Source organism: Quercus lobata, chromosome 12 (assembly GCF_001633185.2).
Source record: "Quercus lobata isolate SW786 chromosome 12, ValleyOak3.0 Primary Assembly, whole genome shotgun sequence".
Classification (NCBI taxonomy): Eukaryota; Viridiplantae; Streptophyta; class Magnoliopsida; order Fagales; family Fagaceae; genus Quercus; species Quercus lobata.
The window spans coordinates 34,603,067-34,747,245 of record NC_044915.1 but is presented as its reverse complement, the minus strand read 5'-3'; the positions used below and the strand labels follow the sequence as shown (position 1 = coordinate 34,747,245).

Genomic DNA, 144,179 nt, shown 5'->3' with positions numbered 1-144,179 from the left:
CGGTTTCTATACATATTCTAACCGGTATTAGTATTGGTTCACGGTCAAACCGAACGATCCAATCTAGTTTTAAAAACCGTGGATTCATATGTAAGCCAAAAAATTCTAAAATAATTAAAACTAAATTATTAAATAAATAATAATAATAAATTATAAAATAAATAAAAAATTACTTCAATTTATGATTGTTTAGAGTTTAGTCTTTATTGGTGTTTATCTATTTTTATGTTTTAAAATTTTCTTTGTACTTTATGTTAATTTCTTAATATGATATATAGAATGAGTTTAATCATTCTTATTTGGGTTATATATAATTTATGCCATAACCAGCACAAACAATAATAAACAAAATAATTCCTCAATACTAATTTTTTTCAAGTGATAGTCTAATTGAAAAAATCAATACACTCACAAATTAAATACAATAACCAAAACTGAAAATCGCAACATGCACAAGAGTTCAAAAATTGAGACCCAAAACCAATTACACAAGCCAAGTCCTAACTCCACAAAGTTGCCATCAACCCCCAAGCAAATATCAAATTCCTAATACCCACAATGGCCGAACCCAAATCCAGTAAATCCAACACCATTAACCCATAGAAAACCATTGAGCGTTGACCCACCACCACAAGATCTCCATCACCGAAATAGAGAGATGATAGAGAAAGAGGATCCATAATCAACAAGATTCGGTAGGCAAAGGAAAAGAAGATTAAGAGTGAAAGAAAGAGTCAGGTAAGATTAGGAAAAAGAAAAGAGAAGAGAGGAGAAAGAGAGAGTTAGATTCGGACAAGCAAAGTAAAAGAAAAATTGAGAGAGAAAGAGACAGCCAGGTGAGATACTGAGATTATGAAAAAAGAAAAGGGCAGAGAAAGGGGTCAGATTTGAGTGACGGCAGCTACTAACACCGTTTGTGTTAAGGATTAAATTAGTCATTTTCTGAAAGTCTTGGATGTATTTGGTATACCCAAAACCTCTAGATAGTTTATTGTATTTTACCCCTTTTTTTATAACAGTCATCACCGTAGACTTAGAGCTTATACTAGTAGACTACTGAATCATTAGTCACCCAAATCCAACAATTAGTGCACTGTTCCTTAAAGAAAAAAACTACGCCTAAAAGAATCTTGCACCCAAAAAAAAAAAAAAAAAAAATCGGTAGTTTCAATAACAATTAAACACAACAATCACGGAGGAGACTAAAGATTTAACACCCAATTCCATATATTTAAGCCTAGTTTACATCATAAAACTCATAAGGTATTTAGATAGTCTCACTACTGGCCAAAATACCCACATAAAATTTTCTTTTAATTTCTTATAAAGCTTATAGATTCAATGAAGGATGAAATTTCTTAAGCTCTTACCTCAAGTGTGGTGTCGGTCCTTCTCTATTTGAATATACTGAGAAGTCCTCCTACAAAAATATCTATAGTTATACACTAACTTAATTAGCTTATATACAGCTAGAGTTTCAACCTAATTTTCTAAAAACTCCTTTAATAATACAAATTATAAAAATTGGCCCCACAAAGAGGTTTACTTAAATACGCCTCTTGTTAAGTCCTTTTTTTCGGGTATTATAATATAAGTTCTGAAATTTTTGATAATTGACTCTTTTTTTTTAGAGAGTTTCAACCTATGACATTCGCTCTTGATGATACATCTTTATTATCAAACCAAGATACCAATTAGATTTTAGTGTAGGCAGGAAAACCTGTACCAATCAGTTTTTGATAATTGACTTTTAGTTAGAATAAAATTTAAATTTTAAAACTTAGATGATAAACCTTTATCTAAATTAAATTATTGTTGAATCTTATCCCTTAGTCAAAAGCTTTGTAGCTTAATATCCTAATAAAATATTAATTTAATAAGATGCAACTTGAGGAAAAAAAACAAAAAAAACAAAGCATGGGCTGTGTGGGATTTAAGTTTAGATTTTTATTATTTTTTATTTTTTATAATAGACTTTTAGTTTGAATAGAATTTAAATTTGTTTTAAATTATTATTATTAAATCATGCAACTTGAGGGAAAAAAATAAAACAAATGCGTGGGTTATGTGGGATTGAAGTTTTAAATTTTTTTATAATAGACTTTTAGTTTGAATATAATTTTAAAATTTTGTTTTAAATTATTTTTAAATCATGCAACTTGAGGGAAAAAAATAAAACAAATGCGTGGGTTATGTGGGATTTAAGTTTCAAATTTTTTTATAATAGACTTTTAGTTTGAATATAATTTTAAAATTTTGTTTTAAATTATTTTTAAATCATGCAACTTGAGGGAAAAAAAATAAAACAAATGCGTGGGTTATGTGGGATTTAAGTTTTAAATTTTTTTATAATAGACTTTTAGTTTGAATATAATTTTAAAATTTTGTTTTAAATTATTTTTAAATCATGCAACTTGAGGGAAAAAAAAAAAAAAAAAAAAAAAAAAAAAAAAACAAAATCATGGGTTGTGTGGGATTTAAGTTTAGAAAATTTTTCTGAGAAGAAAGTTTAGAAATTTTTTATAATAGGTGTGGGGGTCGGCTAATCAATAAATTATTAAAGTCGCGTAAATTGGGCCTGTGGCCTATCTGAGGACGTAAAACTGTCCGAGGAGGCCCAAATCAGGTTGTAAGGGTAACCAAACGAAAGAAAGAGTAGATATCACGTAAGGTGAGTTCAGTATTCGTTCGAGGACAAAATCCTTCTCGGCAATATGAGTCAGAGGACGACCTGAACGCCACCTTGCTATAAACATACTTTGGAGCTACGTTACCACTAAAAGTGGGATATGGAACCAAGGGTAAGAAAGAAAAGGGAAACAAATATCTATGACAACAGCTGCCTCCGTATTAATTGCCTTTTAACCAACTCTCTGGCCGCATTAATGTGGAGGTGATGCTTGAACAGTGATGAAGCAGCCTTACAGCTGTTGGTTGGAGGTTCTAGAAGGTGTTGGATGGGACAGAAAGAAATCCCCCGAACCCAACCTACACGTGTGTGGTGAAGATAATATCAAGAGGGCAGTATATAACATGAAAGAAAGTATTGAGGGAGAAAAATCGAAACATCAAAAAAACAAAGAATACTCAGAAGAAAACCTTATGAACCAAAGAACTGAGCTTGTTTCAAGGAAAAATTGCTCGTTACATCTGTGCTAATCTATCTATAAACGTGAGGCTTAATTGTTTTTCTTTTAGAGTTAACCTAGCTCTTGGACACCCACGCTCTATAAATTTTATTGTTTGGTTTTTTAATGTTCGAACCCAATACCAGTTTGGGATCGTTACAAATTGAGTCATTACAATAGGCTTTTAGTTTGAATAGAATTTAATTTTGTTTTAAATTATTGTTAAATTTTTATCTCTTAGTCAAAACATGGTTTTTTTTTTTTTTTTTTTTTGAGGATTGTGTGCAATTTAAGTTTAGAATTGTTAGGGACATATTTGATGTAATTGGCTAATCCTTTGACAAAATGCACTTTACTTGTAATTGGGTAGATCTAGGATGGGTTTAAGACTTTAAGAAACATGTTGTTCAAGTCAAGTGTTAAAGCAATGAAGATCTAACTAAGAAACAAGTGAAGAAGGGTTGTTCATTAAAGCTCGACAAAATCCTTTCTATCGAGATTTAATGTTGAAGCTCGATAGAAGCTCGACACAAGCTATTTCTGTCGAGACTTACGAAATCAGAAATTCCAGATCTGATTTCTGGCCTATGCTAAAATATTTGTAAAGGGTTTCTTTTCTTACAACCCTAGACATATATAAAGATTATTTTAAAGGTCGTCATGCATGCAGATATTGCCCTAGTTCATCATTCTCTCTAAAGAAGCTATTGTGTCTTTGCGCCAAGGGTTTTGTAACCAAGGAGCTTTCTTTGTTGTTGATGAAGTGAAGAACTTTGCAACCAACATCTTCTTCAAGTTGGTGGAGTTAGTCACGTACTAGGATCTGTGCATCATTGGTTAGTCACGTATTGGGATTCGTACATTGAACGGAAAAATTGCTGCTACAATACAAGTCCAATTGGGTATTGGAGTAAAGGTTCAATTGTAGGTTGGTATTTCGGGATAGGCCAAAAGGTTTGGTAAGATTCCTTATACTTGTAACTGTTTGTGATTGATAATAATGGATTCTTGGGAGTGGTAACCTTAAAATCACCTGGTGAGGTTTTGCCTCGATGGTTTTCCCCATTCATAAATAAATCACCTGTGTCAAATTTATTTTCCATTACATTTAGATAATTTGGTGATTTGTTTGTGCTGTCACGCTATCGCATGAAATTTGATCTAATTAATTAACTTGGGCAATTAATTAATTAATTGCAAGGGGTCAATACATTTTTTCCCTAACAAGAATTTTTTTATAATATGCTTTTAGTTTGAATAGAATTTAAATTTGTTGAAATTTAAATGATAAAGTTTTACTAAAATTAAATAGTTGTTAAATCTAAGGAAATATATCCTAACAAAAAATATATGATTAATTTACTAATAGTGAGAGTAGTCACTTGACGCAATCACAGTTTCTAAAATCGACTATTATTAATTAGTGAGAGTAGCCACTTGGACCACAAGTAGCTTTGTCCCTAGAGCAATTGGACCTAAGCTTTGCCCATCAAAAGATTCCTTTTTTTTTTTTTTTTTATATTTAAAATCATCATATCATATCATATACTTTATAATAAAAGTTGGGTTTAGAAGCCATGGTTGCGTCAAGTGTCTTGACTAAATTGCATCAATTTTTCTAAGTTATGGTTGTGCCAAGTGGCTTCACCAAATTATAGCAAATTTTGGATAAAAACAATTTTTTAGATAGAGACAAAAATTTGTATGTTCTTATCAATTTCTTCAGATAAAATAACAAAAAGTGTTTGAAGTTTGAACAAAACATGCAACATGCATCTAAGTTTCAGTTGATAGAGATAACAACTTATTTGTTATTATCTAACAATAAGTGTTTTAATATAATATGCAACATGCATTTTAGATAAAATAATAATAAGTGTTTTAACAAAACATACAACATGCATCTAAATTTTAGTTGATAGAGACAACAACTTATTTATTCTTATCAATTTCTTTAAATAAAGTAACAATAAGTGTTTTAACAAAACATGCAACATGCATCTAAGTTTTAGTTGATAGAGATAACAACTTATTTGTTCTTATCAATTTCTTTAGATAAAATAACAATAAGTGTTTTAACAAAAGATGCAACATGAATCAAAGTTTTAGAAATTAGAAGTTGTGGCTGTACCAAGTGGCTTCACTAAATTGCAACAATGTTTTCTAAGTTGTGGTTGCGCCAAGTGGTTTCACCGCCAAATTATAGCAATATTTTTTGTTAGTTTTAGACCCCTGAAAACTCAATTTGTTTAACCTACTTTAATATCCAAGTTGTTACTTAGGTCAATTATGTAGATCTAGGTTAAACATTCATCACACATATCACGTAGCAAAAAATATAAATAACACAAGATATGATGACCCTAGAAAACCAATGAAACAATCCAGTTTCAAGATATAAAAAATCTGGGGGGATATGATCCCAAGAGAAAAATCCACTATATCAAATAAAAGTTTACAATCAAGAATATACCATTCGTAGTAAACTTAACTAAGATTATCCAATCTACCACCACGCACCCTTGGCATGATGATCACTCCACAAGTATAAGTGCTTGTGGGGTGTGAGGGGCCAAGGGTCAGGGATTAAATCTCCAGAAGGGAGTTTCACACACATATACACTGATAGGCTAAAAATGTATTGACCCCTTATGATAAATTAACCAATTAATTAGCCAAGTTGAATAATTAATCTGATTAACATACAATATGCGTGACAGCACAAATAAATCACCAATTAAACTAAATATGCAATGGAAATTAAATTAACACGGTGATTTGTTTTCGAATGGGGAAAACCTACATGGCAAAAACCCCACAGGGTGATTTTAAGGTCACTACTCCCGAGAATTTACTATTATCACAACAAGCGGTTACAAGTAAAGAAATCTTAGTACCTTATACCAACCTACAGTTGAACCCTTACCCCAATACCTAATTGTACTTGTTCTATAGTGACAATTTCTCCTTTCAATGCACGGCTCTCAGTACGTGACTAACCAATAGATGTGTGGATCCCAGTACGCGGCTTGATCACCAACTTGAGAAAGATGTTGGCTGCAAAGTTCTTCAATTCATTACACCATAAAGATCAAGAAGCTTCTTGGTTACAAAACTCTAAGGTGTACAAACACGACAGCTTCTTCAAGAGAAAGATGAACTAAGGCAAATGCTGTATCCGGTCACAATTTGCATGAACAAAACTTTGCTTCACACTCGTGCAACCTTTTACGGTCCTTAAAATAATCCTTATATATGTTTAGGGTTGTGAGAAAAGAAAGCCTAAACATGTACTCATGGATTGGATGAAAATTAGCTCTAAAAATCTGAGTTTCATAAATCTCGATAGATAGCCATCTATCGAGCTTTAAAATCTAGCACATTCTCATTTGTTTCTTGGACAGATTTGCATGGTTTTAACAATTGAACTTGAAACCTTGTTCCTTGAAGTATTAAACACATCCTAAATCTACCAAATTACAAATAAAGTGCATTTTGTCAAAGGATTAGCCAATTCTAACTTAACATATGTTCCTAACATCAAATCACATGTCCTAACAATCTCCCCCTTTGGCAATCCGTGACAAAACCACAATAAACAAATGAAATATGAGAGAAGTCATAAATCACTCAACTCATAATCAATTGTTGAATACAATAAAATCGATCCTAACACAAACTCTTGAAAAACTTTGAAAGAAGAGAGTAGTAGACTTTGACAACCTGTATTTCTGAAACACTTTAAACAAAACTCATCAAGGCATCTTAGTGTGAAACAGAAATATAAGATTGCATATAATTAATAAGAAACATGTGTATAAAGAGAGAAAAGAAACAATACATAGAGAGATAGGTGAAATAACATACATCAATATATATATATATATATATATATATAAACCAAATATAAGTACAATGTATGTCAAATGGTCACAAGACCAATGTACAAGAGATAATGTATCTAAAATAGAAAGAAAAGAAAAGATACAAAAATCCTCACTACATCCCTCATATACACATCAAGTAGACATCTCATCATCACTGGGTGAGCTAGCACCATCATCCTTATTAGCATCCTCACTATCGGAGCCATCATCACTCTCATCCTTGGACGCCGGTGGAGATGGAGAAGAAGCGACAGTGAAACCACCCATGACAACCTATTGTAGTGCGATATGACCAACACTGGTGTTCACTTGACACAACTCATCACTGAGAGTGTCAAGGTGAGCATCCATGTGCACAAGCTATGCCATGATGGCATCAAGTGTCATTCCACCCGCAGAAGATGAAGGAGCGAAGGTGGATGGAGCGATAGAAGCTGGAGGAGCAGCTGTCTCTATCCATGGCCGCCTTGGTCAAAGTTGAGCTTCACTCTGTTTGACGGTAGCCCTATCTATGGCACCCATGACCAAGAAATGAGGGGATGTGGGAAAAGAGACAAAAAAAATGGCAAAGGATCCACGTGATAGCTGAAGGAAAAATAAGCATATCATGAGTCACCGTATCCCTATAAACATCTATAAGGGATAGAATAAAGTGAGAAGGGAAGTCGATAGAGATATCCTCTAAGAGGGATAACAAAAATCGAGCACGAGGCTCTGTGATAGTGATATAGTGAGACAATGGATGAAGAATGAATGTCATCACCATGTTAAGGAACCTCGGACCTTTTGCAAAGCCCAAGTAAGGGGTGTTTTGACGATCACCCTAAGAAGAAGGTGTCTCACAAAAGAGAGATGAGAGTTTGTCTTTGGACACTGTCCTCAGACGCTCACAGCTAGGGTAGTCAGGATGCGCTACCCTAAAAATGTGTAGTACCTTGAAGACAATCTCCGGAGTAACTACAATGCGCATATCTCGAACGCGAGAGAAGAAATGAGGTACAAAAGTATTGATTTCATGCATATTGGAGTAAAAATCCTGTATGACATATAACCGGGATGCCACACAGTGACTCCCAACCCCTATTGTAGATGATAGTGGGTAGTTCAGTATCAGAAAAATCTGACAGAACGACTTGGCGTTCTGAATGAATGCCTCATCGTGAAAAGTTCTCTGAGAAGTCCGACTTAACCTTCTTAGCACGGAACTGTACATGAGATGGAGTGGGGTAAGAAGGAGAAGAAGAAGACGCCCCGGAATGAAGAGGGTTCCGGGATGGAGTGGATTTGCGTTTAGGTGACAAATGCAAGAAAGAGAGAGAGAGAGAGAGAGAGAAGGAGAGAGAAAGAGACAATCAGAAAAGTACCAACAACATAATATAAAAGAATACAAAAGATTGAAGGTACATATGCATGAAAATGCATGAACATGTGACATGCAAACTTAAAATACATCATGGGTTTAACCCAATCCAAATCTTCTTGCACACAACATAGCAACAAAGTAAACACACATCTAAAATGCATGAAACATTGTTATAATGTAAATGTGATGCAATGTATGATCATTTAGGATTAAATATACAAAACCCATCCTAAAAATTTAGTAAAACCTTCATTGATTTTGAAAAACCTCAAAAATTTCCAAAAACCCCAAAAGTTAGGTCTGAAATGTATGATAAGATGATGAAAAAAGGATCATACCTGTGAAATATGCAAGATCAAAACCAAAGGAGTGGGGAAAAGATTTGGAGTGATTTAAAGGTGATTTGGGAGGTGAAGAGGCAGAATGGATCGAAAGAGATTGAGAAAAGTGAGTGAGAAATCGCGAGGATCGCTTATATAGAAACTTCATAAACCTCTATGGATTGAGAGCTATCGAGATTTAAAACGTACCTTGAAAGTTCAAATATGTGTAAAAACACCCTTGAACGTTTAGACCCCCAAATATAAAATAACCAATTCAAACTTTATGACAAACAACAAGTGTATGAAAAATGAACATAAGCTATAAACAGAATTGGAAATCAATCTAAGCCAATTATAAATCACATTCACAACAGAAAATAAAAGGCAAAGATAAAGGGAAGAGAGATGCAAACATAAGGATAACACACGATGTGTTATCGAAGAGGAAACCGAAGCCCTTGGCGTAAAACCTCTCCGCCGCCCTCCAAGCGGTCAATAATCCACTAGAAAATGTAGTTGGGATACATGAACAGCAATAGACCCTCCAAGCCTAATCTACCCGATGTACCTAAGCCCTCCAAGCTTCTTGCTCCAACGAGGTTGCGCCGAACCTTTTTCTTTTCTAACTTACCGGATTCCGCTACTAGACCATAGCATCCGCCATCCTTGGCATCTTCCAATGCTTCCTAAAACTCCAAAAACACTCAACACTCTAAATGGGTGTGGATAGTGTTTGGATAGAAATCTCCTTTCAATAGGTATGACAATGAGAGAGGGAATGAGAAGAGACTACAAAGATTTCTTTCTAAGAATGAGTAGCTCTCTCTAATTGGGTGGGTGTTTTGAAGAAACCTCTCTTAGGGTTTTTCTTTCTGAATGGCCATACATATTTTGTGGGAATGAGGGGTATTTATACTGGTGTGAGAATGGAATGCAAAGAGTCAATTTTTCCAAAAACAGGGCTGGCTGGCGACTTGACCTCGCGACTTGACTGAGTCGCGAGTTTAAGCTGCGAGCTAACTTAATGGCCAGTCTGGATTTTTGTCTTGTAGTGCTCCAGGTGGCATGACTGTTCAGCTCCCCTGCATGCTTTGCGCGTGTACAACTTTTGGCGGCTTGCAAGCCGCGAGCCTCCCGCGAGTCCTAGCCACGAGTCTCTGCTTCACTGCACTTTCTTGAGCATTTCTTCACACTCTCTCACACACTATTCTTACATGATTCCCATCTAAATACAGGGTTTCTAAGTGCTGTATTACAAGCAAATATGTCACGGAATAAAGCCAACACATGGTTGATTAAATTCAACCTTACAATCTCCCCCTTTGGCTATTCCGTGACAAAACACCCTAAAACAGACTCTAGACTTAAACGTGAGTTTGGGAACAATGACAAAACTCACTCACACCTAAATCTAGAAGCTGTGAAGCTCTTGAATCATATGAACATGAATCTCCTGAAACACAACAATACACTATGATCATTGTATGCAGAAACACATGAAATGCATATGAAGCAGGCATGATATGATCAAGCAAAGATCAAGTTAAGAAACAAACCATGGCTTGATTAAACAAGTAATCACTACAAGGTAGTGATCACAATGCTCATTCACACTTGGAATGAACACTTGAACATACAAGCAAACAAGAACAATGCAAGTTACTTGTATGCCCAACACTCAATCAATGCATAATACACTAAGTATATGCATCTAGGAACAATCCTACAAGGGCACAAGAGTGACAGTACATAAATCAAAATGCAAGACATTTAGATAGAAGTACTGATTTCAACATAGCATAAAAGACTGCAATAAGTAAGGTACAAACCATAAAGCCTACATAATATGCATAAAACATTAACTCTAAAAGCCTACATAAGCACATGGGTACAAAGCACAAAATACTGAATATAAACTTAAACAATATAAGCTAAAAGTGCTTAAAGTTTCTCCCCTTCAAAGTGATGAGAAGTTATGATGCACTTGGAACATATATACTTGTAACCTGAAACACTTGCACAAAACACATTAGACCCTCAAGGTAAAGCAAATAATAAAAGGAAAAGTATAATGTAACAAGTAAATTGTGATCAAGTAAACATGATGTGAAACATGTGAGCAACTTGATCATACACCAAAACAGTCATATAGAGATGACTACGATGATCACATAGCAAAGCAAATAATCATCCGAACATGCATTCAATGGAGCACAATAGCATAGGGATATATGCATGTCCAAAACACAAACACGATGCAATACAAGAAAACAAACACAAAAAAAATTTTGTTGTTAACACAATGTCTTCTCCCCCTTGGTATATGCATCTCCTTTATGGAATATCTCTCCCCCTACAAATGTGCAAGAGAAATAGAATTTCTCCCCCTAAGGATGTGCACAAGAGTCATATAGAAATGACAAAACACTATGGTATACTCTCTAGAGTATACTATGAAATGCATATGAAACAAGTTAAAGGTGATCAAGCAAAGATGAAGTGAAGATTCAAATCATGGCTTGATCAACCAAGTAATCACCACAAGGTAGTGATCACAATGCTCATTCACACTTGGAATGAACACTTGAACATACAAGCAAACAAGAACAATGCAAGTTACTTGTATGCCCAACACTTAACCAATGCATAATACACTAAGTATATGCATCTAGGAACAATCCTACAAGGGCACAAGAGTGACAGTACATAAATCAAAATGCAAGACATTTAGATAGAAGTACTTATTTTAACATAGCATAAAAGGCTGCAATAAGTAAGGTACAAACCATAAAGCCTACATAATATGCATAAAACATTAACCCCAAAAGCTTACATAAGCACATGGGTACAAAGCACAAAATACTGAATATAAACTTAAACAATATAAGCTAAAAGTGCTTAAAGTTTCTCCCCTTCAAAGTGATGAGAAGCTATGATGCACTTGGAACATATATACTTGTAACCTGAAACACTTGCACAAAACACATTAAACCCTCAAGGTAAAGCAAGTAATAAAAGGACAAGTATAATGTAACAAGTAAATTGTGATCAAGTAAACATGATGTGAAACATGTGAGCAACTTGATCATACACCAAAACAGTCATATAGAAATGACTACGATGATCACATAGCAAAGTAAATAATCATCCGAACATGCATTCAATGGAGCACAATAGCATAGCGATATATGCATGTCCAAAACACAAACACGATGCAATATAAGAAAACAAACACAAAAAAAGTTTTGTTGTTAACACAATGTCTTCTCCCCCTTGGTATATGCATCTCCTTTATGGAATATCTCTCCCCCTACAAATGTGCAAGAGAAATAGAATTTCTCCCCCTAAGGATGTGCACAAGAGTCATATAGAAATGACAAAAACACTATGGTATACTCTCTAGAGTATACTTGCTGTATTACAAGAAAATTTGTCACGGAATAAAGCCAACACATGGTTGATTAAATTCAACCTTACATACCTTTTAGCTATCGAGGATCTAACGAGAGGTGTCCACAGCAAAGATTCTCAATGGATCGAGGTAGCTATTGAGCAACTATCGAGAGGTCAGAAAGTTTCTCAATGGATCGAAGTAGCTATCGAGAGCTATCAAGAATGCGATAAAAAGAAGTTGAAGGGTCTTGATAGATAGCCTAGCTGTTGAGACGTATCGAGAAGCTATCGAGATTGCTTAAAAATAGTTTTTCAAAGAAGAGAAAAACACAGATATGAATGCAATCAAGCATGCTACTCAACCAAAGATCCAAACAAAATTTTAAACTCTCAAAATCATCTCTCAATCAAGAAAAATGTTAAGCACATAGATCCAAAACACACACACACACACACTAAACAAGTCTAACCAATTTTATATTTCAAAAACAAGTCAAGATAGTTTAGTGAGCATATATTAACACATGTATTCCTTGTGATGACCAAATCACATTGTACCTGCACATGTATCAAAAGTAGCAAAGAATATTGTGTGTTGTGTGTGAAAAACATCGCAAGATTGCATAAGTGTCTACATGTTATGACAATTTGAGATATGAGAAAATCACTTTAACTTTCACACAATCATTATTCTTTGATAGGGACTGTTACCTTCGAGGTACATCATACAACTCCCACATCTCCTAGAATACATGCTTGTAATCATGTATAAAGCATTTTGATTCTTTTTTCTTTTCATTTTTCTTTGCATATTTTTCTTTTAACAAACCATGCATGGACATATAAGAGATAGAAAAGAAATATCCAATGATGTTAAGTATTTGACATTCCACTTTTGCTATGCCAAAGCATACAAATGTCATTTCATGATTGGCGGGCAATAGTGGTGAGATGGTTATTTATGCCTTTCTCTTAAGATTTTCTAGTCCTTCCAGTCAAAAAGAGTGATACGAGTGTTAACTACAAGAGATTACATAATCTTACTCATCACAAACATGAGCCACAAAACTCACTCGCTTAATTGTGCATAGAGATGCTCATCTAAGCTACAAAAGATACAAAGTTTAGAAAACTTTGTTTCATTGGCCATCCAAGGTACATAAGTACCAATGTACACAAACACACACTGTTTTTGTATTTTTCTGATTTTTCAATTTTTTTATATGAAAAACAAAATAAAAAAAAAAATTGAAAAGTAAACAAACAAAAACATGTTTAACAAAACAATGCATAAAACTAGATGCAAATGCATGTGGAATGAGGAGAAGAGGAGATTAATCCATGGAGATAACACCAATGTTTTGGTGAAGGAATTCAAACCATTTGTTATCAAGAGGTTTGGTGAACAAGTCAGCCTTCTGATCATCAGTATGAATGAATTCAAGAGTAAGCGTACCATCTTCGACAAGCTCCCAAATGAAGTGATGTCGAATCTCTATGTGTTTGGTTCAAGAATGTTGAACCGGGTTCTTAGAGATGTTGATGGCACTGATATTGTCACAATAGATAGTGAGATGTTCTTGACAAATATCGTAATCATGGAAAAGTTTTTGCATCCATAGAAGTTAGGTGCAAAAGCTACCAGTAGCGATGTACTCAGCCTCTGCAATGGATAAGGAGATGGAGTTATGCTTTTTACTCATCCAAGAGATAAGATTATTACCCACATAGAAACAACCCCCCGAAGTACTCTTTCTATCATCAGCATTCCTAGCCCAGTCAGCGTCAGAATACCTAGTTAAGATATCATTTGTGTCCTTGTGTACCGCACACCAAAGTCGGCAGTAGTTTTGACATACTTTATGATTCTTTTCAAAGCAATCATATGAGACTCTTTGGGATTAGCTTGATATCTAGCACACACTCCCACATTGTAACTAATGTCAAGTCTACTAGTAGTAAGGTAAAGACGACTACCTATCATACTTCTATAGAGAGATGAATCTACACTTTTACCTAACAAGTCAACAGTGAGTTTAACATTTGGGCTCATAGGGGTTCTAACAGAAATAGCAGATTCCAAACCAAACTTTTTCACAAGATTTCTTGCATATTTAGATTGAGATAGGAATATACCTGAATCTTGTTGACGAATCTACAAGCTAAGGAAGTGAGTCAGCTCTCCAATCATGCTCATCTCGAACTCGCCTTGCATGAGTTTTGAGAAACTATGAGCAAGTTCATCCTTAGTCGACCTAAAGATGATATCATCAACATAGACTTGAGCAACTATCAACTCGCCTTCTTCCCTTTTAATGAAGAGAGTTTGATCAGCCTTTCCTCTTGTGAACCCATACGACACCAAATATTGTGTAAGTCGATTATACCAAACTCTAGGGGCTTGCTTTAAACCATAAAGTGCCTTCTTGAGGTACAACACATGATCCGAAAAGTGTGGATCAATGAATCCTTTTGGTTGAGCCACATAGACATCTTCTTTAAGGAACCCATTCAGGAAAACAGTCTTTACATCCATTTGGTGCAAACCTACATGGTATATAAGGAAAACCCTAAAACATGTTTTTCAAGTCTTAAAGAGATACTCTTTTGAGATCTAAAAGGTTATTATACCTTCTACTCTTTCAAGCATCTACTAGAGATCACACTCATATTACTAGAACTAGTGGAATAAAGTTATAGCCAAGCTTCAGCTTTCAAGTACACTGAAGATCAAAGATGTGAACTAGAAGTTCATGTTGAAGCAGATCCACATCAAAGAAGTTTGAGGAGTTCAAAGCTAGATTGGATAATCTTAGTTTTTTATTTTATTTTATTTTATTTTATACAAGATAGAAATTCTACTCAAACTTAATCTAAGTATATGTGTGTGAAACTCCCTCTTGGAGACTTGAACCTTGACCCTTACCCCCTTACACCCCACAAGCATTTATACTTGTGAAGTGGTTATCACGCCAAAGGTGCGCAGTGATAGTGTTGGGAAATTTAGACCTTGGTTGATAGAATTAATAAGTTTTAAACTCAATTTGTTAATTAGATTTATTATGAATAAACCTTGTTAAAACAAACAAACATCAATATTATGTCAATATCATGCACAGGGGAAAAGTAAAAAAGATAAGATATGATGATCTAGGAAAACCAATGAAAAAACCTGGGGGGAAACCTTCCCAAAAAGCAATTCACTATATTAAAGAGAAGTTTCAGATCTAGTACAAAACTTTCGTCCCTAGACTCTACAATCCCCGTAGATGAACTTACAACAGAAACCTTTTACTGCTTCAGAACCTCTGAACTCTTCAATATATGAACACCACAACTTGAAGAAGATGTTGTTGACTGCAAAATTCTTCACTTCATCAACAACCCTTAAAAAAAATTTTGAAAACACCCTCAGTTTTTTTTTTATGTCAATAAAATTAAATTTTGCCCCATAATCAAAAGCATTTGGTTACAACACCCTAAGGCACAGAAGATGCAGTAACGTCTTGCAAAAGGCACTAGGTCACTTTTTGCATGTGTTTTCTATGTATAACGGCCTTTAAACTAAGCCTTATATATGTCTAGGGTTATAAGAAAAGAAACCATACACATACATGCCAGCATGAGCCGAAAATCAGATCTGGAAATTCTAATTTCATAGATCTCGACTGATTCAGCTTCTGTCAAGCTTAATTCTTAAGTCTCGATAGATATTGTTTCTGTCGAGGTATCTATCAAGCTTTAATGAACAACTTTTTTTCACTTGTTTCTTGATCCAATCTTCATGGCTTTAATACTTGGCTTAAACAACATGTTTCTTGAAGTACTAAATCCATCCTAGATCTACCTAATTACAAGTAAAGTGCATTTTGTCAAAAGATTAGCCAATTACATAAAATATGTCCCTAACAGATAGATTGGATAATCTTAGTTAAGTTTACTACTAATGGTATATTCTTGACTGTAAACTTTTATTTAATATAGTGGATTGTTCTCTTGGGATCATACCCCAAGGTTTCATTTATCTTGAAACTGGATTGTTTCATTGGTTTTCCTGGGTCATCATATCTTGTATTATTTATGTGAGTACCCAAAGTATGGAAATTGGGTCTGACCTCTACTTGGGCTCACAATCTATTTGTTTTGTGGGTTTTTGGGTTTTTGGGTTTCCTATTGTGGGTGGTCCTATGCTCGGTAGCCTGAAGACAACCTAGTTTACTCAAACCTTTCTCTCTACCTCACAGAATTAATCTCTCAGAGTGACTGTCCTTTTCTCTTAACCTTCTATCCAGAATTGCCAATCCTTTCTTCCTCATCAACTTCTCCTATTTATAGGCCAAGGTAAGTGGGAGTGTTATGATTACTCTCCCTTACTACTGCAGATGGGGGTCCAATTCCATCGTCTTTAGGTGGGTGAGGTGGTAGTGGCATTGGAATTGATACCCACCTCTTGAAGTCCGCTTGGCAACGAGATTTCCACGGAAGCAGTCGGGTGGCTGAGCACAGGGTGTACCCCAGCAATAACTCTCCTGACTAGGCTAAAAATGATCGAAAGAGGTTTGCTTGGGGTATTCAAGCTAGTGTGGTCTTATTTCAGCTCTTGGGCCTAAATTAGGCCCTAGGGTGTCTGGGCCAAGGTTTAAGGTCCAAAAATGGGGACAGGATTATATGATGTATTGTAAGGCTTGGGCCCGAGTAATGTAGGGCTCGGGGGCCAGCCTTATACAATAGCTCCCCTTTGATTCATTCCCGAAAGCTGGGAACGAATCAAGGACAATTTGGCAACGGAGGTGATCCTTGAGAATCTTAATCGTCAGTTGTTAAGTGAATCGGATGTCCATTAATGCTCTCTTAAAAGAAGTGTCATACCAGACTGTCACATCCATCAGTAATTATAACCTGCTGGTTCGCGAACCGTTAACCTGCCGATTCGCAAACCATCTGACGGTTTGTGAACCGAGCCCACACGTGTGGGGGTTACCAAAGGGAGTGGAAGAGTTTTCCCGCCTCTCCCCCATTTAATGCTTTCACTCCCATCTGGTCCTTATAAACAATCCCCTCTGTTTGTCCATATCAGTTTTTACATCCTTTCTCCTTCACTTTCTTATCTGTCGAGCATCCTCCTCCTGTGCAAAAAAACACTCCATTCCAGATCATCACTCTCTAGAGCCCAAAGTAAGTTCTCTTTTCCCTTTCTTCCTTTCAAATTTTTCTTCGCTTCATAGCTTAGGGATGGGATACTCTCATCTTCTTGCACCTAGGACTACCTTGGCCAATTTTAGAGAGGCTTATGGTGTCCCAGAGGATATCGATATTGCTTACTGCCATGAGGGTGACATTGCTCTCAACAAGGGCTCTAGTCCAAATGTGGCATTCTTTCCTTTAATGGCTATACTAGAAGGTGGGGTTAGGTTCCCCGTAGATTCTCTTGTTGTAGGTACCCTTAGGTTCTATGGTCTATGCCCCGACCAACTACCACTAAATTTTTATCGAGTTGTGAGTTGTGTCAGTAGGTTAAATCAAATATTCAACTTACAATTGAATCACCATGACATCAATTTTATGTATAGTCTGTGCAGTAATATTAAGTCAGACTGTTATTTAAAGACTAGGGATATAAGGGTATGGCTTATATCGTGCATGCCTGATTCGAATAGAAACTCGGCAGGAGAATTTATCTGGGTGAGCGGCAACTGGCTCGCCGATAAACCCCCTTGTCCGCTATCGCCGTGCAATGTTAGTCGGTACCGAGCATCTATACTTCTTAATTACTATTTATCCTTACTTAAATAGATACTAACCCGCTTTCTTGTCATTTTGATGCAGAAAGTAAAACGTTCAGGCCCAATCTTAGGCTAGTGCATGTGAAGGACTTAAATTTTGTGCTTCGGTTCGAAATATTCGTGCATTTTGACAAGCAGCTCCGCGCTTCGTACTTGATCCTCAACTGCAATCCTGTCTACACTACCTAGCAGCCTTTCGGCTCGGCTCTGTTGGTAGACAACCCATTGTTGTCATACATTGACATTCGGCAAGCCAACTTCCTTCCGCCTTCCCTGACGGTTGGTGAAGCTCGAGACTTAGGACCCAGATACATTACCATAGAAGACCTTGCACTAGTGAGGGACGAATTAGTCGACTTGTGTCTCGAAGCCAAAGAGTCCACGTGCCTGTTGAGGAGCCTAGAACTCCAGTGCAAGTTGCTGAGCTGACAACAGCCGAGTCAGTACATTCCTCGGGACCCGAATCCAATTCCGACACAGAAATGGTAACGAGATGGACATTGACTGTTAATCGATTTATGCCTGGTGCCCGGCAAGCAGCCTAACAGCAAAAACCCCAAGGCAGTGATCTAAATCCCTCTCCTCCTCCCCTTGGTTGCTCTCGGAAGAGATAGCGTACAACCGAGCAACCCACCGCAGGTGTAGGGGACACACCGTCAAGGACTCCCCCCCAAGCCTTTGGTGGGCTTACCATCCGTGAATCCCATGGGGATGCTCAACCAACTGCCCAGATAGGGTCTCATGTAGCCTCATCTTCACGGTAGGATCCTATTTGGCAGCCCACCTATATGCTCGGTGGTGAGCCGTTGCCGGTAACTGCTGGCGTGAGGGTGTGGGCATAGGGGGAGGAGGGGCAAGTGGCCCAAAGTCTAGTCCAGGGACTGCTACTGCTAGAAGACATCCATTTCTTTGCGGGTGCAAATGGCGAGTCACTGGCCAAGCGGTTATTGTGGCATATTATAGCGGTAATACACCTTCTTGCTCTTCTTCTATTTACCACAAAGCATGCGTATTCTCCATTTCTTTACAGTTATGGCTTTTGTGCGATCAGGCCGCACAGCTAACCCATCTTATTGACGGGAGATTGAGGGAGGCCACTGAGGACGCCGAACGAGAGAAGGCCCTCAAGGATGTAGCTGAGGCCATGACGAAGGACCAAAAAAAGGCTGCTGAGGTTGCTGAGAAGAGGGTGCAAGCTTCGGAGAAGGTTGGGGGCTAGTAGAGAAAGGGCGGGCGGAGCTAGAGATGAAGCTCGGGGGGACCGAGCTCAAGCTGGCGGAGGGGGAAAGCTTGAATCTCGCGCAAGTTGATGAGATTGCCAACCTGAAGGTGGTTTTAGAGGCTTGCGAAAACAAATGGTATAATGAGGGCTTTGTTGACGCGAAAAACTTTGTGGAGCCTGTCATCCGCCAAGCTCAGAGGCTCACGTTCGGGGACGGGTGGTTGGCTGCCCTGCAAGCAGCGGGGGTTCCTGAGGATTCTCCATTAAGGAATCCCAATCAAACCCCTTTCTCGAACTATGCTCTCCCCATCTAGAATTCCCCTAATGCCGATGAGGAAGAAGAAATAGCCAGCATGAAGGACTTGGTACGGGAAATTGACTCCCACGTGGAGTTAGTTGACTTGAAGTCACCAGCGGTCTCCGAGCTAGCGATCACCCTGAAGGCGCCCAAACCTACTGGGGACATAACCTTCCCTCTGACTAGCGATCCTGTCGTTTAAAGCTTATGCCTTTGATTAGCTTTCATTATCCCCCCCCCCTCCCATTTTTTTCATCTTTGTTTACTTTTATTTCATTCATTTGGTTTGCCTAAGTCACCGGGTAGTGGTGACGGAACAATGGTTTAACTCTTAATTACCTAAGTTTTATTTGCCTATAGTCACTGAGCTGTGGTGACAAAACACTGGTTTACTTTTTCTTTGCTTGTTTTAATTATGCTTATGAGTGCTTGTTATTAAGTTATTACTTTAGTCACGCTTTTTGATTGTATCTCTCCTTTATACACACACATATTCCAAATGACCGGGTAATTTAATCTCGGTTTGCCTCTGATCGGCAATTGAAACTGCTCCCTTATTTGTCTTCAAATGGCCAAGTAACACCTATGTATGCATGGTGGCCAGGACCGGCCTAGGATAGATCACCTTTGTCTAGAAAGAATTGGCTTCTCGGTGACAATAACTAAACTTGTCATACGTTGAACCTTTAGGAGGATGTAGGATAATTACCTTTCCCGTGATGTGAGTTGTATCCTCGAGATTGGTTTTACGTGATTCTTGGACTCAGTGTAAAATTCCCTCCCGTCCAGGGGTAAAGACCCAACCGGGAGGAGGATTACTGTTAGAACTTAGAATTAGGTTTCCACCCACCTGGTGTTAAGAAACGACTCGAGGATAGGTTTCGGTCCTTGGAATAATTTGACATAAGGTTTTCACTTGCCCGATGATAAAATCAACCCGGGGATAGGCTCCTATCCTTAGAGTGGTTTAGTGCAAGGTTTCCACATGTTCGGTGATGAAAATCAACTCGAAGACAGGCTTTTGTTCTTAGAATAATTTAGTGCAAGGTTTCCACCTGGTCGGTGATGAAAATTAAACCAAGGATAGGGTTCTGTCCTTAGAATAATTTAGTGCAAGGTTTCCGCCTACTCAATGTTGAAAATCGAACCGAGTACAGGCTTTTGTCCTTGGAATAATTTAGTGCAAGGTTTCCACCTACTCGGTGTTGAAAATAGAATCGAGGATAGGCTGGCTTCTGTCCTTAGAATAATTTAGTACAAGGTTTCTACCTGCTCGGTGATGAAAGTCGACCCGAGGACAGGCTTCTATCCTTTGAATAATTTACCCTAGCCTTCTTTGCGTATGTTCCCAGCATTCTTCCAACAGGTTCAACTGTTTCATTATCAACTCTGAGTTCTCAGCGGGGTCAAATCCTAAAATTCGGGCACTGCACAAGTTCACCTCTGCTGGTATGACTGCTTCTACTCTATATGTTAGAGAAAAAGGGGTTTCCCGCATGGACCTCCTTGGAGTTGTTTGGTATGCCCACAGGACATTGGGCAACTCCTCTGCCCATTTGCCTTTAGAACCTTCTAACCTCCTTTTTAACCCATTCACAATAGCTTTATTTGTAGCCTCGGCTTGACTGTTGCTCTGCGAATATGTCGTGGTGGAATACCGGTTTTTAATGCCAAGGTCACTACAATACTCGCGGTAACCTCTGCTGTCAAACTCTAACCCGTTGTTTGACATTAGCAACTCTGGTACCCTAAACTGTGTCACTGTGTTCCTCCATACATACTTCTTAACATCCATTTCCCGAATTTTTTCCAACGCCTCCGCCTCCACCCATTTGGTGAAATAGTCTATAGCCATTAGGACAAATCTTCGGTTTCCTGTAGCTCGAGGAAATGGACCAACGATATCTAGCCCTCACTATGCAAAGGGCCAAGGGTTAACAACGGGGTTTAAGTTTCCTGCTGGTTGGTGGATCATTGGGGCGTGCTTTAGACACTGCTCACATTTCCGTGCGTACTCAATAGCATCCATTTGCATATGCGGCCACCAAAATCCCTAGGTCATTGCTCGATGGGCTAACGAACGTCCCTTTATGTGACTGCCACACACTCCCTCGTGCAACTCGGCTAGGAGTTCTTCAACATTGCTGGGGTGCAAGCAGTGTAGGTAGGGCCCGTCAAAAGATCTTTGATACAGCTTCCGATTAGTTGATAGCCAATACCGTGTTGCCGTCAAATGTACTTTTTCTGCTTCTTTTTCATTTGATGGCACTAGGTCTTCGGCTAGAAAATCAATAATTGGGTCCATCCAACACAGTCCAACTATTGTTACCATTGAAACATTAACCCCTACATGGATGCTTACTCTGCTACCACTTTTATTAGTTGGGGTATTTCCTCAGCTAATGATGGCACTAGGGTGGCCAAGGAATCAGCATGCCGATTCTAACCTTAGGCTACCTAAATCACCCTAACTTTCTGGAAATGGCCCACCATTTGTTTCACCAACTGTAAATACTCCATCATCCGGGGGTCCTTGGCCTTAAAGCTTCCTGCACTTGATTGACTACTAATCAAGAGTCCGAGTAGATTTCTACCTCTTTGGTGCCTAGATCGGAAACAAATCTCAACCCGATAAGCAAGGCTTCATATTTGGCTTCATTATTAGAGGCCTTAAAGCCTAATCTAAAGGATTGCTCTAGTTTTATTCCTTCTGGTGTGATGACACTAGGATGGCCAAGGAATCAGCATGCCGGTTCTGCCCTCGGGCTATTGAATCACCCTAAATTTCTGGAAATGGCCCACCATTTGTTTCACCAACTGTAAATACTCCATCGTCCAGGGGTCCATGGCCTTAAAGCTTCCCTGAACTTGATTGACTACTAATCGGGAGTCCGAGTAGATTTTTACCTCATTGGTGCCTAGATCGAAAACAACTCTCAACCCAGCAAACAGGGCTTCATATTCGGCTTCGTTATTAGAGGCCTTAAAGCCCAATCTAAAGGAATGCTCTAGTTTTATTCCTTCCAGTGTGATAACTACGATTCCAACCCTGGCTCTTGATGTGCTAAATGCACTGTCCATGAACACATTCCACGGGACCACTTCTACAGAGCAAACCGTCTCATCCCCTTTCCTCGGGGAGAACTCCGTAACGAAAACAACAAGTATTTGTTCATTTACCGAGCTTCTAGTCTTGTACCTAATATCAAAAGAACCCAACCGAGTCCCCAATTTGGCTATTCTTCTCGTGAAATCGGATCTCTTAAGTAACGATTGTAGAAGATATCTGGTCAATACATAAACTGTATGAGCTTGGAAGTATTGGGGTAACTTCCTCGTGGCATGATCTAACGCCAACACCAACTTCTATAAAGACAGATACCTCATCTCAGTGTCAACTAAGGTTTTGCTGATATAGTATATAGGCTGTTACACACCCTGGTCTCTCAACAATACGATGCTTACAGCATATTCGAATATCGAGAGATACATGTATAAGTCTTCTCCAAGCTCTAGGGCTGTCAGCATAGGGGTCCGCGTTAAATACTCTTTCAAATCCTGAAAAGCCCTTTCACACTCCTTGTCCCATTGAAATCCCTTCCACTTCTTCAAAAGCTGGTAGAACGGACGGCACTAATCAGCAAATTTGGAAATAAACCGGTTAAGGGCAGCTAACATACCGGTCAGTATTTGAACTTCCTTCGGATTGCTCAGTGGTTTAAGGCATTTTACTGTTGTGATCTGATTGGGGTTAACTTATATCCCTCGGTTGGTGATCAAATATCCTAGGAACTTGCCAGCCTTACTCTGAAAACACACTTATCAACATTGAGGCGCAACTTGTGTCTTTAGAGAACTTCAATCACCTCCTTAAGATCGTCAACATGCTGCACTTCTTGTTTACTTTTTACCACCATGTCATCAATGTTTACCTCGACAGTGCGCCTGATCTGGTCCCTAAACATTCTCATCATCATATGCTGATATGTGGCCCCGGCATTCTTTAACCCAAATGGCATTACGGTATAATGATAGTTAGCATTAGGGGAAATAAACACCGTCTTCTCCTGGTCCTCAACAGCTAGGGTGATTTGGTGATAACCCTGAAAGGCATCTAGAAAGCTCATCCTCAGGTGGTGGCATCTACCAGCTGATCAATCTTTGGCATAGGATACGAATCCTTAGGGCATGCTCGATTCAGGTCAGTGAAGTCGATGCAAACCCTCCACTTGCCATTCTTTTTAACCACCACGGTATTTGCAGGCCACTCCGGAAAGAATATCTCCCATATTTCCCCAGCTTCCTTCAATTTCATAACTTCCTGCCTAATGGCTTCAACATGTTCTTTAGCCGATCTCCTCGGCTTCTGCTTCTGCTTCTTAGGAGGATATGATGGGTCCACATTAAGCTTGTGAACTATGAATTCAGGATCCACCCCGGGCACTTCATACGGGCTCCAAGTGAAAACATCTATATTCTGCATAGGAAGAAGTAATACCTCCACCCTATCCTTATCTCCCATTCTTGCTCCTACTTGAAAACGTTTATTAACATCTGGCAATATTCTTATTTTGACTAATTCCTTGGCGCAACTAGCCCCCAATCCCTCTTGGGGCTCCTGTAATTGCTATAAAGGGGCCTCCTTGGATGTTTCCTTCTGCTTGGCCTGTTTGTGCTTCCAATCAACCGTGGCCACTAAACATTGTTTGGCCACTTGCTAGCTTCCCCTCACTACAGCGATGCCCTACTTGGTACAGAACTTAACCTTCACGTGTAGGGTGGACAGGACTACCTCCATCGCATGGATCCACAGCCTTCCCAGGATTGCCGTATAAGGAGAGAACGAGGTGACCACTATAAATGTTACTACTACTTTCTTTTCTTCCATATTCACGAAAAGGGAAATTTGTCCCTCAAGAATCACCACCTAGCCATCAAACTCGACCAGGGGCGTATCGTATTTTGAAAGGTCTTCGTCCTTCAATTCGAACCCTTTAAATAGGTCTGAATACATCACATCAGCCCCACTCCCATGGTCTACCATCACCCTCTTCACTATGAATTTGTTTATTCTGATTGTCACCACCAAAGCATCATCATGCGGCTGAATTGTTCCTTCCAAGTCATCATCGTTGAATGCAATGGGCTTTCGTGTGAACTTCATCTTTTTCCTGGATGGTTTCTTACCTGAGCAGTCTTTTACTAGTACTATAGCCAACACAGCTTTCCTCCTGATCACAGTAACGCCCCCCAGGGTAGTGTGGATGACCTCGATCACTCCGAATGGGGTTGGGAGAGGATTCCCCCTCTACTGTGCACCCTGCCTGTCACCTCAGTTTCCTGAATCCACCACAAATTCCTTCAAATACCCCGCTTTCACTAACTGCCCAAGATGATCTTTCAATACCCGGCACAGCTCGGTGGTGTGCCCCCTATCTCTATGGCAAGTGCAGTACAGGTTTTGGTTTCTTTTGGACAGGTCACCCCCCATCTTGTTTGGCCACCGGAAGTATGACTCGTTCCTAATTCGATCTACAATCCTGTGCACCGGCTCCTTGAACGTCATGTTCACTTCCCCCATTTGTGCTTCTAGATCTTGAACCCTTAACTCCCTTCGGGGCCTTGGCTGAAAGCTGCCCTACCGAGGATGACTCATCACCGGGGCTTTTCCTTTACTTTGCAGCCGGTCATCCTCTAGGCGTTTGACTCCTCTATACGCCTCATAAGTTGCCTCATGTCCTCGGAAGGCTTCCTCGTTAGCTATTCATGTAGCTCAAAGTCCTCGAGCAACCCCATTCTATAGGTGCTTGCCACAATTTTCTCATTACCCCCACTGATCTCATTGTAGAGTTCCCAATATCGACTGGCATAATTGCGAAGGGGTTCCCCCATTCTCATCTTCATGGATAGTAATGCATCTACTGGTTGCAGGACCTGACTACAAGTTACAAATCAAACACTGAACTGCTGGATCAACTCGATGAAACTGTGAATGGAACCCTTTCGTAACCCATTAAACCATCATAAAGCAGTAGGCCTGAGGCTTGAAGGAAATACCTTGCACATCAGCACGTCATTGTGAGTTCCCAATATTGACTGGCATAGTTGCAAAGGGGTTCCCCCATTCTCATCTTCATGGATAGTAATGCATCTACTGGTTGCGGGACCCAGCTACAAGTTACAAATCAAACACCGAACTGCTAGATCAACTCGATGAAACTGTGAATGGAACCCTTTTGTAACCCATTAAACCATCATAAAGCAGTAGGCTCGAGGCTTGAAGGAAATATATTGCACATCAGCACGTCATTGTGAGTGTGCAAGGACATCATTTGGATATAGTGGCTGACGTGCTCTACCGGGTCCGTCTTCCCATCATAAGAGTTGAACGGTGGGCGCATAAACCTGCTCAGCATTGGGGTCATTCAATGTCATCTAAAAATGGTGATCGAGTAGCTCTACGTAAGGCTCGGCTTATAGAGTCCATGGCAGCATTCCTGGGTTATCGCTTTTCCGGGAATTCCGAGTCTCGATCTGTGTACTCCCGTGAATGTGATCATTCTCGGTGTCGATGGGGACCGAACTGATGTGTCCCAACTCCATAACGTCCTCCCCAATTAGCAAATCCTTCTTCTTGGTCACCTCGGTGTCTTCTTTGTCGCCTACCTCTTGCTTCTAACCCTAAATCTCTCACCAGCCTACGTAACCACTTGAGCTCCTTATCTCGTTCGTCAAATTGCCCATGCCCTGAAGCTCCTAACATCGTTCGGTGCGTTTGATATGACCTTTCCCCGAGACCGAATCGTTCTTCCTCTTGCTCACAATCCTTGTCTTCACACATTTTGTGCCTCCGCTCTCGCCAAGTAAATCCTTGAGAAGACCCCCTAGAGGCACTTTCAGCATAACTCCCTGAACGTCTTTCAGACATTTCCTAGGTGTAAGTCTTGGTTGAACCACATCTTTGTAGAAGATCCCCACAGACGGCGCCAATTTATATTTTCTGCTATGTGATATGTGTGATGAATGTTTAACCTAGATCTACATAATTGACCTAAGTAACAACTTCAATATTAAAGTAGGTTAAACAAATTGAGTTTTTAGGGGTCTAAAAACTAACACAAAATATTGCTATAATTTGGCGGTGAAGCCACTTGGCACAACCACAACTTAAAAAACATTTATGCAATTTAGTGAAGACACTTGGCTCAACCACGGCTTCTAATTTCTAAAACTTTGATGCATGTTGCATCTTTAGTTAAAACACTTATTGTTATTTTATCTAAAGAAAGTGATAAGAAAAAATAAGTTGTTATCTCTATCAACTAAACTTAGATATATGCTGCATGTTTTGTTAAAACACTTATTGTTACTTTATTTAAAGAAATTGATTAGAATAAGTAAGTTGTTGTCTCTATCAACTGAAATTTAGATGCATATTGCATGTTTTGTTAAAACATTTATTATTATTTTATCTAAAATGCATGTTGCATATTATATTAAAACACTTATTGTTAGATAAGAACAAATAAATTGTTATTTCTATCAACTGAAACTTAGATGCATGTTGCATGTTTTGTTCAAACTTCAAACACTTTTTGTTATTTTATTTGAAGAAATTGATAAGGACATATAAATTTTTGTCTCTAACTAAAAAATTTTTTTTATCCAAAATTTGCTGTAATTTGGTGAAGCCACTTGGCACAACCACATCTTAGAAAAAATTGATGCAATTTAGTCAAGATACTTGATGCAACCATGGCTTCTAAGCCCAACTTTTATTATAGAATATATGATATGTTGATTTTTTTTAAGGGAATCTTTTGATGGGCAAAGCTTAGGTCTAGTTGCTCCAGGGACAAAGCTACATGTGGTCTAAGTGGCTACTCTCACTAATTAATAAAAGTCGGGTTTAGAAGCTGTGGTTGCGTCAAGTGACAACTCTCACTATTAGTAAATTAATCATCTATATATATCTAAAAGCTGAAGCGTAGCATTTATTGTTACTATGCTCCAGTTGAGCCACATCAGTGTCTACCTCATTATCATTTTTCTTTCCGATTTTCCTATAATTTTTTTTAACATTTACTCTCTCTCTCTTTTTTTTTTTTTTAATAAATATTTTCACTTTCTCTAACATTTCTCTATCCCTTACCTTTTCATCTCCCAACTACCCTCTACCTTAATATCACTTTTCAACTCCTCACTACCTCTACATTACTTTTTCATCTCCCTACTACCCTCTACCTTAATATCACTCTTTATCTTTCCCTTCATCTCCCTTTTTTTGGTCCTTTTTTATTCACACACTCTTACTATAAATTTATCATTCTATCTTCCATTCTTTACATACTTTTCCCTCATAGAAAAAAAAAAAAAGTTTCTCTCTCTCTCTCTCTCCCTCTCTCTCTCTCAACTTTTTGGGCATCTCTGCTTTAAGTTGATAATTGTTGTGTTTTTTAGAACTTTATATTGAGCTGATGCGATTTAGTTTTGTGATTTAAGTTTTTTTCTCTCTTTAATTTTTAATTTTATTACATGTGTTTTTCTTTAAATTCTTAGTTTGGGTTGCTTTGAATTCACCTATTTAGTTGTTCTACATATTTTATTTTTGTATAACATGACATTTGTTCTATGAAATTCCTTTTAAACTTGATACGTTATCTTTTCATTTGATTTTTTTCTCTCTCCTCGTGTGCAGTGATTAACTTCTAACAAAAACTATTCTATTTATATATTTAGAAATCTATTTCTTCTTAATTCCAACCGTTTAAATTTTGTATGGGCGATGGATTCTATTGAGTAGTTAATATGAAAAAAAAAAAATAATAATAATTTATACAATAATTTGCCTTATAGGGATTGACTCCTCTAAGTTATATATTGTTCCTTAAAAATAGTGTGAGAGAAACTAATGTTTGGTCTGTATATCTAACTAATGTTTCTAATCTTTTGAAAGTTTGTGGAACATATACCCTACTAATTAGGCCATCTAAATTATTTGAATTAAAAATCAACAATAACATAAGGAACAAAGGGGTCATAATGCATTCATGTTCTCCTCATATAGTGATAAATCTAAGTAGTTGAATAGTATTGTTGTTTAATTTACCACAACTACATATTTTTTTTCCTCAAAGCTACATACCATCGATCATAACACCAAATGGATATTTCAAAGTTCATTTGCATGATTACTTTGCTATGTGATGAGTTGAAACATTGTTCGGTAATGATGTATGTTACATTGTATGTGTAACCTTTTGACTTGCAAAGGATAAGTACTGATTTACGCTATGTTTTTATTATTGGTATTCTTTAGAGCTATAATGGTTAATAGGTCTAATGAGGCTTCATTAATTTATGCGAGGCTTCAATTTCACCCAAATGACAAGCAATAAAACAAGACAATTCATGTTTAGATTTTAGGTTTATTCTTTAAAAAAAAAAAAAAAAAGTTTAGCATATATTTGGTAACTATTTTTTCCCTTTATTATCTGTTTTTAAAAACAATTTTCTATTTTTGAGACTAAAAAACTTGTTTGGCAACCCAAAATAGATAGAGAAAAAAAAAAAAAACTGTTCTCAAAACTCAATTTGTGAAGGAAACTAAAAATATGCAAAATGCTGTTTTCAGTTTCTAATTTTCAAAAATCAATAAAAATATGCATTTAACTTAAAGAATATGTCTCATTTAATGAGTTGGCATTAGAATTCAAATCCTAGTAACAACATATTTTAGTATTTTCTATTTTTTTCTTCAAAAAACTAATTTTTTTTTTTTTTAAATTTCAACTAACCAAACCTGTTTTTGATTTCAAAAATACAAGAAATTTTTTTTTCTTTATATTCCCCAAAACAAGTTTTTGAAAATAGAAAACAAAAACTGTTACCAAACATAACCTTAGCTTTTTGGTAACCACCAATTTGTTTTGTTAACTCAACATCATAAAGTAACTTTAATTTAGTTATATGGATAGGGTTTATCATTTTTCATGTTGCAAAAAAATATATATATTTATATATATATTCAAGCTAACATCAATAGTACTACTACAAGTGACCATTTAAATTCAACCATATCCTCCATATCATTAAATTATTAATATTTTCTCATTTTTTTTTAATTTTTAAAACTGTAAACATATAATGTTTTAATTAAATACAAATAAATAAAAATTTCCTTACAAAATCACACCTATTTTTTTAACATTTACACTTTCTTCAACATTTCTCATTCCTTTCACATTTTCATCTTCCCACTACCGTCCACCTTAATATCACTCTTTATCTTTCCCTTTATCTTCATTTATTTTCTTATTATTCTTATCTTCTTATTATAAAATTTTCATTATCTTTTCTATTCTATATTTCTATGCATAATTTTTCCTCACAAAAAATGTTATTTCTCTCTCAATTTTTTGGTGGATTTTTTTATTTATTTTTCTTACATCTCTGCTTTAGGTTATTAATTTTTTGTATTCTTAAGAACTCTACTTTGAGTTGATGCAATTTAGTTTTGTGTTTTAAGTTTTTTTCTTTTTGTTCTCTTTGATTGTTAAATGTTATCCTATTGCATTATAAAGAATATAATATTATTATATTACATAACATGATTTGGATAATTTTACCATATAAGAATTTTACATAAGTTATGTAGGGGTGAGGGTCCAAGATTGCATATTGGGCCTTGGGCTTTGTCCGAGGACATTGATAAGTCCGAGGAGGAGCTAATAATTATTAGATGTTCCTAGTTAAAGTCTCACAAGTAGGGAACAAATGAAAGGATTGTTTGAGGAGGAACTCCTCCTCGGACATGATGAATATAGTTCAAAGTATGTACTCCAGCAATTAGAGTGATCCTCCAAGAAGCTCTAATGATAAGGACATGCCTCATGAACATACGAGAAGGAAGGAAACCTAAAAATATCTAAGGGAAAGCTGCTGATAATAGCTTAATTTTGTATATTTGTATCATTATTAGAAAGTATTATCATACTTATTTTGAGTTAGTTCATGCATTTTATAATTGGTTTTGGAATAATGCTAAATAATTAACTTTGTGCTTAATTGAATTTTAATGCGTGAATTTGTCTTTTGTAGGATAATGAAATAAATAAGTGGATTTGTGCAAAGAAGAAAGATAATGGATTTTAATTTTACAAAGGCCATGATGAAGTCAAAGAAGGCCAACCCAATTAAATTCAAGTCCAATTGGAGCAAGGAATCAAAGGAAATTTGCACCTAATCCAAGTCCAATTCGGATTAGGATTCCAGCCTGTGCACCAGTTAGTATTTGGAGCATAACTTTTGGTGTAGATCTCCAATCGAGATGATTTAAGTTAGGCTGGAAAGATAACTTGAAGGAATACAACTTTGTAGTTTACGAAAAGTCCAAATTCTGAAGTTAAATGGGCCAAAAACGTCGGTTAAGTGAAGCCTAAAAACCTGGGATTTTCTCCAAACGGGAATTCAGCTTGTAATAAGATTCCTTGACCTATTTAAAGGCTCTTTAGGGCAAAATTCAGAGGAGAGCTACTGTAGAACATAATTTAGGTTTTCTTAAAGTTTCTTTACAGTTTTTAGAGTTTTATATGTGTTATGGCTTGCTAGAAGCCTTGCTAAGGCAATGGGTGAAACCCAACCGTTTATTGATATGTTCTTAACAATTATTTTTTGGTTTTAATGCTTATGTTTTTATGTTCTTGATTGTTTTACTCATCTAGAAAAGTGTTTAGTTCTGTATAATTCTTTAATTTATCATAGACTCCAGGCACATTAAATGCTTAGTATTCCCTGCGAACTAATTTACTAGTTTTGTTTTGCCAAAAATCAATCAATTGCATGAAACAACCTTAGACAATTAATTCTTGAGTTTTTATTGTTAAATCATCCAACTAAAATCATCATTCGTATGAATTTTAGTTGAGTTGTAAAATAAATATTGTTAAGACTATCAATAGATGTGTTGTGTGTGGATCCCTAAACCTTAGCACCTTAACATATTGTTATTTTCAATCAATTTAAATTACCTTTACCAAACTACCAAAAATCTCTTTAGTTAAACTTTATTTTTTTAGTTTTATTCTCTTGTGGTTTGCTAATCAATTCCCTTTTCCCTGTGGATTCTACCTCGAACTTTCCGAGTTATTACTTCACGACAATCCTGCACTTGGAAGCATTATTTAAGTCACAGTAGTTGCCACCACCGCATTAAATGCACTACAACTACTTTTCTGGTCGTATTTATGTGAAGAAAACCTCTGAACAGTACTGCCTTGGCTACCACAACTCACAGAAAACCAGAGAGAGTATCTAATGGGACAAGTACTTAAGTAAGGGCTCGGATGATCAACAGGTGTAGGATGAAGATGGTCCAAAGGAAGATATATATTGTGAAAGACTCTTCATGAAGAGGAGATCGGAAAAAAGAGGAAAGAAAAGACTGTAGCAATCTAAATTATCTTTATATCTAATTGTGATTAATTTATAGAAGAACGACCTCCTCGGACTAAAAATATATTAAGATCAAGTCTCTTGGTTATGTTTTACAGTCGTTCAAATTAAATCTATCCGTTGTTCAATTCATTAGGGCCTAGTTCTTCAACCCACTCTCTACAAATTTATTATATTGAGCTCATTGGGCCAACATCTCATATGTTTTGGGCTTGGACTGTAAATCGAGACCCTACAAGTTACATAGACAAAAGTAAAAAAAAAAAAATAATAATAATAATAATAATAATATATTTATATATTTATAAGATAACTTTAAAAAAATTATCACTCGCAATGCGCGAGTGTGCGACTAGTATTAATAAAAGTCGGGTCCCATAGGCCATAGCTTTTAAGTAACTTTGAATTTCTTCAAGTGGACGAAGGGATAAATTAGCATAGGTTTGGTGCATGGTGCATGTAATTAAATATTTAATTATTTTTCCTTCATAATTTTGTTATTAAAACATGCAAATTGGTTCTAAGATCTTTGCAATTCTGAAAATAAAACCCAATTTTGTTATTAAGAATCTAAGATATTGATATTCTTTCTTTCTTCCTTACTCAACTAGTTTAGTCATTGACTTTATACACCAAACTTTTGGTCTAGATGAAACCATAAGTAACTCTATATATAGTCACTGCATTTATTTTGAAATTCAAAGAAATTATAGAAAATACAATGAGATACGTGGAAAAGCATACTTTGTCCCCTAGCATTATCATAAGGAAATTTTTTCATCCTCTGCTCTTTCTTATTCATCCACCACAAATACATTACACTTCAAAGTTCTAACATTTGATATTACAAATATGGATAAATTATTTATGAAGAAAAGCATAAATAAATCAAACTATGAATTTAAAAGAAGAAAAAACAACATACATTTATGTATTTCATCTATTTGAAAAAGTAAAATCAACGTAAAAAAATAAAATTTACTTAGAGCTCAAGTAGTTGAAGCACTTGTATGCAGCGCCACCAAGGAGGCATAGAAGCCATCCTTGATTCTAATCAAATTGTCATGCTTTCCTTTCTCTACAATAACTCCATTTTTAACCACTGCGATTACATCTGCATTCCTGATTGTGGATAATCGATGTGCCACCACAACTGTAGTTCGGTTAACCATAACACGATCTAATGCATCTTGGACCACCTTCTCAGACTCAGCATCTAGTGCACTAGTAGCTTCATCTAGTAGTAATATCTTTGGACTTTTAATCATAGCACGTGCAATGGCTACCCGTTGCTTTTGTCCACCAGACAATTGAACTCCACGTTCTCCTACTATTGTATCATAACCCTGCATTTTGTATTGTAAGAATGATAGAAAAATAAATTATAGTCTACTATTTGTACATTAAAATTAACTACCAACCGTTGTAGAAGTCAAAGTGATGTTATTTTCTTCAATTATATAGTTTGTTAATTAACTTAATTACCTGTAACATTAGAAATGATAATGAAACAAATATGGGGAAATGATTTGCTTTGATCTAACCTGTTGTAAGCCACTAATGAACCTATGAGCATTTGCTAACTCCGCTGCAGCTATGATATCTGCCTCAGTTGCATTTCCTCCCTTTCCATATGCAATATTGGCTCGAATAGTTTCATTAAATAAAACTGGTTCTTGACTCACAAGACCCATCTGTTGCCTCAACCACTTCACTTGAAATTCCTGAATTTCAACTCCATCAAGTGTAATATGACCAGAATCGGGATCATAAAACCTTTGCAATAATGCTATTACTGTGGATTTCCCACTCCCACTTTCTCCAACCAGAGCAATTGTCTGAAAAAAAAAGTAAAATATTGCATACCAATATGATTAGGAATAATGATAAGCAAGAACAACTTTTGTGATTACATCTTGTGCTAGTTGCTAGAAATAAATGGTGCAGCTTTACCTTGCCAGAACGAATTGTCAAGCTAAGATCTCGAAAAATCTGAATATCTGGCCTACAAGGATATTTGAAGCTTACATGACAAAGCTCAATTTCTCCTTTCACATTCTCCAATGTCATCCCAGACTCATTACTTGGGTCTATCTTTGACTGCCGATCTACTATTGCAAATATGGAACCAGAAGCATTCTTGGCTTTGCCAGTATCTGGACCTAAGTTGCTTGTTTGTGTAATTCCCATAGCTGCCATGGTCAAAGCAAAGAAAACCTGCAAGCCAAATATCCATCTTGAGAAAAGGTATTTTGGTGTGAAACAATCTTGTTAAAATATTCTGTTAGTTAGTATACAGAACTTTTGAAAAGCTTGTCAAATATAGTTATATAGGAGGAATGTTTACTTGAAAAACATCTGAGAATGTTGCTTTCCCAGCCTGAACGAGACGAGCTCCTGCATAGAAACTTGTAGCATAGACAAGAAACAACAAGCCAAAAGAAGTCCCAAATCCAATTCCAGTGATCAAGCCTTGCCTTATCCCTGCCTTCCTTGGGCCTTCACATTTGCTTCTGTATAGCTCCATCACCTTGTCTTCAGCACAGAAAGAAGCAACTGTTCTTATACTTCCAACTGCATCATTAGCAACTTGGCTTGCTTCCTCATACTTCAACTGCAACCACATAGATTTACATCAACTACAAGTAATGAATAATTTTATGAAACCAAATAACTTGTGAAATTAGTTAGTCGTGTTTAAAGTGGCAGCTCAGAGTTTTTAAACTAAAAACTCTCAAGTGAGCAAGTTGTTCTCTGTGTTTTTGAAACACAGAAAACTGTTGTATGTTTTACCAAACAGGCTCCAGGTATGTTTAAATGGTTGCGTCCATTTTTTCCAATAAAGAATAGAATTTTACTTCCTTTTCCCACGACAATCATAATGTATTGTTTTAGAGCAGAAGAGGAAAAAACATGGGGTCATTAGTTTTAGGGCAGACCTTTGCATCTGCACTGAATCCTTTCATGAACTTTATTTGAATGTATCCATTGACTCCGATGAGAGGAATCAATGCAAGGATAATAAATGCCAACTGCCAGCTTGCAAGAAATGCAATGACCAAACCTGCAGCTGCTGCAGCGATAACATGAACCATCTGACCAAGCGCATCTCCAACAAGGGCACGCACTGTTGCTGCATCCCCTGAGAGCCTAGCACCAATTGAGCCACTCGAGTGCACAGGCTCATCAAACCAACCAATCTCCATGTGAACCAACTTCTCAAAACACATCAATCTAATACGTGCTATTAACTTACACCCAGCCACGGCGAAGAGGTATCCTCTTGCTGGAATTGCCAGAAATGATACCACACCAAGGGCCACAAACATTAGTGACCAAAAACTTGAATCCTTTTTCAGTTTATGAGGTGGTTCATAAAATGCGTTGATCACCCTGGCAAGCAGTATACCAAATATAGGAAGTATCACGCCGTTGATAACTGCAGCTATAGTCCCAAGAAGAAGTATTGGAATCTCTGGCTTGTTAAGGTAAGCAATGCGGCTGATTGGAACCTTGGGGTAGTTTTCTTCTATTTCTGCCAGTCCTCCATCAGGAACGGTAATTTCTGTTGGCAAACCAAATGCTGTGACTGAGAAAGAACGGCGGCCACTTCCTGCTGAAGATGCCCGACTTAAGCTTCGTAGGAATGACATTCTTTGACTATTCCTAAGACTTGACTGTCTAAAAGATTCAGTAGAAATTTCTGATCTGTTTTGATCATCTGCACCTTGTTCTGAATTATTATTTACTTCTTGCAAGTGTATAAGCTGAGAGTAAGCTCCATTAGGATCCTTGACTAGTTCTGAGTGTGAGCCTGATAGATTGACAAATAAATTTTTAGATGATATGCATCTCCCATTCTGGAGTAATCCGAGGTTTGAGAGTTGATCAGAAATTCAATCGGAAGATTTCAAGACAAATTTGAGTGGCAATATCTTTTTCCTTGTGCAAATTGTAACTTTCATTTGACATCCCAAATATATACTCGTAAATCGAATAGTTGCTGAAATAATGCACAATGGTGAATATGTTTATGAAAATTACTGATTTAACTGTTCACATAATGTGGGACAATTTGCAAAGATAAAAGATTTAGGCTAATGAAGAAAAGAGTCAGATGGCTATACTGTAAGATACCTTTCTCAACCATCTTCCCCCTGTGAATGACTGCAATTGTATCAGCATTCCTCACCGTGCTCAAACGGTGGGCAACAATGATGGTTGTCCGGTTGATCATAATCCTGTCCAATGCCTCCTGCACTACCCTTTCAGACTCTGCATCAAGTGCACTTGTAGCTTCATCGAGAAGTAAGATTCTTGGGTCTTTCAGAATTGCTCTTGCAATGGCAACTCTCTGCTTCTGACCACCAGAAAGTTGTGTTCCGTGCTCACCAACCTGAGTATCTAGTCCCTGGAAGTCAAATTCAAATTAGAAAGTAAATTAACAATTTCTGTGGTGATAAAGGAGAAAATAGCCTCTTATATTCCAATAAATGGAGGATAAGACAGAACCTGAGGCAATTTATCAATAAATTTAAAAGCATTTGCAAGTTCAGATGCAGTTTTGATCTCTTCATACGTTGCGCCATCTTTTCCATATGCAATATTATCTTTAATGCTGCATGAAAACAAGACAGGTTCTTGGCTAACAAGACCAATTTTCTCCCTTATCCATTTAAGTTGGAGGTCTTTCAAATTAATGCCATCTATGAGAACTTCACCAGCCAGTGGGTCGTAGAATCTCTCAATTAGACTAATCACTGTTGATTTTCCACTTCCACTTTGTCCAACCAAAGCTGTAGTTGTGCCACTAGGGATATAAAGAGAGAATCCACTGAATATTGGCTCATCTGGTCTAGCTGGATAACAGAAATAAATATCTCTCAACTCTATATCTCCATGAATGTCATCCAAAAATTTTCCCTTTGGGTTATAAGCATCTATCTCTGGCCTCCTCTCGATAGTCTCAAACATCTTATAAGCTGCAGCTTTACCAGCACCAAAGGCACTAATGCAGGGAGATGCCTGGCCTAAGGACCTGAAACATCCACATAATAGCAAAATGAATGAAATAAATAAAGAATAAGCCAAAGACGTTACTGATACATTTTTACATAAGTTTATGTGTGTCATGTTTCCTACTTAACTAGGGAACAAACAGAAGAAATTTTCCTCATGATGTAGGAATTATGTCTTTATTAGCATGTTTACATACAATTGGAAGCTAAACAATTTCAAACTGTAGCTTACATAGATCCAGTCAATACAGCCATAATCACGTTCAGCACATCACCCCCACTGTATCCTTTGTTCAGTATCAATTTTGATCCATACCATATAGCCAAACCATAGCTGCTGAACATGACTAACATAACAGTGGCGAAACCTAATCCAGATGCCAAACCTTCGTGAACACCAGATTTGTAAGCGGTTGTAAGGTACTTTTTGTAATTATTTATAGCTTGCTTCTCCCCAGTAAATGATGCAACCTAGAAAAGAACCAAATGGTGGATATCATACATTTGCTAGAAAAACCGGAAGTGCAAAACACATTGTACTGAGAACAAAATTAGAAGTTCTCTCGGGCATGCAGATAGTTTGACAACATGACATACTGTTCTTATTGAGCCAATTGTTTGTTCAACTACATTTGCTGCATTTGCATAAGCACTTTGTCCACGGGATGCTGTCTTGGATATGAGGATGGACATAAGACCACCAGATGCCACAAGAAGAGGAATTGAGGATAACAGGACAAGGGTAAGAAGCCACCCTTTGAAAAATGCTACGAAAAAGCCCCCAATGAATGTTGATACTAGCTGCAGAAATTTCCCAACCTGTACAAGCAAACATGCTCTTTTATCGCCAAGAACACATTTAGATGCATAATATGAATATAACTCAGGCTGACTTTTGGCCAGTTGTGAATTTTAATGTTGTTGACGCTACAATGTAGTACCTTCTCACCCATGGCATCTTGTATGAGAACAGTGTCACCTGACATTCTCCCAACAACCTCTCCAGTGTTTGTTTCCATATCAAAGAAAGCAACATCTTGTCTCAAAATTGTCTTCAAATACAAACCCCTTATTCGTGCAGCCTGTCGCTCCCCGGTGACCATCCAACAAGCCACCTCTAACAAGAACGAAGACAAGTTTATCATTTCTCAATGCCTGATGGATGAAAGGTTTTCTTTTATTCATTAAAAATCTGTAGTGATTTTGATCATGGAATGTACTTACGGAGGAATCCTGCAAAACCTATCCCTGCTGCCATGTAGAGAAATTTTACACAAACCTAAAACATTTTAGGAAACTAAATGTCACCTTCATATCAATAATAGCATATCAGAAAGGGAAAAGGAAGGGTTCACATACATCTTTAAAATCAAGATAAATTTTCAATTGAAGAACTAGATAATAACATTAATAGAATTTAGATCGGACTTTTTAATTTTTATGTCAAAAATAAGTTAAGAATAAAACCAAATGTTCAACAACACTTTCTAGTGATAAATATTGAGATTGGCATCATAAATTAAGCTTTTGGAGCATATTTTTACCTTGGAAACTTCACGAACTACGTCTTTGTTATGCTGATTACTTCCCAAAACATTAATCAATTCCCCAAAGAGTATTGTCATAAGAGGCATACCTAGCCCATTCCCAATGGCACCTATTGTGCCAATGATCATCAAGAGAACATCAGTGGAATCTGCAAATGAGAACAGCTTGAGAAACGAAACAGTGTTGGTTTTCTTCTCTCCATTCTTATCCGAATCTTCTTGATCATTAATCATGGAAGGGATTTTCTCTGCTTCTACATTGTTTTTTAATGCAGCATCGTCATGCATATTTGTATTTCCATTCCCCACTGTCCTTGCCTCCATTTTACCAACTCCAATATGCTGGTCCAATTGTCAGCTACCTTACTTGGAATATTTAGAACTAAATAGCACCTGCACCATAAAATGGAGGTAAAGTTAGCAGCCTACAAGCCAAGCAGTCAAAGTTGAACCAGTGGTCAGTTTCAAAAGATACTAGATAAAATCAGGGACTAACAAAATGATTATTAATGATAAATTGGCTCTCATAGTATCAGGAATTATAAATCTACAAGCAGCTAAAAGATGAACATGTGAAAGATGATTGACCAGGAAAATTCTTACTATAATAGACTAGAGAATTGACAAATTTTACATATAAATAACTCGGAAATTCATTCCATATTTCAGCATTCATCTTCAACTAGAACTTAATGCAGTTCCCAACAAAGGAGCTGGCAAAAGAAATTAAGTAGCTAAATGTATGGATTTCCTTTTCTTTTCTTTTTGAAAGTCAATTATAAGAAGAAACATACCAGAGAGAAGTAAATGAATAGATGGCGGATATAGTGATATGTCTATCAAGGCCATTGTTAAGGTACAAATTTATCACGTCTAGATCAATTTACAACAAGACAATCTAGCCAAATTATTGACGGAAGGTGCAAATTTAGAGTGTTCTGATATGTAAAATCCATCCTTTGTTAAAACCAATTAAGAAATTTGATTATCAAAATTCCCATCAACCTTACCAAATAACAATTAAGCATGTTATCCGAAATCAGTACTGCACCATGAGCTCTATGCCGAGTATTTGGTAGCAAAGATTGCAAAAGAGATCCTGATACAAAAATATAAATGTTTGATATTTTCTCAAAATTACAAAATAGAAGCTGACAGATATTTACTAAAAGCAATACAGAATGCATACTGGTCAATGCCTCGTTGAAAAATCATTATTATTTTTTATATGAAAGTTGTTGAAAAGAATATTACTTAAATGTGTTTACATGTGTATAGGGAGTGAAAGTCATAGCAGATTTCTTTGCTGCTTACTAGTTACTATCATCAAGTTTATGAAATACCATTCAGCAAAAAAAAAAAAAAAAAAGTTAATGAAATACCTACTAAACAGGCCTTGCTAATAAAACTATAACTACAAAGGATGCCAAGGGATGTATTTAAGATGAAATTTCAATACAAGTTTACCTGAGAGGAACGAAACTTTTGTACTATTCCTTGACAGAATCAAAATCTCTGCAGCCCCATGGCGCCCATCTAAATCAAAAACTGATCTTGAAGCCTAAAGTTGCCATTTTCCAATGATATATATTGTCATTCAACAACATATATGAAATGAAGAAGACTAAATCTTCATAAACGTTAAAATGAACAAAACCCAAATGCAAAAAAACAATCAACAAAAGAATAGAAAGATTTGCTCACCAAAAAGTCAAAATTAAGGGTACCTGAAACTGAACTCAATGCACGTTGTGGATACTCTGAGTTTGAGCCATTGTTGCAGCACAATAATATATATGCTTTTTTGATAGGTTAGTGTGCAAACATCATGTTATTATAATAATCATAAGATAAGATGCCATAGCTATATATTAACTTGGTCAAAGTTGATGAAGTTTCACATAAAGTCAACTAATTCATAGCCAGTTGCTTATCGAGCAAAATAAAATTCCCATTGCTTCTCTGTCACACATCTTTCGTCGTCTACAATCAAAATCAAATTTATTGCTTACTTGTTGGTGGAGGTAACTGCCTGTCACTGAATAAAACTATATACTATATTGTATGTTTATTTATTGTGAATCAATGAAACTAGTTGAACTTATCAACAAAAAAAAAGAAAAAAAAAAAGAAACTAGTTGATAGAAGATCTTCACCAAACACGACATGAACATTAGCACTTCTTTTACTTCTTCTCATGAAATTTCATAGTAAATTGATGACAGGTCATATAAGACAAATAGATTATTACAAGAAATCTGATGAGTGGATACTGCTAAAATGGGACGGCTTATAAGGTCAACATTATTTATCATTATTTTTTTGAATAAGGGTATCATTATTGGCAAAGATAATTTATCTTTTGTAGTTTCGTAGGGATAAGAGTAAAGCATTTTATTTTATTTTTTTTCTCAAAAGATTTATCTGCATCTGCAATTTCTACTTCTTTATTCCTTTATCTACAAACGTAGGATTTCTTTTTTACCCCCACAAATTATTGAGAACTCCATAAACCCCAATTAATGCTTTAGCTCATAAGTCATAACCTGCACATCAAGTGACCTATTAGATGGAATCCATGAATTTATGATTTGTTTTCTTTAAGCTTTGATTAGGACTACCTACCAAAGAGCCTTTGATTTGATTTGGTCCTAATCTCTTTATTTTTTTATTTTTTGAGGCCGGTCCTTGTCATTTGTTCTCGCTATCTTTGCTTTGGTATACTTTTACTGAGTATTAATTGGGGATATTAATTTAATATACCTAATGCCAATTAGGTGGAGAAAAGAAATATTTATAAATTCCTTTAAAAATGAGGAAAATTGCATTCCACTTCTAGGGTTTTCTGAAATTACACTCACCTCTTTTACGGTAAACTATATTCATTGACCTCCCTTGGATGGCTGGAAAAAAGGTTTTGAAATTTCCGAAAAAAAGAGCTTTAAAAAATCTTAAATTTTTTATTATAGGGGGTGTGGATAATAGTTTAAGTAGGAGGATAAAATAAGAAATTTAAGATTTTTTAAAATCTCTTTTTAATTATACAAGAAAGGTTAGTGTAAATTGTTTGCTTTTTAAAAAAATAAAATGAAGTTTCCTATTCCAAATTAGAGGAAAGATGAGTATACTAAAATATTTTAAAAAAAAAAAACCTTAGGAAAAGTCAAGGAAATTTTCCCTTTTAAAATGACATTCAAGAAACTCTTAATAAATAATTAAGAATGGCATGTACATGAAGAGATTAAATTCAATAAGGACGCAATGTAAAACTCAAATTTTACCTCTCAAATATGTATAACCACATTCAATCAATTATAATACCCATTTGAAAATTTAACTTAACTGTGGTTTTATTGAGATGTTATTATATGTGGTATGATGTATTAAGTTTTAAGTAAAAATCTAATGTGGCAATCTCTTATTAGATGGTATAAAACATGGGTTTTACACCCCATCTTTACCAAAAAAAAAAAAAAAATCCTTTGTAAATTCCAATAATATTATCATAATATTAGGTTAGGTGAGGTAATTACTTATTATTGAATTATTATTGAATTTGAAGGGGGAAAAAAGTAATTAGTGAGCAAAAGGCAGGAACTGTCGTTTACATCTTAGCTCATATCTTTTGAGGCATTAAAATAAAAGTGCTAGATCTTTAATGGAAGTCTGATGTGTTCCTTTAGTAACTGTCTCAAAATTGAATTATTTAAACAATCAGTCTAATTACTCAACTCGAAGACATTGCTAATAAAATAAATAAATAAATAAAGATTGGACATTTTTCCATTAGCTGAATGGGTCCTATATCAACATGCCACTTAATTCAGTGACTTGGGCAACCTTTGTTTCTTAATTCTCAATCTCTATTCCCTCACTAGTAAAATCCACGGTACATCTGACTAACCAGAGCCATGACTGACTTTGTCAAACCATTGCCGTCAGGGTTTTCGCATAAAGAAATCTTTATCTGATTCCTGAAGCTACCATGCATTTACTTGAAGTGTTCTGCAAGCCTCCTTCACAATGACATGATAACTCACTGGTCAGGGCCAATCTCAGCCAAGTTGACTTATAGGGGGTTGGTTTTTTTGATAATCTAGAAACTTTATTTATCAAGCAAAAGAGTCAACAAAAATGCAATCAACCTTACAAGCATCCAAGATGATTTTTGGGGTTTCCTACTTATTACAATAAAAGTGTCTTTTAAGTAGGCCTATTTACGAGTCCATCCGGATCGGGTTTGTGCCCAACCCAGAACCGATCCGACCACTTTGGATGACGGGAAATCTAACCCGCTGTTGACTACCGAAAAACACGGTTCGGTTCAGTTTCGGGTATGCTGGACAACGTCGGTTTCGATTGAAACCAATGGAGCAACACAGGTGGTGAGAACTAGTCGGATCTCAACAAAATCTTATTGAGATCTAGCAGGATCTCGACGGATCTCGTCAATATTTGGCTAGATCTCGCCGAGATCTCACCGAATCTTGTCAAATCTACGTCTGAAAGTAGCAGATCTCGGTCGGGTTGGTTAGATTCGGTTTTTCATGTGAAGACCCGCCAACCAACCAGCCGGATTTGGTTTCTAGACATGTAGACCTACCACCAACCGTTGTTGGAGTCAGGTCGGACAGTTTCCAATTTAGGCCCAGGCGGTTTGGTCGGGTTGGCCGGGTGCAAGTCAACTTAGACACCCCTACTTTTAAGACTAACAGCAAGTTTGGCAATATTGTGGGGGTGGTAAAGCCTTAATTGCTTGGTCATTGTATTAATTCATATATCCATTCAAAAACATCTTAATTTGCATAATATATGGTTAAAGATTTTATAGGTTCTCTAGTGTCTTCCTTTTGTAAGCCTTTAAGGAACATCTATGTTTATATAATATCTAAAAGCTTAAACGTAACATTTATTGTTGTTATACTCCTGTTAAGCCACATCAACGTAGGAATTCGGTCCACTTAATCCACTTTGGTCTATTTTGGCCCATTCTGATTTATTCAATTCTTTTTGGTCCAATTCGGTTCATTTTTGTCCACTTTGGTCTACTTCAGTGCACTTGCTTAAAGATGAGAAAAAAGAAGTTTTGATTGAGAATATCTATTCTAAATTCGAATTTATTACAAAACATAAATTTCAAATTTATATAGAGTAGAAGGGGAAAGCAAAGGCTTTGGAGCAAAATTGGAAGTCAATCACAGTTGGGTAATGTGGATACTAGCAAGGAACAAGTTTTCTAGTAAAGGCCAAAGGGAACATGCCAAAACTAGAAATTATCAATTATGTGTGAAATCTAAAAATATAGAGAGAGTAAACACAAATTACATTTAAGTTATACAGTACTTTGTCTTTAAATTAGCTTAATATGTTAACTATATGGGCAGGTTTTAGCTCCTAAGCCCAAAGGGTAAAAGGATCTAGGCCCAAAGAGCCCAATACAATGAATTTGTAGAAAGTGAGTTAGAAAACTAAGCTTTAATGAGTCGAGTAACAATTATAATGGATTCAGAAGACAAGAAAGTAAAGATAGACTAGTTTTATCTAAAGAAAATCGTCCTCGGCACAATCCGAGGAAATCAATTCTTGTATATATCTCTTAAATTTGATTACAGGCATAGTTCTTATTGCTACAGTGTTTTTCTCTCAATTCTCTGATCTCCTTTCTTCAGGGTATTCTTTCTTTCTTTTTATATAGTCTTCATTCTTTCATCTCCACCCTCCACGTGTAGGCTGGGTTCTAGACGTTGATCCCTGCCCCATTAGCAACTTCTTGAAGTCTCCAGGAGTAGCTGTAAGGCTGAAAATTACTGTTCAAGTATCACTTCCACATTAATGTTGCCAAAGAATTAGCTATAAAGCATTCAATGTGATGGTAGCAGCTTTCCCTTAGATATTTCATAGTTCTCCTTTGTCTTGTACACTCATGATGTGCATCCTTATCAATGAAACCTCTCGAAACGTTGCCCTGGATGGCAAACCATACCTTTGGACCTTTACTTTGCTCAGCCGAGGAGGCATTTCTCCTCAGACGACCTTCGTAGACTCTTATGACCAACCCCCAATCTCTTCATTCACTAATGTGGACTCCTATAACAATGTTTATCCATCCTCAGACTACTAGATGTCCTTGGATTGGGCCCCTGACCTAACATATACATAGATATATACTATTGGGCCTATCATCCCTACATTAACTATTTCCTCAATAAAGTATATGGAAATTTCTGGTGTTGAGAATTCCGTACTTGATTCCTAAGATAATCTTATTTTCTAATTTCTATCAATATTTGACTGTGCCATAAATTATCAACTATACAAAAAAGGTCCTTGGCTTCCTTCATTTTATATGTTTGGTCATTCATTATCATAAAACTAGTGTAGACAATACTCCGAGAAGTCTGTTGGTAGCAAGAGCTTGAAGGGCTCATGTACATTAGGTAGATTAGGCTTGGAGGGTCTTTTTTATATTTGTGTACTCCAATTTATTCACTAATGGATCAATTTTGACTTGCACGGAGAGGTTTTTTGCCGAGTTCTTCGGTTTCCTCTTCAATAACACGTCTTGGTAATACCTTGTATTTGCATCTCTCTTCCCAATTCTTTAAGTTTTACTTTTATTGCTCAATGTGGTTGCTTATGGCTTAGAGTAGTGTTACCAGTTTATAACACATGCTTTACTCCTATTCTGCACTTAGTTAAGTTAGAATAAAAGCAAGTAAGCCGTGATTTAAAATTGGGGGTCTAAACAAGCATTAGTGTTTTCACACTAATTGAGCTTTCACCCTAGAACATTTTGAGATGATTTAGCAAAAGATGGACTTTACCCTAAGTTGGACCTCTTAGGTAATTATATAAAATATATATATATATTATCTCCGACAAAAAAAAAAAAAAAAAATACCGCCTTATGTCTTTGACTAAATTATCCATTTATGACTTCTATAAGTTATCATACTTGTTTTATAATTTTTCTCATCATGTTTTCCTAGGTTCTAACTTTTACCAAGGAATATTAATTTTAACAAATCCCATAAACAAATGCGTTAACTACTGTAAACAAAGAGAGACTCATAGCCAAGTGGTGTGCAATTAACTTAGTAGTACAAAATGACAACATTAACAAAATATGTGTCATAATTTTTCTTTCACAATCTCAAAAAGCTTTCACCTAACATTCCAAACAAAATACTGGATTCAATCCAATATCTGTTGATGTTGTTTTCTTTTTCTTGTTTGCACAATTTGAGGAAGTACTACTATTCTTCTCCAGACATGTAGAGATGTTATGGCCAATATGCATACAAAGTCTACAAGACTTCTTTTGCTTTCCCAACTCTCTTCCACCTTTCATTCGTTTTTGCTTTGGACGACCTTTTGTCTTCGACATTGGAGGACAAGAAATAAAACAATCTTCATCAATCACATCATTAACATCACCATTGATATCGGTTTCCTTGTCCATTAAATCTTCATCATTCAAAACTAACAATTCTTTTCCCTTTAGTGATGCTTCACAACTCCAACGTGATAACAGATACATATGTGGAATTTGGTGGCAATCTTTGTGAAGAAATATCCTAAGTATGTGGCGACAAAGTATACCCCAAAATTCAAAATGTTTGCAACTACAATTAGTCATTTCACCATCCCACAAAACTTTGTGTTTTTGACTAGTTTTGTCTTTGTAATATTGCAACACAAATTCACTACCATGTTCTTGAAGCACGGAATATAGTGTAGCACTCCCAAACTCCGATTGAAATAATCTGAAAGCATAAGGTGTCAACACACTATGGGCTTGGTCTTCTAATGGTGAAAGGCTTCTTAAAGAAGAACTCCTAAACGTTTCCAACATTGTATCATGTGATTATATTTGTTCAGCACCTTCAATGGCAAGGTCAATCTAAAATTAAAAAATGACAACAAATTATAAGCATTTAAATGACACACCAAAACTAAAAAAAATAATATAAAAAATACTAAAATTGACAAATATAAACATAAATCAAATAAATTATAAGGGTAAATAATAACTTACTTGTTTAACAAGTTGGATCAAGCTTATGTGGGAACTAACAAATCGTTTGATAAAGGCATTTATGCTTTCAGGTCTTCCCGTTGTTGTCATTCCTCCAAAAAAATATCCACGAAGTTAACATGGTACCCAAAAGTGCTTAATTTGGTATAATCCAATCACATGCTTATTCATACACGTCATATTTTGCAATAACTTGTAGCAATTGGTGCTCAAATTCTTCACATGAGTCCAACTTATATAACTTGTAGAAATCCATGCACCAACTCGAATATTGACTACGAAGAATAACCAACCACTAAATTTAGCGGTAATATGCCATATACAAGAGGCATGCTTTGTGAGTGGCAATTCTTTTGAAATTGCCTCTGTGGTCCATGGATCTTGATTAGTCAAAACAGACTTGGGTGGCTTCTTCATCAATAATACAAAAGTCTGCCAATCAAACATAAAATTATTACAATGCAAAAAAATTCAAATACTATCGAAATTAAAAAATAATTGTGAATCTTTACAAGATTGAAAATTTACCTTCATTAACCATTGAAAAGTACTAGTTGTTTCGTTGTGAAGAAGTGCACAACCAAAGAGAATTGTCTTTCCATGATTATTGATACTCACAAAGACACCAAAAGGCATATTATAAGCATTCACCTTATAAGTAGTGTCAAAAACAACTAAATCACCATATTTTTGGTACCAATCAATACAAGGATAAGGTGCCCAAAAAATATGCTCCAACTTTCTCTCATCGTCTATTTTAAAAGCATATTGAAACTTTGAATTCTCCTCTTTTGCATCTTTGCAATATTGTAAGAGGCTCATGGCATCACTCGTTGCATGCTCCCTTCTCATTTTCTCAAAAAGGTTACGAATATCTTTTTGAAAAAATGGAAGATGTCCATGTTCCACTTTTTTCTCAAGTTCCATAATACGCATTATTTGTCTAATCAAAAGATTAGCTTCTTTCAACAATTGAATGCGATCTTCATCTTCTTTAGTGATAATTTGATTACTAGGAAGAAACTGCACTTCCGAAGGAGCCAACAATTCATGATTGTGATCTATAATAAACTTAGTGACATGCCATTCTTGTGGAAAAATATCAAATGACTTTTGTAAGGCAATCCTTAGATGAGCTTTGCATCTACATTTTAAAGACTCTCTATTTCTTTGCTCCTTAGATGGATCCACAATTTTTAATAGTGGTTTACCTGCTCGATGACAAAAGAAATCCCGCCTTACTATTTCTTTATTTTTTGTGACAAACCGACCTTTCCGAATAGAAAAACCATGTTGTCTTGCATAAGTTGTATAGAAAATAAAAGCCTCTTCTTCACTAAGAAAACATTGACCAACAAAAGGCTCAAAATTATATTCTTCAAGAACTTTCTCTCCACAAATATCACTATTTTTTTCATTATTTGAAGTTTGAGACTCATCCAACTCAATATAATTTCTTGAATCACTTTGATGAGTTTCATTTGCAATAAAATTCTCATCCATTTGTGCTATATTGTCACAAGAATTCAAAAAAAAAAAAAAAAATCAACACCACATTTGAATATAAAAAATAAAAATAAATAGCCATTTTTCAAATAAAATAATATTACCTTCTTTAGGAAGCTCATTCAAGTCAAAATAATTCCTTGAAATGCATAGTTGAGTCCCATTTGAACTTAAATCCTCATCTATTTGAACTATAATAATATAACAAGAATAAATAAATAAAGCAAAATCATTTTTTTAATATAAATAAATGAATAATTGAAAGTACCTTCTTAATTTTGATTAAGTTTTTTGAGCCCTCCCCTCTCTTAATTTGCTTCAATGTGTGTCAATATTTTTCTAAAGTACGTATTTAAAAGTAAGAAAAAAGAAGACTGATGATAAAAAAAAGAAAAAAGAAAAAGAAAATGACTGCAGAAAATGGGAGATAAAAAGGTGAAATAGTAAGTTGGGGGGAAAAAGTAAAAGAAAAGAAAAAAAAAAAAAAGGTGAAATGGAGGGAAAATTTAACAAGTATTTTCTTAGTAGTTTGGAGGGAAAAAGTAAAAGAAAAAAAAAGGTGAAATGGAGGGAAAAATTAACAAGTATACGTATGGATGACTTCTTGGATTGGGTGGGACCACATGTAGATGGGACATTAAATGGAGAAAACTGAAAAAGCTGAAGGGTATTTTGGGTTTATTGTTAAAGATTTGTTTTCTTCTAAGCAAACTGATTCATTGCATAGATTTTTGTGGCTTGCCATTAATACAATGGCATTTTAGTAATTCTTAACAAGTTCCCTTAAGGTGCTCGTTAGCATTATCCTTATTAATAATTGTCTTAAGAGCACCCGTTAACATGACCCTTAACTTAATTACAAAAATTTTCTTCGATGAGTGAGTTCTAGCTATGAGGAGAGAGAGACTTAGAGATTCTAATTAGTAGCCTTGCTTCCTTAGACATAATCTCTTGCCGATTGTGTTGTTTCTTGGGGTTAAGTATTCATGCATTTTTCTTGAGAGAGACTCATTAAATGTTGTATTAATTGAGTGCCTAACTACTTCAACAATCCTAAGTCCAACATGTGCAACTGAATTCGTGTCTCACATAAATGCGACAAGCATCTCTCTTATTCTCATTGGACATACTCGGGTTTTTGTTTCTATCTTTCTAGGTAATAAGATGTAAATGAATCATATTATCAACCGGAAAAATTAACTGATATCCCAAAGTATTGATTTAACAAATAATTTTAAAAACTTTTTATGAAAAAACAATGTAATTGATTTTTTTGACAGTTTTTAATATTTTTCATAAAAGTGGTATTAAAACTTTCATAACATTAACAAATACACTAAAGACACTAGTTAACCGAACCCTATTATTAATGAGCATATATATATATATTATACAAGATAGAAATTCTACTCTAACATAATCTAAGTGTATATGTGTGTGAAGCTCTTTCCTAAAAACTTGAATCTCGGTCCTTACCCCCCATACCCCACAAGCACTTATACTTGTGGAGTGACCATCGCACCAAGGATGTGCGGTGGTATTAATGAACATATTAATTGCAACTCTTCATTTCATATAGCATAAGAATAATGCTAGTCTTACAAAGTATTATTAATAATATACTCTCCATAAATTTTGCTTTTTCACTATTGATTTTCGAAATTAATTGTAAACATTCTTATATGGGGACGTCTGATTTGCCATGATGTTACATTACACCGTAAATATTTACATTATTGTAAACTTACATTAATATAATTTCAATACAAAAATACAACATTACATTGTTTTGAAATATGATGAGATTAAAGTGATATGATATATTTTGTAATTTTAGATTATTGATAATGTTAGAAAAAATAAAATAAACCAAAAACATAATGTCACATCATCATAATGTACATTACATCAAGGGTACAACACAGTGAACCAAATGCCCCATCCCATTTATATTTGAGTCACGAGTGTTATCTTCTTTTCCATTCAAGCTCTTGTTATTTATTTTATTTTATCTTTTTTACTTCACTCTCGTCCAAGCTCATTAGATCTGATTGGAAGCCCATTCGGCTTCCCTTTTGTACTTTTCAGAACTTTTGTGGAAGAGACGCACTGGGATGCCCCTTGCTATGATAGTTTTGTCTCCGAATTTTTAGTTCTACATATATAGGGTCTTTGTTCAAATATATCTTAAAACTTGATCCACAGTATGTCTACTTTTGCTTAGAAGTATTATTCCTCTTACGGATACTCAAGAATCTCAATCTGAGCCCCGCTAGTCTTAACAAAAATAGATATGTTTCAGTGGTTAATTATAATTGAAACTATTTGAGTAAATATAAAAAGAATAAATAGAATTATTAGGGACACAAATCTTATTTGATTTGGAATTTTAATTGATTAATACATTGGAGTGAGTGATTAAATACGTCCTAGAAATTTAATATGTAACAACTAGAATTAATATATAAATATCATAGTCGTTTACTATCCCACAACAGACATGGACGTGAGCTAATACAAACTTTTAACATTCGCACAAAATTTTGATGCTAACATTTGCGAGGATCATAAATTTTAACGACTCCATGATAACATTCGCATTAAATTTTGTGTTAACAAGTACCTAACTTTGATAATCACAAATACTACTATTTATGATATTTGGTCCACCTCCCTCTACTTTTTTTGGTTTTATTTAGAGTATTTATTTAGAGAATAGAGTTTTAATTTATGGTGTCTATTATTGATAATTGCTCTTTAACATTAGGTTAAAACACCAATTAATTTTTGGTGTAGACAAGAATTGAATTCTAATTATCTTATTTCACAAGAAGAAATTTTAGTAATATCCACATTCTATCTACATTAATTTCGGATGTTCCATACTAATACTGTAGATAATTCTCCCTATAATCCACACTAGATTGTAATCCCATGCATATACATGGGTACACTTAAAGATATACAATAAGATGCATAATATAATTCCTATATATATAATTTAAATATTATTGATAATCATTTTTATATTTTTTTTAACTCCTTAAAAATTTTTGTAAGGATATTATTAGGTATAAAATATAAATTGTCCATTTTTTTATATTATTGTGAAGCACTTTTTTTTTCCAATTCATTTATTTTAGACTCTTTAGTTTTTGTACTTAATAACTCACATGGATGAATGTTTATGATGTGGTCCCACATTTTATTCTAAAATTAAGAAATAAAACTCTTTAAGAATAAATAATTTAGGACATATGGCGCAAAATTGAAACTCTAATTTGGAAGTTTAATTTGAGTTTCTCTCAGCTTCACCTATTATATATATGTTTATATATATATATATATATATATATAAAACTATGAAGAAAAGTAAAAAGCTAATTAGGGGGAAAAATAAAAATTAGTGAGAATTTGGCCCTTCGCCTCCCATTGTAATGTCCAGGAAAAACCTTCTCCATCCACATTCACATAAATGCAGACCTCCAATTCAAAAAAGTAAAAAAATAGAAAGAAAGAAAAGAAAAGAAAAGCAAAGCAAAATAGAAAGAAACAAAGTTGCATGAGGTTGTCAAAATCGGGATTTTACGTAGAATCGTAGGAGGTGGGTGGGATCGTGGATCGTAGGATTAAATCGTGGATCGTAAGATCCTACATTATTTGAGAAAAAAAAAACAAAAAATACACATTAGTTTTTTAAATAATTACATAAATTACATATTCATAAAAAACCAAAAATTTGCATCCATTTAATATAATTACTATACATTACTACATCAATTTGTAAGTATCACTTAAAAAAGCCAAAAACCTCAAAACGTGGCACTCTATTAGGATATTATTTTTTATTTGACTCCAACTGACACTCTATCTCTCTACATTAGAATAGCAAAACTTAATCTATTGGGATGTTATTTTTCATTTTGCTGACACCATAACTCTCTACATTAGAATAGAAAAACTTAGGGTATGTTTGGTACACTGAATGTAGATTATATTGAGTGGTTGTATAGATTGTATATATCTGTTACTAAATTGTACAGTGTTCGTATCTGTTACTTGTAGTTTTGTATATATAGAAGTAAACTACAATAGCATAGCAGTAGCATAGCATAATTGGTCATGAAACGGTTGTCGTTTATAGTGTATAGTTTAATGAGTTAGTTACAGGTTCATTACACGTGTACATTTTGTATTGGATAGTTAGTTGGATACTCTGTTCTCACTATATAAAGAACAGAGTATGATAAGCTGATCCAATTGATTCATTTTTCACAAGTTTCGTGTTGTTCTATCTCTCTCTCAGTGTGTTTACATTTCTCCATTGATGAATCTCTCGGAGCTTGTATGAAATTCAATATGGTATCAAAGCATGAACTTGTTCAGAGATCATTCCAGTCTGGTATTCTCTGATTCTTCCTAGTTCAATTCCTCATTGTGTTTCTGTTGATTCTTGCATTAAGATCATCATCTTCTAGGTCTTGATTTCTTTAAATGTGTTGAAATCTTGATCTTGATTCTCCGATTCATAATTGAAATTGAAATCTCCAATCTTAGGGTTTCAATTTTTTTTTCTCTCTTTCCGATTTTAGGGTTGTTTCATTCCCAATCTACAACTTTTTGTTGTAACTTCATCAAGATTGTGAATTGCATCTTGACTTGATTTACCTTTACATCATCCCATAGAATCCATTTCTTGTTTCTTGAAGGATTCTCGAGAAAATTAATTCTTGATTTTCTTTTGCTTGGGACTTTGAATCTTCATCATTTTCCTTGATAATATTGTACTAAGTATGACTGAGAGTACCTCTAGTGCTACTGCCTCCACTGTCCAGCCTTGGGAAAACATATCCAGTCCCTATTTCTTATCTAGTGGAGATAATCCAGGTGTTTCTTTGGTGATTCAGCCCCTCACTGAAGAAAACTATAACACTTGGAGTAGGGCCATTCTCATCTCTTTGGATGCCAAAACCAAATTGGGTTTCATTGATGGTTCTATCCCTAAGCCTCAATTTGTTGATCACCCATACTACAAAGCTTGGTGTAAATGCAATAGTACTGTCCTAGCCTGGTTGTTTAATTCTATTTCTAAAGATTTGCAATCAAGTATAGTCTACTTCAAGATTGCCAGAGATGTATGGCTTGACTTGCAATATAGGTTTGGCCAAGGAAATGGACCTACAATCTTTGACTTAAGAAAGAGATCAGTTCTTTGACACAAGAAGACTTAACCATTAATGCATACTACGCAAAATTCAAGGGACTTTGGGATGAATTCTCCAATTATAGGACATGTACATGTGGTCATCAAGCTGAGGATTGTACTATGTCTTTTCTGATGGGGCTGAATGAGACATATGCAGCTGTTAGAGGCCAAATTCTCCTTATGGAACCTATGCCTCCCCTGAGCAAAGTGTTTTCTCTTTTGCTTCAAGATGAGAAGTAGAGAAAAGTGGGTGCTGGGAAGAAAGTCTTGGTTGATACATCAGCAGCTTTAGTAGCCTTTAGGTCCAAATCTGGTAACACCAAGAATTTTACTAAGTCCAAGAATGGCAGACCACAATGTACTCATTGTGGAGCCATGGGGCATGTAGTTGACAGGTGTTACAAGCTGCATGGATATCCACCTGGGTATAAGTTCAAGAACAAGGGTGGTTAGCCTCCTTTTGCAAACAATGTCATTGCTACTGAAGATCATGCTAGTGAACCTGTCACACTCACCAAGGTTCAATATCAGCAATTGATTGGAGTGTTGAATTCTCAATGTCACTTTGGCACTCAAGCACCACCAGAGACATGTTTGGACAATGCTCACCAAGCTGCCACCATCATTACTCAGCCTTTGTTGGATGTTCAAGCCCAAACCGTATCAGGTATTTGTTTTTCCCCTTCTCTTGAACATTCAGTCTTTTCTTCTAGTGTCAATACCTCTCATATCAGTCCATAGGACTGGATTCTTGATAGTGGTGCAATAGACCACATGGTACATTCCATTCATTTCTTCACTTCTATTACTTCTTCTGTTTAGATTTCAGCTAGACTTCCTAATGGTGATATGGTTAAGGTGACTCATATTGGAAATGTTAAAGTTTCAGCAACTTTAACTTTAGAACATGTCCTTTGTATTCCTAGTTTTTCTTTCAACCTTATTTCTATCAGTAAGCTGACCCAGAACCCTTCTTGCTGTTGCATTTTCCTTTCTCATTATTGTTTTCTTTAGGACTTACTGCATTGGAAGATAACTGGGTTGGGTAAGAGACATGGAGGACTATATACCTTGCAGTGCACTGATTCATTCACTTTACCACATTCTGTTTCAGAGATTTTATCCAAATTACCCTCTTTTCTTTGTAATAAAAGTGTCAATGTCTGTAATCTTGACTCTTCTCATTCTGTTGATACTTCAAATGCTGTTGTTAGACTGTGGCATTATAGATTGGGTCAACCATCTTCACAAAGACTAGCTTTGTTGAAACATATTGTACCTGATCTAACTTCTTGCAATAATAACAATTCCTTTGATTGTTTTGTCTGCCCTTTAGCTAAGCAACACAAATTGCCTTTTTCTAAGTCCACAAGTGTTTCTTTATCTTGTTTTGATTTGATCCATGTTGATATTTGGGGACCTTATTCTCTTCCTTCATTGAATGGCTCAAGATATTTTCTTACTTTGCTTGATAATCATAGTAGATGTACTTGGGTTTATTTAATGAAACTTAAATATGAAGCTTCATCCTTGATTCAAACTTTTTTTCAAATGATCCTTAACCAATTCAAGGTATCCATTAAGGTGATTAGGAGTGACAATGGTCCTAAGTTTGCTCTTTCTTCATTTTATGCTTCCAATGGTATCTTACATCAGCTGTCTTGTGTTGAAACACCACAACAAAATGCTGTTGTTGAAAGAAAACATTAGCATCTGTTGAATGTTGCTAGGGCCTTAAGATTTCATGTAAATTTACCTTTAAAATTCTGGGGGGATTGTGTTCTTATAGCCACATATCTTATCAATAGACTTCCTAGTCCTCTTCTAGTAATCTTACTCCTTATCAAAAACTTTTGGGTCATCCTCCATCATACCAGCATCTTAAATCCTTTGGTTGCCTATGTTATGCCTCTACTTTAACTAGGAACAGATCCAAGTTTGATCCTAGAGCAAAGGCATGCATCTTTCTTGGATATCCTTTTGGAACCAAAGGGTATAAGTTGTATGATTTGTCCAATAAAAATATTTTTTTTTCTAGAGATGTCATCTTCAAAGAATCTGTTTTTCCTTTTAAACATTGGCTGCCTAAATCTGTTCCTAGCTCTTCTTCCATTTCTCACAATATGTTTCCATCTCAACCTTCACTTCCAGAATCCATCCCTTTTATTTCTACTGAATTTTCTCTTCCTTTCAATCCTATTGACATTGCTGTACCTCCTGATGAATTTCCAGACCTTGTTCATCCTGACTTAGACACTTCTTCACCTGTTCCTATTGCTCCACCTGACCTCTCTAATCTTGCTGCTCCCTTCCTTGATTTACCTATTGTTAGAAGGTCCACTAGGTCTCATAAACCTCCCTCATATCTTCATGATTATCACTGCAATTTAGCTTCCACTACCATTCTTAATCACCACTGCAATTTGGTTTCAGCTTCACTGATACCTTCCCATGATTCCATTGACAGTCCAGGTATTCTCTATCCACTTTCCTCTACTCTCTCTTATTCAAAATTGTCTACTTCCCATAAAGCCTTTTCTGTTGCCTTGTCCATTGCCAAAGAACCCACTTCATATGCTGAAGCTTTACCTGATCCCTTGTGGCAAGCTACCATAAAGGCTGAAATTGATGCTCTTCAGGCTAATAAAACTTGGGTCATGACCAAATTGCCTCCTGGTAAGATGCCTATTGGGTGCAAGTGGGTATACAAAATTAAGCTTAAAGCTGATGGTTCCATAGAGAGGTACAAGGCTAGACTGGTTGCTAAAGACTTTACTCAAACTGAGGGAGTTGATTATTATGAAACCTTCTCTCCTGTGGTGAAGTTTGTAACAGTTAGAACTCTCTTGGCTGTGGCTATTGTGTATGGTTGGCATTTGTCTCAGTTAGATGTAAATAATGCCTTTTTGCATGGGGAGTTGAATAAGGAGGTGTATATGGTTCCGCCTCCTAGAATTGGCAAGATTTGGCAGCAAGGGAGAGGTGTGCAAACTCACTAAGTCACTTTATGGCTTGAAGCAGGCAAGTAGGCAGTGGTTTGCCAAGCTCTCATCCACTCTCCTTGATCATGGTTTTCTCCAATCTAAGTCAGACTATTCTGTCTTCACTAAGGTCAGTAAGGGTTCAATTCTCATCTTGCTAGTCTATGTGGATGACATTCTAATAGCTAGCAACAATGTGGAGGCAGTCAATACTTTCAAGGTTTTTCTAGATGACAAGTTCAAGCTCAAAGATCTTGGTATATTGAAGTATTTCTTGGGCCTTGAGGTTGCAAGGACTGAAAAGGGCATCAGCTTGTGTCAAAGGAAATTCATTTTAGAACTACTTTCTGATACAGGTCTACTAGCAAGTAAGCCTGCTAATGTGCCCATGGATCAATCAGATAAGTTTAGAAGCTCAATGGGAGAAGATGTTCCAGATCCATCTTTATATAGAAGAATTATAGGCAAAATGCTTTATTTGACTCTGACCAGGCCGGATATCTGCTACTCAGTACATAAACTGAGTCAGTTTATGAGTTCTCCTAAAATTCCACATCTACAAGCAGCATATAAGGTACTTAAGTATCTTAAGAAGACACTAGGACATGGCTTATTTCTCTCAGCCAATTTTGAATTAAGACTAAAAGCCTATTGTGATGCTGACTGGGCAGCTTGTCCAGATACCAGAAGGTCAGTTTCAGGCTTCTGTGTCTTCCTAGGTGATTCCCTCATATACTAGAAATGCAAAAAGCAGCAAGTGGTGTCCAGATCATCCGCAGAATCAGAGTATCGAGCAATGGCTACTGTCACAAGTGAAGTTGTTTGGTTGTTGGCCTTGCTTAAAACCTTTGGTTTAGATCACAATTAGCCAGCCTCTCTGTACTGTGATAGCAAGGCAGCCTTGTACATTGCTGCAAATCCAGTATTCCATGAGCGCACAAAGCACATAGAGGTTGACTGCCATTTTATTCGAAGTAAGCTTCAAGATGGATTGATTAAGATGTTTCATGTTCCTACTAGACACCAGATTGCTGACTGCTTCACAAAGGCACTTGGATACAAACAGTTTTACTTCCTTTTATCCAAGATGAACATAATCAACATTTATGGTTCATCTTGAGGGGGAGTATTGAGTGGTTGTATAGATTGTATATATCTGTTACTAAATTGTACAGTGTTCGTATCTGTTACTTGTAGTTTTGTATATATAGAAGTAAACTACAATAGCATAGCAGTAGCATAGCATAATTGGTCATGAAACGGTTTTCGTTTATAGTGTATAGTTTAATGAGTTAGTTACAGGTTCATTACACGTGTACATTTTGTATTGGATAGTTAGTTGGATACTCTGTTCTCACTATACAAAGAACAGAGTATGATAAGCTGGTTCAATTGATTCATTTTTCACAAGTTTCGTGTTGTTCTATCTCTCTCTTAGTGTGTTTACATTTCTCCATTGATGAATCTCTCAGAGCTTGTATGAAATTCAATAGATTACATTAGGAATAGTAATCTTTATTACTGGGAATAAAAAACATTGTAATGGAATAACTATTATTATTCATAAGTTTGGTTGCTATATATGGAAAGCTTGTAAAAGATGATGTATAAGGAAACTTTATATTTTTGGAAATATATTAATTTTAAAACCTATTATATATACTAAGGAATAGCTATTACATCCATTTTAAAGAGGAATAGCTATTCTTCAATTTAAAGAATAGTCATTCCAATGTAATAACTAATTCATGTAATAAAGATACGACCAAATGACCAAATTGCTATTACACATGAATAACTATTCCATTATAGGAGTTATTACAGCATACCAAACGTACACTTAGTGTCCGTTTGGCAAATATTATTTTTGTTAACTTATTTTACTATTCAGCTTATTTTTGCTACTATTCATGGGTGCACTTTTTGGTACTATTCATCGGTCTCATTATACTTTTTTAACTAACTTTTACTTTTATTTATAGTACTTTCAATAAAAAGTTTTTAGTTTTAGTAAAATAAGCGGATCTCAAATGAGCCCTTAGTCTATTAGGATGTTATTTTTCATTTGAGTCCAACTGAACTTTCTATTGCAAAGATCCTTGTAAGATTCAGATCGTTTTTGGCAAGTGGGGTTGTAAAATTGAAGAATCGTAGGATCCAGATCGGAATTTTGTCAACCATTTGCATCTACATGATATGATAAGATTGTGACCATATATATATAGTTTTTTTTATTCCCTGATAACATAACTGGAAGGAGAATTTAAACCCGAACATATTTATTAAAAATATTGGTAGGTGTCAGTTAAAATATATCATTCTTTGCTATATATAATTAGAGAGAGAGAAGTTGATTAAAATTGATTTAAAAAAGCCATAAGGAAAAAATTTTCTTGTGAAAAGCAACACGATGACTCGTGGAATGACTAGTAATAAGTTGGCATGTTTTTTAGGACCATATGTTCAACTTAAATTGACACTATTATCTCGCCATTTTTGTGTGTAGGTTTTCTTTATAAGAAAATGTGATGTAATAGGATTGATGAATTATGCACATTAGGGTGGTAATTCATGTTCGCGTGTTGGATTCGTGTCGTGTCAACTCATAAGTATTCAACTAGATAGGTCAATAATAACTTGATATGTTTATTAAACGGGTCAATATTTCTCAATCCTAACACAATTCATTTATTAAACGGGTCAGTCGTGTCAACCTGTTTATTAGATTTTATCAAAATGAAAAATATATATATATATTTATGAAAAAACAAGCACATAAATATTTTTAATATAAAATTCAAAACTAATGAGTAACTGTATCACAAATAATCATCCAAAATAAAAGAATATCTCAATATCACAAATAATCAATCACAATATGTCAAAGAAAATAAACCACACCAACTAATAAGTTTGTAGACTTAAGGTTTAAAGGGTATATTGGTAAAATGTCATTTAATTAAACAAGTCAAATGGGTTCCATATGTTGAACACTAATCCAACCAATTTATTAACCAAGTTAGTTGTGTCAACCCGATAATGACACGAACCCATTAAGTCTAAACCCATAACCTATTAATTTCGTATCATATCATGTCGGGCTTGTGGGTCGTACTCAATTTTGCCACCCCTAATGTACATAGTTTTGCACACATAGCATTCTCCAACATCTCACCAACCTAATTTGATTTTCACAAACGACCATTTCAAATAACTTCATATAGAAGGAACACTTTAATTTTCCAGGTAGACTTGGGTATGAACTACAGCAAGTTGGTTAGTTTATAATATATTATACTTGATTAGGGTGTAATAAATAAATAAATAATTTAAAAAGTACAGCAAGGAGAGAATAAAAGAATAATAGCGAATTTTCAGCCAAAAAAAAAAATTGTTGGGGAGGCTGTAACTGTTGTCGTGGTTGGGGGTCCTATTGAGGCGAAGGTACAAAGGTGGTCTATTATCTATATCGCCTCAATAAGTTTCAAATAAATTTAAAGATGAAAAGTGAAAACTATGAATTTTTTTTTTTTTTTTTTAAATGATGAAAAACTCATATCTTTATTAAGTAAAAGATAAATTCATTACATTATGAGTAATAGCTAACTCAACTTAGTCATGTATTTGAAGCTAGTATATTGTTTATGATAATAGTAAACGAACAAGAATAACAAAAATGAAATGAGGGATTAATCCAAATAATAATAATAATAATAATAGATTTATGTTTGAGAGCTCTTTTTTATATTTATTTATTTTTAGAAATATAATGACTTTGATGACCATATAGTAAAGAAGGATATAAATAATAACTATTTAACCGCAATAATGGTCATGTAAGTGACATGCTATTCATCTTAGGTGTGCATTTGGGTTAGAATGAAAAATGAAAATTATTGTACTATTTCAACTAACTTTTACCAATATCTACAGTACTTTCAGTAATAATTTTTTAGTTTTAACAAAATATGCAACATCCAAAGATTCCAAACACATCCTAACTCAAAAGTTTGACATTAAGATCAGGGATGGATCCAAGGGAGCCTGGACCCTCTGGACTATTGAAAAAAGAATATTATTGGTTATATATATATATATATATATATTTTTTTTTTTCTAGAGTTGGGCCTCTCTCTCTTCAAAAACCTTAGGCCTCCACCTTTCCAATTAGTCTAACCCAACTTATACCTAACCAATCCAAAAATTTAACAAAAACAAAAATTTAAAAAAAAAATTAAAAATTTTAATCAAACCAATATTAGAGTACTAGCATCAAATATTCTAAATGCTAAATATTTAGCATTTATAACACTAAATACCAAAAACACTATTATACCAAAGGTTCTAAATGCTATATTAAAGTAGCAAAAGTAAGTTTTGGTTTGTATTTTTTTTTTTTTTTTGCAACAACTGATGCTCTTAAGGAACATTATTATATTTTGTTTTTTGTGGTAAATGATTGTATCTTTTTTGGTAGATGATTGCATCTTAATGTATTAAGAAATAATGATTTTTTGTATTTATCATGGTTAATAGTTTGTTAAGATTATATGGATGCCTATTTGAGTTTTTTTTTTTTTTTTTCATATACTTTTGTACCCCTAGCTTGAAATCTTGCGTGCCCTTTACCCAAGAAAAAAAATTCAAATTTTGACTGTTACGAGGAACATTAAAAAAAAAAATTAATTATAAGCAAATAAATAATCATACCCCATGATTTCAATCAATCTATAAACTAAATACTAAATAATAATAAAAATACCAAATATTAGTATTAGAAATTTAAATAAGCCAAACACCAAAAATTATTTAGAGAATTTGAAGAAAGTAAATCTTCAAGCACAAAACACATAGCGTCCTAAAATGAGAATAAAATTTACCTTATTCTAAACCACCAATGAAATTAATTTTTTTATTTTTACCATATCCTAAACCACTAATGAAAATAATTTTTTATTTTTACCATATCCTAAATCACTAATGAAGCAATAAGCATACTAACAAGAACACCGAATGAAACAGTTGTAGAATAGGTTCCAGAGTGTGACAATGGAGATGGGGCTGGAACTCCACCTCCAGTACTGCTTGAGAATGTTGGGGATGGAGTCTTGGAACTTGGTGTCACTGGAGTACTCTTTGCTGATGCTTTTGGAGCTGGTGATGATGGTTTTGAAGGAGTCATTGGAGGTTTAACAGGAACATCATATTCATTAATAATTTTGCATAAACTAATGAACTTGATAATTGTTAGAGATATATATTAGACATATTAGCCCAATGTAATAGGCCCAAGCCCATTCCTGCTTATACTAGTAGTCTAGGGTTTAGTCGTCTATATATACTCATGTTAGGGTTCATTGTAACACAGGAAGTTATTGTACTACACTCTTATACATAATAAAGATGTAGCCCTTAAGGGATTCCTCCGTGGATGTAGGCCGCAAGGCTGAACCACGTAACCCTCGTGTTCTCAGTGTTCCTATTCTATGCTTCCCCTTTCCGCATCCATTCTAGCATACACAATATGGTATAACACATCGCGTTGCTAATATTTAACATGGTATCAGAGCAAAAGTCCGTTCTTGGCATCAAACAAAACATCTCTAGCAAGCAAAGAAGATTCTCACATGCATACCACCATCTGAAGTCACACATGCTTCTCTGCTGGATCTAGACTCCACGGCATCTCGCAGCCACCGTGGCGCAGTGCTGTGTCCAAGATCCACAAACTCAAGCAAACCCGTGACATCAATATCAGATCTGTGCACATCAAGCCTTCGCCTGATGAAACCAACAAGACATACGTGCTCCACGGCATATCGCGGCCAAAACCCAGAAACCCGACCTCCAACGGCAGCCGCACGCGCCACCACGCGCGACCAATGGCTCCTGGAACTCTCACACGCGCCGCCGAAGATTCTCGATTCACAGCTCGGATCTCAGTCACACGCGCCGCCAAGCCGGCCTTGTCGTCCTCCGATCCACTTGGCCTGAGAATCTGGTAATCATACGAGCTCTCACGCGCCTCCACGCGCCGCAGTAGCCACCGAAAAATCTCTCACGCGCCGCCAAGATTCTTGACTTCTAGATCGTCTTCTGGGCTCACGCGCCGCCCTGTCGGCCTCCTCGTCCGCCGATCTACGAAACCTGAAATTACGGGCCTCAACCGAGATTACACGCGCCTCCACGCGCCACCCAAGTTTCTGGCTTCTCTTCCACGCGCCGGCAACGATGTCACGCGCCTTCCACTCGCCGGAAAACTACTGCTGATGTCATCAGATGACGTCATCAATCCACGTCAGCAGCCACGCAAGCACATCCACGTCAGCCCTAGTCCACGTCAGCGACACGTCATCAGCCACGTCAGCAGTGTCGTCTCGTCAGCACCACGACCCGGACCGACCCGACCCGGACCACCCGGATCTGACCCGTGAGCACTTTGACTGTTGACTTTTTGTGTTGACTTTGACTTTTGACTTTTTGCGTTGACTTTTGACCAAAAGTCAAAATTTCCAAAAGGGCCTATCTTGCTCAGTTTTTCGCGTAGATTCCGATTTTGGCCTCCGTTTCTTCATTTGAAGCTCCGAAATTAGTCAATTGACACATTCTTCATTATGGTTTCTTCAAAGGCATTCTTCAAGGCATCTCCAAGTGATCTTCTCATGATTATCCAAACTCAAGTCTTCATCGAGCTTCCGCCTTGAGTTTGAGGGAGGGTGTTAGAGATATATATTAGACATATTAGCCCAATGTAATAGGCCCAAGCCCATTCCTGCTTATACTAGTAGTCTAGGGTTTAGTCGTCTATATATACTCATGTTAGGGTTCATTGTAACACAGGAAGTTATTGTACTACACTCTTATACATAATAAAGATGTAGCCCTTAAGGGATTCCTCCGTGGATGTAGGCCGCAAGGCTGAACCACGTAACCCTCGTGTTCTCAGTGTTCCTATTCTATGCTTCCCCTTTCCGCATCCATTCTAGCATACACAATATGGTATAACACATCGCGTTGCTAATATTTAACAATAATGACAATTTAATATCAAATATGAAAATAATATTATTATAATTTAAGAATTTGAAAACACTGCTTCAAAACTAGTAAAATTTTTATTTATTTTAATTTCATTCTTCAAAAGAGAGTTAATTACACACAATCAAAACAGTATAGGCACAATGCATTCCCAAAGAGAGAGGGATTGACGAGCTAATTTTTGTAAACCAAATACAATTTTCGTTATTATTATTTTTATTTTTCTCTAAAAGTTAATTAATAAAATATTACTAACTTTCACTGTTGATTTATTCCTTTATTTGAAAATCAATTGCAGTTCATATCTTTTTATTAAAAAAAAAAATGCCTTGAATGATATTAAGGAAACTGCATTTTTCTAACAATACCAAAAAAAATCTCAAAAAATTAATTTTTATAACCAAAAAAAAAAGACGTGAGCATCACTATTAAGCTCTTAATGTCCTAGGCAAGGAAACTGCATGCAAAAAATATAAAACCCCACAACTCATTAACACATTAAATAAGTAGAAATTTGCAAATGTTAGTATGCAAAACAAGATAAAGATCAAATCATTTACCATCACGACAAACTTCAGGCATCATCATGACCCTTGTAACATTCAAATTAATATCATAGGAAGGAGCGATCTTTGTGGCTTCTATAATACACGAAGCATCGGTATTCATTGTTAATTCAAACGCAGTGCAACAATCAGGGCCTGGCTTTGTCACCTCACTTTCATCACTTAGATAAGACATGCAATCTACCAAATCCCATATTAAATCTGAGCAACCCCCATAAGGTGACTCTGAGGGTGAGTATGTGGGTGACTCTGAGGGTGAAAGATCAGAACTAGCTATTAGAAATGATGTAAACAAAAAGCAAGTGAAGATAAAAACTCTCTTCATCTTTTGTGATTAGGAGTGGAGCAAGATGTGAGAGTTTTGTCAGATCAGCTTGCTTTCATTTTTCCAGTTTTAAATAAAGATCTGTTTTAAATTTAAGATAGGGTTTACCTAAAATGAAGGAATATTTTGATTTTTAGTTGTAATCTTTTCTAGATATTGTTTCCTACCAAACTTAAAAATACTTCATGTGTCGTCTGATTAGAAATCAAATGATATCTTTTTAAACCTAAAACAGATAATAAATGGTTGTCAACCCATTCTGTTAACTGATATTATCTCCACTCCTCTCTCTCTCTCTCAAATAAAAAAAAATAAAATAAAAATCTCATTTTTCACTCAAAATAAAAATTGTACTAACTTGATTTTTCAAAATACAATTTAAAATGCATGATAGTGTAAGATACATTTAGTTACAAAAATGTTACATAGAAAATTAAAATGTTGCATCTCCTCCTATCAAAATATATATATATATATATATATATATATATGTTGCATGTCTTCCTCGATAAGAGAAGAGAACAGTTAGAAAATAATTCAAACGGTTGAAGCACTAGTGTGGAGTGCCACTAAGGAGGCATAAAATCCATCCTTGATATTAATCAAAGTTTCATGCTTCCCTTTCTCCACTATTACACCATTTTTAACAACTGCTATTAGATCAGCATTCTTGATTGTGGATAATCGATGAGCCACAACTATTGTAGTCCGGTTAACCATGACTTGGTCTAATGCATCTTGAACAATTTTCTCAGACTCGGCATCTAGTGCACTAGTAGCTTCATCTAATATTAATATTTTTGGACTTTTAACTATGGCACGTGCAATGGCAACACGTTGCTTTTGCCCACCAGATAATTGGACTCCTCGTTCACCTACCATGGTATCATAACCCTGCATTTTGCAATTTTGAAAACTTGTGAGACAAGGATTAAAGCACATGTGCAAGTTAATGCTATCCACCATAAGTGTCTTAATAGAGGGACTTGGTTTGTGAATGAAAATGAGATGGGTTTTGAAAAATGATTTGTATTGCTCAAACCTGTTGTAAGCTACTAATGAATTTGTGGGCATTGGCCAACTCTGATGCAGATATAATTTCTGCCTCAGTTGCATCTCCTTCCTTTCCATATGCAATGTTGGCACGGATAGTGTCATTGAACAAAATTGGTTCTTGGCTCACAAGCCCCATTTGCTGCCTCAACCATTTGAGTTGAAACTTTTGAATTTCAATACCATCCAGTGTTACATGGCCTGAATCAGGATCATAAAATCTTTGTAAAAGTGAGACCACTGTTGATTTTCCACAACCACTTTCTCCGACAAGGGCAACCGTCTGAAAGATGTTTAGAACAATAACTTGATCAGTACGTTTTAAATGAAATGCTCCTTGCGAAAAGGAAATGGAAGTTTAGATACAATCCTATAATTAAACTTTACCTTGCCAGAATGAATTTTTAAGTTGAGGTCTCGGAAAATATGAATATCTGGTCTAGAAGGATACTTAAAGCTTATATGAAGAAGCTCAATTTCGCCCTTTACATCATCCAATTTTATGCCAGACTCCTCACTTGGGTCTATCTTTGACTTCAGATCTAATATTGCAAATATGGAAGTGGCGGCGTTCTTGGCTTTGCTAGAATCAGGAGCAAAGGAGCTTGTTTGAGAAATTCCAATTGCTGCCATGGTTAAGGCCAAAAAAACCTGTAGAGCATACATACAAAATTTCAAAGTTAATTTTGTATGAGTAAATTTCACCATTCTCTAGAAGTTGTCAAATTTCTTCTAAAAAACTTTGAAAAACATGCGAAGAATATTTACCCGGAAAACGTCTGAGAATGTTGTTTTGCCAGCCTCAACAAGTCGAGCTCCAGCATAGAAACTAGTTGCGTAGACAGAAAACAATAAGAAGAAAGATAACCCAAATCCTATTCCACTAATCAGTCCTTGCCGTATCCCAGTCTTCATCGGACCTTCACATTTTCTTTTGTATAATTCCATCACATTCTCTTCAGCACAAAAAGAAGCAACAGTTCTTATACTTCCAACAGCATCATTTGCAACCTGGCTCGCTTCCTCATACATCATCTGTAAAAATTAAAATTTACATCTTGATAAATTCTTTTTAACACAAATACTAAAATTTACTTGTAAAGAATTCTACAACATTATCATTCTTGGATATAATTTCTACTTTTTTCAAGTCTGTCCTTGAAGAATGTTTAGCATGGTGCAATCAAACATAGTAACATAGAAAAGGCATTAATTTTAAAGCATACCTTTGCATCTGCACTAAATCCTTTCATGAACTTCACTTGAATAAATCCATTAACTCCAATTAGAGGAATCAATAACAGGATAATAAAAGCCAACTGCCAGCAAGCAACAAAGGCAATGACCAACCCAGCAACCGCTGAAGCCATATTTTCTACCATCTGACCAAGTGCATCCCCTACTAAAGCACGCACTGATGCTGCATCGGCTGAGAGCCTTGCACCAATTGCACCACTTGAATTATCAGGATCATCAAACCAACTAACCTCCATGTTAACCACCTTCTCAAAGCACATTACTCTAATACGTCCGATTAATTTACACCCAGCCACAGCAAAGAAGTATGATCGTGCTGGACTCATCAGAAATGATGCCAGACCAAGGAGCATAAACATTATTGCCCAAAATTTTGAATCCTTTTTTAGTCCATTAGGTTCAAAAAATATCTTGATAGCGCTGGAAATTAGGAATCCTAAAATTGGAAGTATTACGCCATTGAGGATTGCAGCTACAGCTCCAATTATAAGCACTGGAATCTCAGGCTTGTTAAGGTAGGCAACGCGGCTGAGTGGAACATTTGGAAGTTCTTCTGTAGGTACTGAAGGGGATTCTGTTTCTGCCCGTGCAATGTCTGGTACATTAACTCCTGTAGGTAAACCAAATGATACAGAGAATGAGTGGCGGCTACTGTTTCCCACTCCAGATGATCCTCGACTTATGGATCGTTGGATTGACATTCTTTGAGTTGAGTGTCTGAATGATTCCACAGTAATTTCCGGATTGTTTCGATCATCTAATGCTTGTTCTGATCCTTTGTTTACTTCTTGCAAGCGTATAAGCTGAGAGTATGCTCCCTCAGGATCCTTGAGTAGTTCTGAGTGCGCGCCTGATCAAGTGACATTAACATTACTCAGTATAAGTCAACCATCTTCTTGCACATCAGTATGTGAAATCTGGGATCCAATAATTACTTGTAACGAAGACTAGTTTAAGATTCCAAAATTGATTAGGAAAAAATAAAGCATGATAGTATAAGAAAGCAAGTCCTTTTCATTCTGTTTCTCAAAAAAAAAGAAAAAAATAGTCCTTTTCATTTTATTTTTTTTCAATTATGCAACTTCTATAATCATTTGTGAATTTCGAAAAATTGATGTTTGATGACAATATCCAGGACATACACCAATTCCCATAATACAGATTGATGAGGGCTTCTACATATATCCTCATTCCAATTAAAGAAAATTCACACTTGGGAGATTGTGATATGTTTTGGTCATGATAACAAATTATTACCAAGTACTTACTATAAACCAGGGTTCGATGCACACTTTGATACTGGTTCCACATGAGAATAAATTTTAAAAAAGAAATCAATGGCTATAGTTATTAGGTACCTTTTTCAACCATCTTTCCTCTATGAATGACGGCAATCATATCAGCATTCCTTACTGTGCTCAAACGATGGGCAACAATGACTGTTGTCCTGTTGACCATAATCCTGTCCAATGCCTCTTGCACTATCCTTTCAGACTCTGCATCAAGTGCACTTGTAGCTTCATCAAGAAGTAGTATTCGTGGGTCTTTCAGAATTGCTCTTGCAATGGCAATCCTCTGTTTCTGTCCACCAGACATCTGTGTTCCGTGCTCACCAACCATGGTATCTAGCCCCTGGAAATGAAATTCAAATTATTGAAGTAAATCAACAAGTTTTCTGATAATGAATATGAACACAAGGTCCCACAGTGTAATCAAGTTGACTGAAAATCAGAACCTGTGGCAATTTGTCAATGAATTTAGCAGCATTGGCTAGTTCAGCTGCTGCTCTTATCTCTTCAATAGTTGCACCATCCTTTCCATATGCAATATTATCCTTAATGCTGGATGCAAATAACACAGGTTCCTGGCTGACAAGACCAATTTTCCCTCTAATCCATTTGAGCTGAAATTCTTTGAGGTTAATTCCACCTATAAGAACTTCGCCAGCATTAGGGTCATAGAATCTCTCTATCAGACTAATGACTGTTGACTTCCCACTTCCACTTTGTCCAACCAAAGCTGTAGTTGTGCCACTTGGGATAGAAAGAGAGAATCCATTGAATATTAGTTCATCTGGTCTGCTTGGGTAACTGAAATAAACATCCCTTAGCTCTATATCTCCATGAATGTCATCTAACGTCCTTCCCTTTGTGTCATAAGCATCTATCACTGGCTTCCTCCCTATAGTTTCAAACATCTTAAATGCTGCAGCTTGTCCTGCAGCGAATGCACTCATGCAGGGAGATGCCTGTCCTAGAGACCTGAAATATCCATATGGAATCAAAAAATGAGAGACTGACGAATAATTTAGAAACTAAGATGTACAAATACCAATCTGAATGTTTAAATTTTTTGCTTGCTTTTTATGAAACAAAAACAGGAGGAAATTTCCATTTATTAGGTACAATGAGAATATAACCATATTAGCATATGAAAGCTATTAGTAGTAAAACAAGAAAAGAAATGCAGCTCACATGGAACCAGATAACACGGCAAATATCACGGACAGCACTTGACCCCCATTATATCCTTTCTCCAGTATCATCTTTGCACCAAACCATGCTGCCAAAGCGTAAGTGCAGAAGCGTACAAACGTAGCTGTGCCAAGACCAAAACCAGAAGCCAAGCCTTCCTGAACGCCTGAATTGTAAGCTTTTAAAACATATTTCTTGTAACTAATTATAGCTTGCTTCTCACCGGTGAATGATGCAACCTAGACAACAATCAAGTTCAATGTCATTATTTTTATAAAACTTAAAAGCAGAACCAAACACATTATTTCAAGATAAAACTCCAAAATATCCCAGGCACATATTTTGTTATGACAACATGACATACTGTTCTGATTGAGCCAATCGTCTGTTCAACTACATTTGCTGCTTTTGCATAAGCACTTTGTCCCCGGGACGCCATCTTGGGTATGATGATGGACATAACTGCACCAGATGCCACAAGAAGAGGAAGAGAGGATAACATGACAAGGGTTAGAAGCCACCCTTTGATAAATGCTACCACAAAGCCACCGATGAATGTAGTAGTCAGTTGCAAAAATTTCCCAACCTGCACAAACACAATTTTTAAACCCCTGGATCTTGTGCAAAGATACGCAAAATACAGGATCATTGCTTTTGATGTAAATGTAACAGCACTTTAGTACCTTCTCACCCATTGCATCCTGTATTAGGACGGTGTCAGCAGACATTCTGCTAACAACCTCGCCAGTGTTTTTTTCCTTATCAAAGAATGCAACATCTTGCCTCAGAATAGTCTTCAGATATAAACGCCTTATTCGTGCAGCCTGTCGCTCCCCTGTCACCATCCAACAAGCCACCTCTGGCAAACAACAAAACATATTTCTCAACTCAACAACTGATACTGATGAACAAAAGAACAATAAGCAATAAAATTTTGAAGTGATTGGAATATGCAATGTACTTACGAAGGAAAGCTGCTAGAGCCGCACCCAGTGCCAAGTAGACAAATTTTAGACAGACCTAAAATTTTGGAGGAAACCAATTTATAAGATCTTCACGTAACAATTTTAAGATGTCAGAAAAGAAAGAATAGGGTTGCTAATACATCCCTGAACATAGGTTAATACTCAATTCAAGCTCCAGTATATTATTATATAAGCAGCTGAAATATATCAAATTCTTATCTCTGAAAAGTATTTAAATCATAAGTCTTAAAATTTAAATCACATCTTTCAGTCAAAAGGTTGGACCTTATCAATTACAACTTATGCAGAATATCTGTACCTTGGAAACTGTATCAACCATGTTGGGGCTATTCTGGTTTTGTCCAAAAGAATTGGACAATTCCCCGAATAGCAGAGTCATAAGGGGCATACATATCCCATTCCCAACGGCACCAATTGTGCCAAGGATCATCAGCAAAATATCAGTGGAATCTGCAAATGAGAACAGTTTCCGAAATGGAACAGTGCTAGTTTTCTCATCCCCTTTGCTCTTCTTTGAGTCTTCTTGATCACCATTCATGCTGGAGGTTTTCTCTTCTTCTGCATTGCTTTTTGATGTGGTGGCTGCATCTGTGTTTGTTTGGCTGTCCAAGCCATTCTCCACTGCCATTTTATCCAAGATCCCAATGCAATTTTTAGTTACTTTAATCAGGATAAACAGAATCTATTTGGCCCCTGAAGCACACAATTAATGGTTGAAATCAGTAACTTATAAGCCAAGCTGGAAATTTCAAACTAGTGGGACTTAAGAGAAATACTAACTTAGCATCATCACTAACCGATAAAATGATATATATATATATATATATATATATATGAGAGCTCATCTCTTCTTCCATTGCCCTGTGGCTAGAGCAATTTGGTTTTCTGCTTGCTGGGGGCTGAGAGCTCATAACCATAACATCAGAAGCAATACAGATATCATAAAGCTGATCTTGAACCCTCCCAACCCCTCTGCTTCTGACATAGATGAAGAGCTCATCTCTTCAACTATGGCCTTCATTTTAGATGAGATATGGTACCTGAGGAATCAAGTAAACTTCCAAGATGGCACTGTTGATGCTCAATTATCCTGTAATCGTATCTGTCAAAGGGCTTTGGAATTCTCAAAGTTAGCTGATGTAGAGCATCTCACCCAGTTGTCACTCCCCATCTCATGGTCACCTCCCCCGGAAGGAGTCTTAAAGCTCAATGTCGATGCAGCAGTCAGCAACTCCTTAACAGCACTTGCAATGGTTGCAAGGGATCATACAGGTACACCAATAAAAACTTGGATCAAACCGTACTGTAGTTGCCTCCCTGCCCAAGCCGAAGCTGCAGCAGTGTTTTGGGCAGTTAATCTCGCCTTAGCTGAAGGATGGACGAAGGTTGTGATTGAAGGAGATGCGAAAGATTGTTTTGATGCTCTTTCAGTTCAAGGTCTCCAGCCTAATTGGATCATTAGTAACTTTGTTTGTGATATTCTTGCTTTAAGTAGGGCTTTTTTTTTCTGTTTCCTTTGTTTGGGTTAGAAGAGTCTATAACTCTGCAGCTCACTATGCTGCCAAGATAGCTCTTAGGACCCCCTGCACTATGTTTTTCCTTAAGGATAGTCTGCCATTAGAGTTACTAGAGGTTTGTAAGGCAGACTTCCCCCCTTGTTCTGCACTTTTTTAATGAAGTTCCATTGAAGTTTAGCAAAAAATATATATATATATATATATATATGAGAAGTTAAAATGATAATAGTACAACAGGGAATTGACCTAGCATCTTTGTCTTGAATTCAACTAAAGTGGCCATTTAGAAAGGGAAATTTTAGCACAAAAAGGAAACGGAAGGGAAATATTGTACTTTTTTTTATGTTGAACTTTTCAGATGTGAAATCATTGTTCATGTTCTATAGATTTAGATGTTAATATCTTAAACTAATATTAGAGTACTCTACTAATAGTGAAGTTAAGCTGATTTAGACGATTGATATTATCATTTCCAGGATAAGTAAGCAGTGTCGGCTCCAGAAATTTTGTCTAGAGTGTTTCTATTGTACTTTGAAAAAATTTCAGATCATTTTGGTCTATTTCGGGTGTTTCGGTAAATACCGGCCGAAATTCAAGATTTGGCCTTATAAAAAAAAAAAAAAAAAAAAAAAGTCTTAAAACCAAAACAAATTTGCATTATGTACACCGAAAAACCTCAAAAGGAAAAAAAAAAATGAAAAGAAAATAAATGAACAAAGATACCTGTACAATAAACTATAAATTCATTTGAAATATTAATAAAATTATTAATTATTATTATTTAGTTGTTTCATAAATTTGTTTATTTTTTATAAACTATAATTTGTTGTATTATTGTTTCATTAATTATTAAATTATTAATTATTGTTTAGCCTAACATAATTTAATTTGTTTGACTTTTATAATGTATTAATTAATTAAATTATTAATTATTAGTGTTTAGTTTCTTCATTAATTTTTTCTCATGTCTCTCTCATTAATTTTTTAATCTAACATGTCTTTCTCTCATTGGTAGAAAATCTACCACCTATATTCAAAAATTATTTTTTTTTTCATCTCATTAGACACTAGACAGGTTGTATACAGCTTGCTTGCACTTTAGGATGAGACTTGCACGCAAAATAAAAACATCAACTCAAATTAAAAATAAAAATAAAAATCTGGATCTCTCTCTTCTTGTCTTTTTTTTTTTTTTACCAAATAAACATGCATTAAACATAGAAAGGGGCCTACAGGAAAGTTCAAACAGCCCAATACAGTCCAAAATATCTCACAAGTCAGACAAGAAAACAAGTAGTAAAATAAAGGCTAAGTCTAAAACACGGGCTAAAACTAGATTAGGAACCCAAAAGCAGAGAGTGAGCGGTCCTTGTTGATGCAGATAGTTCACAGATCTCTTCTTGTCTTTAGTTTCCACTTTCACTTCTCACATTTCAAGCTCTCTCTGGTCTCTGGTCTCAAGACTTTCTCCAGCTGCCCCTGTCATCACCATGTCTCTACCTCACTCTCTTTCCACCATGTCTCTCCCTCTGTTGGCTTATTTACGGAGTACTAATGCCTTAAGGCAACTCAACGAAGCTGGTTTTTTTTTTTTTTTTTTTTTTTGTGATTGTTCTGTTACAATTTTTTTTTCTCCTTCCAGATTCTCTGTTACAATTTTTTCTTTTTTTAGATTTTAGTTCAAAATCTGCTTCTTCAGCCAGATGTCAACATGGAGTCGGCCCCTGCTCCCTCTTCCAAGATCATTGTACTCTGAATGAAAGATATTTCTGTAAAAAGTTTTCCTTATAAATAGCCCCTAAAGGGCTTTGTAAGAGGGCAGAGTGAAGAAAGGAGAAAAAGAATCCCTATAAGATGTCCACTAGCAGATCCAATGTAAAAAAGTTGTTAAGTCTAATAATATCCTTAACTTTGCTGTATTTAGTTCTGTGTTCCATTCCTTATTTTCATGTAATCTTTTATCTCTTCTTAGTCGTATATTTTGTAAACCAATTTCCATAATCTTCTTACACCCTCTATTTCAATCTTCCCTCTCCTCTTCTTCTTTTGTAGTAATAATAGTTGGTATCGGAACCTGTGATCAGTTTCACTCTCCTTTGATTAGTATATTTGATTATTGTCTTGATTAGTATGCTCTATGGTTTACAGTTGCCACAATCTGTGGATCCTCTATATTAATCACATCAGAACACTGGATTTGATAATCAAATAGAACACTAAGGGGTTTGCCTTTAAAGATTTCAAAGAATCTGCTTTTCCATAGTAACCTTGTGGACGTTTCAGCCTAAAATTGGCATTTTAGTCCTGTTAGGTCTTTGGTAAACAGTTCTATCTGAAAGAAACTATCATGGCAAGTTCATCTTCAGAAGTCATTGATATCACTAAGCCTGGCTTTGATCTTTCCCTTCGAAAATCCACTGCAAATAGGTTAGATTACTTGTATGAAATTTCCCATGTTCCTGAAGATAGTAAAATCCCTATTACTGACTTTTCCATTGTAAATCCTTATACTATATTTGATAAACCCCAAGTCTCTTTCAAAAAATCCATAAAAAAACTTTTAGGTCCTTCTCAACTTTCTACTGTAAAAGAATATGTCCAAGCCTCCAAGTTTGATCAGTATAATATCCCAACAAGTGAAACGGAGAACTTCATTACCCTTGCCCTTCCAAGAGAAACAAGGATATACCCATCTTCATTTTGGAGTAGTTAGGTTAGCATTAACTTTCCATGGAAGGAAAGGACTCCCAGTAGTCTCTAGAGTTTCACTTCTTGATTCTAGATTTCTGGAATACCAAAATGCAGTTATAGGGACAGTTCAAACCACCTTAAATGCGGGAACAGTCTTTGTCACACTTTTCCCTAATTTTAATATGTCCCTTAAAGACCCCCATCTTTGTGATGCTCTTAAGGTATATGTCCAAATTACAGGAGCCTCCCAGGTGCAAGACACATTTGCTGCCACCCTCCACTACCAGCTTGCTTATAGATTACAGAATCATGCTTTCGACATGGCAGTCCCGGATATGGCCCAATCTAATGATGCCTTATTAATTCAAGTTGATCCGGGAATGACACCTATGTGTACGTTTGTTCCAAGACAATTCAATAGAGAGCAGATGACTTCTCTCTTTCTAGAGTCATGGATTACGAAATATGAGATGCTCCATCAAGCAGCTAAACCAATTCAATCAAAGACTCCTCTTTTTATCAGAAAAGAGAATGGGGAAGTAGAGACAAAATTCCTGGCAGCTCCTCCATAAAAGAAAGATGTAACAGTCTTTCCAACGCAGATTGCTATGCTCCAACCAGTCTCGTATGTTAAAGAAGATGGTCTTAAGATTCAAGGATTTCGAGAAGATGGGAAGCCTTGTTATGAAGGAAAATCATCCACTAGCCACATTTGGTGGGATGTTTGTGATTGTATTGATTGTCAAGAAGAAGAGACGTTTGAAGCAGATCCTTCGCAAAGAAAGAAAAAATCTTTCCAGCAAAAACTTAAAGAAAGATATGAAGCAAGAGATCAAGAAGTTGACCTCCTTGGAGAACCATCTGAAAATTTTGACTATTATGTTCTTTACCCTAGAACCAGAAAATGAACCCTTTCCTCCTTCCCTTCTTGCAAAGAAAATCTAAACCAACACCAGAAACCTCCATTAATCCCATATTACCAGCAAGTCCTTCCACAAATACCAAAATACCATTCACTTCCTACTACCCAAATACATAATCCTCCACCTTGTTACATGTTTGACCAAGCCTCACCTTCCTATTCCCAAAACTTTCCTCCACTAGAAAGTTTTGATCACCCCCAGACCAATACCAAACATATCTGGAAAATTAAAAACCCTGTTGGAACCAATCCAGATGGAACCAAAAAACAAGTGTCTTCTACAGAAGTAGCCTTAAACTGGCAAGCAGAAAATGCTATGGCCCAAAACAAAGTCCTCTCAAAGATACTTGATAATTAGCAAAAGATGGCGGAGGTAGTTACTCACACCTTTTCCGCCTCAAATGCTCTAGTCCAAGATTTGAAGAAAAAAATTAAAACTGTTGAATAGGAGTTGGCCACAATTACCTCCACAGTCAAAGACTTGTCTGTATCTTTTCCCCTTATTGGACAAAAAGAAAAAGAAAGGAAGCAGTTGTTGCTACAGCTTCAATCTATGGAAAGATCACAGAAGGAACCTACTCTCACTCCTCCCATACATGTTCATATGCCTCTCCAGTCACGGCAATCATTATACAAGGACTTGTCGGTACCACCGACCTCCCCATTTTCACCAACTTCTCCTTATCAAAACCTCCAGCCACTGGTTATAACATATCCTGATTACAATCCCTTCAAACCAAGTGGAATCTTTCCGACCATCACATACTCTACCCTATCTCAACCAGAGTCCCAAAGTAAACCACAAAATGAGTCCTCCCTAATAAAAAAGGACAAAGAGCCATTATACCAACTTCCAGATCCAACTATAGGAGCCTCTTCAAGACCTCCATACATGAATATGTTAGCCATGAATCCTAATCCCCCAAACCCAATCTCCTCATTTCTCAGAACCCTTACCCTTCAAGACCCCAAAGAACCTTTTGTGCTCCCTATAATAGAAGACTCAGACTTAGACTTGTCTGATCTTGGTTTGGAGGAAATATTCATGACTGATCCAAAAGAAGAAGAGGAAGATGATGTTCTCCATCCCCAAAGGCCTCCATCTCCACCACCTTTTGTCCCAGACCACCAAACCAGATTGTCTTACTCACCAACCACAGATTCAAAACATTTGTTCACCCTTGACAATGTTCCTCCCTCCAAATGGCATGATGAGTTCTTTAACATGTACTCCTGGTACATAGCTGAATTTCAAGCCCCAAATGCCACTGTTTCTCAGATTATTGCCAAGTTTGTTGCAAGGATTACAGGAAGATTACGAGAATGGTGGATCAATTTGGGAGAATACAGACAGAGACAGGCAGCTCAATGTAACACATTGGAAGATTTCTTTACAATTGTCCATAATGAATTTCTGGGTGCACCAACTCATTATAAGGAGGTAGCACGAGAAGAATTTTTGCTAATGAAATGTTGCTCATTTCAAAGAAAAGATTTGGAGAAACATTTTGACAAGATGTCTAGAAGATATTACTCTTTCAATGGTATGGATGATGTCAATGCTAAGCATACCTTCCTCAATTCCCTCCCAGAACCATTAGGGGATGAGACACTTTGCATGATGAATCTCCAGAAAATAACTCTGCAACAAGCCTCCTTGGGAGAAACTTACCAACATGCTCTCATTGCCCTTGAAAAACTCTGCAACCAGAGAAAATTTCTTTCAGAAATAGACAAAGTTCATAGCAAGCTCAGAGATAATTGCAAAAGAAAGGATTTGCAGATAAAGTGTTATGACAAGAATTGTTCCTGTTCAACAAAGAGAAGAGATCATTTCAAGAAATATTCGTGGAAGAAAAAACATTATGCAAGTCCCAAGAAAAGATTTTCAAAGAAGAAAATTTTGAAGTTTCTTCGACGAAAGCAGTTTAAAGGAAAAACTTCAAAAGTCTGCTTTGTATGCAGAAGATCGAGACATTTTACAAAAAATTGCCCAAAGAAGGACAAAGCAGCAAAGCTTCTTGAACAAGCCCAGATCCATGCAGAGGATACTCCATTTTCAGACGTAGAATCGCTTTTCTCGTTGGATGATGAGTATTCCCCTCAAGCTTTGGTTGTCATGGCCTATTCCACTTCAGAGGAAGATACAGATCCGGGCAATGATGAAGACTTAGAACCAGAAATCCAAATCATCTATACATCCCAGCCTATTATAGCCCCTTTAACCAATCCCACCCCTATAACCCAGGTACACATCCTCTTAGACACCTACTCCATACCTATCCTAGTAATAGCCCTATTTGATACAGGGGCAGCAGCAACAATTCTCCACCCCAAGATTTTTCCTGCTGAATGTTGGTTACCTCATAATCAAATGTTCAGAGCGGCAAATGGTGAAACATTCCTTATCACTTTGAAAAGTAAACCTCTGCTCATCAGAATCTTTCTGACTCTTACCATTAAACACCAAGTCCTTGGATCCCCTCTCACAGGAAGAGACCTTCTCATAGGATTTGATCTCCTACATCAAATTCCTAACCTCAGATGGTCCTTAAAAGGACTTATGCACAAATAACACCTTCTCACATGGACCCAAGTTCCCCATCTGTTCACAGTTGACCCCTTTCAGTCTTTAAAACTCCAGATTATTCACGACTGTTGTGCAAATACCCATTCTGAATTCCTCCTTAAGAATTCAAACCCACTGTGGAAAAACCCGAACTTTTTCATATCCCTTCCCTTCAAGAAAAATGAAGATGTTAATCCCACAAAAGCCAGTCATCGGGGAATGAATCCAGAACATTTAACCCTAGCCAAATAAGAGCTTACCACCCTCCTTTCGGAAGGCCTCATTGAACCAACCACCTCTCCATGGGCATGCGAAGCCTTTTATGTTAACAAGCATTTCGAACAAGTCAGAGGAAAACTCAGACTGGTGATTAATTATCAGGATCTTAATCACTTCCTTGCAGATGACAAATTCCCTCTGCCAAACAAAAGTGCACTCTTTCAACATCTTTCAAATGCAAAGATTTTCTCAAAGTTTGATCTGAAAGCAGGATTTTGGCAATTGGAAATCCATCCAGAAGAAAGATACAAAACAGCTTTTTGCATCCCTGATCACCACTATCAATGGACTGTCATGCCTTTTGGCCTCAAAAATGCCTCATCCCAATTCCAAAAGGCAATGTTAACGTTGTTCCAGCCACTCCTAAATAATGCATTGATTTATGTAGATGATATTCTCCTGTTTTCCAAGGATGAAGAATCCCATGAGAAATTGCTCACTGAATTCTATAATTTAGTGAAATCACAAGGAATTATGCTCTCGGAAAAGAAGATGATCATTGGACAATCCTCCATAGATTTCTTGGGGGTAAATATTTCAGATGGAAAGTACGTATTACAGCCTCACATAGCTGCCTCTTTTGGTGAATTCACAGATAAGCTCACAAGTGCTAAATAGATACAGCAGTTTCTTGGAATTGTTAATTACATGTCAGATTTCATTCCTAAAATCTCCAAGTATAGAAATTCTCTAGCCCAACTGATGAAAAAATGTCTTCCAGAATGGAATTCTGTCCATATAGAAGCAGTCCAACAGTTGAAAAAATTGTCAGAAAAGCTTCCTCCTTTGCAAATCCCAGGAACAGGCAAACGGATATTGCAAACAGATGCAAGTGATGAGTATTGGGCAGCAACTCTTTTTGAAGAACTTGATGGTAAAAGAAATATTTGTGGGTATAAGAGTGGTGCATTTAAACCTTCAGAATTGCACTACCACTCTACTTTTAAAGAGATTCTTGCAGTCAAACATGGGATTGAAAAATTACAGTTTCATCTTCTTAGGCATCACTTCCTGGTAGAAATGGATGTCTTCCTTCCCTAAAATGCTTCAGTTCAAAAGGAAAATACTTCCACATCCTCAGTTACTTAGATGGTCAAATTGGTTTTCACAATGGTCCTTTCAAGTCAAGCACATCAAAGGAAGAGATAACCTTATCACTGATTATCTTTCCAGAAAGCCACCAGTCCTCAATACCACAATTCTCCCTTCCCCCTTATGTGTATACCCTGTTACAGATCCTTGCTCATCATCAAATCCTTCTCCTGCAATTCTTAGTGATATCCTTAATATGATAGAGAATCTCCCTCTAGAAATAAAAGACCAAATAAAGACTTTAACTCTTCAAGGCAGAGCCAAAAGGATTATCAGAATCCTCCATAATTACCTTAGAAATCACCAACCCCACTTCCTTGCTATTTTCCTTGATATTGACCAACCATGGAAAACCCCTTTTGCCTTCTGGATAACAAATTGGACGGTTGCACATTATCTCTACATGTGGTATTTACTTAATGAGTATCATTTGTGCATCCATTTTGAGCCAGAATTTTACAAATACATTTTCCCATGTGAAAATAGATATTTTCATAAATTCTGGTTTAACATTTTGAAAAATGATGCCTATGATGGAGAATGGATAAAATATCCTTCCATAGAACACCCAAGATTTGCAAGCAAGATTACTTCAGCAACTTTGATTGTTAAGCTTAACTCCAAAAATGATGTTCGTACAGAAGGACATTTCTACCCTGTAGAAATACAGTGGCTTACCAATCCAAATGGCACTTTACATACACATCGAGACCCATCTTGGGTATCCTGTTACTATGCTCACACATTGACAGAATCCCTAAATAAAGGGATCTTATCTCAAACAGTACCCATGGACCCAGAAACCTGTAGAAAGCAATTACCACATGAAGACCATTGGGAAATGCCAAATCCTCTTGAGGGGTATGATGACCCTTATTACCATAACCATGATCCAGACGTAAATGCTGATGTAGATGAAGAATGGTTCCAAGGAAGAGATGGATGGGACTAGACTTTCCTAATATATTGTACTTTAAAAAAAAAAAGACCCTAGAAACACCTTCAGACGTTTCATCCTTATCCCTCCAGCATACCTTACAGCTCATCCTCCCAGCTGTCCACCTCTGCAGTAAGGACCCTTACCATGCACCTGCTCCACAGCCTCATCATGACAAGATGAGACCTCTGCTTCTTCAGCCAGATGTCAACATGGAGTCGGCCCCTACTCCTTCTTCCAAGATCATTGTACTCTGAATGAAAGATATTTCTGTAAAAAGTTTTCCTCATAAATAGCTCCTAAAGGGCTTTGTAAGAGGGCAGAGTGAAGAAAGGAGAAAAAGAATCCCTGTAAGATGTCCACTAGCAGATCCAATGTAAAAAAGTTGTTAAGTCTAATAATATCCTTAAGTTTGCTGTATTTAGTTTTGTGTTCCATTCCTTATTTTCATGTAATCTTTTATCTCTTCTTAGTCGTATATTTTGTAAACCAATTTCCATAATCTTCTTACACCCTCTATTTCAATCTTCCCTCTCCTCTTCTTCTTTTGTAGTAATAATAGTTGGTATCAGAAGAAATAAAAAAATTTAAATTATTATATATAAATTTTTTTTTTTCAAGTCAAGGTGTTCCTGGGAACACCCTGGACTCTAAGTGGCGTTGCCACTGTAAGTAAGGTTGATGCAGACAGTGACAGAAACTAAATCAGCAGGAAGCTAAAGATGTCAATCAAGCCCTCGTTTTTACTCCACCAGAAGAAACAAAAGAAGAGACAAAAATTGTTTCTAATCATTCAGCATACAGTTAGAGAATGTAGCCAAATTAATCACAGCCAATGCAAATTCGGTATCTTTACAATCTTGATCATACCAAAATAGTATCAAATTTTCTTCTACAAAGGCTCCGCTTGAAGTGCAAACAAATAACAAAGATGAGAGAGAGAGAGAGAGAGAGGTGGTTTATTATAGTCTGCAGCTTGTAATAACAGTTTTTGCAACTTGTTACTAACATATATTCTTTGGTTCTGAAGAAAATGTTATTCATCCAAAAAAATTCCAACTTCAAAAAGGTGCCCATGAAGCATGATGGGTCCAAAAAAGGGAACAAAGAAAGTAAAATGAATAAACTTTGTTATGCTTTGGCAGGATCAGATCTCTGCAACCCCATGGCTCCCGTCAAAAACATCTAAAACCTTTGATAATTCTGAACTTTCCAATCAAGACAACGATAAGCATTTCATTCAATCATCATAGTTGTATCATGGTAGAGCATTTAATGAGCGAAAGTACAAAAACCCATCCGACAAAGGTATTGAGAAAGATAAATTGCCTAGGAAGATTAAAAAAAGAAAGGGCACCTTAAAAATGACCAGTGTCTGAGATCCACAGGTGCTACCTTATTAGTGCACTTTTAGGGAACGTCTGTTTTTATTTAGCTGTTCAAGTACATTATATGTATCTAAACAGTTTCCACATATATATATATATATATATATATATGCACTTTGTCTTTGCTTGAAGCGAAAGCACAACTATTTAAAAGTCTGCCACTGTCAATAGATTTCACATGAGGTCCGAGGTGTTCATGGTCAAACAATTTAGAATTTTTAGTAAAGTACATAGATTCTCGGAGAACACTGAAAAGGCAACTAATCCTACTAGCTTGTGTTTTCTTTTAGAGAAATGATACGTCTACAATATTTTTACAACATTCTTACAACAAATCCTAAGTGACAGGTTGTTATTGGTTGTTATTATTGGGGTAAAAAACTAATCTTAGTGTTAGTTTCAAATTTGAATCAATAACAAATAACCACCTATGATTTATTGTAAAAATATTATAAATGTAGCATCTCTCTTTTTTTATTCTTTTTTATAACGAAAAACGAAATACAACTTTGAAACGCCTCTTAATTTGAGATTTGACAAACCGTCCCCATACAATATTAGACACACTGTTCTTAGTTTCTTACTCAATAAGAAAAACAGTATGTCATCAAAATAATAATAATAAAAGCAAAACAGTAAATCTTGTATTAGAATTTCAAGAATACTGTTAAAGAATGAAATACTATATATACCACCTTCAAAAACCGAGGTGATTAATGGTTTAATTTGTTTAGATGGATCACAATAGAACACTTGTACAAAATATTAGTATTTTTCTGCTAACGTTTTCTGCTTAGAAAAATACAATACGCAAATATTTTTTTTAATGATATTTTTTATAGTTGTTGAGATAATATGGTGAGATCAATGCAAGAAAAGAAATATGATAGAGTAATTTTATTCTAATTACATTTTGTCGTGTCACCATAGTAGAACAGTTGTGATAAATTTTGTCATCTTATAATATGATAAGGAAATGTCAGGTTCATGTTAAGTAACCTAATAATTTTGTGTTTAAAACAAGTCTAACGACTTGTTAGATTCAAATAAAAGTATAAATTTTAACAAAAAATCTCATTTTAAAACATTTGTCTATGTATCGTATGATACGTACGATTTTATGATATGATACGATTTATACGATATACATACTATATCGTACGATTCATAAGTACTTACAATACGCCAATACGATACAAAACTTTTTACACACGATATGATACTGACAACTATGCTAACGAACTAATTAATGGCAAGTTGGTGAGATAGTTGTATGTTTGTTATTGTGAGAATGACGCAATCACTAATACATGTTTTATTCTTTACTTGTTTGAGAGAGAGTGATTTGGGATCACTCGATAGACAGGAGCTAGTGCAAGAAGATTTTAAGAATTTTTTATGAAGTGTGTAATAATTAAAAGGGAAAGGTTAACAAATGTCCTAAGAGTATTGGGTTATGAACTATCTTTAAAAATATCTTATAGAAAAATGATAAAGTAATTAATTTTGTAAACATCTTTTTATATTTTCCATAAAAGTAGTATAAAAACTTTTCTATTGTAGTTTATTAATAATTGCCTTAAGAGCACCCATAAATGTGACCCTTAACTTAATTACAAAATTTTTCTTCAATGAGTGAGTTCTAGCTATGAGGAGAGAGAGACTTAGAGATTCTAATTAGTAGCCTTGCTTCCTTAGACATAATCTCTTGCCGATTGTGTTGTTTCTTAGGGTTAAATATTGATGCATTTTTCTTGAGAGAGACTCATTAACTGTTGTATTAACTGAGTGCCTAACTACTTCAACAATCCTAAGTCCAACATGTGCAACTGAATTCTTGTCTCATATAAATGCGACAAGCATCTCTTTTATTCTCATTAGACATACTCAAGTTTTTGTTTCTATCTTTCTGAGTAATAAGATGTAAATGAATCATATTATTAACCGAGAAAATTAACTGATATCCCAAAGTATTGATTTAACAAATAATTTTAAAAACTTTTTATTAGAAAACAATGTAATTGATTTTCTGACAGTTTTTAATATTTTTCATAAAAGTGGTATTAAAACTTTCCTAATATTAACAAATACACTGAAGACACTAGTTAACCGGACCCTATTATTAATGAGCATATATATATATGTGTGTGTGTGTGTGTGTGTGCGCGTACCCAAAATATATGGCTTTTGGGCTTAACCTCTTCTTGGGCTCACAATCTATTTGTTTTGTGGGCTTTTGTGTTTCCTACTGTGGGTGGTTCTATGCTCAGCGTACCTAAATACACTCCTATCTCCCCAAGCCTTTCTCTTTTCCTCACATAATCACTCCTTTGCTCTCTTTAAGTGTTTTACTCTTTTTCTTAGTATTCTTTCCAAAATTGCGAACCCATTTTTCCTCGTTCTCTCCTCCTATTTATAGGCTAGGATAAGTGGAGAAGTAATGATTACTTCTCCTTCTTAGTATGAATGGAGGTCCAATTCTATCATCTCAAAGTGGACATTCTATCAGAAAGGTGGGAGTGGCATTGGAACTAATTCCCACTTTTGTCATCTACTCAGTAGTTATGATGTTAAATGCACGGCCAGGCAGCTGGGCACGGTGCGCCTCCGGGCAAGAACTCCTTTGTCCAGATTAGAAATGACTGGGGGGGGGGGGGGGGGGGCGTTTGCTTAAGGTGTTCACTGTGGTCTTATTTCAGGTTCCCGAGCCCAAATTGTGCTCGGAGGACTCTGGGCCGAGGCTTAGGGTCCAAGTACGAGGATGGTTGTATGACATGCTGTGAGGCTTGGGCCTGAGGAACATGGGTTCAAAGGCCCAAACCCTGTATCGGGGGCCAAATTCCTGTACAATAGCCCCCCCTTGATTCGTGCCCAGTTACCTAGAATGAATCAAGGACAATCAAGCAGTGGTAGTGGTTTCCCGAGAATCTTAACCGTCAGTTGTTAAGTGATACAAATGCCCATCAATGCCACCTTAAAAGAAGCATGGCACCAGACTGTCATGTTCAGCAATAATTATGAATTGCCAGTTCGCGAACTGTCTGATGGTTCGTGAACCGAGCCCACACATGTGGGAGTTATTTAGAGGGATAAGAGAGGTTTTCCCACATCTTTTGCATTAAATGTTCTTTATTCGTTCGTTGGCTCCTATAAATAGTTCTCTCTGAATCTCTACTTCACTTTTACATTCTTTATTCTCCAAACTATCTCTCTGCTAAGCATACTGTTTTCGTGCACTCATCTTCCAGCCCAGAACACCATTCCTTCCTAGAGTCCCAAAGTAAGTCCTCTTTGCCTTTCCTTTCATATCCTCTCCTTCTTTCAATTTTCTTTTAATCTTAGTTTAGGAATGGTTATTCTCACCTCCTATCTTCAGAGGCATCCTTGGCTAGCTTTAGGGCAACCTACAATGTCCCTAGAGACGTTGATATCACCTACTGCCACGAGAGCGATATCAACCTCCGTAGGCATACCGGGGTAAACACCATATTTTTCCCTTTAATGGCTATTATCAAGGGTGGGGTTAGATTCCCAATTGACCCTCTCATTATAGACACCCTTAGGTTTTATGGTTTGTGTCTCGACTAACTCCCCCCTAATTTTTACCGAGTGGTGAGTTGTGTGAGTAGGTTAAACCACATATTTGGTTTGCAGTTAAACCACCACGATATTAACTTATGTATAGTTTGTGCGGAAATATTAGGTCTAATTATTACCTAAAAACCAAAGATATGCAGGTACGGCTGATATCATACCTTCCCAATTCTAACAGAAACTAAACAGGGGAATTTTTCTAGTTGAGCGGCAATTGGTTTGCCGACGTGCTCCCTTACCCATTCTCGCCACGCGATGTTGGTCGGTATCAAGAACTCTTATTTACTTTAAGTTGGCATCTTTTAATTAGCTGTTCATGTATTGACCTAATCAGTCTTTTTTGTTGATCTGTTGTAGAATCAAAAAGGTTCCAACCAGATCTTCGAGTTGTACATGTACAAGAGCTTAATTTTGTACTTAGATCAGAAGTTTTTGTTCATACGGACGGACAGCACCGAGCATCCCATTTGATACTCGACATTGGCCCCGTATATTTGACCTGGAAAGCATTCAACTAGACATTGCTTGTAGATAGCCCACTCCTATCGTACATAGACCTCGGCCCCAAGTATATCACCATAAAGTCCACGTGCCTATTGAAGCGCCAGATGCCCCCACCCAAGTAGTTGAGCCAGTAGAAGCCGAGACTGATCAGGATGCAGATATAATGACCAGAAGGAAGATGACTGTTGACCATTTTATACTCGGCTCTCAGCCTCCAGCCCAGCCTCAAGGAGGGGATCATGCTCCCTCTCCCTTTACCGCCAGCCATCCTAAGAAGAAATAGCGGGTTGGTGACCAACCCCCCAAAGTCCCCAGTGATGCTCCTGCAAAGACACCTTCTCAGGGAGGGATTATGATCTAAGAACCGGTGGGCGATTCCCGGCCACATGCCAAGGGTAGTAAGGACGTGGCATCCTCATCTCAGTCTGTGAACATCTGGCAGTCCACTTTCAAGCTTGGTGATGGGCCTCTGCCAACATCGGCCAATATCAAGGCTTGGGCACAGGGCCAAGAGGGGAAGGTGGCCAAGAGCTTGGTGCATGGCCTCTTGCTTCCCGAAGACATCCACTTCTTCTCGGACGGGACTGAGGATTCCTTAGCACGGCAACTGCAGTGGCATACCGTGGCGGTAATTTTCCTCTCCTTTACTTATTGTTCATTTTAATGCATAAATAATCCCTTAGCCCTTATATTCATTACTTTTGTCACTAGTCCGCTCAATTGACTCATATCCTTAGTGAGAGAATGAAGGAGCTCACCGAGGACGCCGATCAAGAGAAAGTATTGAAGGATGTTGCCAATGCCATGGCTAAGGAAAAAAGCAAGGCTGCCGAGGTTGCCGATAAAAAGGCTCAGTCCTCGGAGAAAGCCCTGCTAGTGGCAGAGGGGAAATTGGCTGAGGTGAAGGATAGACTGGGGGGTGTTGAGCTTAAATTGGCAGAGGCAGCCAGTCTAAACTTGGCCCAGGTAGATGAGATAGCTGATCTGAAGGCGGCCCTCAAAACCTGTGAAAACAAATGGTATGACAAGGGCTTTGCGGATGCCCAGAAATCAAATGAGCCTGTCATTCATCGAGCCAGGCTTCACGAGTTTGGGGAGGGATGGTTGGCAACCCTTCAGACGATGGGAGTGCCCGAAGATTCCTCATTAAGCAATCCAGAGCAAATATCATATCCAGCTCCCCCTCCCCTTATTCAAAGCTGGGAGTGCCCGAAGATTCCCCACTAAGGAATCCAGAACAAATATCATACCTAGCTCCCCCTCCCCCTATTCAAAGCCAAACTGATGTTGCCAATAAAAAGGACACCCCCAGTATGAGGGAGTTGGTGAAGGCGATCGATGCCCATGTTGATCCCAAGGTCACCAGCCACCCTAATATCGCCGAGGACTCACTCCCAGTACCCACTAACCGAGGACGTGCCAAAGCAGCAAATTGATGACACAACCTAGCTATCACCTACTGATCCCGCTGTTTGATACTTATGCTTTTCACTAGTTTCTTTTATATGCTTTTATCCTTGTTTACTTTTCCTATATTTGTTTGTTTTGCCTAGAGTCACCGAGCTGTGGTAACAGAACAATATTTTTATTTTTCTAAGTTTTATTTCCCTACAGTTGCCGGGTTGTGGCGACTAAACATTGGTTTAAACTTTATTTGCTTGTTTCAATTGCGTTTATGAATGTTTGATACTAAGTTATTCTTTCGATCATGTTCTTTGATTGTTTTTATCTTTTTATCTATATATTCCAGATGATTGGGTAGTTTAATTCTCGGACCAACCCAAAATAGGTCACCTATCTGTAGAAAGAATTGACTTCTCAACGATAATTACTAGATTTGATGTATGTTGATTCTTTAAGAAGATGCAGGGCAATTACCTTCCCCGCGATTTGGGGTTGTATCTGAGATTATGGCTTTAGCCCTCCCTAAATGGTTTAACGTACTTCCTGTGTGTCCAGCAACTAGAATAGAGCTAGAGAGCTTGTTTCTATTCTTAAAATAGACCAATGTATGGTTCACATCCATCCAGGAACTAGCCTTCTGCCTTTGGATAAAATTTAGGATTAGGTTTCAACCTACCCAACCATTGTGATCTAACCCAAGAAGCAAGTGGAAACCTTACGCTAAATTCTTCTAAGAATAGAAACCTGCTCCCGGCTTGATTTTCATTGCCGAGAAAGTGAAAATCTTATGCTAAATTCTTCTAAGGACATAAACCTGTTCCCGGCTCGATTTTCATTGCCAAGTAGGTGGATTTGGATGAAAGACCACTTCCTCGGCCATAAAATGCCCACAATCTGAAGAAATTCTACCATTAAGTATCAAAACACGGGGGTACATGTTAAATGTAATATTATATGTGCATATTGTTAATTAATACAAAAGTGATGTTTGTCCATGCAGGTGTATTAGAACTTATGATTTTATCATTATTAACTTATTAAGCTTCGGTCGACTCACACGGGGAAATTTCGTATCAGATCTCCTGCTCCAAACTCCCTTTTCCTCACGTCCTTGTTGTATCTCTGGGCAAGTTTTTGTTGATATTCCGTCAACCGTATAGTCATTGATTCTCGGCGTTCTTCCAACATGTTCAACTGTTTCCTTATCAACTTTGAATTCTCGGTGAGAATGAATCCTGAAACCCGGGCACTGCATAAGTTCACTTCTATTAATATGACTACTTCTGCTCCATATGTTAGGGAGAACAGGGTTTCTCTTGTAGACCTTCTCGGGGTAGTTCAATATGCCCATAGAACATTAGGCAACTCGTTTGCCTACCTACCTTTGGTCCCTTCTAACCTCCTCTTCAAACCATTCACAATGACCTTGTTAGTGGCCTTAGCTTGGCCATTGCTCTGAGGGTATGATGGGGTGAAGTACCAATTTGTGATACTGAGGCTACCACAAAACTCGCAAAAAGCTTTGCTATCAAACTACAACCCGTTATCTAACACTAGGGACTCTGGTACCCTAAATCTTGTCATTATATTCCTCCATACAAACTTCTTCACATCCACGTCCCGAATGTTTGCCAACGCTTCTACTTCCACCCATTTGGTAAAGTAGTCCACGGCCACTAGGACGAACCTTCGATTTCCTGTCGCTCGGGGGAATGGATCAACGATATCTAGCCCCCACTATGTAAAGGGCCAGGGGCTACTAATGGGATTCAAGTTCCCTACCGGTTAGTGGGTCATTGGGGCGTGCTTCTAACATTGCTCACATTTCCGCGCATACCCATTAGCATCCTTTTGCATTTGCAACTACCAAAATCCTTTGGTTATTGCCTGGTGATCTAACGAATGCCCCCCCCCCCCACCTGACTATCGCACACCCCTTCTTGTAGCTCGACAAGTAGTTCCTCAACCTTGTTGAGGTGCAAACACTATAGGTAAGGCCCACCAAAAGATCTTCGATATAGCTTACGATCGACAGACAACCAATACCGAGCAGTTGCTCAGCTTACTTTTTTAGCTTCCTTCTCATCATCCAGCACATGGTCCTCGGCCCAAAAGTTGATGATTGGATTCATCCAACACGGCTCAATCGTTGCCACCAGTGAGACACCTGCTCCTGCACTGATACTTGGTTCTGCTACCAACTCCACTTTTATTAATCAAGGTATCCCCTTGGTTGATGATAACGCCAACGTGGCCAAAGAGTCGTTATACTAGTTTTGCCCCCTTGCCACTTGATCCACTTTGACGCTTAAAAAGCGATCCATAGTTTGCTTCACCAACCGTAAGTACTCCATCATTCGGGAATCCTTGGCCTCAAACCTTCCTTGTACCTAATTGACTACCAACCAAGAATCTGAATAGACCTCTACCTCCGTAGCACCCAGGTCTGATACAACTCTTAACCCACCCAACAAGGCCTCATTCTCGGCTTCATTGTTGGAGGCCTTAAAGCCTAACCAAAAGGAATGTTCCAACTTTATTCCTTCTGGGGCGATAAATATGATCCTGACCTCGACTCCTAATATGCTGGTTGCACCATCCACGAATACCTTCCATGGGATCACCCCTATAAGGCAGATCATCTCATTCCCCTTTCTTTAGGAAAACTCTACAACAAAATCAACTAGGACCTGGCCTTTCACCTAGCTCCTTGGCCTATACCTAATATCAAAAGAACCCAGCTGAGTCCCCCACTTCGCTATTCTTCCTGTGAAATCATATCTTTTCAACAATGACTACAGGGGGTATTGGGTCAACAAACGGTGTGAGCTTGAAAGTAATGGGGTAACTTCCACGTAGCATGCACTAGTGCTAGCACCAATTTCTCCAAAGTCAAATATCTTGTCTCAGCATCAACTAGGGTTTTACTGATGTAGTAAACTGGTTGTTATACTCTTTGGTCTCTTAAGAGTACGGTGCTTACAGCGTGTTCGGATACTGAAAGATACATGAATAAATCCTCCCCAGGCTTTAGGTTGTCAACATTGGTGCCCGCACCAAATATTCTTTCAGCTCCTGAAAGGCTATCTCACACTCTTCACTCTATTGGAATCCCTTTCATTTCTTTAAAAGATGGTAGAATGGTCGCTAGTGGTTGGCAAACTTGGAAATGAACCGATTAAGGGCAACCAACATGCCGGTCAGTACTTGAACTTCCTTTGGATTGCTCGACAGATTAAGGCATTTCACTGCTTCAATCTTGCCACAGTTGACCACTTTTCCTTGGTTAGTGATCAAATACCCCAAGAACTTGCCAGCCCCCACTCCGAAAGCACACTTCTCGGCATTGAGTCATACTTTGTGCCATCAAAGTACATCAAACACTTCTTTGAGGTCGCCAATATGTTGCATTTTCTGCTTGCTCTTTACTGCCATATCATCGATGTAGACCTCAAAGATGCGCCTAATTTTATCTCTAAACATTCTGGTCATCATCCGCTAATACGTGGCACCAACATTCTTCAACCCAAATGGCATCATGGTGTAATGGTAGTTAGCGTCGGGTGAGATAAACGCCTTCTTCTCCTGGTCCTCGGCAGCCAAGGTGATCTGATGATAATCCTGAAAAGTATCAAGAAAGCTCATCCTCGACTGCCCATATGTGGCATCTACCAGCTAATCAATTTTTGGCATAGGAAACAAGTCCTTCAAACATGCTCGGTTAAGGTCGGTAAAGTTAATACAGACCCTCCATTTACCATTCTTCTTTTTTACCACTACAGTATTTTCAAGCCACACTAGGAAAAATATCTCCTTTATAGCTCTGGCTTCCTTCAGTTTCTTAACCTCTTGCCTAATGACTTCAACATGCTCCTTAACTGCTCTCCTCGGTTTCTGCTTTTTAGGAGGGCATAATGGATCCATATTAAGCTTATGAATTATGAACTCAAGGTTCACCCAAAGCACCTCATACGGGTTCCAAGCAAACACGTCTATGTTCTGTACAAGAAACAACAATATCTCTACCCTCTCTTCCTCGACTACACTTGATCCTATTAGAAAATTTCTATCCTCGTCTGGTAATACCCTTACTTTAACTAAATCCTCGGCACGGCTAGCCCCTACCTTGTCTTGGGGCTCCTGTAATTGCTACAAGGGATTCTTCTCAGTCGACTCCTTTGGTTTAGCTCCCTGGTCAACCGCAACTACCAAGCACTACCTGGCCACCTGCTGATTACCTCTTACCATGGCAATACCTTGCTCGATGAAAAACTTGACCTTTATATGCAGGGTGGATGGTACTGCCCCTATTGCGTGAATCCATGACCTTCCAAGAATTGCTGTGTACGGAGAAAACGAGGCAACCACTATGAATATTACCATCGTCTCCTTGCCTTCCATGTTCACAGGAAGCAAGATCTGCCCTTCAAGGATCACCATCCAGCCGTCAAACCCCATTAAGGGAGTATCATACTTGGATAGGTCTTCCTTCTTCAGACCAAGCCCCCTATACAGGTCAAAATACATCACCTCAGCGCCACTCCCCTAACCAATCATCATGCGGTTCAATTGTGCCTTCTAGATCATCGTCGTTAAAAGCAATGGGCTCCTGAGTATACATCAACTTCTTTTCGAAGGGTTGCTCGCCTGTGCAACTCCCTCCCGGTGCTACGGCCAGTACCCCCCTTCTTCTAGACCCTTGGGTGCCTCTTGGAGCTGTATGGATGACTTTTATCACTCCCAATGAGGATGGGAAAGGATTCCCTCGCGGCCATGTGCCTTACCCGAAATCTTGATTCCTCGGATCCGTCACAAATTCCTTCAAGTACCCCGCCTTCACCAACTGCTCTAGATGATCCTTTAACACCCTACACTGCTTAGTAGTATGCCCCCTATCTCTATGGTAAATGCAATACAAGTTTTGGTTTCTCCTGGACGGGTCTCCTCCCATCTTATTCGGCCATTGAAAATATGGTTCATTCTTGATTCGATCCACAATCCTGTACACCGATTCCTTAAAGGCCATATTCACCTCTCCCATTTGTGGCCCCAGCTCTTGAATCCTCAAATCTTTCTGGAGTCTAGATTGGAAGCTGATACACCGAGGATGATTTATAACTGGGGCTTTGCCCTTATTCTGTAACCAATCATCTTCCAACTGCTTATACTCCTCAATACGCCTCATAAACTATCTTATATCCTCAGGAGGCCTCCTCGTCAACAATTCCCATAGTCCAAAATCCTCAGGCAACCCCATCCGAAAAGTACTGGCCATGATCTTTTCATTACCTTTGCTAATCTCGTTGTACAGTTCCCAGTATCGACTAGCGTAGCTTTGAAGGGTTTCCCCAACCCCCCTTTTCATTTAAAGCAACGCATCCACGGGTTGTGGAACTCGACTACAGGTCATGAACCATACACCATACTCTTTAATCAATTCGGAAAAACTGTGAATTGAGCCTTTCTTCAACCCATTAAACTATCTCAAAACAATGGGGCTAAGGCTCGAGGGAAACACTTTACACATTAATGCATCATTATGAGTGTGCAAAGACATCATTTGAATGTAATGGCTTACATGTTCCACTAGGTCCGTCTTCCCATCGTAAGAATTAAATGACGGCCGTGTAAATCTACTTGGCATAGGTTCCCTCTCAATGGTCATCGGGCAGCTCAGCATAATGCACGGCTCATAGCGTCAATGGTCGCATTCCGAGATCGCCTCTCCACTAGGGAAATCGAGCCCCGATTTGCATATTCCAGTGAGCGGTCCTGATGCCAATGATATCTAGATTAATGAGACCCTGTTCCATGGTGGTTCCTAACACTATTCGACCTTTCCCTCCGCTCCCCGTGGTCCCTTCTCTGACGCCTACCTCTTGCTTGCAATTCCAAATCCCTAACCAATCTTGGTAGGCACTCTAGTTCCTCGTCCCTTTGCTCAAGCTCTTCATCCCTTCTATCAAAATGATTACGCCCCGAAGCACCGGATATTTTCTGGTACGTTTGAAATGACCCTTCTCCCAAGTTAGACTGCCCTTCCTCCTCATGCTCCCTATCTTCGCGCCTTTTCTGCCTTCTTTCCTGCCACGTGGATCCCTGTGAAGACCTCCCAAAGCCACTTTCAGCATAACTCCCTAGTTGACGCTTAGACATTCTCTCGTGCACATTTTGACAGAACCACAACTATGTAGGAGATTCCCACAGACAGTGCCAATTGTGCAAACCCAAAATATATGGCTATTGGGCTTAACCTCTTCTTGAGCTCACAATCTATTTGTTTTGTGGGCTTTTTTGTTTCCTATTGTGGATGGCTATATGCTCGACATACTCAAATACACTCCTATCTCCCCAAGCCTTTCTCTCTTCCTCACAGAATCACTCATTTGCTCTCTCTGAGTGTTTTACTCTTTTTCTTAGTATTCTTTCCAAAATTGCCAACCTCTTTTTTTTTCATTCTCTCCTCCTATTTATAGGCTACGATAAGTGGAGGAATTATGATTACTTCTCCTTCTTAGTGCGAATGGAGGTCCAATTCCATCATCTCAAAGTGGATGTTCCGTCGGAAAGGTGGGAGTGGCATTGGAACTGATTCCCACTTCCGCCATCTACTTGGTAGTGACGTTGTTAAATGCATTGCCAGGCAACTGGTCACGGTGCGCCTTCGAGCAAGAACTCTCCCGTCCAGGTCAGAAATGATTAGGGGGGTTTGCTTGAGGTGTTCACTACGGTCTTATTTTGGGTTCCCAGGCCCAAATTGTGCTGGATAGACTCTGGGCCAAGGCTTAAGGTCCAAGTACGAGGATGGTTGTATGACGTGCTGTGGGGTTTGGGCCTAAGGAACATGGGTTCAAGGGCCCAAGCCCTGTATCAGGGGCCCAATTCTCGTACAATATATTATACAAGATAGAAATTCTACTCTAACCTAGCCTAAGTGTATGTGTGTATGACACTCCTTCCTAAAGACTTGAATCTTGATCATTGCCCTCCACATCACATAAACACTTATACTTATGGAGTGATCATTGCACCAAGGATATACGGTAGTATTAATGAACATATTAATTGCAAGTCTTTGTTTCATGTAGCATAAGAATAATGCTAGTATTACAAAGTATTATTCACAATATACTTTCCATAGATTTTGCTTTTTCACTATTGATTTTTGAAATTAATTGTAAACATTCTTATATGGGGATGTCTAGTTTGCTGTTACATTATACCGTAAATATTTACATTATTGTAAACTTACATTAATATAATTTCAATACAAAAATATAACATTACATTATTTAGGAATATGATGAGATTAAAGTGATGTGATATATTTTGTAATTTTAGATTATTGGTAATGTTAGAAATATAAAATAAACCAAAACCTTAATGTCACATCATCGTAATTTACATTACATCAAGGGTACAACACAATGAACCAAATGCCCCATCCCATTTATATTTGAGTCACGAGTGCTATCTTCTATTCCATTCAAGCACTTGTTATTTATTATTTTTTTTTTTTTTACTTCACACTCGTCCGAGCTCATTAGATCCGATTGGAGGCCCATTTGGCTTCCCTTTTGTACTTTTCAGAACTTTTGTGGATGAGACGCATTGTGATGCCCCTTGTTATGACAGTTTTGTCTCCGAATTTTTAGTTCTACATATATAGGGTCTTTGTTCAAATATATCTTTAAACTTGATCCATAGTACTACTTAATTGGGTTTCCCAAAACAGAAAGTTTCTCTGTAGCAAGTCTAGGGTCTGAAAAAACCCTAGCCGCTCAGTAGAAGGTCGTGCCTATCTCTAGGCTCTACAGTTCTCCACGCTTGGTTTTTTCGAACGTTGTGTGACGTTGTTTTCCTAATTTTGTTTTGTAATAGTATCAAAAAGATCTCTCAGTGATGTGGAAAAAACTCTCATTAACAGAAGAGGAGGATAGTGAGTACAGTGGTAAGCCAGTAGAAGCACTTGGAGGAAAGGTTATCGCGACCAAGTTTCACACACGACGTGTACTCAATATGGAAGCCATTGCGCGAACCTTTAAACAACTATGGTTAACGAAGAAGGGTTTTGAGGTTAAAGATATAGGCAATCACGTAGTTCTCTTTGTATTTTCGGAGAAAACAAATGCGGACAGGGTATTGTTAGGTGAGCCTTGGAGTTATGACAAGTATCTAGTTTCTCTGTGCGGGTTGGATAAAAACGGTGCGGTGAAGGATTTAGTGTTTGACCGAATGGCTTTCTAGGTTCAAATCCACGATATCCCAGTCTGCGATATGAAGCCAAAAGCGGCTGCTGAGATCGGTAAGGTCTGTGGGGAAGTGCAACTGGGTATTCGGGACTGGGGCAATCAAGATGGCAATACATTCATGCGAATTAGGGTACGGGTTGATACTTCAAAGCCACTATGCCGAGGACGAAAACTCTGTAGAGAGGATGGAGAGATTGGCTGGATACGCTTCAAGTACGAGCGATTGCCGATAATGTGCTACTGGTGCGGAAAACTTTCTCACAGTGACAAAGACTGTGAGTTTTGGGTTAGAAGTAACGGGTCACTCACTAAAAGCAACAGACAATTCGATGCGTGGCTCCGTGCCCCGCTGTTCAACACAAAAAAATGCTCGGCAATCCGAGTGGGTGGCAAAGATGAAGTGAATCTTAAGCATGGTGGATCGGACCAGGGGGCAAGCGGAGAGGTAGTGGAAGATTTAAGATGCCAGAGTGGGAAGGGAAACAGCCATGTGAACGACCAAAACCGCCGGCAGAAGAAGGAGACCAGTGGACTGATTCCTACAAACAAGGAAACAGGGGCAAAATCCATTACCGTAATCCCAGGTACAGAATTTAATGCAGAACGTGATTCTTGCGGAGTAATGGATTTTCAGGAGACATTACACGGGATTGACGATGCTATTTCAAAAAATGATAAGATCGTGGTGGATCTTAAGTCAAATGGACATACATCCTTTTTGGGCCAAGCCGAGGCCCATAAAACATTAACCATGCTAGGAAATAAGGGTCGTGCTTTAAGTGAAGATGAAGAAATGCTCCCAGCAAAAAGCCCAAAAGGAAATGATTTTAAGGCTCGTGGGTGGAAGAGATTAGTTAGTGACCGGCCTCATGCAGAAGTCCAGACTACACCCATGCAGAGAAAAAGAGTTGTACGTGACGAGGAGGATAAAATGGAAGTCGGGGTTTTGAAGAAGAAGTTCTGTTCCTTTGATACAACACAAAAGCAAACGGCAGAGGCTGCGGGACAGCCTCGTCGAGAGCAATGAGTTGCCTTGCTTGGAACTGCCATGGGCTTGGTAACCCACTGGCAGAGGATGAGCTTGAAACCATTATTCGAGCACAAGATCCCCTAATTGTTTTCTTGTCGAAAACCTGGTTTGGAAGAAAACAGTTAGAAAAGTTACGGTGTAAGATCAAATATGCAAGCTTGTTCACTGTTCCTAGTCAGGGTAGGGGCAGTGGTTTGGCTCTTTTATGGAAGTCGAATATTTCGGTATGGGTAGACAGCTTCTCCAAGTACCATATAGACACAGTGGTGAATGGAACGAGTTCGGAACCTTGGCGCTTCACCGGCTTCTATGGTGAACCTAACACTCAATATAGGGAGGAAGCTTGGAGTATGTTAAGGATGTTACGATCAAAACCGCACTTACCGTGGTGTTGTATGGGGGACTTTAACGAAATTCTACAGTCGGAGGAGAAGAGAGGTGGTAGAATCAGGCCGCATGTACTGATGCAAGCTTTCTGTGATATGTTGGATGTTTGCAGTTTTGTGGATCTTAGCTTCACAGGACCAGAATTTACGTGACACAGTAGGAGACACGATCACCTGATTTGGGAACGCTTAGATAGGGGGGTGGCCAACTATGACTGGCTAGCGAAATTCCCAACAGCTCAAGTCCGCCATCTTCCTTGTTTTTCCTCTGATCATCGTCCCATTAAACTGGTTTTTGATCCTAACAGTGAGTCACAACAATGGTTTCGGCGTCCCTTTCGTTTTGAAGAAATGTGGCTAGCGAATAGGGGTTGTAGTGATACGGTTCTAAGAGCTTGGGAGATTTCACAAGAAGGCAATCCCATGTTTAAAGTGTCCAGAAAACTCAAGAGGTGTAAAAAGATGCTCAGGTCTTGGAGCAAAGATCATTTCGATAATGTTAAGAAATAGATTGCAAATAAAAAGGAGAGGCCATGGAAAGCTGAAGAGGAAGCAACCAAGGGTGGGAGTTATGGGATGGTTGTCCAGTTGCGAAGGGAACTAAATGTCTTGCTGGATAGGGAAAGCAAAATGTAGAGGCAAAGAGCTAGAACACAGTGGGTGGCGAAGGGTGACAAAAATCAAGATATTTTCATGGGGTGGCTACTCAAAGGAAGAGGAAAAATTTTATTAAGGGTATCAAAGATGGTGAAGGAGTCTAGCAGAGAGATGAGGAAGTGGTCTTGGCAACCTTTGTGGAGTACTATACCAAATTGTTTACTCACTCACATTCCCATGATCTTGAATGAGTCCTTGAAGGTGTTAAAAGGGTAGTCACAGAAAATATGAATGCAGAATTGGTGAAGCCATACAGTATGGAGGAAGTTGATATTGCTATCAAACAAATGGCTCCTTTGAAGGCACCAGGACCTGATGGAATGCCACCCCTATTTTACCAATCCTTTTGGCAACACATTGGCCCAGAAGTTACAGAAGTTGTACTATCTTGCCTAAATTCTGGTACTCTCTTCAAATCCATCAATCACACTTTCATTACTTTGATTCCAAAAGTTAATAATCCTGAAATTTTTTTGGAATCTAGAGCCATCAGTCTATGCAACGTGATTTATAAAATTATTAGCAAAGTTATTGCTAATCGGTTGAAACCTTTTCTGAATTCTATAGTTTCAGAAGCTCAAAGTGCTTTCATTGCTGATAGACTTATTACTAATAACATCTTGATTGCCTTTGAATCCTTGCATTATATGAAAACTCATAGCTCAGGAAGGGAAGGTTCTATGGCTTTGAAATTAGATATGAGCAAGGCCTATGATAGGGTGGAGTGGAGTTTTCTAGAAAAAATCATGTTAAAGATGGGGTTTCAGGATTCTTGGGTGGCTATGATTATGCAGTGTGTTTCTACTGTGACTTATTCCATACTCTTAAATGGTGAGCCAAGAGGGTTTATACAACCATCCAGAGGGTTGAGGCAAGGTGACCCCCTCTCCCCCTTTCTCTTCTTGTTTTGTGTGAAAGGTCTAAATGCTCTTCTTAACAAAGCAATGGACAATGGGGAGATAAGGGGTTTATCTCTATGTCGCCAAGGGCCAAAGATTACTCATCTCTTTTTTGCAAATGATTGCCTTTTGTTTTGCAAGGCCAACAAAAATGAATGTCAAAAAATCCAGCAACTACTTCATTGGTATGAAGGTGCATCTGGCCAATTGGTGAATAAGGACAAAACAACCCTCTTCTTTAGCAGAAACACATCGGAGGAGGTTCAACAAGAAATCATGGTATTGCTAGGGGTGCCAGCTATCAAGCATTATGAGAAATATTTGGGCTTGCCGTCATTTGTGGGGAGACAAAAAAAAAGCTTGCTTCATTCAGATCAAGGAACGGATTTGGGCAAAAATGCAAGGGTGGAAGGAAAAGTTGCTCTCTCAAGCAGGAAAGGAAGTCATGATAAAGACGGTTATTCAATCTATTCCCACTTATACGATGAGTGTGTTTCGGTTACCAATTGGTTTAATCAAGGATATTGAGACGATGATCCGAAAATTTTGGTGGGGTAATCAAGATAATACAAGAAGAATGCAGTGGGTGAAGTGGAGTATTTTATCTCTCCAAAGTCTCTTGGGGGTATGGGGTTTCGAGACCTTCGACAATTTAATGATGCACTTCTTGGTAAACAGGTTTGGAGACTTTACCATGAGAAGGATACACTACTGTATAAAGTCTTTAAACCGAAATATTTTCCAGTGGGGAGTATCTTGGATGCTGATTTCAACCCGCGGAGCTCCTTTGCTTGGAAAAGTATTTTACAGGCTAGGGAGGTTATTTGCAAGGGAGCACGGTGGAGAATAGGAGATGGTTCAGGGATCAACATATGGAAGCACCGTTGGCTGGAGTCTTCAGGGGGAGGCCAGATTGTATCTCCTCAACTTGACCCTTCTCTGATCACAGTAAAGGATCTCTTCATCCCTGACACAAGAGTTTGGAACAAGGAGATCATTGAATAGAATTTCTTACCATGGGAAACCGAGAGTATTCAAGGAATTCCGGTCAGCCATTACCCGATGGAGGACTTGCTTATCTGGCCACACACCGCGGATGGAAGTTACACAGTTAGAAGTGCTTATCAGTTGCTGGCCATTAATACCAGACTTGCTCTACCCAGTTCGTCTGCTACAGGGGGTTGCAAATCCTTTTGGAATAGAATATAGGATATGCAAGTTCCAAATAAAGTTAAGCACTTTATATGGAGAGCTTCAAATGAGTCTTTACCCACCAAGCTCAATCTATTTACACGGCATATTCTCCTTGAGAACATTTGCAGCCTCTGTGAAGAACACACCGAAGATACTATTCACTGCCTTTGGCTGTGTGATCGAGTAAAGTGTATCTGGCTTTGGGAGCCATCTTTCTATCCATTCCAACCAAAGATTTTTAGAAATTTTGGCGATCTTGTTTCAGCGGTTTTGGCTGAAGCAAGCCCAACCATAGCTGCTCTGTTTTCGATGGTTGCTTGGAGCATTTGGATGAGGCGGAATAAACTGAGGGAGAAGCAATGCGTTTGGGGAGTAGGGGAGACGGTGCAGCGAGCTCGTGAGCTGTTACAAGAATATTGGCACATTCAGGATCGTCCATTTCGATCTAGGGTGTCTCGCACAAGACAACCATGGACGCCGCCAAGTGCAGGTTTTTACAAGCTAAATTTTGACAGCGCCATCTTCGACAGTTCCGGTAGAGCAGGTTTGGGGGTGGTGGTGAGGGATGTGGAAGGAATGATAATCGCAGCTCTAAGTCAGAATATTCCACTCCCAAGCTCTGTAGAATCGGTTGAAGCCATGGCTGCTCGACGTGCTATCCTTTTGGCGCAGGAGATAAGTCTCACTCAAGTGGTAGTGGAGGGTGACTCATTGAAGACTATTGAAGCCATCAATAGTCAAAAACAATGTAGGACTCAGTGGGGTCACATCATAGAAGATATTAAAAAAGCTAGTCTTTGTTTGCAAGCTTGTAGTTTCTGCCATGTTAGTAGGGGGGGTAATAGTTTAGCCCACTCCTTGGCACGAAGAGTAGTTTTAACTGCTGATACTGATGTGTGGTTAGAAGAACTACCACAAGATTTGGATGATGTTTTCCAGTCTGATTTACCAAAATAAAATTGACTTACCTTATTATCAAAAAAAAAAAAATGCTTGATCCATAGTATGTCTACTTTTGCTTAGAAGTATAAATCCTCTTACGGATACTCAAGAATCTCAATCTGAGCCCCGCTAGTCTTAACAAAAATAGATATGTTGCGGTGGTTAATTATAATTGAAACTGTTTGAGTAAATATACAAAGAATAAATAGGATTATTAGGGACACAAATCTTATTTGATTTGGAATTTTAATTGATTAATACATTGGAGTGAGTGACTAAATACGTTCTAGAAATTTTATATGTAACAACTACAATTAATATATAAATATCATAGTCGTTTACCATTCCACAACATACATGGACGTGAGCTAATACAAACTTTTAACATTCGCACAAAATTTTGATGCTAACCTTTGCGAGGATCATAAATTTTAACAACTCCATGACCATGATGAGGGATCTCATCTACAAAGGAAAGACTTGTAGTCGCATTAAATTTTGTGTTAACAAATACCTAACTTTGATAATCACACCTACTACTATTTATGATATTTGGTCCACCTCCCTCTACTTTTTTTTTTTTTGGTTTTATTTGGAGTATTTACTAGAGAATAGAGTTTTAATTTATGGTGTCCATTATTGATAATTGCTCTTTAACATTAGGATAAAACACCAATTAATTTTCTGTGTAGACAAGAATTGAATTCTATTATCTTATTTCATAGGAAGAAATTTTAGGAATATCTACATTCTATCTACATTAATTTCGGATGTTCCATACTAATACTATAGATAATTCTCCCTATAATCTACACTAGTGTGTAATCCTATACATATGCATTGATACACCTAAAGATATACAATAAGATGCATAATATAATTCTTATATATATAATTTAAATATTATTGATAATCATTTTTATATTTTGTTAACTCTTTAAAAAAATTTGTAAGGATATTATTAGGTATAAAATATAAATTGTCCATTTTTTAAAATTATTGTGAAGCACTTTTTTTTTTTTACCGATTCATTTATTTTAGACTCTTTGATTTTTGTGCTTAATAACTCACTTGAATGAATATTTATAATGTGGTCCCACATTTTATTCTAAAATTAAGAAATAAAACTCTTTAAGAATAAATAATTTAGGACAAATGGCGCAAAATTGGAACTCTAATTTGAAATTTTAATTTGAGTTTTTCTCAACTTTACCTATTATTATATATATAAATAAATAGGAAGAAAAGTAAAAAGCTAATTAGGGGAAAAATAAAAATTAGTGAGAAATTGACCCTTCGCCTCCCATTGTAATGTCGAGGAAAAACCTTCTCCATCCACATTCACATAAATGCGGACCAGTCAACCTCCTCCAATTTAAAAAATAAAAAATAGATAGAAAGAAAAGGAAAGAAAAGAAAAGAAAAGCAAAGCAAAATAGAAAGAAACAAAGTTGCATGAGATTGTCAAAATCGGGATTTTACATAGGATCGTAGGAGGTGGGCGGAATTGTGGATCGTAGGATTGGATCGTGAATCATAAGATTTTACATTATTTGAGAAAAAAATACACATTAGTATGTTGAATAATTATATAAATTATATATACATTCATAAAAAACCAAAAATTTGCATCCATTTGATGTAATTACCATACATTACTACATCAATTTGTAAACATCACTTAAAAAGGCCAAAAACCTCAAAACATGACACTCTATTGGGATGTTATTTTTTATTTGACTCCAACTGACACTCTATCTCTTTACATTATAATAGCAAAACTTAATCTATTGGGATGTTATTTTTCATTTTACTGACACTATAACTCTCTACATTAGAATAGCAAAACTTGGTGTCCGTTTGGCAAATATTATTTTTGCTAACTTATTTTATTATTCAGCTTATTTTTGCTACTATTCATGGGTCCTACCGCACTTTTTGATACTATTTATGGATCTCATTGTACTTTTTTAACTAACTTTTACTTTTATTTATAGTACTTTCAGCAAAAAGATTTCAATTTCAGTAAAATAAGTGGATCTCAAACGGATCCTTAGTCTATTAGGATGTTACTTTTATTTGAGTCTAACTGAGTTTTCTATTGCAAAGATCCTTGAAAGATCCAAATCGTTTTTGGCAAGTGGGTTTGTAAAATCATAGGATCCAGATCGGAATTTTGTCAACCATTTGCATCTATGTGATATGATAAGATTGTGACCATATATATATAGTTTTTTTATTCCCTGATAACATAATCGGAAGGAGAATTTAAACTTGGACATATTTATTAAAAACATTAGTAGGTGCCAGTTAAAATATATCATTCTTTGCTATATATAATTAGAGAGATAGAATTTGATTAAAATTGATTTAAAAAAGACACAAGGAAAAAAATTTCTTGTAAAAGCAACACGATGACTCGTGGAATGACTAGTAATAAGTTGACATGTTTTTTAGGACCATATGTTCAACTTAAATTGACACTATTATCTCACCATTTTTGTGCGTAGGTTTTCTTTATAAGAAAATGTGATGTAATAGAATTGATGAATTATGCACATTAGGGTGGCAATTCGTGTTCGTGTGTCGAGTTTGTGTCGTGTCAACTCATAAATACTCAACTATATAGGTCAACATTAACCTGATATGTTTATTAAACAGGTCAAGATTCCTCAACCCTAACACAACTCATTTATTAAATGGGTCAATCATGTTGACCCATTTATTAGATTTTATCAAAATGAAAAAGAAAAAAAAAAAAAATATATATATATATATATATGAAAAAACAAGCACATACACATTTTTAATATAAAATTCAGAAATAACAAATAACTGTATCACAAATAATCATCCAAAATAAATGAATATCTCAATATCACAAATAATCAATCACAATATGTCAAAGAAAATAAACCACACCAATTAATAAGTTTATAGACTTAATGTTTGAAGGATATATTGGTAAAATGTCATTTAATTAAACAGGTCAAACGGGTCAAATGAGTTTCATATATTGAACACTAACCCAACCCATTTATTAACCAAGTTAGTTGTGTCAACCCGATAATGGCACGAATCCATTAAGTCTCAATTCATAACCTATGAATTTCATGTCATGTCGTGTTAGGTTCGCAGGTCGTGCTCAATAATGCCACCCCTAATGCACATAGTTTTGCACACATAGCATTCTCCAACATCTCACTTGATTTTCACAAACAATCATTTCAAATAACTTCATATTGAAGGAATACTGACTTTAATTTTCCAGGTAGACTTGGGTGTGGATTACAGCAAGTTGGTTAGTTTAATATATTATACTTGATTAGGGTGTAATAAATAAATAAATAATTTGAAAGTACAGCAAGGAGAGAATAAAAGAATAATAGCGAATTTTCAGCAAAAAATAAAAAATAATTGTTGGGGAGGCTGTTACTGTTGTCGTGGTTGGAGGTCCTATTGAGGCGAAGGTACAGGGGTGATCTATTATCCATATCGCCTCAATAAGTTTCAAATAAATTTAAAGATGAAAAGTGAAAACTATGATTTTTTTTTTTTTTTTTAAATGATGCAATACTCATAACTTGATTAAATAAAAGATAAATTCATTACATTATGAGTAATAGCTAACTCAACTTAGTCATGTATTTGAAGCCAGTATATTGTTTATGGTAATAGTAAACTAATAAGAATAACGAAAATGAAAGAGGGACTAATCCAAATAATAATAATAATAGACTTATGTTTGAGAGCTCTTTTTTATATTTATTTATTTTTAGAAATATAATGACTTTTATGACACTATAGTAAAGAAGGATATAAATAATAACTATTTAACCACAATAATAGTCATGTAAGTGAGATGCTATTCATCTTAAGTGTGCATTTGGGTTAGAATGAAAAATGAAAATTATTTCACTATTTAACTTATTTTTGCTATTATTCATGGGTCTCACTGCACTTTTTGACACTATTCATGAGTTCTACTATACTATTTCAACTAATTTTTACATTTATCTACAGTATTTTCAGCAATAATTTTTTAGTTTTAATAAAATAAATGACATACAAAGATTCCAAACACATCCTAACTCAAAAGTTTGACATTAAGATTAGGGATGGATGCAAGGGAGCTTGGGCCTTCTGGCCTATTGAAAAAAAAATATATTATTGGTTATATTTTTCTTATTTCTAGAGTTGGGCCTCCCTCTTCGAAAACCTTAGGCCTCCACCTTTCCAATTAGATTAACTCAACTAATACCTACCCAACCCAAAAATTTAACAAAGACAAAAATTTTAATCAACCCAATATTAGAGTACTAGACCAAGTGTTCTAAATGCTAAATATTTAGCATTTATAACACCAAATACTAAAAACACTACTATACCAAATGTTTTAAATGCTATATTAAAGTAACAAAAGTAAGTTTTGGTTCGTAATTTTTTTTTTTTTGGGCAACAGTTGATGCTCTTAAGGAACATTATTATTTTGTGTTTTTTGTGGTAAATGATTACATCTTTTTTGGTAGATGATTGCATCTTACACTCCGTTTGTTTTAACGTACAATATTTTCCCATTTTACTGTGTTTGTTTTACGGTAAAATATTTAATTAAAAGTAAAATATTTTGAATCAACTAAATCAACTAGGCAAATTTATGTAAAATATTTTACGCTTAAAATTTTGGTAAAACATTTTACATTTGCTTTGAAGCTCTCACCCCGATACCCCCTTATACCTCAATCCCTCTCACACTCTCTCCCTTCTCACTCTCAAGTTCTCCCCCTTCACAAACCAGAGTCACCGAGCCACTCTCAATTTCATCGGCACCACTCATCTTCGGCAGCTCTCATCACCGGCTCCACCTTTGCCATCGTCGCATGACTCACCTCAACTCATTGAGTTTGGTTCAACCACTCAAACCCACTGATTCTTTTTTTGATCTGACAATGCACCAGCTCTAACTCCACTAATTCTTTTACCTCCATCACATCGGCTCTACCTCCACCTTCATCACCTCACTCGCCAGTTCTCAGATCTAGTTTTTTTTACCATTGCATGGGTTTATTGATTTGAGATTTTTGGCTAGTTTTATGGGTTGTGGTGGGTGGCTGGGTTTTTGAGTTGTAGTGGATGGCTACATTTTTGGGTGGCTGGGATCTTTGTGGGTCTGTTGATGGCTGCATTTTTAGGTGGATAGAATGATTTGTGGGCCATGGTGAGTGGTTGGTTGGCTTTGGCCTTTCTTTTTCTTTTTTTCTTTTTTCTTTTTCTTTTTTTTTTTTTTTTTTTTTTTTTGGATTTGAGTGGTAGTGGAGTGTCAAGGTGGTGGTAGGTGTGTTTGTGCAGATCTGGTGGTGGTTTGGGTGGTTGATGGAGTGGTGGTGGTTTGGTTTTGTGAGATTGTTAAAATTGAAACATACAATATATATATATATATATATATATTGCATTTTCAGAAGTACAAACCAAACACTGTAAAATAAAAATATTTTCAGTAAAATATTTTGCATGTAAAATATTTTACCTTTACAAATATTTTACGTCGAAATAAATGGAGCATTAATGTATTAAAAAATAATTATTTTTTGTATTTATCTTGATTGATAGTTTGTTAATATTATATGGATGTCTATTTGGGAATTTTTTTTTTTTTTTTTTCATATACTTTTGCACCCTAGCTTGAAATCTAGGGTGCCCTTTGCTTAAGAAAAAAAATTCAAAATTTGACTGTTACGAGGAACATTAATAATAATAATAATAATAATAATAATAATAATAATAATAAATTTATAAGCAAATAAACAATCACACCCCCCATGATTTCAATCAATCTATAAATTAAATACTAAATAATAATAATAAAAATATCAAATATTAGTATTAGAAATTGAAATAAGCCAAACACCAAAAATTATTTAGATAATTTGAAGAAAGTAAATCTTCAAGCACAAAACACATAGCGTCCTAAAATGAGAATAAAATTTTACCTTAATTATTCTGAACCACCAATGATTTTTTTTTTTTTTTTTTACCTTATCCTAAACCACTAATGAAAATAATTTTTTTATTTTTACCGTATCCTAAATCACTAATGATGCAATAAGCATACTAACAAGAACACCGAATGAAACAGTTGTAGAATAGGTTCCAGAGTGTGACAATGGAGATGAGGCTGGAACTCCACCTCCAGTACTGCTTGAGAATGTTGGGGATGGAGTCTTGGAACTTGGTGTCACTGGAGTACTCTTTGCTGATGATTTTGGAGCTGGTGATGATGGTTTTGAAGGAGTCATTGGAGGTTTAACTGGAACATCATATTCATTAGTAATTTTGCATAAACTAATGAACTTGATAATGACAATCTAATACCAAATATTAAAATAATAATATTATAATTTAAGAATTTGAAAACACTGCTTCAAAACTAGTATAATTTTTATTTATTTTAATCTCATTCTTCAAAAGAGAGTTAATTACACACAATCAAAACAGTATAGGCACAATGCATTCCCAAAGTGAGAGGGATTGACGAGCTAATTTTTGTAAACCAAATACAATTTTCGTTATTTTTATTTTTATTTTTCTCTAAAAGTTAATTAATAAAATATTACTAACTTTCACTGTTGATTTATTCCTTTATTTGAAAATCAATTGCAGCTCATATCTTTTTATTAAAAAAAAAAAAAGCCTTGAATGATAGTAAGGAAACTGCATTTTTCTAACAATACCAAAAAAAATCTCAAAAAATTAATTTTTATAACCAAAAAAAAAAAGACGTGAGCATCACTATTAAGCTCTTAATGTCCTAGGCAAGGAAACTGCATGCAAAAAAAATAAAACCCCACAACTCATTAACACATTAAATAAGTAGAAATTTGCAAATGTTAGTATGCAAAACAAGATAAAGATCAAATCATTTACCATCACGACAAACTTCAGACATCATCAGGACCTTTGTAACATTCAAATTAATATCATAGGAAGGAGCAATCTTTATGGCTTCTATAATACACGAAGCACCGGTATTCATTGTTAATTCAAACGCAGTGCAACAATCAGGGCCTAGCTTTGTCACCTCACTTTCATCACTCAGATAAGACATGCAATCTACCAAATCCCATATTAAATCTGAGCAACCCCCAGAAGGTGACTCTGAGGGTGAGTATGAGGGTGACTCTGAGGGTGAAAGGTCAGAACTAGCTATTAGAAATGATGTAAACAAAATGCAAGTGAAGATAAAAACTCGCTTCATCTTTAGTGATTAGGAGTGGAGGAAGATGTGAGAGTTTTGTCAGATCAGCTTGCTTTCATTTTTTCAGTTTTAAATAAAGATCTGTTTTAAATTTAAGATAGGGTTTACCTAAAATGAACGAATATTTTGATTTTTAGTTGTAATCTTTTCTAGATATTGTCTCCTACCAAACTTCAAAATACTTGATGTGAGGTCTAATTGGAAATCAAATGATATCTTCTTAAACCTAAAACAGATAATAAATGGTTGTCAACCCATTCTGTTAACTGATATTATCTTCACTCCTCTCTCTCTCAAATAAAAAATAAAAAACAAAAAATAAAAATCTCATTTTTCACTCAAAATAAAAATTGTACTAACTTGATTTTTCAAAATACAATTTAGAATGCATGATAGTGTATGATACATTTAGTTACAACAATGTTACATTAAAAATTAAAGTGTTGCATATCCTCCTATCAAAAAAAAAAAAGTTGCATGTCTTCCTCAATAAGAGAAGAGAACAATTAGAAAATAATTCAAACTGTTGAAGCACTAGTGTGGAGTGCCACTAAGGAGGCATAAAATCCATCCTTGATATTAATCAAAGTTTCATGCTTTCCTTTCTCCACTATTACACCATTTTTAACAACTGCTATTAGATCAGCATTCTTGATTGTGGATAATCGATGAGCCACAACTATTGTAGTCCGGTTAATCATGACTCGGTCTAGTGCATCTTGAACAATTTTCTCAGACTCGGCATCTAGTGCACTAGTAGCTTCATCTAATATTAATATTTTTGGACTTTTAACTATGGCACGTGCAATGGCAACACGTTGCTTTTGCCCACCAGATAATTGGACTCCTCGTTCACCTACCATGGTATCATAACCCTGCATTTTGCAATTTTGAAAACTTGTGAGACAAGGATTAAAGCACACGTGCAAGTTAATGCTATCCACCATAAGTGTCTTAATAGTGGGACTTGGTTTGTTAATGAAAATGAGATGGGTTTTGAAAAATGATTTGTATTGCTCAAACCTGTTGTAAGCTACTAATGAATTTGTGGGCATTGGCCAACTCTGATGCAGATATAATTTCTGCCTCAGTTGCATCTCCTTCCTTTCCATATGCAATGTTGGCACGGATAGTGTCATTGAACAAAATTGGTTCTTGGCTCACAAGCCCCATTTGCTGCCTCAACCATTTGAGTTGAAACTTTTGAATTTCAATACCATCCAGTGTTACATGGCCTGAATCAGGATCATAAAATCTTTGTAAAAGTGAGACCACTGTTGATTTTCCACAACCACTTTCTCCGACAAGGGCAACCGTCTGAAAGATGTTTAGAACAATAACTTGATCAGTACGTTTTAAATGAAATGCTCCTTGCGAAAAGGAAATGGAAGTTTAGATACAATCCTATAATTAAACTTTACCTTGCCAGAATGAATTTTTAAGTTGAGGTCTCGGAAAATATGAATATCTGGTCTAGAAGGATACTTAAAGCTTATATGATGAAGCTCAATTTCGCCCTTTACATCATCCAATTTTATGCCAGACTCCTCACTTGGGTCAATCTTTGACTTCAGATCTAATATTGCAAATATGGAAGTGGCGGCGTTCTTGGCTTTGCTAGAATCAGGAGCAAAGGAGCTTGTTTGAGAAATTCCTATTGCTGCCATGGTTAAGGCAAAAAAAACCTGTAGAGCATACATACAAAATTTCAAAGTTAATTTTGTATGAGTAAATTTCACCATTCTCTAGAAGTTGCCAAATTTCTTCTAAAAAACTTCGAAAAACATGGGAAGAATATTTACCCGGAAAACGTCCGAGAATGTTGTTTTGCCAGCCTCAACAAGTCGAGCTCCAGCATAGAAACTAGTTGCGTAGACAGAATACATTAAGAAGAAAGATAACCCAAATCCTATTCCACTAATCAGTCCTTGCCGTATCCCAGTCTTCATCGGACCTTCACATTTTCTTTTGTATAATTCCATGACATTCTCTTCAGCACAAAAAGAAGCAACCGTTCTTATACTTCCAACAGCATCATTTGCAACCTGGCTCGCTTCCTCATACATCATCTGTAAAAATTAAAATTTACATCTTGATAAATTCTTTTTAAAACAAATACTAAAATTTACTTGTAAAGAATTCGACAACATTATCATTCTTGGATATAATTTCCACTTTTTTCAAGTCTGTCCTTGAAGAATGTTTAGCATGGTGCAATCATACATAGTAACATAGAAAAGGCATTAGTTTTAAAGCATACCTTTGCATCTGCACTAAATCCTTTCATGAACTTCACTTGAATAAACCCATTGACTCCAATTAGAGGAATCAATAACAGGATAATAAAAGCCAACTGCCAGCAAGCAACAAAGGCAATGACCAACCCAGCAACCGCTGAAGCCATATTTTCTACCATCTGACCAAGTGCATCCCCTACTAAAGCACGCACTGATGCTGCATCTGCTGAGAGCCTTGCACCAATTGCACCACTTGAATTATCAGGATCATCAAACCAACTAACCTCCATGTTAACCACCTTCTCAAAGCACATTACTCTAATACGTCCGATTAATTTACACCCAGCCACAGCAAAGAAATATGATCGTGCTGGACTCATCAGAAATGATGCCAGACCAAGGAGCATAAACATGATTGCCAAAAGTTTTGAATCCTTTTTTAGTCCATTAGGTTCAAAAAATATCTTGATAGCTCTGGAAATTAGTAATCCTAAAATTGGAAGTATTACGCCATTGAGGATTGCAGCTACAGCTCCAATTATAAGCACTGGAATCTCAGGCTTGCTAAGGTAGGCAACGCGGCTGAGTGGAACATTTGGAAGTTCTTCTGTAGGTACTGAAGGGGATTCTGTTTCTGCCCGTGCAATTTCTGGTACAGAGAATGAGTGGCGGCTACTGTTTCCCACTCCAGATGATCCTCGACTTATAGATCGTTGGATTGATATTCTTTGAGTTGAGTGTCTGAATGATTCCACAGTAATTTCGGATCCTTTTTTTACTTCTTGCAAGCGTATAAGCTGAGAGTATGCTCCCTCAGGATCCTTGAGTAGTTCTGAGTGCGAGCCTGATCAAGTGACATTAACATTACTCAGTATAAGTCAACCATCTTCTTTCACATCAGTATGTGAAATCTGGGATCCAATAATTACTTGTAGCGAAGACTAGTTTAAGATTCCAAAATTGATTAGGAAAAAATTATGCATGATAGTATAAGAAAGCAAGTCCTTTTCATTCTGTTTCTCAAAAAAAAAAAGTCCTGATTTTATTTTTTTTCAGTTATGCAACTTCTATAATCATTTGTGAATTTCGAAAAAATGATGTTTGATGACAATATCCAGGACATACACCAATTCCCATAATACAGATTGATGAAGGCTTCTACATATATCCTCATTCCAATTAAAGAAAATTTACACTTGGGAGATGGTAATATGTTTTGGTTGAGATAACAATTAACAAATTATTACCAAGTACTTACTATAAACACAGGGTTCGATGCACACTTTGATACTGGTTCCACATGAGAATAAATTTTAAAAAAGAAATCAATGGCTATAGTTATTAGGTACCTTTTTCAACCATCTTTCCTCTATGAATGACGGCAATCATATCAGCATTCCTTACTGTGCTCAAACGATGGGCAACAATGACTGTTGTCCTGTTGACCATAATCCTGTCCAATGCCTCTTGCACTATCCTTTCAGACTCTGCATCAAGTGCACTTGTAGCTTCATCGAGAAGTAGTATTCGTGGGTCTTTCAGAATTGCTCTTGCAATGGCAATCCTCTGTTTCTGTCCACCAGACATCTGTGTTCCGTGCTCACCAACCATGATATCTAGCCCCTGGAAATGAAATTCAAATTATTGAAGTAAATCAACAAGTTTTCTGATAATGAATATGAACACAAGGTCCCACAGTGTAATCAAGTTGACTGAAAATCAGAACCTGTGGTAATTTGTCAATGAATTTAGCAGCATTGGCTAGTTCAGCTGCTGCTCTTATCTCTTCAATAGTTGCACCATCCTTTCCATATGCAATATTATCCTTAATGCTGGATGCAAATAACACAGGTTCCTGGCTGACAAGACCAATTTTCCCTCTAATCCATTTGAGCTGAAATTCTTTGAGGTTAATTCCACCTATAAGAACTTCGCCAGCATGAGGGTCATAGAATCTCTCTATCAGACTAATGACTGTTGACTTCCCACTTCCACTTTGTCCAACCAAAGCTGTAGTTGTGCCACTTGGGATAGAAAGAGAGAATCCATTGAATATTAGTTCATCCGGTCTGCTTGGGTAACTGAAATAAACATCCCTTAGCTCTATATCTCCATGAATGTCATCTAACGTCCTTCCCTTTGTGTCATAAGCATCTATCATTGGCTTCCTCCCTATAGTTTCAAACATCTTAAATGCTGCAGCTTGTCCCGCAGCGAATGCACTCATGCAGGGAGATGCCTGTCCTAGAGACCTGAAATATCCATATGGAATCAGAAAATGAGAGACTGATGAATAATTTAGAAACTAAGATGTACAAATACCAATCCGAATGTTTAAATTTTTTGCTTGCTTTTTATGAAACAAAAACAGGAGGAAATTTCCATTTATTAGGTACAATGAGAATATAACCATATTAGCATATGAAAGCTATTAGTAGTAAAACAAGAAAAGAAATGCAGCTCACATGGAACCAGATAACACGGCAATTATCACGGTCAGCACTTGACCCCCATTATATCCTTTCTCCAGTATCATCTTTGCACCAAACCATGCTGCCAAAGCGTAAGTGCAGAACACTACAAACGTAGCTGTGCCAAGACCAAAACCAGAAGCCAAGCCTTCCTGAACGCCTGAATTGTAAGCTTTTAAAACAAATTTCTTGTAACTAATTATAGCTTGCTTCTCACCGGTGAATGATGCAACCTAGACAACAATCAAGTTCAATGTCATGATTTTTATAAAACTTAAAAGCAGAACCAAACACATTATTTCAAGATAAAACTCCAAAATATCCCAGGCACATATTTTGTTATGACAACATGACATACTGTTCTGATTGAGCCAATCGTCTGTTCAACTACATTTGCTGCTTTTGCATAAGCACTTTGTCCCCGGGACGCCATCTTGGGTATGATGATGGACATAACTGCACCAGATGCCACAAGAAGAGGAAGAGAGGATAACATGACAAGGGTTAGAAGCCACCCTTTGATAAATGCTACCACAAAGCCTCCGATGAATGTAGTAGTCAGTTGCAAAAATTTCCCAACCTGCACAAACACAATTTTTAAACCCCTGGATCTTGTGCAAAGATACGCAAAATACAGGATCATTGCTTTTGATGTAAATGTAACAGCACTTTAGTACCTTCTCACCCATTGCATCCTGTATTAGGACGGTGTCACCAGACATTCTGCTAACAACCTCGCCAGTGTTTGTTTCCTTATCAAAGAATGCAACATCTTGCCTCAGAATAGTCTTCAGATATAAACGCCTTATTCGTGCAGCCTGTCGCTCCCCTGTCACCATCCAACAAGCCACCTCTGGCAAACAACAAAACATATTTCTCAACTCAACAACTGATACTGATGAACAAAAGAACAATAAGCAATAAAATTTGGAAGTGATTGGAATATGCAATGTACTTACGAAGGAAAGCTGCCAGAGCCGCACCCAGTGCTAAGTAGACAAATTTTAGACAGACCTAAAATTTTGGAGGAAACCAATTTATAAGATCTTCACGTAGCAATTTTAAGATGTCAGAAAAGAAAGAATAGGGTTGCTAATACATTCCTTAACATAGGTTAATACTCAATTCAAGCTCCAGTATATTATTATATAAGCAGCTGAAATATATCACATTCTTATCTCTGAAAAGTATTTAAATCATAAGTCTTAGAAACTAAAAAGGTTTCTCAAAAAGTATCAAATTCCCTGACTTTATGGTCTGGTTTGGTTTCTCAAAAAGAAAATCATGAGTCTTAAAATTTAAATCACATCTTTCAGTCAAAAGGTTGGACCTTATCAATTACAACTTATGCAGAATATCTGTACCTTAGAAACTGTATCAACCATGTTGGGGCTATTCTGGTTTTGTCCAAAAGAATTGGACAATTCCCCGAATAGCAGAGTCATAAGGGGCATACATATCCCATTCCCAACGGCACCAATTGTGCCAAGGATCATCAGCAAAATATCAGTGGAATCTGCAAATGAGAACAGTTTCCGAAATGGAACAGTGTTAGTTTTCTCATCCCCTTTGCTCTTCTTTGAGTCTTCTTGATCACCATTCATGCTGGAGGTTTTCTCTTCTTCTGCATTGCTTTTTGATGTGGTGGCTGCATCTGTATTTGTTTGGCTGTCCAAGCCATTCTCCACTGCCATTTTATCCAAGATCCTAATGCAATTTTAGTTACTTTATTCAGGATAAACAGAATCTATATGGCCCCTGAAGCACACAATTAATGGTTGAAATCAGTAACTTATAAGCCAAGCTGGAAATTTCAAACTAGTGGGACTTAGAGAAATACTAACTCAGTATCATCACTAACCGATAAAATGATATATATATATATATATATATATATATATATATATATATGAGAAGTTAAAATGATAGTAGTACAACAGGGAATTGATCTAGCATCTTTGTCTTGAATTCAACTAAAGTGGTCATTTAAGTAACAAAAGGGAAATTTTAGCACAAAAAAGAAACGGAATGGAAATATTGTACTTTTTTTATGTTGAACTTTTCAGATGCAAAATCATTGTTCATGTTCTATAGATTTAGATGTTAATATCTTAAACTAATATTAGAGTACTCTACAAATAGTGAAGCTAAGCTGATTTAGACTATTGATATTATCATTTCCAGAATAAGTAAGGTTGAAGCAGACACTGACAGAAACTAAATCAGCTGGAAGCTAAAGATGTCAATCAAGCCCTCGTTTTTACTCCACCAGAAGAAACAAAAGAAGAGACAAAAATTGTTTCTAATTATTCAGCATACAGCTAGGGAATGTAGCCAAACTAATCACAGCGAATGCAAATTCGGTATCTTTACAATCTTGATCATACCAAAATAGTATCAAATTTTCTTCTACAAAGGCTCCCCATGAAGTGCAAACAAATAACAACGATGAGAGAGAGAGAGAGAGAGAGGTGGTTTATTATAGTCTGCAGCTTGTAATAACAGTTTTTGCACTTGTTAGTAACATATATTCTTTGGTTCTGAAACAAATGTTATTCATCCAAAAAAATTCCAACTTCAAAAAGTTGCCCATGAAGCATGATGGGTCCAAAAAAGGGAACAAACAACGTAGAATGAATAAACTTTGTTATGCTTTGGCAGGATCAGATCTCTGCAACCCCGTGGCTCCCAATCAAAAACATCTAAAACCTCTGATAATTCTGTACTTTCCAATCAAAACAACCATAGGCATTTCATTCAATTATCATAGTTATATCATGATAGAGCATTTAATGAACAAAAGTACAAAAACCCATCCGACAAAGGTTTTGAGAAAGATAAATTGCCTAGGAAGATAATAAAAGAAAGGGTACCTTAAAAATGACCAGTGTCTGAGATCCACAAGTGCTACCTTATTAGTGCACTGTTAAGGAACGTCTGTTTTTATTTAGCTGTTAAAGTACATTATATGTATCTAAAGAGTTTCCATATATATATATATATATATGCACTTTGTCTTTGCTTGAAGCGCAATCACAACTATTTAAAATTCTGCCACTTTCAATAGATTTCACAAGAGGTCCGAGGTGTTCATGGCCAACAGCGCCAAATATCCTACGTGTCAAACAATTTAGAATTTTTAGTGAAGTACATAGATTCTCGGAGAACACTGGAAAGGCAACTAATCCTACTGGCTTGTGTTTTTTTATATTCTTTTTTATAACGAAAAACGAAATACAACTTTGAAACGCCTCTTAATTTGAGATTTGACCAACCGTCACCATACAATATCAGACACACCGTTCTTAGTTTCTTACTCAATAAGAAAAACAGTATGTCATCAAAATAATAATAATAATAATAAAAGCAAAACAGCAAATCTTGTATTAGAATTTCAAGAATACTGTTAAAGAATGAAATACTATATATACCACCTTAAAAAACCGAGGTGATTAATGGTATAATTTGTTTAGATGGACCACAATAGAACACTTGTACAAAATATTAGTATTTTTCTGCTAACGTTTTCTACTTAGAAAAATACAATACGCAAATATTTTTTTTATGATATTTTTTATAGTTATTGAGATAATACGGTGAGATCAATGCAAGAAAAGAAATATGATAGAGTAATTTTATTCAAATTACATTTTGTCGTGTCAACATAGTAGAACAGTTGTGAAAAATTTTGTCATCTCATATTGTTCTATGGAACAGTTGTAAAAAATTTTGTCATCTTATATTATGATAAGGAAATGCCAGGCTCATGTTAAGAAACCTAATAATTTTGTGTTTAAAACAAGTCTAACGACTTGTTAGATTTAAATAAAAGTACAAATTTTAACAGAAAATCTCATTTTAAAACATTTGTCTATGTATCATATGATACGTACGATTTTATGATACAATACGATTCATACGATACACATACTGTATCGTACCATTCATGAGTACCTACGATACGTCGATACGATACAAAACTTTTTATACACGATACGATACTGACAACAATGCTAATGAACTAATTAATGGCAAGTTGGTGAGATAGTTGTATGTTTGTGATTGTGAGAATGACGCAATCACTATTACATGTTTTATTCTTTCATTGTTTGAGAGAGAGTGATCTAGGATCTCTCAATAAATAGGAGCTAATGCAAGAAGATTTTAAGAATTTTTTATGAAGTGTGTAATATTTAAAAGGAAAAGGTTAACAAATGTCCTAAGAGTATTGGGTTATGAACTATCTTTAAAAATATTTTATAGAAAAATGATAAAGCAATTAATTTTGAAAACTCTACAACAAAATCAGCTAGGACCTGGCCTTTCAACGAGCTCCTTAGCCTATACCTAATATCAAAAGAACCCAACCAAGTCCCCCACTTCGCTATTCTTCCCGTGAAATAAGATCTTTTCAACAATGACTGTAGGGGGTATTTGGTCAACACATAAACAGTGTGAGCTTGAAAGTAATGGGGTAACTTCCGCGTAGCATGCACTAGTGCTAGCAACAGTTTCTCCAAAGTCTAATATCTTGTCTCAGCATCAACTAAGGTTTTATTGATGTAGTAAACTGGTCGTTGTACTCCTTGGTCTCTCAGGAGTACGGCACTTACAGCGTGTTCGGATACTGAAAGAGACATGAATAAATCCTCCCCGGGTTTTGGGGCTATCAACATTGGTGCTCGCACCAGATATTCTTTCAGTTCCTGAAAGGCTCTCTCACACTCTTCACTCCATTGGAATCCCTTCCATTTCTTTAAAAGCTGGTAGAATGGTTTGTAGCGGTTGGTGAACTTGGAAATGAACCAATTAAGGGCAACCAACATGCCGGTCAGTACTTGAACTTCCTTTGGATTGCTCGACGGTTTGAGGTGTTTCATTGCTTCAATCTAGTCGTGGTTGACCTCTATTCCTTGGTTAGTGATCAAATATCCCAGGAACTTGCCAGCCCCCACTCCGAAAGCATACTTCTCGGCATTGAGTTGTACTTTATGCCATCAAAGTACTTCAAACACTTCTTTGAGGTCGCCAATATGCTGCATTTTCTACTTGCTCTTTACCACCATATCATCGATGTAGACCTCGACAATGCGCCTAATTTTATCTCTGAACATTCTAGTCATCATCCGCTGATAAGTGGCACCAGCATTCTTCAACCCAAATGGCATCACGGTGTAATGGTAGTTAGCGTCGGGCGAGATAAATGCCTTCTTCTCCTGGTCCTCGGCAGCCAAGGCGATCTGATGATAATCCTGAAAAGTGTCAAGAAAGCTCATCCGTGGGTGCCCATATGTGGCATCTATCAGCTAATCAATTTTTGGCATAGGAAACGGGTCCTTCGAACATGCTTGGTTAAGGTCGGTAAAGTTAACACAGACCCTACATTTGTCATTCTTCTTTTTTACCACTACAGTATTTGCAAGCCACCCTAGGAAAAATATCTCCTTTGTAGCTCCGGCTTCTTTCAGTTTCTTAACCTCTTGCCTAATGGCTTCAACATGCTCCTTAACCACTCTCCTCGGTTTCTGCTTTTTGGGAGGGCACAACGGATCCACGTTAAGCTTGTGAATTATGAACTCAAGGTTCACCCCGGGCACTTCATACAGGTTCCAAGCAAACACGTCTATGTTCTATACGAGAAATAGCAGCATCTCTACCCTCTCTTCCTCGGCTCCACTTAATCCTATTAGAAAATTTCTATCCTCGTATGGTAATATCCTTACTTTCACTAAATCCTCGGCACGGCTAGCCCTTACCTTGTCTTAGGGCTCCTGTAATTGCTACAAGGGATTCTCCCTAGTCAACTCCTTTGGTTTAACTCCCTAGTCAACCGCGGCTACCAAGCACTGCCTGGCCATTTGCTGATTACCTCTTACCATGGCAATACCTTGCTCGATGCGAAACTTGACCTTTATATGCAGGGTGGATGGTACGGCCCCTATAGCGTGAATCCAGGGCCTTCCAAGAATCATCGTGTACGGAGAAAACGAGGCGACCACTATGAATATTACCATCATCTCCTTGCCTTCTATGTTCACGGGAAGCGAGATCTGCCCTTCTAGGATCACGATCCGGCCATCAAACCCCATCAAGGGCGTATCATACTTGGATAGGTCTTCCTTCTTTAGACCAAGCCCCCTGTACTGGTCGGAATACGTCACCTCGGTGCCACTCCCCTAATCTATCGTTGTGCGGTTCAATCATGCCTTCTAAATCATCGTCGTTAAAAGAAATGGGCTCCCAAGTATACTTCAACTTCTTCTCGAAGGGTTGCTCACCTGTGTAACTCCCCCCCAGTGCTAGGGCCAGTACCCCCCTTCTTCTAGACCTTTGGGTGCCTCTTGGAGCTGCATGGATGACTTCTATCACTCCCAATGGGGGTAGGAGAGGATTCCCTCGCAACCGTGGGCCCTAGCCGAACTCTTGATTCCTTGGATCTATCACAAATTCCTTCAGGTACCCCGCCTTCACCAACTGCTCTAGATGATCCTTTAACACCCTACACTGCTCAGTAGTATGCCCCCTATCTCTATGGTAAATGCAATACAAGTTTTGGTTTCTCCTGGACGAGTCTCCTTCCATCTTGTTTGGCCATTGAAAATATGGTTCATTCTTAATTCGATCCACAATCCTGTACACCGGTTCCTTAAAGGCCACATTCACCTCTCCCATCTGTGGCCCCAGCTCTTGAATCCTCAAATCCTTCTGGAGTTTAGATTGGAAGCTGATATACCGAGGATGATTTGTGACCAGGGCTTTGACCTAATTCTGTAACTTGTTAGGACATATGTGTTTCACATGTTAAGAACATATGTCATGATTTGATGTCATTGGCTTATCTTTTGACAAAACACACTTTACTTGTATTTAGGTAGATTTAGGATGTCTTTGAATACTTCAAGAAACCTTGTTTCAAGATCAAGTATTGAAGCCTTCAAGTCTGTTCAAGAAAACAAGTTTAGAGTGAAAAATCATTAAAGCTCAATAGTTGCATCTATCGAGCTTAAGGAAGCTGTTCTACATTCGGTGTGCTCGACACCTACTCGACAGCCGCTCAACACCTGCTATATGTCGAGGTTTAAGATTCTCAGAATTCCAATCTGATTTTCTTGGGATCCGTGAATGTGTCCCTAGGCTTTCTTTTCTCTTAACCCTAGCCATATAAAAGGATTAGTTTAAGGGCCGTCAAAGAGTTCATAAGTTGCACAAGCTTTGAGCAAACTTTGTTCAAGCAAATTGTGACCGGAGACAAAGTTCTTGCCCTTGTTCATCTCTTTCTTTTGAAGAAGTTGTGTATGTGCACCATAGGGTTTTATGACCAAGCATCTTCTTCATCTTCATCGTGTTGATGAACTAAAAAACTCTGCAACCAACAACATTCTTAGTTGGTGATTGAAGTCGTGTACTGGGATCCGTGCAATTGGTTAGTCACGTACATGGAGTCGTGCATCTGAAAGGGGAACTGACATTACAGGTTAAGTCCAATTGGGTATTAGGGTAAAAGTTCAACTATAAGTTGGTAAGGTACTTGGATTCCTTTACTTATAACTGCTTGTTGTGATAATAGTGGAGTTTCAGGAGCAGTGATCTGAAAATCACCTGGTGAGATTTTTGCCGTTAGATTTTCCCCATTTGTAAACAAATCACCGTGTTACTTATTTTTCGCTGCATAATTAGTTTATTGTTGATTTGTTTGTACTACCACACGTTTGCATGATAAATTGATTAATTAATAACTTGGCTAACTAATTAATTAATTAATTTCTATCACAAGGGGTCATTCAGTTTGTGGCCTATCATAACCGATCATCTTCCAACTGCTTATACTCCTCAATACGCCTCATCAACTACCTCATATCCTTAGGAGGCCTCCTCGTCAACAATTCCCATAGTTCGGAATCCTCAGACAACCCCATCCGAAAAGTACTCGTCGCGATCTTTTCATTACCTTCGCTAATCATTGTACAGTTCCCAGTATCGGTTAGTGTAGCTGCAAAGGGTTTCCCCAGCCCCTATTTTCATTTAAAGCAACGCGTCCACAGGTTGTGGAACTCGACTGCAAGTCAAGAACCATACACCAAACTCTTGAATCAATTCGGAAAAACTGTGAATCAAGCCTTTCTTCAACCCATTAAACCATCTCAAAGCAGTAGGGCCGAGGCTCGAGGGAAACACTTTACACATTAGTGCATCGTTATGAGTGTGCAAAGACATCATTTGAATGTAATGGCTTACATGTTCCATTGGGTCCGTCTTTCCATCGTAAGAATTGAACGGCGGCCGTGTAAATCTGCTTGGCATAGGTGCCCTCTCAATGTCCCTCTCAATGGTGATCGGGCACCTTGGCGTAATGCACGACTCAAAGCGTCCATGGCCGCAGTCCGAGGTCACCTCTCCTCTGGGCAAATCGAGTCCCGATCTACATATTCCCGTGAGCGGTCCTGATGCCAATGAGACCTGGATTAATGAGACCCTGTTCCATGGTGGTTCCCGACACTATCCAACCTTTCCCTCCGCTCCTCGTGGTCCCTTTTCTGACGCCTACCTTTTGCTTACAATTCCAAATCCCTGACCAACCTTCATAGGTGCTCTAGTTCCTCATCCCTTTGCTCAAGCTCTTCATCCCTTCTGTCAAAACGGTTATGCCCCGAAGCACCGGATGTTGTCTGATACATTTGAAATGACCCTTCTCCCAGGTTAGACGGCCCTTCCTCCTCATGCTCCCTATCTTCGCGCCTTTTTTGCCTTCTTTCCCGCCACATGGATCCCCGTGAAGACCTCCTAGAGCCACTTTCAGCATAACTCCCTAGTTGACACTTAGACATTCTACTGTGCACGTTTTGACAGAACCACAGCTATGTAGGAGATTCCCATAAATGGCGCCAATTATGCAAACCCAAAATATTTGGCTATTGGGCTTAACCTCTTCTTGAGCTCATAATCTATTTGTTTCGTAGGCTTTCGTGTTTCCTACTGTGGGTGGTTCTATGCTCGGCATACTCAAATACACTCCTATCTTCCCATGCCTTTCTCTCTTTCTCACAGAATCACTCCTTTGCTCTCGTTGAGTGTTTTACTCTTTTCCTTAGTATTCTTTCCAAAATTGCCAACCCCTTTTTCCTCATTCTCTCCTTCTATTTATAGGCTAGGATAAGTGGAGGAGTTATGTTTACTTCTCCTTCTTAGTGCGAATGGAGGTCCAATTCCATCATCTCAAAGTGGATGTTCCGTCAGAAAGGTGGGAGTGGCATTGGAACTGATTCCCACTTCTGTCGTTTGCTCGATAGCGACGTTGTTAAATGCACAGCTGGTCAACTAGGCATGGTGTGCCTCCGAGCAAGAACTCTCCCATCCAGGTCAGAAATGATTGGAGGGGGGGTTATGCTTAAGGTGTTCACTGCGGTCTTATTTCGGATTCCTGGGCCCAAATTGTGCTCGAAGGACTCTGGGCCAAGGCTTAAGGTCCAAGTACGAGGATGGTTGTATGACGTGCTGTGAGGCTTGGGCCTGAGGAACATGGGTTCAAGGGCCCAAGCCCTGTATCGAGGGCCCAATTCCCGTATAATATATTATACAAGATAGAAATTCCACTCTAACCTAATCTAAGTGTATGTGTGTATGAAACTCCTTCCTAAAGACTGGAATCTCGATCCTTGCCCTCCACACCCCATAAGCACTTATACTTGTAGAATGACCATCGCACCAAGGATATACGGTAGTATTAATGAACATATTTATTGCAAGTCTTCATTTCATATAACATAAGAATAATGGTAGTATTACAAAGTATTATTCATAATATACTTTCCATAAATTTTGCTTTTTCACTATTGATTTTCGAAATTAATTGTAAACATTCTTATACGGGGACATCTGGTTTGCCTTGATGTTACATTATACCGTAAATATTTACATTATTGTAAACTTACATTAATGTAATTTCAATATAAAAATACAACATTACATTATTTAGGAATATGATAAGATTAAAGTGATGTGATATATTTTGTAATTTTAGATTATTGGTAAGCTAGAAAAAATAAAATAAATCAAAACCTTAACGTCACATCATCGTAATGTACATTACATCAAGGGCACAACACAGTGAACCAAATGCCCCATCCCATTTATATTTGAGTCACGAGTGCTATCTTCTATTCCATTCAAGCTCTTGTTATTTTTTTTTTTTTTACTTCACACTCGTCCGAGCTCATTAGATCCGATTGGAGGCCCATTTGGCCCCTTTTGTACTTTTCAGTACTTTTGTGGAAGAGACGCATTGTGATGCCCCTTGTTATGACAGTTTTGTCTCCGAATTTTTAGTTCTAAATATATAGGGTCTTTGTTCAAATATATCTTAAAACTTGATCCATAGTGTGTCTACTTTTGCTTAGAAGTATAAATCCTCTTACGGATACTCAAGAATCTCAATCTGAGCCCCGCTAGTCTTAACAAAAATAGATATGTTGCAGTGGTTAATTATAATTGAAACTGTTTGAATAAATATACAAAGAATAAATAGGATTATTAGTGACACAAATCTTATTTGATTTGGAATTTTAATTGATTAATACATTGGAGTGAGTGATTAAATACGTTCTAGAAATTTTATATGTAACAACTAGAATTAATATATAAATATCATAGTCGTTTACCATCCCACAACAGACATGGACGTGAGCTAATACAAACTTTTAACATTCGCACAAAATTTTGATGCTAACCTTTGCGAGGATCATAAATTTTAACCACTCCATGATGAGGGATCTCATCTACAAAGGAAAGACTTGTAGCCGCATTAAATTTTGTGTTAACAAATACCTAACTTTGATAATCACACCTACTACTATTTATGATATTTGGTCCACCTCCCTCTACTTTTTTTTTTTTTTTTTGGTTTTATTTAGAGTATTTATTAGAGAATAGAATTTTAATTTATGGTGCCCATTATTGATAATTGCTCTTTAACATTAGGTTAAAACACCAATTAATTTTCTGTGTAGACAAAAATTGAATTCTAATATCTTATTTCACAAGAAGAAATTTTAGGAATATCCACATTCTATCTACATTAATTTCGGATGTTCCATACTAATACTAGAGATAATTCTCCCTATAATCTACACTAACTTGTAATCTCATGCATATGCATGGATACACCTGAAGATATACACTTAAACAGGTTTGGGAGTCGTCATTCGAGATAACAGAGGACAAGCACTGGCTTCTTTGTCTGAGCAAGCAAGTCTCCTGTTCTCTCCAAAAATTGTCGAAGCTATGGCAGCAGCTAGAGCTATTTCCTTCGCACAGGGACTTGGTTTCACCTCTTCATACTAGAGGGTGATTCTATGAATATCATAAAAACACTTCAGTCTGATGATGAATCCCTTTCTCCATATGGTCACATACTCAGCTCGGCAAAATCAATGGTCGTAGTAGGAAGCAGCATCACGTACTCACATGTGGGTCGAAGTGGTAATAATGTAGCGCACAACCTAACTAAACATGCTAGACATGTTAGAGGTTTTTCGGTGTGGACGAAGGATGTTCCTCCACACCTTTCTCATGTACTTTTTGCCTATCATGGCTGATTTTACTTAATAAAGGTTCAAAGTCTTGATTCTCAAAAAAAAAAAAATAAAGATATACAATAAGATATATAATATAATTTTTATATATATAATTTAAATATTATTGATAATCATTTTTATATTTTGTTAACTCTTTAAAAAAATTTGTAAGGATATTATTAAGTATAAAATATAAATTGTCCATTTTTTAAAATTATTGTGAAGCACTTTTTTTTTTTCCGATTCATTTATTTTAGACTCTTTGGTTTTTGTACTTAATAACTCACTTGGATGAATATTTATAATATGGTCCCACATTTTATTATAAAATTAAGAAATAAAACTCTTTAAGAATAAATAATTTAGGACAAATGGCGCAAAATTGGAACTCTAATTTGGAATTTTAATTTGAGTTTCTCTCAGTTTCACCTATTATTATTATTATTATTATTATTATATATAGATAGATATATATATATATATATATTTATAGATAAATAGGAAGAAAAGTAAAAAGCTAATTAGGGGGAAAAATAAAAATTAGTGAGAAATTGGCCCTTCGCCTCCCATTGTAATGTCGAGGAAAAACCTTCTCCATCCACATTCAAATAAACGCGGACCAGTCAACCTCCTCCAATTTTTTAAAAAAAAAAAAAATAGATAGAAAGAAAAGAATAGAAAAGCAAAGCAAAATAGAAAGAAACAAAGTTGCATGAGGTTGTCAAAATCGATATTCTAAGTTGGATCGTAGAAGGTAGGTGGAATCATGGATCGTAGGATTGGATCATGAATCATAAGATTTTACATTATTTGAGAAAAAAATACACATTGATATGTTAAATAATTATATAAATTATATATTCATTCATAAAAACCAAAAACTTGCATCCATTTGATATAATTACCATACATTACTACATCAATTTGAAAACATCACTTAAAAAAGCCAAAAACCTCAAAACATGACACTCTATTAGGACGTTATTTTTTATTTGACTCCAACTAACACTCTATCTCTCTACGTTAGAATAGCAAAACTTAATCTATTGGGATGTTATTTTTCATTTTACTGACACTATAACTCTCTACATTAGAATAGCAAAACTTGGTGTCCATTTGGGAAATATTATTTTTGCTAACTTATTTTATTATTTAGCTTATTTTTTCTACTATTCATGGGTCCAACCGTACTTTTTGATATTATTTATGGATCTCATTATACTTTTTTAACCAACTTTGACTTTTATTTATAGTACTTTCAGCAAAAAGATTTCAATTTCAGTAAAATAAGCGGATCCCAAACGAATCCTTAGTCTATTAGGATGTTATTTTTATTTGAGTCGAACTGAGTCTTCTATTGCAAAGATCCTTGAAAGATCCAAATCGTTTTTGGCAAGTGAGGTTGTAAAATCGTAGGATCCAGATTAGAATTTTGTCAACCATTTGCATTTACATGATATGATAAGATTGTGACCATATATATATAGTTTTTTTTATTCCCTGATAACATAATCAGAAGGAGAATTTAAACCAGGACATATTTATTAAAAATATAAGTAGGTGTCAGTTAAAATATATCATTCTTCGCTATATATAATTAGAGAGAGAGAAGTTAATTAAAATTGATTTTAAAAAGCCACAAGGAAAAAAATTTCTTGTGAAAAGCAACACGATGACTCATGGAATGACTAGTAATAAGTTGACATGTTTTTTAGGACCATATGTTCAACTTAAATTGACACTATTATTGAAAGTTCAAATATGTGTATAAACACCCTTGAACGTTTAGACCCCCAAATTACAACTTAACCAATTCAAGCATTATGTCAAACAACTAGTGTGCGGAAAATGAACATAAGCTACATTATAGAATTGGATAAACTATCTAAGCCAAATTAATCATCACAACCCACAGCAGATAATATTAAGGCAAAAATAGAAGGGAAGGACGATGCAAACACAAAGACAACACGCGATGTGTTATCGAAGAGGAAACCGAAGCCCTCGACGTAAAACCTCTCCGCCGCCCTCCAAGCGGTAAACAATCCACTAGAAAATATAGTTGGGATACATGGACAGCAATAGACCCTCCAAGCCTAATCTACCCAGTGCACCTAAGCCCTCCAAGCTTCTTGCTTCAACGAGGTTGCGCCGAACCTTTTTCTTTTCTAGCTTCCCGGATTCCGCTACTAGACCGTAGCATCAACCAATGAAGATTGGTTCCTTCCTAACTGCTTCCCAGAAATCCAAACAGCTCTCTCACAGTAAGGAAAATGGTGAGAACAAGGTTTGGTAAGATGCCTCTCAAGGATTTGACAATGGAGAGGAAGAGAGTTGAGGAATTTGAAGAGACTCTAATGTATAGATTGTGGGTGAAACAATCTTATTTTTCTTTAGGGTTTCTCTCTCAAAATTCTCTCTGGAAGCTCTCTTACATTTGTGGGTAAAAAGAGTATTTATACTGGAGTGGGAGAGGAATGTGAAACGTCAGGATTTACAAAACAAGGGTGGCTCGCGGCTTGACTAAGTCGCGAGATCCAGTCACGAGATAACCGTATGGCCAGTTGTCCTGTTTTGTCCTGTAGTGCTCCAACTGGCATGACTATTCACCTTCTGGCATGCTTGGCACGTGTGCTGTGTTTGGCGGCTTGCAGCCGCAAGTCACCCGCGAGGCCAAGCCGCGAGTCTCTGTTTTCTTGCATACTCTTGAGCAAACTTCACTCTATCTCACTCACTACCCTTACAACAAACCCACCTAAATACAGGGTTACTAAATGCTGAATTACAAGCAAATTTGGCACGGAATAAAGCCAATTAGATGGTTGAATAAATTTAACCTTACAATCTCCCTCTTTGGCTATTCCGTGACAAAACCCTAAAACAGACTCTAGATTTAACATGTGAGTTGGGAACAGTTGAACAAAACTCACTCACACCTAACTCTAGAAGCTGTGAAGCACTTGAATCATAAGAACATGAAACTCCTAAAACACAACAATACACCATGATCATTGTATGCAGAAAAAAATGAAATGCATATGAAGCAAGCTTAAGGTGATCAAGCAAAGATGGAGTTAAGAAACAAATCATGGTTTGATCAACCAAGTGAACACCATAAGGTAGTGATCACAGTGCTCATTCACACTTGGAATGAACACAAGGACATACAAGTTAACAAACACAAGGCAAGATACTTGTATGCTCAACACTCAACCAATGCATAATACACTAAGTATATGCATCTAGGAACAATCCTACAAGGGCACAAGAGTGACAGTACATAAATCAAAATGCAAGACATTTAGAAATAAGTACTGATTTCAACATAGTATAAAAGGCTGCATTAAGTAAGGTACAAACCATAAAGCCTACAAAATATGCATAAAACATTAACCCTAAAACATAAGAACATGAAACTCCTAAAACACAACAATACACCATGATCATTGTATGCAGAAAAAAATGAAATGCATATGAAGCAAGCTTAAGGTGATCAAGCAAAGATGGAGTTAAGAAACAAATCATGGCTTGATCAACCAAGTGAACACCATAAGGTAGTGATCACAGTGCTCATTCACACTTGGAATGAACACAAGGACATACAAGTTAACAAGCACAAGGCAAGATACTTGTATGCTCAACACTCAACCAATGCATAATACACTAAGTATATGCATCTAGGAACAATCCTACAAGGGCACAAGAGTGACAGTACATAAATCAAAATGCAAGACATTTAGAAATAAGTACTGATTTCAACATAGTATAAAAGGCTGCATTAAGTAAGGTACAAACCATAAAGCCTACAAAATATGCATAAAACATTAACCCTAAAACATAAGAACATGAAACTCCTAAAACACAACAATACACCATGATCATTGTATGCAGAAAAAAATGAAATGCATATGAAGCAAGCTTAAGGTGATCAAGCAAAGATGGAGTTAAGAAACAAATCATGGCTTGATCAACCAAGTGAACACCATAAGGTAGTGATCACAGTGCTCATTCACACTTGGAATGAACACAAGGACATACAAGTTAACAAGCACAAGGCAAGATACTTGTATGCTCAACACTCAACCAATGCATAATACACTAAGTATATGCATCTAGGAACAATCCTACAAGGGCACAAGAGTGACAGTACATAAATCAAAATGCAAGACATTTAGAAATAAGTACTAATTTCAACATAGTATAAAAGGCTGCATTAAGTAAGGTACAAACCATAAAGCCTACAAAATATGCATAAAACATTAACCCTAAAAGCTTACAAAAGCACATGGGTACAAACACGATATAACAGTTTACAAAACACAATATATCAACTTAAACTGAAGAAGAATGCAAAGACACTCCCCCTTAGGTAATATCCTCCCCCTCTGATCAGGCCTATCACTCCCCCTTTTTGTCATGGAATAGGCTATTCATCCTCTTCCAGCTTTCTCTGAATTTGATCTAATTGAGTTTGAAGAGAGGTAAACTTCATATCCCATCGAGTGCTGTGGTGATGGTGTAGAGTAGCTGTGAGTCCGAACATCTTTGTATTCAACTCGTGTATAGAGGATACAATGTGATCAAGTTTCTCATCAAGGGAGAGAGTGCTGAAATGAGAGCCACTGTGAGATGCAGAAGTTTCTGGTTTGGCTCTCTTCCGACTATGTCCAATGCTTGCATTGAATGTACGCATGTTGATTGGACTCGGTTTTGAGAGAGGAGATTCATCTGCCGTTGGATAAATTCCCTTGAGCTTCAAGATCCTTGAAATGAGATAGCAGAAAGGAATGCATGTCCGAGACTCAGTTCGTAGAACCGTTTTGCGCAAAACATGAAAGATATGAGCACAGATGTCTATTTCCACATCAGAGATTAGATCATGAAGAAACAAAGCACATCCGAGGTTCATATACCCAGTGCTTGATAAAGGGTACAAATTGTGAAACATCACAATTGTAATCACTCTCAGTTTTGGAGGAAGAGAGGAAACACTGATGGATTTTCCATTGGGTGAGAACTCCAAGTCTTGTCCAAGACTTTCTTTGAGAAGCTCCTCATCAGGACAAAGATCATCATAAACCGGTGAATGTCGGAATATTGGTCTGTTGATGTGAAGGATTTCTGCCAGATATGCAGGAGAGACTGAAAAGCTCTTTTTCCTAACCCAGCACTTAAGTTCATCTTCTTCCACAATCGCGTTGGCATAAAATTCATTTACCAAATCTTCATACGCGTCATCCAGATCAGAGAGAAGGTAATTCCAGTCCTTGTGAGCAAACCATTTAGGAATGTCAGTGTCATGAAGTGATGATTGATCCACAGTTCTTTCTAGTAATGGTGTAGCATTTTGAAAATAATTCTCATGAGACTGATAGGCTGCATAGGATCTGAACTTGTTGGGATCGAATCTCTTTGATGAAGAACGAGTCTCTTTTGTTTGAGGTGGGTAATCATCAACATCAATGACGGGTTCCTTCCCTTTGGAACTACCTCCTTTCACAGCTGCTTTCTTGAATGGTGACATGTCTAGTCTGAATCATGAATAGAGGAAATGATAGAACACAATCCAACAAACTTTATTAGCAGTGGGTTAGTGGTAATTTAGGGATAATGAAGAAACCCTAATAGCTAGATGAAAATGACCAGAAAATAGCAATGAAGGACACAAATGGCCCAAATTTAACTACACAGTAGAGAGGGTCAAAATAAAACCACACAATCAGCTGAGAAAAACACAAACAACACAGGATCATTTTGAATCAACACATCAATAGCGGATCAGACAAGATGAGAAACCAACAAATAGCAAACCCTAGCTAAGCACATGATGAATAACAAAACCAACAATTTAAAATAGCTCAAAACAGAAACAAAAGCTTCCAAAAGCAAAGCATGGACAAAGAGTAATAGCGGAGCTAAAAACCCATCTCAAAATCACAAACAAATGCGAATAATCCAGAGGGAAAACCACAAATACAAGTAGAATAGAGTTCAAGACAGAAAAACCATACCTGTTACTTGAGGATTTTGAGCTGAAAAGAGGCAAAAATGGAGATCGAAAATGGAGGCACGATGTGAATGGGTAAGAGCAGATGAGAGAGACAATGAACAGTCACAAAAAGATCGAGGGAAAACAAAAAAATTTAAAAACTGCCCCTATTTTTGCCAAAACACGCGTTTTTCGCGACTGAAATAAGTCGCCACAAAGTCGCCAGTTCAAGCCACCAAAACACTCAAAGACAAGTTTGAAAAAAAATTTCTAAGTGTTTTTCGCGACTGGAAGGTCTACCCGCGAGTGAGTCGCGAGCTGAACCGCGAAAAATCTCTTAGTAACCCTCGCGACTGGACCTTCCACTCGCGAAATAGTCGCCAAAAATGACCCACGAAAACGCGACTGAGGCTCACGACTTGACTTACCCGCGACTGAGTCGCCAAAACAGGGCAAAACTGGGTTTTTAAAATTTTTAGATTTTTTAAACAAAATACTTTCCAAAGACACCTAAGAACACTCAAAAAAAAAATTTGTATTTAAATTAACAAAGATTGAGCATGTGAAAACACATTTCATCAAGTACAATCACATAAATGAATATGGCATTTATTGAACATAAACTTGTGTGTTGTGTGTGGATATCGACAATGAGATAGTCCTTAGTCTAATGTGAAGTTTCAATGATCAATTCAACCAAGGCATACACAATTAGCACTAGATCAAGTGATCCATCTCAATTATAGAAATATGTATATATGACCTCCCACAAAACTTGATAACTTATCTTGGAGCTTTACATTTTACTCCACTTTCAAACATAACATTTGATCATTTTGATCTTTTGAGACAATCACCTCTCATTGTGAGAGTGATATTTGATATTTCACTTTAATGAACAAGCCTTTGGCTGTTTGAATAAACATTCTCTTTAATATAAGGTCGCTTACCCTTTTTCCTAGTCGAATACTAGAATGTGCGACAGGCTTTTGCAGCTCAATATCTCTTTTCATTTGGAGATTTACATTTAGTGAGCTCTTCTTAACAAAAACAAAAATAAAGAGTGGGAAGATATATAGACACAAGTCTATGCAAGTCTCAAGATCAATATAACCATTCACTAATCATTCATGACAAGTTTGAAGATCTATTTACAACAATCACAGAGATTTCAAGATTTCTCCCACAGTGATATGAGTGCAAAGAAACAAGTAATGCTCGAAAATGCACAAAGCCATTAGCACAAAGGTACAAGGCAAAACAAGTTTTGAGACAAAAGCTCAACAATGTCAATCAAACTTTTTGATTTTCTAATTTTTATGTGATTTTTGGATTTTTGACATAAAAGAAGAAAAAGATTGAACAAACATAAGAAGGAGCAACAGTATTCACAAATAGACAAACAAACAATAATCATGCTACACAAAGAGCAAACAAAGTAGTGCGTGACCCAACACAAACAAGCTTATCAAATTATAAATATGTGAAGCACACATCACACAAGAGAGTCAAGGAATTGTACCAACACCAATGGTCTTACGGAGTGATTCAAACCGTGGACCATCGAGAGGCTTGGTGAAGATGCCCGTCTTTTGATTGTCGGTGTGTATAAACTCAAGACATACAACTCTTTCCTCTACCAGATCCTGAATGAAATGGTAACGTATCTCTATGTGTTTAGATTTTGAATGCTGGACAGGATTCTTGGAAAGATTGATGGCACTGGTGTTGTCACAAAAGACATACATCGTTTCTTGAGGAATTCCATAGTCATGAAGTAATTTCTTCATCCAAAAAAGCTGAGTGCAGCAACTTCCAGCAGCGATGTATTCTGCTTCAGCAGTAGATAGAGACACGGAATTTTGTTTCTTGCTCATCCACCAGACAAGATTGTTACCAAGGTAGAAACAGCCGCCTGAAGTACTTTTCCGATTGTCTACATTGCCAGCCCAGTCAGCATCTGAATACCCAGCAAGACAAGCATTTGAGTCTTTTGAATACCACAGACCATAGTTTGAAGTACCATTCACATATCGAATGATTCGCTTAGCAGCAGTCAAGTGAGATTCCTTCGGATTAGCTTGGTATCTGGCACAAACGCCAACACTAAATGCAATGTCCGGTCTACTGGCTGTAAGATAGAGCAAACTTCCAATGATGCTCCTATATAAGGTAGGACTTACTTCTACTCCAGAAAAATCAACATTCAGTTTAGTGGATGAGCTTATGGGAGTGGAGGCATGTTTTTTGGAGTCTAGTCCAAACTTCTTAACAATGTTTCTAGCATACTTCTCTTGTGATACAAATATACCCTCCTTTTGTTGTTTGACTTGAAGACCCAAGAAAAATGTGAGTTCCCCCACCATACTCATCTCAAATTCCTTCTTCATCTCCTCAGAAAATTCAATAGCACGATCTTCAATGGTTGCCCCAAACACTATGTCGTCAACATAAACTTGTGCCACAAGGAGATAATCTTCATCATTTTTTACAAACAGAGTTCGGTCGGCATACCCTCTTTTGAATCCTCTATCTAGAAGGTAATGTGTAAGCCAATCGTACCAGGCTCTAGGCGCTTGTTTTAAGCCATAAAGGGCTTTCTTCAATCTCAATACATGATCTGGAAAGTGAGGATCCTCAAATCTTTTTGGTTGCTCAACAAACACTTCTTCATTTAGATATCCATTTAGAAATGCGCACTTTACATCCATTTGATAGAGTTTGAAATTCAAAGTGCATGCAATAGACATGAGGATTCGAATGGATTCGAGTCTTGCCACAGGAGCGAAGGATTCATCAAAATCTACTCCTTCTACATGAGTGTATCCTTGAGCTACTAACCGAGATTTGTTTCGAATTATCTCTCCATCTTCATCAGTTTTGTTTTTAAAAATCCATTTTGTGCCTATAACATAAACGTTTTCAGGCCTTAGAGCAAGTTCCCACACATCATTCCTCACAAACTGATTCAGCTCTTCATGCATTGACTCAACCCAATTCTCACCTTGAAGAGCCTCTTCAACCCTTTTTGGTTCAAACTGCGCAAGATAGCAGTGATATGTTACATGATTGGCTAACAGGATGTTCCCTTTTCTGAGGTGAAGACCTTCATCTAGAGACCCTATGATGTTGCTTTCCGGATGGTTCTTAATTACTCTTGAAGATGGCTTCTTTGATGTGGAGACTTCATCACTTCGAGAGATAGGAGGATGAACTTCCGGAGGAGTAAGAGGGCTTGATGTTCTAGACATCGATCTCATTTCCATTCTTGGGTTGATGGGAGTCGATTCTACTTCTAGTGTAGGTTCTTCACCTTCTATATCCAGAGCTTCTACCTCAACATCGGGCTCTTTGGTGCTTGGCCCTTCTACATCATCAATCATCTCCACCTTAGATAAGGCATCATCAATCTTGACATTTATGGACTCCATCACAATCTTAGTTCTCTTGTTAAAAACTCTATACGCTCGACTCGTAGTAGAGTACCCAAGAAAAATACCCTCATCACTTCTCGCATCAAACTTCCCAAGATTCTCCCGATCATTTAGGATATAGCATTTACTTCCAAACACCCGGAAATACTTCACTCTAGGCTTCTTTCCATTCCAAATCTCATAGGCGGTCTTCTTTGTACCTACTCGAAAAATATTCTATTGCCAATGTGACATGAGGTGTTGACAGCTTCTCCCCAGAATTTTTGAGGTATTTGCTTGTTAAGCAACATGACTCTTGCCATCTCCTGAATCACACGATTTTTTCTCTCTACCACTCCATTTTGTTGTAGAGTTTTGGGGGCTGAAAATTCTCTTTTGATTCCATTCTTTTCACAGAAGGACTCGAATCTTGCATTCTCAAATTCCCTCCCATGATCACTTCTAATTTTGGCAATAGGGACCCCTTTTTCGTTTTGTAGTTTCTTGCACAGAATCTCCAACCTCTCACATGCTTCTGATTTTTCTCTAAGGAATTCAACCCAAGTGTATCTTGAGTAATCATCCACAATAACCATAATGTATCTCTTCCCCCCTAGGCTTTCAATTTTGGTAGGCCCCATTAGATCAACATGAAGTAACTTCAAACACCAAGAAGTGGCAATCACATTCACCTTGTGATGACTTGCCTTTGTTTGCTTCCCCATTTGGCATGCACCACAAACGGTCTTCTTCACCTTTCCAAACTTAGGAAGTCCCTCAATTGTTTCAAGTTTGGACACTTTTGCTACTTGTTTGAAGTTGGCATGCCCAAATCTGTGATGCCACAGCTCCAACATATCCACACGAGCACTTCTACACGATATGGGTACCGTGGGAACTATTCCATAACAGTTATCTGTAGTCCGATTTCCCTCCAAAACCTGAATCCCATCTTCATTGATGATCAAGCATCCCTTCTTAGAGAATTGTACCAGGAAATCATCATCACAAATTTGAGTGATGCTCAGCAGATTTTCCTTCAGCCCTTTTATGTATAACACATCTTTCAACAGCGGTAAACCAGGTATCTCAATGGTTCCTTTGCCTAGGACTTGAGCATGACTTCCATCACCAAAGGTCACATAGTCACCAACCTTTTCTTTGAGTGTCTTAAACAGTGACTTATCCCTTGTCATATGGCGAGAACACCCATTGTCAAGATACCACAAACATGCATTAAACACCTTCAATGAGGTATGCACAAATAAGCTCACATGTGACAAACATTCTTGACCTTCAAACCCAAATTCATTATCAGTTTTCATGCTTCTTTCAGATTGACTTTTCATTTTCAGACTCTCAATCATCTCACACAACATTCTATTCTTTCTTTTATATTTCTTAATGAAAGATTTAGATTCAGATATGCTACTGTGTAAGACATGATTCTGATTTTCAAAATATTCCAGCATGTGAACAAATACTCTAGCATGTTTCTTAGTTTTTAACAACTCTACAAGATCATTAGTAAAACACCCTTCAGATATATGCATAGAGTCATTTTCACAAATACTTAAGCTACAATTCAGCATGGTATTTTCCATAACAGCTACCACAACACAGGGGTCTAGGATCACACTTAGGTAATAAAACCACAACAAGTGTACCCGCTCTGATACCAAATGAAAGTTCAAATATGTGTATAAACACCCTTGAACGTTTAGACCCCCAAATTATAACTTAACCAATTCAAGGATTATGTCAAACAACTAGTGTGCGGAAAATGAACATAAGCTACAATATAGAATTGGATAAACTATCTAAGCCAAATTAATCATCACAACCCAACAGTAGATAATAAAAAGGCAAAGATAGAAGGGAAGGAAGATGCAAACACAAAGACAACACGCGATGTGTTATCGAAGAGGAAACCGAAGCCCTCGGTGTAAAACCTCTCCGCCGCCCTCCAAGCGATAAACAATCCACTAGAAAATATAGTTGGGATACATGGACAGCAATAGACCCTCCAAGCCTAATCTACCCAGTGCACCTAAGCCCTCCAAACTTCTTGCTCCAACGAGGTTGCGCCGAACCTTTTTCTTTTCTAGCTTCCCGGATTCCGCTACTAGACCGTAGCATCAACCAATAAAGATTGGTTCCTTCCTAACTGCTTCCCAGAAATCCAAACAGCTCTCTCACAGTAATGAAAATGGTGAGAACAAGGTTTGGTAAGATGCCTTTCAAGGATTTGACAATGGAGAGGAAGAGAGTTGAGGAATTTGAAGAGACTCTAATGTATAGATTGTGGGTGAAACAATCTTGTTTTTCTTTAGGATTTCTCTCTCAAAATTCTTTCTGGAAGTTCTCTTACATTTGTGGGTAAAAAGAGTATTTATACTGGAGTGGGAGAGGAATGGGAAACGTCAAGATTTACAAAACAGGGGTGGCTCGCGGCTTGACCTCGCGGCTTGACTAAGTCGCCAGATCCAGTCGCGAGATAACCGTATGGCCAGTTGTCCTGTTTTGTCATGTAGTGCTCCAGCTGGCATGACTGTTCACCTTCTGGCATGCTTGGCACGTGTGCTGCGTTTGGCGGCTTGCAGCCGCGAGTCACCCGCGAGGCCAAGCCGCAAGTTTCTGTTTTCTTGCACACTCTTGAGCAAACTTCACTCTATCTCACTCACTACCCTTACAACAAACCCACCTAAATACAGGGTTACTAAATGCTAAATTACAAGCAAATTTGACACGGAATAAAACCAATTAGATGGTTGAATAAATTCAACCTTACAATTATCTCACCATTTTTGTGCGTAGGCTTTCTTTATAAGAAAATGTGATGTAATAGAATTGATGAATTATGCACATTAGAGTGGCAATTCGTGTTCGCATGTCAAGTTCGTATCGTGTCAACTCATAGGTATTCAACTATATAGGTCAACATTAACCTGATATATTTATTAAACAAGTCAAGATTCCTCAACCCTAACACAATTCATTTATTAAACAGGTCAGTCGTGTCGACCCGTTTGTTAGATTTTATCAAAATGAAAAATATATATATATATATATTTATGAAAAAACAAGCACATAAATATTTTTAATATAAAATTCAGAAATAACGAGTAACTGCATCACAAATAATCATCCAAACTAAAAGAATATCTCAATATCACAAATAATCAATCACAATATGTCAAAGAAAATAAACCATACCAACTAATAAGTTTATGGACTTAAGGTTTGAAGGATATATTGGTAAAATGTCATTTAATTAAACAAGTTAAACGGGTCAAATGAGTTCCATATGTTGAACACTAACCAAATCCGTTTATTAACCAGGTTAGTTGCGTCAACCCGATAATGACACAAACCCATTAAGTCTCAATCCATAACCTATTCATTTTATATCATGTTGTGTCAGGTTCGCGGGTCGTGCTCAATTTTGCCACCCCTAATGCACATAGTTTTGCACACATAGCATTCTCTAACATCTCACTTGATTTTCACAAACAACCATTTCAAATAACTTCATATAGAAGGAACACTGACTTTAATTTTCCAGGTAGACTTGGGTGTGGATTACAGCAAGTTGGCTAGTTTAATAATATTATACTTGATTAGGGTGTAATAAATAAATAAATAATTTGAAATTACAGCAAGGAGAGAATAAAAGAATAATAGCGAATTTTCAGCCAAAAAAAAAAAAAAATTTGTTGGGGAGGCTGTTACTGTTGTCGTGGTTGGAGGTCCTATTGAGGCCAAGATACAGAGGTGATCTATTATCTATATCGCCTCAATAAGTTTTAAATAAATTTAAAGATGAAAAGTGAAAACTATGATTTCTTTTTTTTTTCTTTTTAAATGATGAAAAACTCATAACTTTATTAAGTAAAAGATAAATTCATTACATTATGAGTAATAGCTAACTCAACTTAGTCATGTATTTGAAGCCAGTATATTGTTTATGGTAATAGTAAACTAATAAGAATAACGAAAATGAAAGAGGGATTAATCCAAATAATAATAATAATAATAATAGATTTATGTTTGAGAGCTCTTTTTTATATTTATTTATTTTTAGAAATATAATGACTTTGATGACGATACAGTAAAGAAGGATATAAATAATAACTATTTAACCGCAATAATAGTCATGTAAATGAGATGCTATTCATCTTAAGTGTGCGTTTGGGTTAAAATGAAAAATGAAAATTATTTCAGTATTTAACTTATTTTAGATACTATTCATGGATCCCACTGCACTTTTTGACACTATTCATAAGTTTTACTATACTATTTCAACTAACTTTTACATTTATCTACAGTACTTTCAGCAATAATTTTTCAGTTTTAATAAAATAAATGACATCCAAAGATTCCAAACACATCCTAACTCAAAAGTTTGACATTAAGATTAGGATGGACCCAAGGGAGGCTGGGCCTTCTGGCCTATTGAAAAAAAAAAATTATTGGTTATATTTTTCTTATTTCTAGAGTTGGGCCTCCTTCTTCAAAAACCTTAGGCCTCCACCTTTCCAATTAGTCTAACTCAACTAATACCTACCCAACCCAAAAATTTAACAAAGACAAAAATTTTAATCAACCCAATATTAGAGTACTAGAGCAAGTGTTCTAAATGCTAAATATTTAGCATTTATAACACCAAATACTAAAAACACTACAATACCAAATGTTTTAAATGCTATATTAAAGTAGCAAAAGTAAGTTTTTTTTTTTTTTTTTTTTTTTTTTTTTTTTTTTTTTGGCAACAGCTAATGCTCTTAAGGAACATTATTATTTTGTGTTTTTTGTGGTAAATGATTACATATTTTTTGGTAGATGATTGCATCTTACGCTCCGTTTGTTTTAACGTAAAATATTTTCCCATTTTACTGTGTTTGTTTTGTCGTAAAATATTTAATCAAAAGTAAAATATTTTCAATCAACTAAATCAACTAGGCAAATTTATGTAAAATATTTTACGCTTAAAATTTTGGTAAAACACTTTACATTTGCTTTGAAGCTCTCACCCCGATACTCCCTTATACCTCAATCCCTCTCACACTCTCTCCCTTCTTACTCTCAAGTTCTACCCCTTCACAAACCAAAGTCATCAAGCCACTCTCAGTTTCGTCGGTGCCAATCATCTCCCGCAGCTCTCATCACCGGCTCCACCTTTGCCATTGTCGCCTGACTCACCTCCACTCATCGAGTTTGGTTCAACCACTCAAATGCACCGATTCTTTTATCGATCTGACCATGCACTAGCTCTAACTCCATTGATTCTTTTACCTCCATCACATCGGCTCTACCTCCACCTTCATCAACTCACCCACCAGTTCTCAGATCTAGGTTTTTTTACCACAACATGGGTTTGTTGATTTGAGATTTTTGGCTAGTTTTATGGGTTGTGGTGGGTGGCTGGGTTTTTGAGTTGTAGTGGGTGGCTACATTTTTGGATGGCTGGGATGTTTGTGGGTTTGTTGATGGTGAGAACTGGGTTTGTGGGTTATGGCAAGTGGTTGGCTGGCTTTGGCCTCTCTTTTTTTCTTTTTCTTTTTTTTCTTTTTGTGTGGATTTGAGTGGTAGTGGAGTGTCAGGGTGGTGGTAGGTGGGTTTGTGCATAATTTTTTTTTTTTTTTTTTCATTTTCAGGAGTGCAAACCAAACACAGTAAAATAAAAATATTTTCAGTAAAATATTTTGCATGTAAAATATTTTACCTATACAAATATTTTACATAAAATAAACGGAGCGTTAATGTATTAAAAAATAATTATTTTTTGTCTTTATCTTGATTGATAGTTTGTTAAAATTATATGGATGTCTATTTGGGTTTTTTTTTTTTTTTTTTTTTTTTCATATACTTTTGCACCCTAGCTTGAAATCTAGGGTGCCCTTTGCTTAAGAAAAAAAATTCAAAATTTGACTGTTACGAGGAACATTATAAAAATAAAAAAATTTATAAGCAAATAAATAATCACACCCCCCATGATTCCAATCAATCTATAGACTAAATACTAAATAATAATAAAAATACCAAATATTAGTATTAGTATTAGAAATTGAAATAAGCCAAACACCAAAAATTATTTAGAGAATTTGAAGAAAGTAAATCTTCAAGCACAAAACACATAGCGCCCTAAAATGAGAATAAAATTTTACCTTATTCTAAACCACGAATAAATTTTTTTTTTTTTTTACCATATCCTAAACCACTAATGAAAATAATTTTTTTATTTTTACCGTATCCTAAATCTCTAATAAAGCAATAAGCATACTAACAAGAACACCGAAGGAAACAGTTGTAGAATAGGTTCCAGAGTGTGACAATGGAGATGAGGCTGGAACTCCACCTCCAGTACTGCTTGAGAATGTTGGGGATGGAGTCTTGGAACTTGGTGTCACTGGAGTACTCTTTGCTGATGATTTTGGAGCTGGTGATGATGGTTTTGAAGGAGTCATTGGAGGTTCAACTGGAACATCATATTCATCAGTAATTTTGCAAAAACTAATGAATTTGATAATGACAATTTAATATCAAATATGAAAATAATAATATTATAATTTAGGAAATTGAAAACACTGCTTAAAAAATATTATAATTTTTATTTATTTTAATTTCATTCTTCAAAAGAGAGTTAATTACACACAATCAAAACATTATAGGCACAATGCATTCCCAAAGAGAGAGGGATTGACGAGCTAATTTTTGTAAACCAAATACAATTTTCGTTATTATTATTTTTATTTTTCTCTAAAAGTTAATTAATAAAATATTACTAACTTTCACTGTTCATTAATTCCTTTATTTGGAAAATCAATTGCAGCTCATATCTTTTTATTAAAAAAAAAAAATGCCTTGAATGATAGTAAGGAAACTGCATTTTTCTAACAATATCAAAAAAAAAAAATCTCAAAATTTTAATTTTTATTAAAAAAAAAAAAAAAAAAAAAAAGACTTGAGCATCACTATTAAGTTCTTAATGTCCTAAACACATACCAGGAGTTGACTCAGGAGGCAAGGAAACTGCATGCAAAAAAAATAAAACCCCACAACTCATTTACACATTAAATAAGTAGAAATTTGCAAATGTTAGTATGCAAAACAAGATAAAGATCAAATCATTTACCATCACGACAAACTTCAGGCATCATCATGACCCTTGTAACATTCAAATTAATATCATAGGAAGGAGCGATCTTTGTGGCTTCTATAATACACGAAGCATCGATATTCATTGTTAATTCAAACGCAGTGCAACAATCAGGGCCTGGCTTTGTCATCTCACTTTCATCACTCAGATAAGACATGCAATCTACCAAATCCCATATTAAATCTGAGCAACCCCCATAGGGTGACTCTGAGGGTGAAAGGTCCGAACTTGCTATTAGAAATGAAGTAAACAAAAAGCAAGTGAAGATAAAAACTCTCTTCATCTTTTGTGATTGGAAGTGGAGGAAGATGTGAGAGTTTTGTCAGATCAGCTTGCTTTCATTTTTTCAGTTTTAAATAAAGATATGTTTTAAATTTAAGATAGGGTTTACCTAAAGTGAAGGAATATTTTGATTTTTAGTTGTAATCTTTTCTAGATATCGTCTCCTACCAATCTTCAAAATACTTCACGTATCGTCTGATTGGAAATCAAATGATATCTTTTTAAACCTAAAACAGATAATAAATAGTTGTCAACCCATTCTGTTAACTGATATTATCTCCACTCCTCTCTCTCTCAAATAAAAAATAAAAATCTCATTTTTCACTCAAAATAAAAATTGTACTAACTTGATTTTTCAAAATACAATTTAAAACGCATGATAGTGTATGATACATTTAGTTACAAAAATGTTACATTGAAAATTAAAATGTTGCATGTCTTTCTCGATAAGAGAAGAGAATAGTTAGAAAATAATTCAAACTGTTGAAGCACTAGTGTGAAGTGCCACTAAAGTGGCGTAAAATCCATCCTTGATATTAATCAAAGTTTCATGCTTTCCTTTCTCCACTATTACTCCATTTTTAACAACTGCTATTAGATCAGCATTCTTGATTGTGGATAATCGATGAGCCACAACTATTGTAGTCCGGTTAACCATGACTCGGTCTAATGCATCTTGAACAATTTTCTCAGACTCGGCATCCAGTGCACTAGTAGCTTCATCTAATAGTAATATTTTTGGACTTTTAACTATGGCACGTGCAATGGCTACACGTTGCTTTTGCCCACCAGATAATTGGACTCCTCGTTCACCTACCATGGTATCATAACCCTGCATTTTGCAATTTTGCAAACTTGTGAGACAAGGATTAAAGCACATGTGCAAATTAATGCTATCCACCATAAGTGTCTTAATAGAGGGACTTGGTTTGTGAATGAAAATGAGATGGGTTTTGAAAAATGATTTGTATTGTATTGCTCAAACCTGTTGTAAGCTACTGATGAATTTGTGGGCATTGGCCAACTCTGATGCAGATATAATTTCTGCCTCAGTTGCATCTCCATCCTTTCCATATGCAATGTTGGCACGGATAGTGTCATTGAACAAAATTGGTTCTTGGCTCACAAGCCCCATTTGCTGCCTCAACCATTTGAGTTGGAACTTTTGAATTTCAATTCCATCCAGTGTTATATGGCCTGAATCAGGATCATAAAATCTTTGTAAAAGTGAGACCACTGTTGATTTTCCACTACCACTTTCTCCGACAAGGGCAACCGTCTGAAAGATGTTTAGAACAATAACTTGATCAGTACGTTTTAAATGAAATGCCCCTTGCGAAAAGGAAATGGAAGTTTAGATACAATCCTATAATTAAACTTTACCTTCCCAGAATGAATTTTTAAGTTGAGGTCTCGGAAAATCTGAATATCTGGTCTAGAAGGGTAATTAAAGCTTACATGACGAAGCTCAATTTCGCCCTTCACATCATCCAATTTCATGCCAGACTCCTCACTTGGGTCTATCTTTGACTTCCGATCTAATATTGCAAATATGGAAGCAGCGGCGTTCTTGGCTTTGCTAGAATCAGGAGCAAAAGAGCTTGTTTGAGAAATTCCTATTGCTGCCATGGTTAAGGCAAAAAAAACCTGTAGAGCATACATACAAAATTTCAAAGTTAATTTTGTATGAGTAAATTTCACCATCCTCTAGAAGTTGCCAAATTTCTTCTAAAAAACTTTGAAAAACATGGGAAGAATATTTACCCGGAAAACGTCCGAGAATGTTGTTTTGCCAGCCTCAACAAGTCGAGCTCCAGCATAGAAACTAGTTGCGTAGACAGAAAACAATAAGAAGAAAGATAACCCAAATCCTATTCCACTAATCAGGCCTTGCCGTATCCCTGTCTTCATTGGACCTTCACATTTTCTTTTGTATAATTCCATCACATTCTCTTCAGCACAAAAAGAAGCAACCGTTCTTATACTTCCAACTGCATCGTTAGCAACCTGGCTTGCTTCCTCATACATCATCTGAAAAAATTCAAATATGCATCTTGATAAATTCTTTTTAACACAAATACTAAAATTTACTTGTAAAGAATTCTACAACATCATCATTCTTGGATATAATTTCTACTTTTTTCAAGTCTGTCCTTGAAGAATGTTTAGCATCGTGCAATCATACATAGTAACATAGAAAAGGCATTAATTTTAAAGCATACCTTTGCATCTGCACTAAATCCTTTCATGAACTTCGCTTGAATAAATCCATTAACTCCAATTAGAGGAATCAATACCAGGATAATAAAAGCCAACTGCCAGCAAGCAACAAAGGCAATGACCAACCCAGCAACTGCTGAAGCCATACTTTCTACCATCTGACCAAGTGCATCCCCTACTAAAGCACGCACTGATGCTGCATCTGCTGAGAGCCTTGCACCAATTGCACCACTTGAATTATCAGGATCATCAAACCAACTAACCTCCATGTTAACCACCTTCTCAAAGCACATTACTCTAATACGTCTGATTAATTTACACCCAGCCACAGCAAAAAAGTATGATCGTGCTGGAATTATCAGAAATGATGCCAGACCAAGGAGCATAAATATTATTGCCCAAAATTTTGAATCCTTTTTTAGTCCATTAGGTTCAAAAAATATCTTGATAACGCCGGAAAATAGTAATCCAAAAATTGGAAATATCAAGCCATTGAGGATTGCAGCTACAGCTCCAATTATAAGCACTGGAATCTCAGGCTTGTTAAGGTAGGCAACGCGGCTGAGTGGAACATTTGGAAGTTCTTCTGTAGGTACTGAAGGGGATTCTGTTTCTGCCCGTCCAATGTCTGGTACATTAACTCCTGTAGGTAAACCAAATGATACAGAGAATGAATGGCGGCTACTGTTTCCCACTCCAGATGATCCTCGACTTATAGATCGTTGGATTGACTTTCTTTGAGTTGAGTGTCTGAATGATTCCACAGTAATTTCCGGATTGTTTCGATCATCTAAAGCTTGTTCTGATTCTTTGTTTACTTCTTGCAAGCGTATAAGCTGAGAGTATGCTCCCTCAGGATCCTTGAGTAGTTCTGAGTGCGAGCCTGATCAAGTGACATTAACATTACTCAGTATAAGTCAACCATCTTCTTTCACATCAGTATGTGAAATCTGGGATCCAATAATTACTTGTAGCGAAGACTAGTTTAAGATTCCAAAATTGATTAGGAAAAAATAATGCATGATAGTATAAGAAAGCAAGTCCTTTTCATTCTGTTTCTCAAAAAAAAAAAAAAGTCCTTCTCATTTTATTTTTTTTCAGTTATGCAACTTCTATAATCATTTGTGAATTTCGAAAAAATGATGTTTGATGACAATATCCAGGACATACACCAATTCCCATAATACAGATTGATGAAGGCTTCTACATATATCCTCATTCCAATTAAAGAAAATTTACACTTGGGAGATAGTAATATGTTTTGGTTGAGATAACAATTAACAAATTATTACCAAGTACTTACTATAAACACAGGGTTCGATGCACACTTTGATACTGGTTCCACATGAGAATAAATTTTAAAAAAGAAATCAATGGCTATAGTTATTAGGTACCTTTTTCAACCATCTTTCCTCTATGAATGACGGCAATCATATCAGCATTCCTTACTGTGCTCAAACGATGGGCAACAATGACTGTTG

The 144,179-nt window shown here is 36.7% G+C and overlaps 6 protein-coding genes and 1 pseudogene across 13 annotated transcripts in view; all 7 read right to left on the bottom strand.

Annotated features, from left to right (window-relative positions):
* Positions 1-32,608: 32,608 nt before the first annotated feature.
* Positions 32,609-40,510, bottom strand: LOC115971375 (ABC transporter B family member 11-like). 3 transcript variants are annotated; one of them, XM_031091257.1, is made up of 15 exons: positions 40,120-40,510; positions 39,883-39,976; positions 39,426-39,514; positions 38,413-38,808; positions 38,093-38,147; positions 37,810-37,985; positions 37,466-37,687; positions 37,101-37,339; positions 36,363-36,888; positions 35,988-36,261; positions 34,790-35,664; positions 34,198-34,464; positions 33,804-34,067; positions 33,395-33,688; positions 32,609-33,196 (listed from the first exon to the last, which is right to left on the bottom strand). In XM_031091257.1, exons 4-15 carry the CDS (start codon positions 38,737-38,739, stop codon positions 32,840-32,842), a joined length of 3,876 nt encoding a protein of 1,291 aa, XP_030947117.1. In that variant the 5' UTR covers positions 38,740-38,808; positions 39,426-39,514; positions 39,883-39,976; positions 40,120-40,510; the 3' UTR covers positions 32,609-32,839. The 3 variants fall into 3 exon arrangements, with proteins under 3 accessions (XP_030947117.1, XP_030947116.1, XP_030947118.1); XM_031091256.1 differs by having other exon boundaries at positions 40,143-40,510; XM_031091258.1 differs by lacking the exon at positions 39,426-39,514 and having other exon boundaries at positions 40,143-40,510.
* Positions 40,511-45,583: 5,073 nt separating this feature from the next.
* On the bottom strand, positions 45,584-47,956 carry LOC115970580 (annotated as a pseudogene).
* Positions 47,957-64,587: 16,631 nt separating this feature from the next.
* On the bottom strand, positions 64,588-114,990 carry LOC115971753 (ABC transporter B family member 11-like). 2 transcript variants are annotated; one of them, XM_031091780.1, is made up of 13 exons: positions 114,939-114,990; positions 70,144-70,538; positions 69,825-69,879; positions 69,543-69,718; positions 69,224-69,445; positions 68,860-69,098; positions 68,121-68,646; positions 67,744-68,017; positions 66,355-67,235; positions 65,897-66,163; positions 65,516-65,779; positions 65,118-65,411; positions 64,588-64,969 (listed from the first exon to the last, which is right to left on the bottom strand). In XM_031091780.1, exons 2-13 carry the CDS (start codon positions 70,471-70,473, stop codon positions 64,613-64,615), a joined length of 3,885 nt encoding a protein of 1,294 aa, XP_030947640.1. In that variant the 5' UTR covers positions 70,474-70,538; positions 114,939-114,990; the 3' UTR covers positions 64,588-64,612. The 2 variants fall into 2 exon arrangements, with proteins under 2 accessions (XP_030947640.1, XP_030947641.1); XM_031091781.1 differs by lacking the exon at positions 114,939-114,990 and having other exon boundaries at positions 70,144-70,595.
* On the bottom strand, positions 106,186-107,357 carry LOC115970579 (non-specific lipid-transfer protein-like protein At2g13820). The gene is made up of 2 exons (XM_031090187.1): positions 107,027-107,357; positions 106,186-106,409 (listed from the first exon to the last, which is right to left on the bottom strand). The coding sequence occupies exons 1-2, from the start codon at positions 107,355-107,357 to the stop codon at positions 106,186-106,188; spliced, it is 555 nt and encodes a 184-aa protein (XP_030946047.1).
* LOC115971754 (ABC transporter B family member 21-like) lies at positions 107,876-113,759 on the bottom strand. The gene is made up of 12 exons (XM_031091782.1): positions 113,430-113,759; positions 113,025-113,079; positions 112,743-112,918; positions 112,424-112,645; positions 112,060-112,298; positions 111,321-111,846; positions 110,944-111,217; positions 109,618-110,438; positions 109,160-109,426; positions 108,779-109,042; positions 108,381-108,674; positions 107,876-108,232 (listed from the first exon to the last, which is right to left on the bottom strand). Exons 1-12 carry the CDS (start codon positions 113,757-113,759, stop codon positions 107,876-107,878), a joined length of 3,825 nt encoding a protein of 1,274 aa, XP_030947642.1.
* Positions 114,991-139,104: 24,114 nt separating the features above from the next.
* On the bottom strand, positions 139,105-140,597 carry LOC115970028 (non-specific lipid-transfer protein-like protein At2g13820). Of its 2 annotated transcripts, XM_031089685.1 has the most exons (3): positions 140,173-140,594; positions 140,043-140,069; positions 139,105-139,515 (listed from the first exon to the last, which is right to left on the bottom strand). In XM_031089685.1, exons 1-3 carry the CDS (start codon positions 140,477-140,479, stop codon positions 139,292-139,294), a joined length of 558 nt encoding a protein of 185 aa, XP_030945545.1. In that variant the 5' UTR covers positions 140,480-140,594; the 3' UTR covers positions 139,105-139,291. The 2 variants fall into 2 exon arrangements, with proteins under 2 accessions (XP_030945545.1, XP_030945546.1); XM_031089686.1 differs by lacking the exon at positions 140,043-140,069 and having other exon boundaries at positions 140,173-140,597.
* A 218-nt stretch (positions 140,598-140,815) lies between these two features.
* The window catches only part of LOC115971321 (ABC transporter B family member 11-like), a 7,359-nt gene continuing 3,995 nt past the window's right edge, over positions 140,816-144,179 (bottom strand). For 3 of the 4 annotated variants that reach the window (XM_031091179.1, XM_031091177.1, XM_031091180.1), the window contains exons 8-13: positions 144,093-144,179; positions 142,701-143,581; positions 142,243-142,509; positions 141,862-142,125; positions 141,464-141,757; positions 140,816-141,310 (exon numbers count right to left, since the gene is read on the bottom strand). The exon at positions 144,093-144,179 is cut by the window's right edge and continues 187 nt beyond it. In XM_031091179.1, coding sequence (XP_030947039.1) covers positions 140,954-141,310; positions 141,464-141,757; positions 141,862-142,125; positions 142,243-142,509; positions 142,701-143,581; positions 144,093-144,179 — 2,150 coding nt within the window. In that variant the 3' untranslated portion in view covers positions 140,816-140,953. Of the gene's footprint in view, positions 141,311-141,463; positions 141,758-141,861; positions 142,126-142,240; positions 142,510-142,700; positions 143,582-144,092 lie in introns of those variants that run through there. The other variant, XM_031091181.1, reaches the window with a different exon arrangement.

Excerpts from the sequence above, each read along its gene's own strand:
- LOC115971754 (XM_031091782.1), bottom strand. The coding sequence starts at position 113,759 with ATGGCAGTGGAGAATGGCTTGGACAGCCAAACAAATACAGATGCAGCC. Across the intron at positions 109,427-109,617 it reads GATTTAGTGCAGATGCAAAG|ATGATGTATGAGGAAGCGAG; the intron begins GTATGCTTTAAA and ends TAATTTTTACAG. Across the intron at positions 109,043-109,159 it reads CATTCTCGGACGTTTTCCGG|GTTTTTTTTGCCTTAACCAT; the intron begins GTAAATATTCTT and ends TATGCTCTACAG.
- LOC115970579 (XM_031090187.1), bottom strand. The coding sequence starts at position 107,357 with ATGAAGCGAGTTTTTATCTTCACTTGCATTTTGTTTACATCATTTCTA. Across the intron at positions 106,410-107,026 it reads GTCTGAAGTTTGTCGTGATG|TTAAACCTCCAATGACTCCT; the intron begins GTAAATGATTTG and ends ATGATGTTCCAG.
- LOC115971753 (XM_031091780.1), bottom strand. The coding sequence starts at position 70,473 with ATGGCAGTGGAGAATGGCTTGGACAGCCAAACAAACACAGATGCAGCC. Across the intron at positions 69,446-69,542 it reads AGGATGCAATGGGTGAGAAG|GTTGGGAAATTTTTGCAACT; the intron begins GTACTAAAGTGC and ends GTGTTTGTGCAG. Across the intron at positions 68,647-68,859 it reads GCCGTGTTATCTGGTTCCAT|GTCTCTAGGACAGGCATCTC; the intron begins GTGAGCTGCATT and ends TGGATATTTCAG.
- LOC115971375 (XM_031091257.1), bottom strand. The coding sequence starts at position 38,739 with ATGGAGGCAAGGACAGTGGGGAATGGAAATACAAATATGCATGACGAT. Across the intron at positions 38,148-38,412 it reads TAGTTCGTGAAGTTTCCAAG|GTTTGTGTAAAATTTCTCTA; the intron begins GTAAAAATATGC and ends AAAATGTTTTAG. Across the intron at positions 37,340-37,465 it reads CAATTGGCTCAATAAGAACA|GTTGCATCATTTACTGGGGA; the intron begins GTATGTCATGTT and ends GTTCTTTTCTAG.
- LOC115970028 (XM_031089685.1), bottom strand. The coding sequence starts at position 140,479 with ATGAAGAGAGTTTTTATCTTCACTTGCTTTTTGTTTACTTCATTTCTA. Across the intron at positions 140,070-140,172 it reads GCCTGAAGTTTGTCGTGATG|TTTCCTTGCCTCCTGAGTCA; the intron begins GTAAATGATTTG and ends TTTTGCATGCAG. Across the intron at positions 139,516-140,042 it reads GCCTCCTGAGTCAACTCCTG|TTGAACCTCCAATGACTCCT; the intron begins GTATGTGTTTAG and ends ATGATGTTCCAG.